Below are 132,500 nucleotides of genomic sequence, written 5' to 3'. Positions count from 1 at the left end.
GAAAGGGTAGGAGTGGATCTATGAGATTTTGCAAACTCTTAATGGGCATAGTCTTTAAGTCTGTGTGTGTGTGTGTGTGTGAGAAATCCTCACCGGCTTGACTTTTGCCATCGAAGCGGACAGTGAGGCCGAAGTCCGTGGAGACCTGGATGTGGCGGGAGTTCATGGCAATGGTCAGGCCCCGTCTGGGGCTCAGCGGGGGCACCACTTTCTCTCCATTGACCTAACGAGAGAGCAAACACAGAGGGACATTAGGGAGACTTGTTATGTAACACGTAACACATTCGTTTGTGTATTTGGAATGCTATTCAACTCAGAGCCATTTCCCCCAGAATATATTGATTTATTAAGAATAAAAATATATTAAATATATTAATAATTAAGTAGTAACAGATAAAAACAAACAAACAAAAAAAAAACATACAATAACAAAAATAAAGGTCATTTGAGAACTGTTTAGGCTAATCTGCAGATATGCATATTGATGCTTTTGAGTAATGAACTATGGCCCTGATGGGGCCTGCTCTGTCAGTGGCTTTAGATATTGCTGTAGTGATATTTCAGATGTCATACTGTACGTCAGCAGTGAGATGCATGGTCCAGAGCTTGGACTCCAGACTATTAAAAAAGGACGGTTGCTAGGCAGAATAATCATTTTTATGGGAGAAGACTAACTGTCCTGAACGTCTTCCTGAACGTCATGTTCTCTCACCAGGAGAGTCTTCTTCTGCAGGAGACGGATGTTGGTGTCGTAAACGTCCACGTAGACCTCGTGAAGGAAGGATACGCGTTTGTTGCCTCCGCGACGGGCGTTCTTGCCTCGCACGGTGAAGGGCTCTAGCTCGCTGGGCAGATTGTGACCTTGAGACAGGACGTAGGTGTACGCGCCCTGATAATGGTGCTTGAGGTTGTCGAATGTGTGGTAGTGTGGATCCCCCTGGATAGTGCACTTATCGAACTCTGTAAGGGTGGGGGGGGGGGGGGGGGTCACAGAAATAATCTCTCGTTAAACACAAAATCTCAGATAACACACGCATATACAAATTCAAACACAGACCATGCCAAGAGAGGTGTGTGTGTGTGTGTGTGTGTGGGGGGGGGGGGGGGGGGGGGGGGGTGTTATGTAATTACAGTCCTACAAAAGTGCAAGTGTATGTATATGTATGTGTGGTTGGGGGTTCTCACTCTCGGGCTTGCAGTATCTCTCGCCATCCTTGTCTAGGGCGCATATGGACTTGTCGTTGCACTTGAAATCCTTGCATGTCAGGACGCCTCCCTGAGTACAGCTGCACTTCTCCACACAGCTGTCCGTCACCCAAGAGTCTCCCACCTAAAAACAAGCAAGACACTTCCATCACCACCAGCACCCCTCAAATAGCCAACACTCATCTACATCAACACCTCAACTACTGTATTTTACTGTGAATTATGTATTAATTTACTGTAATGTACTGTATTAGTCCTGCATTAATTTCATCATTCAGTTCATGGGTTAACATTTTTCTGGTGTTTCACAGTCTGCTTCAAGCCGTGTGTTTGTGGTTTCCTAGCACTTCCTGTTGAGTCAGTGTGGTGGTCGCTGTGGGGCCGCGTGGGCTTTTATGACACGTACTGTTCCGCCTACACAGGTCTATACAGCCTCAGCAGAAACACAGCTGTCTGCACATCAGCCTCCGCAAAGCCAGAGGCCACAGAACCAGCAAAATAGTTAGTTCCCAGCATGCATTTGAAAGCCAGTTGCCGCGTTTATTATTGTTTCGATTTTAAACAATATGGTTGAAACAATATGGTTGCTGGTGTTTTGAACAATGACATGACAGGATATGCCCATTGAAAATGGTTTAGTTAGGCTAGTTTATTGAGAAGAAAGACAACGTAAACGTGAAAGTACTAGGTATAACCCGGTATAAATATCCAGCTGATGTGAACAACCGAAGCGATGTGCGCTGATGCTGGAAGGCGTTTGTGTGCGAGCGAAAAACGCAACAATCGTCTTTGCATTTGCACTCACGTCGTGGTACTCTCCCTCGCCGTCGACGCAGCCACACCTGGACAGGGACACGCACTTGCCATCGCTGAGGACGTGTCCGGCGTTGCACATGCAGCCCTCCACACACTGGGTGGGCGGCTGAGGGCAGAACATGGGGAAGAGGTCGGCGCAGGTCGGGGGGCAGGGCGGCGTGCAGTCTGAGTAGTGGCTGTTTGGTGGACATGGGAGAGCTGCGGGAACAAACAAATGCAAACAAGACACATTAAAAAAAGATAAGATACACAAATTATATACATATTTACATATATTTTTAGTGGCCCTCAGTTTGATAACCCTTTGCCCTTCAACTTTTCTCTGTCATTCTCTGTTCTTTTCTCCTCCAGTCTTTAAGGCTGTTCAGACCAAGAACAATAACTAAAACGATAACTGAAAGTGACCCCAACGATATCGTTCTCCATGTCGTTATCGTTATTTTTACTAGCTAGAGCGATAGTTTTTTGCCATTATCGTTAAAGTCATCGTTCTCCCCTCATTTTCCCCCTCTCTCTTTGCCCGTTCACTCACGGCAGAAGGTGCTGTTCCTCCAGCTGATGGTCACTCCGGCACTCTGGCAGGCCTGGGCGTAGGCCTCCACGTTGTCGCACAGCGTGGCCTGCATGCCGTCGTACTCGCACATGTCGTACACGCAGTTGCCCGTGAAGGGCTCGGGCGGCAGCACCGAGTGGCAGGGCTTGAACTTGTCCGACATGATGACGCCGGAGCACTGCGCCTCGAAGGCCGCCTCCTCCGAGGAGGTGCAGTTGGGGTGCACGTCAGGACGGGTGTCTGGCTTGCATCTGAGGAGGAGGCAGAGAGGAGGTCAAGGACAATCGAAGTGATGTGTAAGAACCAAACTAGGCTGTTGCTTGACTTCATTGAGAGGATATTTTCATTCAAAACATTCCTGTATATCACAGCTGCGCATCAGGGAGGATTGGGGTCATTTTGCCCCAGAGCTCTGGGTTGTTCTGACAACTTCTGTAAGATAAACTCCCTTTTAATGCTGATACTTTGCCATGAATTTGAATGTTTGCTTGATTTACTGCCCTAAAATGAAATGTTATACTTTAGTGATGAAGTAGGTATCAGAAAGCCATAGTCATAGATACAAAAAGCTTGTGAATGTGGTACAATACGATCTGAATAGAGGGTGTGTTAATGTTTGGTCTTAAATTATATTGAGCTGTTAGGAGCACTCTGAAACCAAATACAAACTGCTGCTACAAAATTGAAACATCATGGGGGATGAGCAACACTCCCTGGACAGGTGTTGACAAACACTAATGTGGTAAAAGAAATCCTTTCAGGGCTTGTGAGCCTACAATTGTGGATATTTATAACTGCTTGCATCATCTTTGGTTGACATGATGCAGTTTTCAGATAACCCAATCCAACACAAACCACAGACAAACTCACATGCACACAGACACAAACACAAACCAAAACACACATTCAATCCTACAGAAACACAAATGTTTTGTCTGCACTCGCTAGTGAATCACACTCATTGTCCCCGACCCAGTAGAAGGTAACACAACCCCCAAGGTAACTTTTCCCCTTCTGAAGTCGTGTCCCCTCTGGGCACAATGCTGCATTATTGAGAGCCCCTGACGCTTGTAACATGAGCAGTGCCTGTTTTGCAGCGCAGTATTGGCGAGCCAGCCAGTGCTGTGTTCCAGAGCGGTTCAAAAGTGCACTCACCCAGGATCACTGTCGCCTTCAGATTTCCAGCTATTGCCCAGCTCGATGACGTCCTTGGCTGGGCGGCCATCGGGCATCAGGTTATCATCTGATGGTTTGCCATTGTAGTTTCCACACATGCCACAAACCTATGAAAGTAGACAGTGCACGGATAAACACTAGATTTAAGTGGGCCAAGACCTTGAAATACTATAAATTAGAATTCAATCCATGTTGTTTAATTTCAGTTTTCATGCAATAATACACAGACTTTAATATTGAGTTTGTTATGAAAGAAACACTGTCATATCAAGTCTGATGGAATCTCACCTTATCAAAGTAGTCGCCTGGCACAGTGATCTCCAGGTGATGGACGCCATCAAACTTGACGATGAGGCCGAAGTCGGTGTCCAGCACGGTGTAGACGCCGCTGGTGGCGACGCGAGCGGCTGCTCCTGGGATGGTCAGAGGGGTGCGGATTCTGCGTCCGTCCAGCTACAGCAGGAAAGAAGGACATGGTGACGCTCTAAAACCACTACACTACGACCAAATATCACGTGATTACGGTATGTGCATGAATACGGTGTGTATATGTGAATGTATACATATATGGTCTTGACATTAGGCTCTTGTGTGCTACCATGCTGTGTATGTATGGTAATGTAAGTAAGTAATGGTAACATTTGACTGTCCCAGCCCAAGACTCTCCCAGGCCAAGTGTGGGTGACTAAGACAAAAATATTACTGCCAATGTTTATGGATAATTCTCTGAATCATGTTTTGCCTGATGGATACAATGCATAATATATATGGAATTCAGAAACTGACAGAGAGAAGTTTTATATAGATTTTTGTTTCATTTTGTACTTCAGTGCAAGTCTTGCATTTTAAAAATCATCTTTATGTGTCGGACTCTCACCAGCACGCGGCCGCTCTTGCTGAGCATGACGGTGGCTCCGGGCAGGGAGACGGTGATGGAGCCCACGTACGACGCCTCTGGCTGACCGCGCTCCTCGTTCTTGGCCACGATGGTGAACGGCGTGACCTGGGTGCTGTTGCAGATGGACACCAGCGTGTAGGTGCAGGTGCCCATGTAGGTGTGCATGACGCCATCGAAGGTGTAGTAGTGGGGGTCTCCAGCCACATGGCATACGCCCACACCTACGACAGACCAACAGTCAAATGGTCAACTAAGGCCAAGCCAACATCTGGTTTGTCAATACATACTGTATATGGTGGCAAGTATCATATCATGAGCCTACATATGTGTCTTTTTATGAGCATGGGGTATCTGATAGCAGATATCAGATGGATTCTAAATACTATATCTTTCTTTGCCATCAACATGTCAACTAATAAATTTAAGCTTACACTGTGAAGCGGTTAAGCTCGGGGTGAGGAAAGAATGAGGCAACTAATCACATCAGGAGCTGATAGTGAGGGTGAAGTACAACTTGTAACTTTGTCTTAAGAGTTTCATAATCACAACTGCAACTGTAGCAACAGGACTTGGTCCAAAAGCCTATCAGTGATCCAGATCAGTCCTGTGTATTTAAGTGATAAAGTAGAACATTCCCATGCTGTGTGACCTCTATGCCACCTTGTTTTGCTCAGACTGCTTTAGACATGCCTAGACAAAGTGTTGATATTTTATCAACACCAAAGCAGAACCCCTTTGGATTATTTTAAGGTGTACCCAGGATATGTGCACATCTCTTTGGTGTTCATCAACAGTGCCAAGGTGTCTACACCGCATCAAAGCTACATCCTTGCCTGGACATCATTGTTGCACAGAGAACAAAGAGACCTAACTTACGGCAGACTTTATGTGGGCCTTTGAAGCCTTGCATTAGGCTGCACTTAAACCTCCCTTTGAATAAAATATGCTTTTAAAATAAAACAACAGTAGCTAATCCGGTGATAGATTGATAGATAGATATACTTTATTAATCCCTAGGGGAAATTTTAGGGGTGATGATCTTTATGTGGTTTATGGGTAAAGAAATCTCTAATTAATCCCTCTCCTCATCATTCTACTCTAAGTCATGAACAGAAAACACCTCAATGCTATCCATAGTTATATATGATAACTTGCACTAGTGAGAATGACTATATAAATATAAAAATCCTACCGCTTGAGTGACAGGCCAGTTCGCCATCGTAGACCTTACACTCCTGGGCGGGGCTACACTGCCAGGGCTCACATGTGACGTTGTTGAAGGGCCCACAGACACAGCGCTCAGAGCAGTCGTCAGCCGTGAACCAGCTGTCTCCCACCTGAAAACACACACACACAGACACACACACACGCACACAAACATGCATACACACACACACACACAGTCAGTGAGAGGAGCTAATTTCAGCATGCTAGAGAAATAATGACATAATGACTCAGTGAGTAAGTAATGCCTCTGCGGTGTGCTCAGACATTGAGGCCAAGCAAAACCAACTCAAATATGCAGGAGCTTAACGGCCAAAACAACAATGTCAGCATTATTTCAGATAAAGATGAATTTCTCCTCAGTAGAAAATAGTTTAAAGCCATGTTGATAGTGAACTGTAGTGCACGCACACACACACACACACACACACACACACACACACACACAATCCGAGCGGTGCCATACCGGTCGGTAGTTGTTGTCCTTGTCGGTGCAGCCACACTGGTTGAAGGGCACACACTTGTCCCCACTGAGCACCAGCCCAGTGTCGCACACACAGCCCTCCACACACGGCTCGGTGCACGTGCCGGCCGAACCAGGCTCCTGGCAGCTGGGGGGGCAGGCCGTGCCACATGACTCATAGTGACTGCCAGCGGGGCACTTCAGAGCTGAGAGAGAGAAAGAGAGACGGACAGACAGAGAGAGAGAGAGAGAGGGAGGGAGAAAGAGAAAGATAGAAAGAGAAAGAGGAAGAGCGCACACGAGAGAGAGAGAGAGAGAGAGAGAGAGAGAGAGAGAGAGAGAGAGAGAGAGAGAGAGATCAGGGAAAGGGGAGAGGGTGTTAAGGGGGAAAGACAGATTAAGTCAGAGAAAAAGGGAGAAGGGCGAAAAAGGTCAGGAGAGGAAGATAAAAATAAAGCGATGCAGAACGGAAAATATGAAGAGATAGAGAAGGGAAAAAGAATGAGCAAAGAAAGAACAGAAGGGGAAGGAGATGTGGGAGAGGTGTGGAGAGCCGTAAATCAACTGATCCACCTGGCTGAGTTCAGAGCCTTCCTGCGGTTTGGAACTTTCAGACAGGCCCAAGCAAGCCTCTCACAAGTCAACCGTGGGTTCTAACGACAGACTTCAAGACAGATTTACAGTATGCCCTAGGCCTCAGCATTTCTCTCTCTCTCTCTCACACACACATACACACACACACACACACACAGACACACACAGACACAGACACAAACACACACACACACACACAGACACAAACACACAGTTTATAGTTTATGTATTCAGCAGAATATGCACAAGCAAGGAGGCAAACACACACACACACACACACACTCGTTATGACAAGGCATACTTACGACAGAAGGTGTTGTTCCTCCAGGAGATGGACACTCCAGCCTTGGCACAGAGGTCAGCATAGGACTCAATAGCCTGGCACAGGGCCACGGCACTTCCGTCTGTGCCACACTGGTCATATACGCAGTTCTCAAAGTAGGCTGAAGGGGGCACCACGGCATGGCAGGCCTTGAATATGCCTACGGAGACAGACAAGAGATCTGCTTGACCACTTGGACATCAATGGGCAGTGTAACTGATAGAGTAAAAAAATGGAGTATGGTGATCTGTGTGAGTGCATGAACTCGCACCATTGGGGTCGGTGATCATGCCACAGCTGGTAGGCTTCTGGGCTTCGCTCTCAATCGTAGCGTCACAGTTATCTATGCCACCGCCATGGGTACAGCTGTGGAGGGGGACGTTAAGATGGGGAAATAGAGAACATGTTAACCGTTACATCTTCAAGAGGTCATTATGATCGGCCATTATCGGTCAGTGTGTTTTCACTGTGATTTCAGAAAGAGAGGTGCCACTCACTCTGGCCTGTCATCAGGGACCTGCCAGCTCTCTCCAAGTTCGTTGGTGTTAGTTGCTGGTCGGCCATCTGGTTTTAGATTGTCGTCTCCAGAATTTCCATTGTAGTTTCCTTTGGAGAATGAGGAACAGAGACGTGTCAGGGGTGTGTGTGTGTGTGTTGGTCGGGCTCTTAATTACTGGTATACCAATGGAACATTCTGGAAAACCTTTGAGGTGTCAGCACATTGCTCATGGCTCTTACCACACATTCCGCACAGAAGGCCGCTGTAGGAGGAAGGCAGGGTGACATCGACGTGGTGGTTGCCATCGAAGCGCACGCGCAGCCCAAACTCCGTCTCCAGAACCACGAATTTGCCACTCAGGGAAATCTTCACATTCTTCTTGATGGTAACCGGTGGAGTCACCCTAAAACCGTTCACCTGTGGTGGACACACAGACCACTTCATTTAGCTGCACCAAGTCTCTTAGCTGATAAACAAGAATGCTCTTCATCTGCAGCAGGTGAAAACCTCTCTGTGACACAGGACTTTACATGCTTGTCAATGCATCAAGTGTACAGGCAATGAAGTAGTGGGACTGAAGCAGAAGATACCATGTTCAGTAAAAGTGTTGTCTCACTGCACTTTCCTTTCAGAATGCGCTGTCGCAATTGAGCTGCATTGTTCAGTCCTTTTCACTGTGGCCTGTAATCTCCACCTGTTCTGACACGGCACACTGAAAGTGCTCGTTAGGCCCTATTCTTCAAAAGCTTTTTGGAACTCACCTGGACTTTACGGCCCTTTTCCAGGATGACCCGCTGGCCATAAACATTAATGACCACGGCCCGGACGTAGGAGACTTTCTTATTGCTGCCGCGGTGCTCATTCTGGGTCTCGACCGTGAAGTACGGCAAGCCGGAGGTCTCGTTGCAGGGTTTGGTTAAGGTGTAGGAACAGGAGCCCATGAAGTGATGGGTCTTATCATCAAACGTGGTGTAGTGGGGATCTCCGGACACCGAGCATGTTCCCTTATCTACATGGGAAACAGACATTTACAGATATTACAGAATTACAGAACACTTGCGTAACAACAACATAACAATGAAACAACAATTTCACAATGGATTTCAAAACTTTCAGGCAGAATGACTTTTTTTTCTTTTTTTTTTTTTTTATCAGCAAACCGATCGTACCCAGCGGTTGACAACCATAGTCGCCGTCTTGCAGCTTGCATTCCTCTGTGGAGGTGCATGTGGTGTTGCGACACTCGATCGCCCCACCACCGTTGCACACACACTGCTGCGTGCAGCCCTGCAGGTACCAGCTCTCGTTCACCTGTGCACAAAAACAATAATAGATCGTCGTCATATAACAATTCCACGTCAGAGCGACCACATATGGCCTCCGTTCACGAGGAGTTGGACTCCGATTCACCCCGCCAATGACCCAGTGTGGGCCCTTGTTCACTGGGTCGGTGAAAGTGTTTGCTTTGCCACCTCAGATGTTTCTTGGCGAGACATGGAAACAGAAGCCTTGTAAATGGCTTTATGGGCAACCACAGGGGAAAGACCCATAGTTACATGTATGTACATGCCTTGCATAAGCTCAATGTATACATTGTACATGTGAAACAACATTTTAAATCTAAAACTAATTTTGAAAAGAATAATCTGATGTGTAAATCTTTTGTACTGTATATGTCTGTATAGTTTAGTTTTCATGGTATCTAAAGACTGTCTCTCTCCCTCTCCCTCTCCCTCCCTCCCTCTCCACCTCTCTCTCTCCACCTCTCTCTCTCTCTCTCTCTCTCTCTCTCTCTCTCTCTCTCTCTCTCTCTCTCTGTGTGAGCACAGACGGTGTCGTTGTTTCGGCGTGGACACTCACAGGGTGATATGAGCCTTGGGGATCCACACAGCCACAGTCCTTGAGCGGGACACACTGGTCGTTGCTTAGAACGAAGCCGGGGTTGCACTGGCAGCCCTCCACACACTTGCTGCCACAGCCCTGCGGCCCGCTGACCCCCAGACAAGTCTCTGGACAGGAGCTGACGCACATGGTGTAGTGGCTGTTCGGGGGGCAGGCCAATGCTGCAGAGACAGAAAGACGGGGGGGGGGGGTCATGTTACTGTGTAAGTTCATGTGGGGAACAGAAGGAGAAAGAGAGAGTGTGAGACAAAAACAGAGAGAGAAAGAGAGAGAGACAGAGAGAGAGAGAGAGAGAGACAGAGACAGAGAAAGAGGGGGGAAGACTTACGACAGAATTCTGGCTCCCTCCACTGGTGGACCAGCGCTCCTGCACCCAGGCAGGCATCGGTGTAGGCCTGGAGTTGGTCACACAGCATCTGCTGCATACCGTCGTAACGGCACATGTCAAACACGCAGCTCTGGAAGAACGGCAGCGGGTCCACCACCTTTACGCAATCTCTGGACACGGGAGGACGCGAGAGAGGCCAGGAGTGAGACAGATAGTACACAACACCGGTTGAGAGACAGCACAAAATGATGACTCTCACAAGTCTCAGTGTGTTTCTCACAAGTCTCACTGTGTTCTCACAAGTCTAGCACAGTGTCTGTGGTGTCTGTGATATGTCCTTACCTGAAGGGACCCGCGGGGTCCTTGAGCTTCCCACAGTTAGCAGGGTTGGTCACAACAGCCTCCAGCTCTGGTTTGCAGGGAGGGTCAGGGGAAACATCAGGCTTGCACCTATTAAACACAGATTTGAGTCAAGTTGACATGATGGATGGGTGGTATTATATATATATATAGTATGAAATATTCATATATCCCTGTTGTGACTAATAAATAACCATTGAGAGCACTGAGAATAGCCGGATGGCTGAAACATCTGCTCTGGCTTTTTATTTAAAAATACTTTGTCTAGTCACCTTCTTCAGAGAGCGAGCCACTCATAGCCTCTTGCTCACAGTATTGGTTCGCACCTGGACTTAAAAACGGTCATCTAAGCGCAACAATCCTTCTTTGCCTTCTGACTAATAAATGACCAGAAGGTCAGGGGTATATCAACAAAACAAGTCAGACTAAACTTATTCATAGCATTAAAAACTAACGGTCAAGTTTCCCTATCAAGAAATTTGCTGCACAAGTTGCTGCAACCTCTTGTGCAACTATTTGAAAAGTAAATACCCTCAGTAAATCTGCCCCTACTGGGAGCACTAATACCTACTCAGAGGAGAATGAAAACACGATATTGTGAAACAGTGGAATCCGAGAGACGGTGAAGGTGCACACACTCACACATCATCCTCATCCTCATTTGTCTGCCAGCTGTTCCCAAACTGATCAGAGCTCTCAGCCTGGGTACCATCTGGCTTGGTGAAATCATTGCTGGGGTTACCATCAAAGTCTCCGCACAGGCCACACATCTGGTCATGATATGTGCTGAGAGAGGTCAGACACAGAGTGAAGAACGTGGGAGTGGCCGAGAAATAAAAAAGACAAAAGTAGAATAAGGATGAGGATTTTCCAACTGAAGTAACACACTAAAAGATTCACCAGCAAGTGAAACAAGAGATTTAAAGCGCTTATCTTTATAAGTGGCATGGATGTGTGTGTGTGTGTGTGTGTGTGTGTGTGTCCAAACCTGGGCACGGTGATTTGGGCATAGTGGTTGCCATCCCAGCGCACTCGGAGCCCAAAGGTGGTCTGAAGAGTGATGTACTGCCCAGCCAGGGACAGAGACATCAGCGGAGATGGCGAGTGAGGGAGGGCCACTCTACGCCCATCCACCTGCACCATGCGAGAGAGAGAAAGAGAAGAATGAGAAGACATAGACAAAGAGCAGTGTGAGAGAGAGAGAGAGAGAGAGAGAGAGAGAAAGAAAAGAAATATAGACAAAGAGCAGTGTGAGAGAGAGAGAGAAAGAAAGAAAGACAACGAAACAAAGAGAGAGAGAGAAATAAGAAAGAAAGACAAAGAACAGTGAGAGAGTGAGGGATGGATAGAGAGAGAGAAAAAGAAAGAAAAAAAAATGATAAGTGGGGGGGGGGGGGGGGGGGTCAAGGGTTAACACCTACAGGCCATTGACCGTAAATCGCTTCCTTGTTAAGAGATAAGAGATAAGACCTCTGAAGTAAAAACCCCCTCTGATCCCCTTGGAAGATTAAAGACCAGAAGAGCTGCGCTCAAGTAGAGCATGTTGTAACATGGCCAGGACTTATTTAAATAGATTTGCCTGTGTGTGTGTGTGTGTGTGCGTGGCAGTGACAACAGTATAGATGGCAGGATGAATGTAGTTATTGAAGAGGAGGGCAGATGTAGGAGATATGTCCCATTAATCCCGAGATTACTTAGAGGCTGGAATATGGATAAAATAAAACTTAATCATGCAGATGTGTGCGTGTGTGTGTGTGTGTGTGTGTGTGCGTATGTGTGTGTGTGTGTGTGTGTGTGTGTGTGCGTATGTGTATGTGTATGTGTATGTGTATGTGTATGTGTATGTGTATGTGTTTGTGTTTCTTTGTGTTGGGGGATATGGTCGTTGATTTACAGTATGTAACCAACATATAGAAAAGCAACTCTACCCACAATAGCACACAATATGAAGGCCCATATGGGTTCTGATGCTAAATCTGCTTACCAGCGTTCTTCTGCTCTTCATCATGGTCACCGTGACGCCGTCGACCGTCACATAGAGCTTCCTGAGGTATGAGGCGCCGGACACTCCTCTCTCTTCATTCTTCGCCTCCACTGAGAACCACGGCCCTAAAAATGAAGAGAGAGAGAGAGAGGCGGTGTGGTCAATCTCACTGAGCTTGGGCGACGGGTGGCCCCAAACCTGACGGCGGATTTCTGGTGGATTTCAAATCCTTCCAAATAATTTCCTCACTGATAAAATATTTTAGAGTAACGTTAAAGGCAGAACAGAGGTTTGAGTACAAGACAAAGCTATTTCCATTTCTTTGGTCTCAATTGATGCATTATCTAATTCACCATAAGGGTGTTTTATAAGATGTGTGGGTCAGGTTGATGGAGTTCCCATTCACATCCACCAGGGGTCACCCTCTCACCTGTGCTGTTCTTGCAGGTTCGTGCCAGGGTGTACGTGCAGGTGCCCATAAAAGTGTAGAATTTGTCATCAAAGGTGCTATAGTGAGGGTCTCCTGAAATCGTGCAGTCTTCAAAACCTGGGAAAACACACACAACCTGAGCATGGGTATTATGTGCAACACTGGTGAATGGCTGCCTAGCTCGAAATTTACGAACTACACTTAGTTACGTCCTAACTTTAGAGGACCTAAGACCTACGACCTGCAACATCTTCCACAGAATGTGCAACTCAACTCAACTCAACAACTTATGTAGGTCAGTTTAAGCACTGAAGTCCAGGAGATGAGAGCCATACTTACCGACAGGGTAACAACCAACAATGCCTTCCTGGACCCCACACTGTTGCATTGGGGGGCAATCGGTGGCCTCACAGGTAACAGTGGGGGAATTGCACTTGCACTTCTGCTTACAATCGTTAGAGTAGAACTCCTCACCGGACTGAAAAGCCAGGAGGACCATTGTTATCATAAAATATCAATAAAAAATAAAAAAATTAAAAAAAACACTGTCGGTGTATATGTTTATGGATGTTATTGCATGGTCAGCATTAATAAATAAAAATAATATATCCCTTAAAGGAGTACCGTCACACCGGTGTGACGGGAATGTTGAGAAATGAATGAATATCTGGGTTCATTGAATTCAACATAGAATTTTAGAACCTTTAATTGTTGCGGAACTTAGAATGTTCAAAAACCTACACCTTTAAGGGTTAAAAAAAAAATCACACACCTCATAGTACAGTCCATTGTGTTCACATCCGCAGCTGTCGTTCTTGATGCACTTGCCAGCGCTGAGGACGTATCCTGGGTTACACACACACCCCTCAGCACACGTCCCGTTACACTGACCAGGAGTTGGCAGGACACAGGAAGGCTGGCAGGGTGAGACACAGGACTCAAAGTGGCTGTTGTCAGGGCATTTTAGAGCTGTTGGGGGTCAAAGGAACATCAATAATGTTAGACATTGTCTTAAGACATTGTCTCACTTTATATAGCCAAGGGCCTTAAGCCCCTAAACTACAACCTGGCCTATAATGCTAATGAGACACATTAATTATTAATAATTAAAAGCAATATAGCTAGTGATTGTGATGTTGGTAGCAGATATTACCACACCTATGATTACCTACGGCCAAATCACCGCCATAGTGATATTTCACCACTCTCACTTGTGCAATTTTGCTTAAGCACTATCTTAGGATCAATGTTTAGAATGTATGTGCCGTGATAGCTGGTCCCTAGAGACTCACGGCAGAAGGTGCTGTTCCTCCATGATCCGATGGTGACTCCACGATCCTGACACTCATTCACATAGGCCTCTATGGCCTCACACAGGGCAGAGTGCAGTCCATCCAGCTCACACACGTCAAACATGCAGTCCTTATAGAAGCTCTGGAAAACAACATTTAGCATTATGATTGCTATATGGATGAATGGTATTCTTACAGTATAATCGGAAAACCCTGATTTAATACACTGGGGTTTCTCATCCACATTCCTAATGCACAACTAATATTTAGTTAGTTTGTAACTCACATTTGGATTAACCCTGGGGTGGCACATGGCAAATGGTCCTTTGCTGTCCAGTATCATTCCACAGTAGGCAGGAGACTCATACTCATCCTGCTGGTCATCTGTGCAGCCTGGATAAACCTCATCGGGTATCTTGTTGCATCTAACAATCAGGAAACAGTTACGTTAAGAATCTCTCCGCCTGTGTTTATTGAAGTCCATTTCACCCTCTATTGAGTTGATTTACATAGCACCATTAACACTTCATCTTATTTTAGGGAGGGCACACTTGACTAAGAGCAAACTATCCATGCCTGTGTGGTAACTGTGAGTGTGTGTGTGTGTGTGTGTGTCTATGCGGTCTTACTCTGAGTCAACGTTCCAGCTATCCCCGAACTCCACAGGGCTGGTCACCAGATGGCCGGAGGAATTCCGGAAATCATCCTTGGCATTCCCGTTGTAGTCTCCGCACAACCCGCACACCTTGTTCTTATAACTGGCAAAACGATAAGGGCAGACATTATGCACCACTATGACTAATCGGTCACTACATATTTAGGTGTATTTTAGGTGTTTAACAGCTTTGACTGTTGTTACTCACTCTGCAATCACTTTGATGTCCATGAAGTGGTTGCCATCGTAGCGAACAGTCACTCCAAAACTCATGGCCACGGTGTAATGTTTTCCAGACTTGTAGACAGAAACTTCTGGATCTGGGCTGAAAGGCACGTTCACTCGGGTCCCATTGAGCTGGATGAGACACACACAGCACATGCAGTGATACATATTTCATGGGCCACTGCTCTATTTTACGTGTAAACAATCAACTGCTGCTCTCTGGGTAGAAATAGGAATTAATCATCAAATAACCAAAACATACTCATTAATGGCCACAATTTCTTTTTTTTTTTACTTTGTCTTTTTGTCTCTTTTTTAAAGTATATTTTTGGAGCTTTTGCTTTTTTGCAGATATGACAGTGGAGAGAGACAGGAAGTGAGAGGGAGAGAGAGATGGGGTGGCACTCTGCCACCCGCTTGCACGGCAGCTCCTATAGCCTACTTTTCTTCTCTTTAACTTCTCCTCACCTGCACATCTCCTCCTCTCAGAATGGACACTGTCACCCCTTTGGCATGGACGTGCACAGAGTCCACGTAGCTGATTTTGTAATTGTTGTGTCGGTTCTTATTGGTCACGTAGACCTCATAGTGAGGCACGCTGGTGGTGTTGCAAGGTTTCGACATCAGATACGTGCAGTTGCCCATGAAGTCGTACTTGCGCTTATCAAAGGTGGTGTAGTGGGGATCAGAGGTGGCAATACAGGTGGAGTCGTCTGGAGGCAAAAAACAAACAAACAGCAAAAAAAAAAAAAAAAAAAACACTGAACATTAGAGGCGGACACTAAAGAGAAGCATGACAATCATGAAAAACACACATCTGGCCCGATGACCACCAGATGGTGTCGCCCACTGATTCGACAGTGCTGCTCAAAATGAGTTTGACAGTGTAGCTATGCGCGTGGTCATGGGATCAGAATGGTCATTATGTAGTCATCTTCATTCCCAGCAGAAGGCATCGTTTCTGTAAGACACTTGGTGATTTTGAAGTCAAAAAGTCTTTTATTTAGAGCAACAGTCTTTGTTTGAATACAGAAGTCAATGGTGGCCAGTTCTTTTTGTTTACTGTTGTACAGTGTCAGTAACTGAATATATTTCCTTGCCAATTTCAATTGGCATAGACAAGCAAAACATTTACGACAACTGACATGTATAAGGCAGGAGTGCCTTTCTCGAGTGAACTATTCCTTTAAGTTCATTGTTGAACCTTAGATGTCCTCAACTTTAATTTGTGCACATGAGAGAAGGGAACAATGGCCGGCTGAATAGCTTGCTCTGACCACACAAAAGAGTCAAGCCCATGAAAAGTATCAGCTTATTCACAGTGTGAGCCTGAGAGGGAGGAATGTGACCTCAAAATATGTGACTTATCTATGGTTTCAAAGATTTAAAAAACAAGGCACAAAAGAATAGTAAGGGGTAACTGTTATTTTCAGAAATAGTTAAGGGCTTTGTGGTTTCCCTCTCAAACAGCCGCTGCTGGACTCTGGGCAATTTTGTGACTATCCAGTAAAGCATTTATGAAGTCACTCTTGTTTTTGTTCTTACATACTCTTGGAGGAAAACGAAGCTGACGTGAACAACACCACTTACCTTTGGGATAGCAGCCATGGACTCCATTGACCTCTCGGCACTCCTCAGTGGGAGTACAGCTGTTGTCCACGCAGTTGAGAGTGTAGTTTCCAGCACAGCGACACAGCTTAGAGCAGCCATCCCCAAAGACGATCTCTCCGGACTAAAGAGAGGAAATAACAGCAGGTTATACAGTATTTATATATTTACACAAATACAGTTGTGTACCATAATGCTGTTACTCAAACTTCCCTTCCCCTCCATAAGAAACTCTTTGTACCTCATAGTAGTTGTTATTAGCGTCAAGGCAGCCACACTTCTCCACAGGCACGCAGCGCGAGCCTCGGAAGAGATAACCGGGCTTGCAAAAGCATCCGGTAATACAGGATCCAGTGCAGTTGGTGGAAGGCTCCCTACAGCTGGGGATGCAGGCTGGGCCACACTCGATATACTCCGCATTGGGGGGGCACTTCACTGAGGGGGGAGAGGGGGGGGGGATTAGAGGGAGAGGGGAATGGAGACAGAGACAAAGAGAAATGTGAAGTTCACATACTCACAACTACAGATCTACCAAGATTCAAGATCTGGAAAAAGGCTCCGTTCAATTGATTGATGGATAGAATAGTTAGTTATCTTTTGGTTTGTCCATCAGGGTGCATGTATAGGCCACTTGTTGGATTATAAAGTTGGGTAGCAAGCAGTTTTATCTAAGACCAATAATTTACATTTTTTGATAGTTCAAGCTCTTCTCTACTTGACAAAATTATCTAAATGAAGGATCTTTCTCTTCTAAACAACAGATATACCTGGAGTGGTTGGTTTGGGAGTTGTTGGCCGGGGCGTTGTAGGTTTGGGCGTTGTAGGTTTGGGAGTTGATGGTTTGGGAGTTGATGGTCGGGGTGTTGTTGGTTTGGGTGTTGTTGCTAATGAAAGACAGAATGACCATTGTTGTAGTGACTGTAAGCTTACTTAATTTAAAGCATACACTTAAAGCATTTAGTTATACAAAACTCACCAATGGGGTAGCAGCCCAGAAGTCCTCCCTGGATGCTACACTCTTGTGAAGGGGGACACTCTCCATCACTGCAGCTGACGAAAGGAGGATTGCACCTGCACTTCAGGTCACAGTTAGAGGTGTACCACTCCTCTCCAGGCTGAAAATGAAAAGTAGAAAAATATTAGTAACCATTTAACAACTGCATTATATAAGCTGAATAAGAAAGTGGAGAATGATGTCTTTTGGGGGAAGTATAGAATAACCACTAATACAAACAATCACTCATCAGAAAATAAGTCGGTCATTGCATTAATGTAATCACCTGGTAGTATTGGCCATTGGTGTGTTGGCATCCACAGCTGTCGTTCCTAACACACTTGCCAGCACTGAGAACGTATCCTGGGTCACACACACACCCCTCTGCACACGGTCCATTACACTGCCCTGGGGAAGGTGTGACACAGGAAGGCTGGCAGGGTGGAGCACAGGACTCAAAGTGGCTGTTGGGAGGGCAGGTCAGGGCTGTTGATAGAAAAAAAGACAAAAATAGTTATTCATTTGTAAATTCTTTTTTTTCTTAACAAATGTACAGAACCACCAACAACATAAAGGCGATTAAGACTCACGGCAGAAGGTGCTGTTCCTCCATGATCCGATGGTGACTCCACGATCCTGACACTCATTCACATAGGCCTCTATGGCCTCACACAGGGCAGAGTGCAGTCCATCAAGCTCACACACATCAAACATGCAGTCCTTGAAGAAGCTCTGGAGCAGATCAGAACACACAACATGGAAATATATCGTTAGCTCACTTTTAAAATCTAAAGTGTATCTAAATGTTGCAATAAAAAGACTCCTTTATCATAAACCATTTTTCATAATGGACGTGCTTTTACTCACATTGGGATTAACCTTGGGGTGGCACAAAGCGAATGGGCCGTTGCTTTCCAGTATGATTCCACAGAAGGCAGGTTTCTCATATTTATCTTGTTCCTCTGGTGTACAACCAGGTACAGGCACCTCAGGAGATTTGTTGCATCTGTGTACACAAAACAGAGGTAAACCACAATTTAGATGCACATGTTGAGTCCATTAATTAGCGGTCAATGTGCCTTAGTCTGTCTTCATGCCTAACTGTCTCATGCTACCAAGTATTTGCAGAAGCCAAAGTACTTATGTCCTCAACTACATGTACATTTTATATGGTAAAACGTTGCTATGGTGCTCCCTGTAAAATCTTACTCTGGGTCAGAGTTCCAGCTGTTTCCAAAGTCATTCGGTTTTGTCACAAGTTCGCCTGTAGGTGTACGGAAGTCGTCCTTGGGGTTGCCGTCGTAATCTCCACAAAGGCCACAAAGCTTCTCTTTGTATCTATGGAAGCAAAAATGTTTTGTTTTAGTTTATATATCAGAGCAAGATAAAACAGCTGATTATTCCAGTAAAACCAGCCTTATGGTATTGAAATCCACCTGAAAAATACAGAATCAATGTACGAGCATGAACCAGTATCCTGATTTTTACTCACGCTGCAATCACTTTGATGTCCATGAAGTGGTTGCCATCGTAGCGAACAGTGACTCCAAAACTCATGGCCACGGTGTAATGTTTTCCAGACTTGTAGACAGAAACGTCTGCAGCTGGGTTCACAGGCAGGTTCACATTGGTCCCATTGATCTGGGGATACACACAGAGAAGAGAGTGAAGGGACATGCAGACACTTCATACACATATGGACACCTACTACTTTAAGTACAATGTTGAACCACTGCATGACATTTGAGCAGCACTTCATAAAGGCATCCTATGGGAATAGTTAGAATCAAAATATTCTGCATGGATATTTTGCACTTCTATTTTTCAATAGCTGTGTGCTACTTGCATCCTATATCTTACCCGCACGGTTCCTCCTTTAAGGATAGATATGGTCATTCCATGGACGTAGACATGCACCGCTGATACGTAGCTGATTCTATTGTTGTTGTTGCGGTTCTCATTGGACACATGGACCTCATAGTGTGGCAGACCAGTGGTGTTGCATGGCTTGGACATCAGATAGGTGCAGTTGCCCATGAAGTTGTAATTTTGCTTATCAAAGGTGGTGTAGTGAGGATCACCAGAGGCAATACAGGTGGAGGTGCCTGTGGATGAAAAAAGATAGATACTATTAATAGATACCAAAAGTTAAAGCATGCCGCACAAAATCTCAGAAACTTAAAATGTTCATGAGCAAAAGAGATAAAAAAAAAAATACCTTGAGGATAACATCCAGGGACTCCATTGACCTCTCGGCACTCCTCAGTGGGAGCACAGGTGTTGTCCACGCAGGAGAGAGTGTAGTTTCCAGCACAGCGACACAGCTTGGAGCAGCCATCCCCAAACACAACCTCTCCAGGCTGATGGAGAAACAAGTTTGTTAGGAGTCATCTTATTTTGGTGATACTTAATCCAAAGATAGGTTAAATACCACAAAAGTAATATTTCTGTCTTGATTATACCTCATAGTAGTTGTTGTTGTCATCCAGACAGCCACACTTATCAACGGGAACACACCGGTTTCCTGACAGCACAAAGCCTGGTCTACAGAAACAGCCGCTTACGCAGGCCCCAGTGCAGTTACTGGAGTTAATGTTGGGTTTCTGGCAGGTGGGGACGCATGACGGACCACACTCCAAAAAGTCAGAATTAGGGGGGCACGTCACTGTATAACAAGAGAGAATGAAGAAGTTGAGAAAAAATGGAAGAGGAAATAAATGCAGAGATGACGAGGAGACTTTCATGTTAGGCTACTTAATTATTTAAAAAATAAAAATAAAAACATGTTATCAAGTCTGTACATATGCTGGCCACTAGGACAATCTAGGTAGTGAATTAAAGCAGCAGTATTGTTACTTACCTGGTGTTGTTGTTGGAATTGGCCTTGGTGTTGTTGGTTTTGGAGTAGATGGTGTTGGTGTAGATGGGCTGGGTGTGGAAGGTTTGGGTGTAGTTGGTTTGGGGGTAGTGGCTGGATAGAAGGGGGAAACAATCAGTTGTTAGAGTTCTGGTACACAGTATAACAGTATCTAATATTACTGAAATATCTCATACATTGTTTGACAAAATTACAATTGTTTAGCTTTGAGGGCATACATCACAAACTAACGGAAAGGTTCTTCATATATTAAATAAAAAAAAAATACACTACCAATGGGGTAACAGCCCAGAAGTCCTCCCTGGACGCTACACTCTTGTGAAGGGGGACACTGTCCATCACTGCAGCTGACGAAAGGAGGATTGCACCTGCACTTCAGGTCACAGTTAGAGGTGTACCACTCCTCTCCAGGCTGAAAATGAAAAGTAGAAAAATATTAGTAACAATTTAACAACTGCATTATATAAGCTGAATAAGAAAGTGGAGAATGATGTCTTTTGAAGAAAGTATAGAATAACCATTAATACAAACAATCACTCATCAGAAAATAAGTCAGTCATTGCATTAATGTATTCACCTGGTAGTACTGGCCATTGGTGTGTTGGCATCCACAGCTGTCGTTCCTGACACACTTGCCAGCACTGAGAACGTATCCTGGGTCACACACACACCCCTCTGCACACGGTCCATTACACTGCCCTGGGGAAGGTGTGACACAGGAAGGCTGGCAGGGTGGAGCACAGGACTCAAAGTGGCTGTTAGGAGGGCAGGTCAGGGCTGTTGATAGAAAAAAAGATAAAAATAGTTATTCATTTGCTAAATCCTTTTTTTTCTTCAATAAATGTACAGAACCACCAACAACATAAAGGCGATTAAGACTCACGGCAGAAGGTGCTGTTCCTCCATGATCCGATGGTGACTCCACGATCCTGACACTCATTCACATAGGCCTCTATGGCCTCACACAGGGCAGAGTGCAGTCCATCCAGCTCACACACGTCAAACATGCAGTCCTTGAAGAAGCTCTGGAGCAGATCAGAACACACAACATGGAAATATATTGTTAGCTCACTTCTAAAGATTTAAAGTGTATCTAAAAGTTGCAATAAAAAGACTCCTTTATCATAAACCATTTTTCATAATGGACGTGCTTTTACTCACATTGGGATTAACCTTGGGGTGGCACATAGCGAATGGGCCGTTGCTTTCCAGTATGATTCCACAAAAGGCAGGTTTCTCATATTTATCTTGTTCCTCTGGTGTACAACCAGGTACAGGCACCTCAGGAGATTTGTTGCATCTGTGTATACAAAACAGAGGTAAACAACAATTTAGATGCACATGTTGAGTCCATTAATTAGCGGTCAATGTGCCTTTGTCTGTCTTCATGCCTAACTGTCTCATGCTACCAAGTATTTGCAGAAGCCAAAGTACTTATGTCCTCAACTACATGTACATTTTATGTGGTAAAACGTTGCTATGGTGCTCCCTGTAAAATCTTACTCTGGGTCAGAGTTCCAGCTGTTTCCAAAGTCATTCGGTTTTGTCACAAGTTCGCCTGTAGGTGTACGGAAGTCGTCCTTGGGGTTGCCGTCGTAATCTCCACAAAGGCCGCAAAGCTTCTCTTTGTATCTATGGAAGCAAAAATATTTTGTTTTATTTTAAATATCAGAGCAAGATAAAACAGCTGATTATTCCAGTAAAACCAGCCTCATGGTATTGAAATCCACCTGAAAAATACAGAATCAATGTACGAGCATGAACCAGTATCCTGATTTTTACTCACGCTGCAATCACTTTGATGTCCATGAAGTGGTTGCCATCGTAGCGAACAGTGACTCCAAAACTCATGGCCACGGTGTAATGTTTTCCAGACTTGTAGACAGAAACGTCTGCAGCTGGGTTCACAGGCAGGTTCACATTGGTCCCATTGATCTGGGGAAACACACAGAGAAGAGAGTGAAGGGACATGCAGACACTTGATACACAAATGGACACCTACTACTTTAAGTACAATGTTGAACCACTGCATGACATTTGAGCAGCACTTCATAAAGACATCCTATGGGAATAGTTAGAATCAAAACATTCTGCATGGATATTTGCACTTCTATTTTTAGATAGCTGTGTGCTACTTGCATCCTATATCTTACCCGCACGGTTCCTCCTTTAAGGATAGATATGGTCATTCCATGGACGTAGACATGCACCGCTGATACGTAGCTGATTCTATTGTTGTTGTTGCGGTTCTCATTGGACACATGGACCTCATAGTGTGGCAGACCAGTGGTGTTGCATGGCTTGGACATCAGATAGGTGCAGTTGCCCATGAAGTTGTAATTCTGCTTATCAAAGGTGGTGTAGTGAGGATCACCAGAGGCAATACAGGTGGAGGTGCCTGTGGATGAAAAAAGATAGATACTATTAATAGATACCAAAAGTTAAAGCATGCCGCACAAAATCTCAGAAACTTAAAATGTTCATGAGAAAAAGAGATAAAAAAAAAATACCTTGAGGATAACATCCAGGGACTCCATTGACCTCTCGGCACTCCTCAGTGGGAGCACAGGTGTTGTCCACGCAGGAGAGAGTGTAGTTTCCAGCACAGCGACACAGCTTGGAGCAGCCATCCCCAAACACAACCTCTCCAGGCTGATGGAGAAACAAGTTTGTTAGGAGTCATCTTATTTTGGTGATACTTAATCCAAAGATAGGTTAAATACCACAAAAGTAATATTTCTGTCTTGATTATACCTCATAGTAGTTGTTGTTGTCATCCAGACAGCCACACTTATCAACGGGAACACACCGGTTTCCTGACAGCACAAAGCCTGGTCTACAGAAACAGCCGCTTACGCAGGCCCCAGTGCAGTTACTGGAGTTAATGTTGGGTTTCTGGCAGGTGGGGACGCATGACGGACCACACTCCAAAAAGTCAGAATTAGGGGGGCACGTCACTGTATAACAAGAGAGAATGAAGAAGTTGAGAAAAAATGGAAGAGGAAATAAATGCAGAGATGACGAGGAGACTTTCATGTTAGGCTACTTAATTATTTAAAAAATAAAAATAAAAACATGTTATCAAGTCTGTACATATGCTGGCCACTAGGACAATCTAGGTAGTGAATTAAAGCAGCAGTATTGTTACTTACCTGGTGTTGTTGTTGGAATTGGCCTTGGTGTTGTTGGTTTTGGAGTAGATGGTGTTGGTGTAGATGGGCTGGGTGTGGAAGGTTTGGGTGTAGTTGGTTTGGGGGTAGTGGCTGGATAGAAGGGGGAAACAATCAGTTGTTAGAGTTCTGGTACACAGTATAACAGTATCTAATATCACTGAAATATGTCATACATTGTTTGACAAAATTACAATTGTTTAGCTTTGAGGGCATACATCACAAACTAACGGAAAGGTTCTTCATATATTAAATAAAAAAAAAATACACTACCAATGGGGTAACAGCCCAAAAGTCCTCCCTGGACGCTACACTCCTGTGAAGGGGGACACTGTCCATCACTGCAGCTGACGAAAGGAGGATTGCACCTGCACTTCAGGTCACAGTTAGAGGTGTACCACTCCTCTCCAGGCTGAAAATAAAAAGTAGAAAAATATTAGTAACCATTTAACAACTGCATTATATAAGCTGAATAAGAAAGTGGAGAATAATATCTTTTGGGGGAAGTATAGAATAACCATTAATACAAACAATCACTCATCAGAAAATAAGTCAGTCATTGCATTAATGTATTCACCTGGTAGTACTGGCCATTGGTGTGTTGGCATCCACAGCTGTCGTTCCTAACACACTTGCCAGCACTGAGAACGTATCCTGGGTCACACACACACCCCTCTGCACACGGTCCATTACACTGCCCTGGGGAAGGTGTGACACAGGAAGGCTGGCAGGGTGGAGCACAGGACTCAAAGTGGCTGTTGGGAGGGCAGGTCAGGGCTGTTGATAGAAAAAAAGACAAAAATAGTTATTCATTTGTAAATTCTTTTTTTTCTTAACAAATGTACAGAACCACCAACAACATAAAGGCGATTAAGACTCACGGCAGAAGGTGCTGTTCCTCCATGATCCGATGGTGACTCCACGATCCTGACACTCATTCACATAGGCCTCTATGGCCTCACACAGGGCAGAGTGCAGTCCATCCAGCTCACACACGTCAAACATGCAGTCCTTGAAGAAGCTCTGGAGCAGATCAGAACACACATGGAAATATATTGTTAGCTCACTTTTAAAATCTAAAGTGTATCTAAAAGTTGCAATAAAAAGACTCCTTTATCATAAACCATTTTTCATAATGGACGTGCTTTTACTCACATTGGGATTAACCTTGGGGTGGCACAAAGCGAATGGGCCGTTGCTTTCCAGTATGATTCCACAGAAGGCAGGTTTCTCATATTTATCTTGTTCCTCTGGTGTACAACCAGGTACAGGCACCTCAGGAGATTTGTTGCATCTGTGTATACAAAACAGAGGTAAACAACAATTTAGATGCACATGTTGAGTCCATTAATTAGCAGTCAATGTGCCTTTGTCTGTCTTCATGCCTAACTGTCTCATGCTACCAAGTATTTGCAGAAGCCAAAGTACTTATGTCCTCAACTACATGTACATTTTATGTGGTAAAACGTTGCTATGGTGCTCCCTGTAAAATCTTACTCTGGGTCAGAGTTCCAGCTGTTTCCAAAGTCATTCGGTTTTGTCACGAGTTCGCCTGTGGGCGTACGGAAGTCATCCTTGGGGTTGCCGTCGTAATCTCCACAAAGGCCGCAAAGCTTCTCTTTGTATCTATGGAAGCAACATTTTTTTGTTTTAATAATAATAATAATGCATTTTATTTATGGGCGCCTTTCTGAACAATCAAGGTCACCTTACAAAATCAACAATAAAACATTCAATCCATTAAACAAGCAATCAGAGAAAACAAGCAATACAATAACAAGATAATACTAAAGCAAAAGAAAGAAAGAAAGAAAAAATTAAAGAGAGTAGGCCTGTCTGAAAAGATGAGTTTTTAGGTGAGATTTGAAAGTGGTTATGGACGTGGAGTGTTGAATGTAGTGGGGCAAAGAGTTCCAGAGGTGGGGGGCTGAGTGACTGAAAGCTCTAGACCCCATGGTAACCAGACGAGCAGGTGGGAGGATGAGCTGGATGGAGGAAGAAGATCTGAGAGAACGGATGGGTGTCTTGATATGGAGGAGCTCAGTAAGATACTGAGGAGCAAGATTGTTAATAGCTTTAAATGTAAGGAGGAGGATCTTGTAAATTATGCGGTATTTGAAGGGGAGCCAATGAAGTTGCTGCAGGACAGGTGTTATGTGACTGATGGAGGGGGTTCTGGTAATGATGCGGGCAGCAGAGTTTTGGACCAGTTGTAGTTTATGGATGGATTTGTCAGGTAAACCATAGAGGAGAGAGTTGCAGTAGTCTAGGCGGGAGGTGACCAGGGTGTGAACCAGAATTTCAGCATTGTTGGGGGAGAGAGATGGGCGCAAGCGAGAGATATTACGTAAATGGAAATATGCTGACCGAGTGATGTTATTGATGTGGGACTGGAATGACAAAGTGCTATCTAGGATGATACCCAGACTCTTAACCTGGGGGGAGGGGGACACAGATGAATTGTCGATGGAGATGGAAAAGTGATTTATTTTAGAGAGGATGGATTTGGTGCCAATAAGGAGGATTTAAGGAGGTTTTAGTTGACAGAGCAAGATAAAACAGCTGATTATTCCAGTAAAACCACCCTCATGATATTTACATACATCTGAAAAATACACAATCAATGTACAAGCATCAACCTGTATCCTGATTTTTACTCACGCTGCAATCACTTTGATGTCCATGAAGTGGTTGCCATCGTAGCGAACGGTCACTCCAAAACTCATGGCCACGGTGTAATGTTTTCCAGACTTGTAGACAGAAACGTCTGCAGCTGGGTTCACAGGCAGGTTCACATTGGTCCCATTGATCTGGGGATACACACAGAGAAGAGAGTGAAGGGACATCCATACACTTGATACACATATGGACCACTACTACTTTTAGTACAATGTTGAACCACTGCATGATACACATTTGAGCAGCATTACATAAAGACATCCTATGGGAATAGTTAGAATCAAAAAATTCTGCATGGATATTTGCACTTCTATTTTTCAATAGCTGTGTGCTACTTGCATCCTATATCTTACCCGCACGGTTCCTCCTTTAAGGATAGATATGGTCATTCCATGGACGTAGACATGCACCGCTGATACGTAGCTGATTCTATTGTTGTTGTTGCGGTTCTCATTGGACACATGGACCTCATAGTGTGGCAGACCCGTGGTGTTGCACGGCTTGGACATCAGATAGGTGCAGTTGCCCATGAAGTTGTAATTCTGCTTATCAAAGGTGGTGTAGTGAGGATCACCAGAGGCAATACAGGTGGAGGTGCCTGTGGATGAAAAAAGATAGATACTATTAATAGAAACCAAAAGTTAAAGCATGCCACACAAAATCTCAGAAACTTGAGGAAAAGAGATTTAAAAAAAAAAAAAATACCTTGAGGATAACATCCAGGGACTCCATTGACCTCTCGGCACTCCTCAGTGGGAGCACAGGTGTTGTCCACGCAGGAGAGAGTGTAGTTTCCAGCACAGCGACACAGCTTGGAGCAGCCATCCCCAAACACAACCTCTCCAGGCTGATGGAGAAACAAGTTTGTTAGGAGTCATCTTATTTTGGTGATACTTAATCCAAAAATAGGTTAAATACCACAAAATTAATATTTCTGTCTTGATTATACCTCATAGTAGTTGTTGTTGTCATCCAGACAGCCACACTTATCAACGGGAACACACCGGTTTCCTGACAGCACAAAGCCTGGTCTACAGAAACAGCCGCTTACGCAGGTCCCAGTGCAGTTACTGGAGTTAATGTTGGGTTTCTGGCAGGTGGGGACGCATGACGGACCACACTCCAAAAAGTCAGAATTAGGGGGGCACGTCACTGTATAACAAGAGAGAATGAGAAAGTTGAGAAAAAAATGGAAGGGGAAATAAATGCAGAGATGACGAGGAGACTTTCATGTTAGGCTACTTAATTATTTAAAAAATAAAAATAAAAACATGTTATCAAGTCTGTACATATGCTGGCCACTAGGACAATCTAGGTAGTGAATTAAAGCAGCAGTATTGTTACTTACCTGGTGTTGTTGTTGGAATTGGCCTTGGTGTTGTTGGTTTGGGAGTAGATGGTGTTGGTGTAGTTGGGCTGGGTGTGGAAGGTTTGGGTGTAGTTGGTTTGGGGGTAGTGGCTGGATAGAAGGGGGAAACAATCAGTTGTTAGAATTCTGGTAGACAGTATAACAGTATCTAATATTACTGAAATATGTCATACGTTGTTTGACAAAATTACAATTGTTTAGCTTTGATGGCATACATCACAAACTAAAAGAAAGGTTCTTCATATATCAAACAAGACAAATTAAACTCACCAATGGGGTAACAGCCCAGAAGTCCTCCCTGGACACTACACTCCTGTGAAGGGGGACACTGTCCATCACTGCAGCTGACGAAGGGAGGATTGCATCTGCACTTCAGCTCACAGTTAGAGGTGTACCACTCCTCTCCAGGCTGAAAATGAAAAGTAGAAAAATATTAGTAACCAATTAACATAGATGTCAATGTAGTGCATTATATAAGCTTAATAAGAAAGAGGAGAATTATGTATTTTTTTGGAAATATAGAATAACCACTAATACGAATAATCACTAATAAGACACCAAGTCAGTCATTGCATTAATGTAATCACCTGGTAGTATTGGCCATTAGTGTGTTGGCATCCACAGCTGTCGTTCCTAACACACTTGCCAGCACTGAGAACGTATCCTGGGTCACACACACACCCCTCTGCACACGGTCCATTACACTGCCCTGGGGAAGGTGTGACACAGGAAGGCTGGCAGGGTGGAGCACAGGACTCAAAGTGGCTGTTGGGAGGGCAGGTCAGGGCTGTTGATAGAAAAAAAGACAAAAATAGTTATTCATTTGCTAAATCCTGTTTTTTCTCAACAAATGTACAGAACCACCAACAACATAAAGGCGATTAAGACTCACGGCAGAAGGAGCTGTTCCTCCATGATCCGATGGTGACTCCACGATCCTGACACTCATTCACATAGGCCTCTATGGCCTCACACAGGGCAGAGTGCAGTCCATCCAGCTCACACACGTCAAACATGCAGTCCTTGAAGAAGCTCTGGAGCAGATAAGAACACACAACATGGAAATATAACATAGCTCACTTTTAAAATCTAAAGTGTATCTAAATGTTGCAATAAAAAGACTCCTTTAACATAACCCATTTTTCATAATGGACGTGCTTTTACTCACATTGGGATTAACCTTGGGGTGGCACATAGCGAATGGGCCGTTGCTTTCCAGTATGATTCCACAGAAGGCAGGTTTCTCATATTTATCTTGTTCCTCTGGTGTACAACCAGGTACAGGCACCTCAGGAGATTTGTTGCATCTGTGTATACAAAACAGAGGTAAACCACAATTTAGATGCACATGTTGAGTCCATTAATTAGCGGTCAATGTGCCTTAGTCTGTCTTCATGCCTAACTGTCTCATGCTACCAAGTATTTGCAGAAGCCAAAGTACTTATGTCCTCAACTACATGTACATTTTATGTGGTAAAACGTTGCTATGGTGCTCCCTGTAAAATCTTACTCTGGGTCAGAGTTCCAGCTGTTTCCAAAGTCATTCGGTTTTGTCACAAGTTCGCCTGTAGGTGTACGGAAGTCGTCCTTGGGGTTGCCGTCGTAATCTCCACAAAGGCCACAAAGCTTCTCTTTGTATCTATGGAAGCAAAAATGTTTTGTTTTAGTTTATATATCAGAGCAAGATAAAACAGCTGATTATTCCAGTAAAACCAGCCTTATGGTATCGAAATCCATCTGAAAAATACAGAATCAATGTACGAGCATGAACCAGTATCCTGACTTTTACTCACGCTGCAATCACTTTGATGTCCATGAAGTGGTTGCCATCGTAGCGAACAGTGACTCCAAAACTCATGGCCACGGTGTAATGTTTTCCAGACTTGTAGACAGAAACGTCTGCAGCTGGGTTCACAGGCAGGTTCACATTGGTCCCATTGATCTGGGGATACACACAGAGAAGAGAGTGAAGGGACATGCAGACACTTCATACACATATGGACACCTACTACTTTAAGTACAATGTTGAACCACTGCATGACATTTGAGCAGCACTTCATAAAGGCATCCTATGGGAATAGTTAGAATCAAAACATTCTGCATGGATATTTTGCACTTCTATTTTTCAATAGCTGTGTGCTACTTGCATCCTATATCTTACCCGCACGGTTCCTCCTTTAAGGATAGATATGGTCATTCCATGGACGTAGACATGCACCGCTGATACATAGCTGATTCTATTGTTGTTGTTGCGGTTCTCATTGGACACATGGACCTCATAGTGTGGCAGACCAGTGGTGTTGCATGGCTTGGACATCAGATAGGTGCAGTTGCCCATGAAGTTGTAATTTTGCTTATCAAAGGTGGTGTAGTGAGGATCACCAGAGGCAATACAGGTGGAGGTGCCTGTGGATGAAAAAAGATAGATACTATTAATAGATACCAAAAGTTAAAGCATGCCGCACAAAATCTCAGAAACTTAAAATGTTCATGAGAAAAAGAGATAAAAAAAAAAATACCTTGAGGATAACATCCAGGGACTCCATTGACCTCTCGGCACTCCTCAGTGGGAGCACAGGTGTTGTCCACGCAGGAGAGAGTGTAGTTTCCAGCACAGCGACACAGCTTGGAGCAGCCATCTCCAAACACAACCTCTCCAGGCTGATGGAGAAACAAGTTTGTTAGGAGTCATCTTATTTTGGTGATACTTAATCCAAAGATAGGTTAAATACCACAAAAGTAATATTTCTGTCTTGATTATACCTCATAGTAGTTGTTGTTGTCATCCAGACAGCCACACTTATCAACGGGAACACACCGGTTTCCTGACAGCACAAAGCCTGGTCTACAGAAACAGCCGCTTACACAGGCCCCAGTGCAGTTACTGGAGTTAATGTTGGGTTTCTGGCAGGTGGGGACGCATGACGGACCACACTCCAAAAAGTCAGAATTAGGGGGGCACGTCACTGTATAACAAGAGAGAATGAAGAAGTTGAGAAAAAATGGAAGAGGAAATAAATGCAGAGATGACGAGGAGACTTTCATGTTAGGCTACTTAATTATTTAAAAAATAAAAATAAAAACATGTTATCAAGTCTGTACATATGCTGGCCACTAGGACAATCTAGGTAGTGAATTAAAGCAGCAGTATTGTTACTTACCTGGTGTTGTTGTTGGAATTGGCCTTGGTGTTGTTGGTTTTGGAGTAGATGGTGTTGGTGTAGATGGGCTGGGTGTGGAAGGTTTGGGTGTAGTTGGTTTGGGGGTAGTGGCTGGATAGAAGGGGGAAACAATCAGTTGTTAGAGTTCTGGTACACAGTATAACAGTATCTAATATTACTGAAATATCTCATACATTGTTTGACAAAATTACAATTGTTTAGCTTTGAGGGCATACATCACAAACTAACGGAAAGGTTCTTCATATATTAAATTAAAAAAAAATACACTACCAATGGGGTAACAGCCCAGAAGTCCTCCCTGGACGCTACACTCCTGTGAAGGGGGACACTGTCCATCACTGCAGCTGACGAAAGGAGGATTGCACCTGCACTTCAGGTCACAGTTAGAGGTGTACCACTCCTCTCCAGGCTGAAAATGAAAAGTAGAAAAATATTAGTAACCATTTAACAACTGCATTATATAAGCTGAATAAGAAAGTGGAGAATAATGTCTTTTGGGGGAAGTATAGAATAACCATTAATACAAACAATCACTCATCAGAAAATAAGTCAGTCATTGCATTAATGTATTCACCTGGTAGTACTGGCCATTGGTGTGTTGGCATCCACAGCTGTCGTTCCTAACACACTTGCCAGCACTGAGAACGTATCCTGGGTCACACACACACCCCTCTGCACACGGTCCATTACACTGCCCTGGGGAAGGTGTGACACAGGAAGGCTGGCAGGGTGGAGCACAGGACTCAAAGTGGCTGTTGGGAGGGCAGGTCAGGGCTGTTGATAGAAAAAAAGACAAAAATAGTTATTCATTTGCTAAATCCTTTTTTTTCTTCAACAAATGTACAGAACCACCAACAACATGAAGGTGATTAAGACTCACGGCAGAAGGTGCTGTTCCTCCATGATCCGATGGTGACTCCACGATCCTGACACTCATTCACATAGGCCTCTATGGCCTCACACAGGGCAGAGTGCAGTCCATCAAGCTCACACACGTCAAACATGCAGTCCTTGAAGAAGCTCTGGAGCAGATCAGAACACACAACATGGAAATATATTGTTAGCTCACTTCTAAAGATTTAAAGTGTATCTAAAAGTTGCAATAAAAAGACTCCTTTATCATAAACCATTTTTCATAATGGACGTGCTTTTACTCACATTGGGATTAACCTTGGGGTGGCACATAGCGAATGGGCCGTTGCTTTCCAGTATGATTCCACAGAAGGCAGGTTTCTCATATTTATCTTGTTCCTCTGGGGTACAACCAGGTACAGGCACCTCAGGAGATTTGTTGCATCTGTGTGTACAAAATAGAATCATTGGTAGATTTGCATGGTAAATATATAAGTGGCCAATGTGACTTTGTGTTTCTTCATATATTACTGTGGGTCTAACTACTACGTAGCTGCATAAGTTAAAGCACTTCTGTGTGCATAACTACATGTACATTGTATGTGTTAAAAATACATGATGTTGTTATGGTGCTCCCTGTAAAATCTTACTCTGGGTCAGAGTTCCAGCTGTTTCCAAAGTCATTCGGTTTTGACACGAGTTCGCCTGTAGGCGTACGGAAGTCGTCCTTGGGGTTGCCGTCGTAATCTCCACAAAGACCGCAAAGCTTCTCTTTGTATCTATGGAAGCAACGTTTTTTCTTTTAGTTTATATATCAGAGCAAGATAAAACAGCTGATTATTCCAGTAAAACCAGCCTTATGGTATTGACATCCACCTGAAAAATACAGAATCAATGTACGAGCATGAACCAGTATCCTGATTTTTACTCACGCTGCAATCACTTTGATGTCCATGAAGTGGTTGCCATCGTAGCGAACAGTGACTCCAAAACTCATGGCCACGGTGTAATGTTTTCCAGACTTGTAGACAGAAACGTCTGCAGCTGGGTTCACAGGCAGGTTCACATTGGTCCCATTGATCTGGGGATACACACAGAGAAGAGAGTGAAGGGACATCAAGACACTTGATACACATATGGACACCTACTACTTTAAGTACAATGTTGAACCACTGCATGATAGACATTTGAGCAGCACTACATAAAGACACCCTATGGGAATAGTTAGAATCAAAACATTCTGCATGGATATTTTGCACTTCTATTTTTCAATAGCTGTGTGCTACTTGCATCCTATATCTTACCCGCACGGTTCCTCCTTTAAGGATGGATATGGTCATTCCATGGACGTAGACATGCACCGCTGATACATAGCTGATTCTATTGTTGTTGTTGCGGTTCTCATTGGACACATGGACCTCATAGTGTGGCAGACCAGTGGTGTTGCATGGCTTGGACATCAGATAGGTACAGTTGCCCATGAAGTTGTAATTCTGCTTATCAAAGGTGGTGTAGTGAGGATCACCAGAGGCAATACAGGTGGAGGTGCCTTTGGATGAAAAAAGATAGATACTATTAATAGATGCCAAAAGTTAAAGCATGCCACACAAAATCTCAGAAACTTGAGCAAAAGAGATTAAAAAAAAAAAAATACCTTGAGGATAACATCCAGGGACTCCATTGACCTCTCGGCACTCCTCAGTGGGAGCACAGGTGTTGTCCACGCAGGAGAGAGTGTAGTTCCCAGCACAGCGACACAGCTTGGAGCAGCCATCCCCAAACACAACCTCTCCAGGCTGATGGAGAAACAAGTTTGTTAGGAGTCATCTTATTTTGGTGATACTTAATCCAAAGATAGGTTAAATACCACAAAAGTAATATTTCTGTCTTGATTATACCTCATAGTAGTTGTTGTTGTCATCCAGACAGCCACACTTATCAACGGGAACACACCGGTTTCCTGACAGCACAAAGCCTGGTCTACAGAAACAGCCGCTTACGCAGGCCCCAGTGCAGTTACTGGAGTTAATGTTGGGTTTCTGGCAGGTGGGGACGCATGACGGACCACACTCCAAAAAGTCAGAATTAGGGGGGCACGTCACTGTATAACAAGAGAGAATGAAGAAGTTGAGAAAAAATGGAAGAGGAAATAAATGCAGAGATGACGAGGAGACTTTCATGTTAGGCTACTTAATTATTTAAAAAATAAAAATAAAAACATGTTATCAAGTCTGTACATATGCTGGCCACTAGGACAATCTAGGTAGTGAATTAAAGCAGCAGTATTGTTACTTACCTGGTGTTGTTGTTGGAATTGGCCTTGGTGTTGTTGGTTTTGGAGTAGATGGTGTTGGTGTAGATGGGCTGGGTGTGGAAGGTTTGGGTGTAGTTGGTTTGGGGGTAGTGGCTGGATAGAAGGGGGAAACAATTAGTTGTTAGAGTTCTGGTACACAGTATAACAGTATCTAATATTACTGAAATATCTCATACATTGTTTGACAAAATTACAATTGTTTAGCTTTGAGGGCATACATCACAAACTAACGGAAAGGTTCTTCATATATTAAATAAAAAAAAAATACACTACCAATGGGGTAACAGCCCAGAAGTCCTCCCTGGACGCTACACTCTTGTGAAGGGGGACACTGTCCATCACTGCAGCTGACGAAAGGAGGATTGCACCTGCACTTCAGGTCACAGTTAGAGGTGTACCACTCCTCTCCAGGCTGAAAATGAAAAGTAGAAAAATATTAGTAACCATTTAACATAGATGCCAGTGTACTGCATTATATAAACTGAATAAGAAAGTGGAGAATGATGACTTTTGGGGGAAGTATAGAATAACCATTAATACAAACAATCACTCATTTGAAAAATAAGTCAGTCATTGCATTAATGTAATCACCTGGTAGTATTGGCCATTGGTGTGTTGGCATCCACAGCTGTCGTTCCTGACACACTTGCCAGCACTGAGAACGTATCCTGGGTCACACACACACCCCTCTGCACACGGTCCATTACACTGCCCTGGGGAAGGTGTGACACAGGAAGGCTGGCAGGGTGGAGCACAGGACTCAAAGTGGCTGTTGGGAGGGCAGGTCAGGGCTGTTGATAGAAAAAAAGACAAAAATAGTTATTCATTTGCTAAATCCTTTTTTTTTTCCAACAAATGTACAGAACTACCAACAACATGAAGGCGATTAAGACTCACGGCAGAAGGTGCTGTTCCTCCATGATCCGATGGTGACTCCACGATCCTGACACTCATTCACATAGGCCTCTATGGCCTCACACAGGGCAGAGTGCAGTCCATCAAGCTCACACACATCAAACAAGCAGTCCTTGAAGAAGCTCTGGAGCAGATAAGAACACACAACATGGAAATATATCGTTAGCTCACTTTTAAAATCTAAAGTGTATCTAAATGTTGCAATAAAAAGACTCCTTTTACATAAACCATTTTTCATAATGGACGTGCTTTTACTCACATTTGGATTAACCTTGGGGTGGCACATAGCGAATGGGCCGTTGCTTTCCAGTATGATTCCACAGAAGGCAGGTTTCTCATATTTATCTTGTTCCTCTGGTGTACAACCAGGTACAGGCAGTTCAGGAGATTTGTTGCATCTGTGTATACAAAACAGAGGTAAACCACAATTTAGATGCACATGTTGAGTCCATTAATTAGCAGTCAATGTGCCTTAGTCTGTCTTCATGCCTAACTGTCTCATGCTACCAAGTATTTGCAGAAGCCAAAGTACTTATGTTCTCAACTACATGTACATTTTATGTGGTAAAACGTTGCTATGGTGCTCCCTGTAAAATCTTACTCTGGGTCAGAGTTCCAGCTGTTTCCAAAGTCATTCGGTTTTGTCACAAGTTCGCCTGTAGGTGTACGGAAGTCGTCCTTGGGGTTGCCGTCGTAATCTCCACAAAGGCCACAAAGCTTCTCTTTGTATCTATGGAAGCAAAAATGTTTTTGTTTTAGTTTATATATCAGAGCAAGATAAAACAACTGATTATTCCAGTACAACCAGCCTTATGGTATTGCTGTGTCCAAATGAAAAACTCTTAATCAATGTACCAGCATCAACCAGTATCCTGATTTTTACTCACGCTGCAATCACTTTGATGTCCATGAAGTGGTTGCCATCGTAGCGAACGGTCACTCCAAAACTCATGGCCACGGTGTAATGTTTTCCAGACTTGTAGACAGAAACGTCTGCAGCTGGGTTCACAGGCAGGTTCACATTGGTCCCATTGATCTGGGGATACACACAGAGAAGAGAGTGAAGGAACATGCAGACACTTCATACACATATGGCACATCAGGCAATAGTCATCTCACGACTCGACTACTGCAACGTCCTCCTGACAGGTCTCCCAGCCTGCGCAGTGAAACTCCTTCAGATGATCCAGAACGCGGCGGCACACCTGGTCTACAACCAACGCAAAAGGGCGCATGTTACCCCGCTGCTCATCCAGCTACACTAGCTACCTATGGCGGCCCGCATCAAATTCAAGGCTCTAACGCTTGCCTACAAAGTAGTCTCCGGTTCTGCTCCCGCCTAGTTGAATGCCCTCATACAGACATACGCTACCTCTGGACCGCTGCGCTCCTCAGACGAACGACGTCTAGCTCTACCACAGGTACGCTCAGGCCAATCCAAACTTTTCTCATCTGTTGTTCCTCGTTGGTGGAACACACTGCCAGTTCCTACAAGGGCAGGGACATCCGTCTCCATTTTCAAAAAACTCCTTAAGACCCAGCTCTTTAGAGAACATCTCCTCTCATAGCACCACTTACAACAAGTCTGGCTGATCCTAGCACTTACCAGCCGTCTTGAACTGACACGTAACTGTTAAAAACAGCACTCACTAATGCACTTATTCTTACTGTACTCTATCGTTTTTTAAATTGTCCTAAACTTGTTGAGAATTGCTTTAAAACTTAAACTGTTTACCATGTTGTTAGTCGCTTTGGCTAAAAATGCGTCAGCCAAATGTAATGTAATATAACATATGGACCACTACTAGGCCTACTTTAAGTACAATGTTGTACCACTGCATGATAGACATTTGAGCAGCATTTCATAAAGACATCCTATGGGAATAGTTAGAATCAAAACATTCTGCATGGATATTTGCACTTCTATTTTTCAATAGCTGTGTGCTACTTGCATCCTATATCTTACCCGCACGGTTCCTCCTTTAAGGATGGATATGGTCATTCCATGGACGTAGACATGCACCGCTGATACGTAGCTGATTCTGTTGTTGTTGTTGCGGTTCTCATTGGACACATGGACCTCATAGTGTGGCAGACCCGTGGTGTTGCACGGCTTGGACATCAGATAGGTGCAGTTGCCCATGAAGTTGTAATTCTGCTTATCAAAGGTGGTGTAGTGAGGATCACCAGAGGCAATACAGGTGGAGGTGCCTTTGGATGAAAAAAGATAGATACTATTAATAGATACCAAAAGTTAAAGCATGCCGCACAAAATCTCAGAAACTTTAAATGTTCATGAGGAAAAGAGAAAAAAAATACCTTGAGGATAACATCCAGGGACTCCATTGACCTCTCGGCACTCCTCAGTGGGAGCACAGGTGTTGTCCACGCAGGAGAGAGTGTAGTTTCCAGCACAGCGACACAGCTTGGAGCAGCCATCCCCAAACACAACCTCTCCAGGCTGATGGAGAAACAAGTTTGTTAGGAGTTATTTTATTTTGGTGATATTTAATCCAAAGATAGCTCAAAGACAACAAAAGCAACATTTCTGTCTTGATCATACCTCATAGTAGTTGTTGTTGTCATCCAGACAGCCACACTTATCAACGGGAACACACCGGTTTCCTGACAGCACAAAGCCTGGTCTACAGAAACAGCCGCTTACGCAGGTCCCAGTGCAGTTACTGGAGTTAATGTTGGGTTTCTGGCAGGTGGGGACGCATGACGGACCACACTCCAAAAAGTCAGAATTAGGGGGGCACGTCACTGTATAACAAGAGAGAATGAAGAAGTTGAGAAAAAATGGAAGAGGAAATAAATGCAGAGATGACGAGGAGACTTTCATGTTAGGCTACTTAATTATTTAAGTCAGAATTAGGGGGGCACGTCACTAGATGGAGAAAGGCAAAGGGAAAGAGTGAGAGTGACAGTTGAGAACATATGGAGAGGCACTACTGAAAAAGATATTGGTTAGTCTACATATTGCTGTACTGTACATGTGAACATAATATAAAAATTAATATCAGAGAATGTGTTTTTGTACTGAATAGTTTCAAATAAAGTTATTAAAGTGAAAGTAAAAATAAAGTACAAGTAAGGTCACAAAAGTGAATTTACAAACCTGGAGTTGTTGGTGCAGGTGTAGATGGCTTTGGTGTGGTTGGCCCAGGCGTGGGCGGTTTGGGGGTTGTTGGTGCAGGTGTAGTGGCTGAAGTATTGAAATAAAGAAAATATGACAGAAACAACATGACTAGGTGTCGGTGACAACCTTTACATTGTCATTGTACAATATATGGGCATTGGGCATGTCGCTGATTTGCACACACACACACACACACACACACACACACACATTAGCAGTCTCAGTTTCCCATAACTTTGACATTTTTTACCTTGGCAAGTTGTAATGCATACACTGTCAATCGCGATATCCGTCTTATCAGTCTCTCCATAAACTCCGACTATGACAAACTGAAAAGAAGAGCGGTATTATAAGTCAAGATAAAGCCGAGTGATTCATTTTTCGTTACCGATTCATTTTAATTAAAGAATTTGAGAATTTGAGAATTAAAGAGAATCGCCCATCCCATGTATCGCCCATCCCTTTGTAAAAGACAAGTGGCTGTCCTTGTAAACCTGTAATATATTCACCTGAATGGTTCCTGTGCCAACGTATCGAACCATGACGGGCTTCCAGCCCTGGCCCTGGTTCCCCGTGAGGGCGAAGAGGGCAGGTCCCATCACGCCGCCTATAGAGAGGAATCAAACAACAGAACACAAGACAGCGATCAAAGAACTGAAGAGATTTTGAGGGAACCTTTTAGAATGTCCATAACTCCTCAAATTTAATCATCACATGGCCAACACTGAGGCATCTTTTGTTTAGAAATATAACATTACATTTACATGTATAAACTATACATTTATATTTACATTAACATTACATTAAACATATAATGGGTCAGTTGAAAAACACTGATTACTGTTTGCGTCCTTCATGCTCTCACCTGTGGCAACATGGACGCTGAGTTTCATGGTGGTGGCAGTGCCGAACATGTAGTAGTGGAAACCTAGCTGCAGACAACCACTAGACGCAAACGAGGCTGAGGGGCTCCAAAGTTGGCTCGAGAGACCAGGGACAGAATACAGGGAATCCATCAGCATATAGCTCCCAACTGTTCACACACAGACACAAAGAATGAAAAAGGCAAGAGCAGCTTAATGAAGGAACATGGTGACGTGTAATAGTGGTAGAATCTGCAAAACAAATAATTTTTGGTAGAAAGAAGACGCACAGCCGGGTTTGGAGAAGTCATCATCGGGACCTGTTCCTTCGGTGTCTGTCGGGCCATTGAATGGTTCCCATCCAAAAATTCTGTCGTCTGGGACTTGCACTTCCCAGTTGCAGAGATTCCCATTTGTGTCAAAATCACAACCAAACAAACATCCTGTAAAAAGAACAGTTGATCTTGATCTTACACTCTTGGCATTTCTTGGTCCAAATACAAATACATAGCAAATAGCAAATACATAGCAGCAGATAAAATTCTGAAATATGTGATAAAGTGAAATTTTACCAGGACAAGCTCCTTCACTGATGACAATATTATCAAGAGCTGTGTCACATGATGAGGTGAAACCACGCTTGGCCTCGAACACAATCTTGAAAATAAAATTACAACAAAGACTTACAAAAAAACTAATAATAAAAAAAATTGTACATACCATATGTGTCGTATGTGTGAATAATCCTACAGAATCAAGGGGTAGCTAAACTTTGTAAACAAAATCTCTTCTGACATACAGTTATGTTGTTTTAACGGGCCACTTGTCTTTACAAGAACCCGTGAAAAAAAGACAAAAAAAAGATTAGATGGATTGTGAACGCCCTGTGATAAACAGAGATTTACAGAGCTGTAAAGAGGCAGTAAATCGGACGACATACAGCTGCACCCCTGTGCTGACTCACCTCCAGTGATGTTCCTACGGGTTTGGCCACAGTGACAGATCCTTTAAGCCAGGAAGGACTTTGGTATCCAACCCTCTCCCAGACCTGCTCCTCAGATGAACCTTGTTTAGCAAGAACCCTCAGGAGGTTCTGGTTGTCGAAGCCATACATGTAGTAGTAGAACTGCACGCAGATGGGATCTGGGCCCATGCTGAGGGGAGGGCTTAATAACCGCGCTGATTTTTGGTTTCCAACATTGTCAGCTTCATGATAAATGTAGTAGCCAGCTGAAACACAGAAATATAATGTTTGAGGAGATATCTAAAGGCGTTTTGCTCATAAACTTTGGTGACCTTGTCTTTATTACTCTGGTGAACTTATACTACTATATACTATAGTAGTATAATAATACTATATACTGTTTGAGGAAACATCTAAAGGCTTTTTGCTCATTGATAAACTTTGGTAAACTTTATTGAACTTTATTGGCCTGTAGTTCAGATTTGATGGTGCACTTATAGTTGGGGATATTTTGTTAGACCCCACATAAGAACCTTCCAGACCCTCCCTTAGGCTTGATGGTCATATGGGCCCCCACCACTGACTTTAAGGCAGCTAACCCTAACTCTAACCCTAATCCTAATCCTAACCCTTGCCTAACCCTAACTCTAACCCTAATCCTAATCCTAACCCTTGCCTAACCCTAACTCTAACCCTAATCCTAATCCTAACCCTTGCCTAACCCTAACTCTAACCCTAATCCTAATCCTAACCCTTGCCTAACCCTAACGCTATCCAGGCAGCGCTGCCTTGAAGTCGACTGCCTTTAGACTCTATAGAGCCCACACCTGGACCTATTTTGCAATAAAGTAAATATTTTGTAAACAATAAAGCCCATCTCTGTAGAACATGTTTGCCATCAAGGGGTACTACACGTGGATGAATTAAAGCTGCAGCTGGCAAGTCTGACAGATTGAGGGGACTTAGCCAAAATGTTTTGAATGTTTACAACTCTCATGCCCCGAGTTTGTGCTCATCAGTGCGCACCAGACTGCACCAGACTGTGATTGACAGTCAGATCTCACACAGCCCTGCTCTGATTGGACCAGAAGAACCGGGAGCTGTGGATTTTTGCAAAACAAATAACAGGCTCTAGGTGGAGGTAGAAGTGCGGGTTTTCTTCTAAAACCGGCTGATTTATGTTGTTCTGTCGGAGCATAGTATTGGTTTCAGTGAATATGATCAAAGATCAAAAAAATCTTACCAACTGCAGCTTTAAATGCTGTGTAAGATATCACTATTTTAAAAATAATGCTGAGATCTACTGGGCTTGCTTTAAAACTGCTTTAACATTTAATGAGTAACAATTTGTTTTAAGATGCAAGACAGATTGTTCAGAATTTATGGTTCAAGGAGTGTAAAATTATTTTTGAATATAATAATCATCAAAAGGCATTACAACTTCACTAAACGTTTAGATAGACAAAAGTGGACTCTGCCACTTACTTCCATCAGGGTAGTCACCACTCGGTCCGGTCCCATTTGTGGGAGTGGCACCACGGTTTCGTGTCCAGTCACTGTTGTCCGTGTAGTCTTGACGAAACTGACAGAATGGGTCTTCATTATTGTTAAAGTTACAGGAGGTCAAGACTGCTATGGAACAGAGATAGGGAGATAAGAGGGAAAAATACCGGTAGATAGAATTACAAAAGGAAAACAGTAATAGAAAATATCAGAAAATCAATACAGGTGATACCATTCATACAAAATGTATACACATTCCTGGACACTGTTTAGAACATAAACATAAGTGGAATGACTAACTGATGAATACGCTCTTAACAGGATGCTCAATGAATTAAAAACAAAGACACACTCTGACCATAGCCTAGATCAATAACAATGTTGTCATTGTTTTACATCTATCTATGTATTGCCATAAAGAAGAACTTATAATCATGTATTTTCTTGTGTTAGCAATGGTCACCCCCAAAGACATGCATGCAGCTGAAATGCTTATAATTGCTCTTCTTTATACATGTGAAACAAGAAAAAATTATCCAAAAAAACTGAAGCAATGTGTGTCACTGTCAAAACGTTCAGACACAACTGTAATGCATAAAGTATAAAGCACACTTACACAGTCACAAATACACTTGAACTTGGATTTGAACTTGAAAATGCATATTTGAGACAACTTCCATATAGATTACAAGTAGTCTCTTAGTAGTTCTTGTGGTGCAAATGCTGTAATTGTCTACGAGCTAAAAGAATGATTGATCAAACCTCATTCAAATGAGATTGCATCAAATTGTCCTGTCCAAATTCTTGTTTATTTTTAAACAATTTGAAACGATTCAATTTTTAAACGATTTGAAAACAATCATATCGTTCATTGATTTAGAAAACTTTCTGGCACAGTAGACTTTAAGTTAAATCAAGATCAGTGATTACATGTAATGACTAAGCTGTATAGATAACGTCTACAATATCTGATGCATCAACCACCTTTTTATTCATTCATGTATTGTAACCTGCTTCACAATATATTGTCTACTGTCTATATTGTCAGTATTATTGTAATCGTAAACTATTGTAAACAGTTGAATTAAGCAGGCAGTGTTTACTGTAATCAATTCCCATGTGTCCAGAGACAAACACAGGTGGTCTAATAGTCTCCTCTGTATGCCTCTTCTCTGCTGATCATGTGATGTGATTTCTTCATTCATTTACATCATACCTTTCTCTAATTTCCTGTCATTACTAGCGTATACATCCGATTTCCCTGGAATTAAGTGTGTTGGCTACAGTATGTAGGCTACAGTATGTGCATGTATGCTGTGACTCAGCAAGAGAACCTACCAGCATCCCCTGTTCTTACTCTGAAATAGGAAAATAAAAAAATATGTAACTTCTCATTTCAGTGTATTAAAAGATCACACATGATGAATATTATAAAATCATTATACAATTAATTTAATGTAACCACTATTCTATCACAAAGGACAATTAGTTAATTACTGAACACAAATATTTGTACATATCATAAAATATCCATAACCATTTAGCAGTTGCACTGCAGTTGATATATGAATAATCAACACATATACAACATGATAATCACATTAATGGTCAGATTTAATGTGCATCCATTATTATTGTTTTTGACATTTTGATGTGATGATCAATTTGCATTACTTGTGTTTCACATCTAGTAATTAACTTTTTACCATTCCATCATTTACAATACACAATACAAAATAAAAAATAAATAAAAAAATCAAATATCAATATCTAAAATCAGCGCCATACTTACAGTTCTTTATTTTCCACTAATGATGTCCCTATCCAACTTAAAATGACAATCAGCTTGAGGTAGTCCATCGTGGATCGATGGAACAAGCTGAACAGAGACAGAATGTTAGCACAAGGTTTTAAAGCCTTGGGTTAGTTATGGGGTGTGTGGTGGGGGGGGCACGGCCTGAGGAGGGCTGTATCGGTGGTTTATTATTATCTCCCTGCATACTATTTTTCAATGTTCATTGCAAAACAAGCTCGGTAAATGAGTAACTTAAACGTAAGATAGGAAAAGGGAGTGCCACTGTTTGGGAAGGTGTGTGCTGCTGTAAAGTATGTATTATAATTGTTGTATCCAAGAATTCTCCAATTATGTATTGCATAATTGGAGAATTCCCATTCCATAGATCACTCGGCTCATTAACTACTACCGGGCTAAGTCACTGACTATTGACATTGACTGTTAGACTGAAAAGAGATAGAACAGTTCTCATGTGCATATGCCAAATACATATATTGAGCTTTTCTCTAAAACAAAGACTAAATCTATCAAGATCAAAATCTTTGTTGATACATAGTTTGGGGTGTCAAAAGTCAAAGTCAAAGTCAAAGTCAGCTTTATTGTCAATTTCTTCACATGTTCCAGACATACAAAGAGATCGAAATTACGTTTCTCACTATCCCACGGTGAAGACAAGACATATTTTGCCAATTTAGGTCCACAGACAAACATAACATTCAAGTAAACAAAAAAAGTAAGTAAATAAGTAAATAAGAGGGCACATATAATAATGAAAAAATAAGAGCAGCAAAATTTGGTTGTGCTAGTATCAGTATCTTTATCAAACTAATGGCCTTTAATGAGATCACATTATGAATGTCACTGTCATGCCCTTGAGAGATTCCTTCAGAGAATCAGCCCTCATCCAGGAAGCTACAATCCTGGACAAATCACTGCTATGACACTCCCGTTCCACCCTTTACTCATAAAACCAGACCTCCAAGTCACAGCTTCGATCTTCTCACGTATCACCTACTACCTGTGTTTGTCAGCTAAAACTCAGTTTGCTGTAGATGAATTAAGCCTTGACTAAAAGAGAACGTCAGTGATCTTCAAGATCTCCCTTGATAAAATGTATTTAGTCTAGGATTAGGCTTGATCCACATACGGGAAACTGGCCTGATGTCTCACAACTCAGAAGAATAATGGGGTCAAAGCAATGGCCTTTATTAAATTTGAGTCTGTTTGCGTTTTACACTGTACCTCAACATTCTTCAACCTCATGTAGGAAGAAAACCCAAGTTTCCAGGGCAGTCACCTTTTGTGTCGAGAGAAGCATTTTTCATTCATTCATTCTTTCTTTCTTTTGACAACACCATTTAACCCTTTGCCATTGAGAAGCTTTAAATAAACACTGCACAAAAGGTGTGGGCTTACTCACACAACCATAATGTACAGTACCTGTGAATGGTGGATTTAGTCGGTTTTAGTTGGTCAGCCCTAGATCACAGATTAGCCAGACTTACTGCATAATAACTATGAATCTCCTCTAAAAACAAACTTTCCAGATTCACTGCATGAGGAATCTCATCTAGGAACAATCTCTTCTGATTTACTTGGAAAGTGAATGATACTGATACTGGCCCTTCTAAAGTCTTTTCTCAACATATAAAAACACTATTTGAGAAAAGGCTGGCACATTTATATTTAAGGTAAGATAAGATAATATAATACTTTATTTGTCAGACAGGTCTGAAATTTGTTTTGCATCCATTTAGTTGCTCCATGCATTGAGACTTAACACAAACATACAACATTAATTGTAAATAAATCCCTTCACCTTCTCCTTGATCTAAAAATTGATTCAGATTTCTTGTTGTAAAGTGACACAAACATTGTGTGTTTGGGAGGAGCACTGTACTGTACTGTTGTGATTAACAGCAGATATTAATTGGCCTTTGCCCCTCAACAATCAAGAACATTAAATGGGATGTGAGATGTGATGTCACTATGAGTCACACATGCAGTACAATTAGTAGTCCTAAAGCCTTGACCAGTCCTGCCAGCCGTCTCGTCTTAGCGTCCTCTGGCGCGGCAGCGTGGGGAACACCTTGGATGGTTAATGGATAACGAGGAATATGAGGATTCCACTCAGCCACTCGAAATCAAGATCAGTTGAGTTCATACCTGTCACACTTCAGATTAAGGCTGGTGGCCAGGCATCACAACATTATAAACCAGGGTTCCCACTCTAAGTGACTTTTCCCGGACAAAAAACAGCATTTCCATGACTTACTATATAATGAATGGTACAATGTACTGATCGATCCATAGTCGCGTAGCGTTCAAGAATCTTTTACTTTTTGTTGAGCGGGAGATAAATAAAGGGGCATTGAATAAACAAAGTTGATCTACTCAAACAAGCAGTAAAACTAATAACCAGATATACACCAATTCTGTATGTAAATATGTGTATTTATGTTTTTTGGCAAGTAAATGTTAAACTGCTTCAAAAACATTGATATTCCATGACTTTGTCCCAAAATTTACAAAATTCCCTGACTTTCCTTTCCATTTGGAATAGACTTTCCAAAATTCCATGATATTCCAGAAATTCCATGACCCATGGGAACCCTGATAAACAAACAAACACTGAAGAATGCATGCACAGTCTGCACATGCACTGTCTGACGAGAGGATACAGAAAGTGTGAGCGCTACTACTTTCCAGGAATGAAAGATGTGACGGCATTGCCATGGCAAGACATTGGCTAAATCGTCATAATCATGCTGAAGAAGGGCATGATTGCCCGAAACGGCCGTGGGGAGATTAAAAGAGTTTAAAAAAGAACTGTGAGTGCTATCCTTTATTCATAAAGTTAACAAGGATGTTGGCGACACAATCTATGTGAAGAAACAGTGAAAAAAACACACTCTCTATTTGCCTTTGTACTTCTAAATAAAGGCAAAACTCATTGGGTTGCCATGGCTTTCCTCACGTTATCGATTGTCAAACACGGTATGGGTCAACATAGCAATCACTCCAACAAGCTACACTTGCCTGCTTTATAGGCTCTTAAAAAGAAGTGATACCGGAGAGATCATCTCCTGTAACCCCTGTGCCTGGACACAGACGTATCTGTGGTAACAAAAAAACACAGAGGAGCAGAAAGATTGTAAAGGGAGATAGACTAATGACTCAACTGATCTTTGTACATATGTACAAAAGTTAGGCTGTAACACCATAACAATGGGTGGGATCGCACATGCAGTTCAAATGATAGTCATGTCTGTGAGACTGATTGCATTTTTATGACGACCCCTCATGCTTTTCCCACATGTTAACACTATTGCTGTAAGTATTAAAGACCTAAAGAATTTACATCAAAAATATTCTAACATAAAAACTGATACATTCTCAAGACATATGGTTTTTCTACCAGAGTCCTGTAAACTTGTAAAAGTGTGTGGTGCACAGTATAAAGATACTTAGTCAATAAAAAAAGACTATTTCTGAACTACAGCATCATCAATCTTTAACCACAACAGCACCACAACAACTTACAACAACAACAACAACAACAACAAGGGACAAGGGCCTCAGAGTAGACGACTCAATTTCTTGAAATGCTTTTCTTTTGGATTTTATATTCTCAAACTACCAACTTCATTATCAAATCAGAATTACTTTTCACTCTTGGATTCAACTTGCCAAATCATACACTCCAATACAGAAAAATCCCCACTCTAACCACATAGATCAGTGGTTCTCAAAGTGTGGGGCAGGCCCCACTAGTGGGGAATAGAGACAACCCTTTCTTTTTTGACAAGGAACATCATAGATTCAAAACAAAATAGCCCAGGAGTCATAAACAGACCGATTAATTAGAAGATCTGATCCAGCGGACCAGGACGGGAAATGTAACGTGGAACCAAAATGCGTAAAAAATATATTTTAATGTTACCATTTTCCCGGGTTGATGGGGTCAGGTGGGGCTTGAAAATTCAAAGTGGGGAATAATAGAAAACGTTTGAGAACCACTGGCATGGAAGATGTTCTTATTGCATTGACAAACTGGGCAAAATTACAGTGTCGACATTGTAGATGTAAAAATTTGCACTCACACTGAGGTTGTTCATTGAATCCAGTCTAGTGTCCAGTGCCATGTGATCCAAGTAAAGGAGGTCCTGAGGTTTTACACATGTTTCCCACAGGTTTTCCTGAGGTTTTACACATGTTTCCCACAGGTTTTCTTGAGGTTGTATACATGTTTCCCACAGGTCTTCCTCCAGCATAGCCAAATGCAGGATACCAGGTGTAATGGCAGGTTACTGTGAGAACAGATTGCATGCCCAGTAAGCATTTGTGTGGTTGGCAGTTGAGGGCATTTATTCACATTTGAATGGTCTTACAATTACTGAACTATAGGCCTAATTTTTGTGGCACTGCATTTCAAGAAAGACCACTTTTTCTGGGTTCTGGTAGTTCTTGCTGCCATATTGTGTTTAGAATGGTTTCAGATTTATGTATACACAATATACATAATCATTATTTGGTTGTAAAGCTTTGTCTATTTATTGAAAATACCAACATATGTTTGCCAAAGATGGAAAAAGTCAGTAATACCGGTCATAATAGTTTACTTGAGCTCCTTAAAGACTCACTAACTAAATTTAATTCAAATGAATTTGAAGTCAGTGTGACATTTGACACAGTGTGACACATGTGACACAGTGTGACCTTTGATGCATGAAAAGGCTATGTAAGGGATAATGTATAGAACGCCGGTCATTGTCGGGAGATAGGTCCCGACAGGGCGAACCGGACCCCGACGCACAGCGGAGGAGTTAAGCACTCTTAACTCTAGAAGCAAGTGGCTATTGTGTCAATGTAAAGCAAGGGCTACTAGGTTATGTCTGATATCAATGTAAGAGACTCATGACTCATGATGCATTATTTCAAGCAACCAGCTGTTTACATCTGTATGTGATTCAATACAAAGCAAACACACTTAATAAGCCTTGAAGCATTTTGACTGAAAATAGCATGATGGATGGTAAAAGGGTGTTTGTTAACCACGGTCTCAGTCCCGTTCGGATCAGCTGTATTCACTTTAGGGTAGCGGGCAGCCGCACCGCTACAGATAGTCAATATGAGGTTTAACTTTATAGGCTAAAGGTTATAGATAAAGGGATGCAGTTTGTTAGTGATTGCCATACAGGTTATCAAATCCCTCTGTATTCACCTGTAACATTTTCACTGTTAACACTTGTTCATGGAGTTTGGGACTTTAGTGGAGCACGAAAAACTCGTAAAGGGGGTCTGATCATTAATTGAAAGCAGAAACTAACATCTAAGACAGTTACATACTGTATTTTACCATAAATATGTCATTCTTCACACATACTCATGAAAAAGACCTTTTAAATAATTAAAAAAATAAAAAATGTGTCCCTGTTACAAAATAGTAGGGTGATATCAGGTAAAATGGGCCATCAGCTAAAAATGGGCCATTTAAGGTTTGGGCAGAGAATGTGTAGAAGGGCTCTGGTTTGGGGGTCCCAGCCCCTCTGGAATTTAGAGCCAATGACTGCAAAGGATTTCAGACTGTTGTCATAACTGTGCTTGACAAGTAACAGGTGATTTGATTGGTTTATGGTTGCTATGGTGGGCGGGGCAATAGTTCAAATAAAGACTGCACCAGAAAGCTGCATGGTAAGTAGCCTGGCATATCAAATCTAACTAAACTATTATAAGGATGATAAATCTATAAAAAACAAACATGCACATAAAAAAACTGCATAATATCTGTCTTGATGGCATCCACCAGAAATAATGCTGTTAGTTTGGTATATGAACTTATTTTTTGTAAAAGTGGTGTTTTTCTTAGCGGCCCAATTTACCTTAACCCACTGAGGTAAAATGGGCCACATGGTTTCAGCTAAAATGGGTCATCCTCTGTGTCACTCACAAACACACGTGTGTGTGTGTGCACCCATGCACATACGCATTCACCCACACACTCGCACACCAACCAACGCGCACACATGCACGGACACAAACACACGTACACACACACACACACACTCACCATGCCCCGCCCCCCCAGTAATAATGGTGGTTGATATTTTATTTACAGTGAGTATGGCAAATGCGAATGAAGTGAGAGGAGAGGAGAGAGGGAGAAGGAAAGAGGAAATGAGAGGAGGATGAGAGAGGAGACAAGCAGAGAGGAGAATAATGATATCAATGTTTTAATTTTTAATATATCAGTTACCAGTTTTGTATGAATTTTTGTAATTTGCGCATTTCGTTCAAAGTGTGTTCACACACACACTGATCTGTCACTGATCTATGCTGTTCCAAAATGGTCTTTTTTAATTGCACATTTGAATATGTGAGTTTGCACCCAAAATGTGTTTTTTTTTAATGGCACATATGAATATTGTGTTTTGAAATTAAAATTGCTGGCCCATTTTACCTGAAACTGCTTATGCAAAAAAAGTTGCCACAGTTGATGTTTCAAGAACTGTAGGGCCTAAATAATTATATTTTATGACATAATTTCAACACAAAATGATCAAAAACAGTCATTAGTAATCATAAAAACACTTGGAAAAGGCATATATAGTATTATATTATTTTCCCAACTGATTTACCAAAAAGTGGCCCAATTTAGCTGATATCACCCTAGCACATGCAAGTTCATGTAGTGATAAGAGTTTGTGTAGTCAAAATTAAGAATCATTCAAGAATTTACATTTACATTTAGCTAACACTTTTATCCAAAGCAACTGACAGAGCTTTCAATTAACCACCACATTATAATCAATAGGCCAGAGTCATATGTGTTTTTTCTTTTTACAATATCTGTGCCTGAGGTTTCTAATTGAAGTCCAGTGCAGAACTGAACAAGAGAATCATAAGGCTATGTACATCTTAAAGTTCCTGTATGTTACACACTTGATGTGCCTAAATATCTTCAACCTCAAGTATGCTGCTAATGAGGAAATATAATTGTCATTTAGACGAGGTGAACTTCTCCCCATTGTGGCATGTAGAATATTAATGTCTATTCATGTCATTGTGGTTTGTTGAATTATCTGTATTTTTTTTTTTCTGGTAAGGATTGGCATATACAATCGCTTAGTACAGCCGTAGCTGGTTTTAAGTCTACCACGTGCAGTTAAGTTTTTATGGCTTATACCGCAATTGCATTGAATTTTTACATTCGGCATCGGCTGTGGGCGGGACTGTGCAGCTCTATATGACTGGTTGTCATTGTCGGTGCCCTTTGCTCTGTGAACTTGCACAGGTAAACTTGCTCGTCTTCGTCATCTTCACAACAGTTCCATCTGGGCTTATTTTAAACGTAAATGTTCCATTTACTGGACCAAGCAGCGCTTTCTCGTCTGCCTCCTTCACCAAAGAGCTTAGAGTGTAGCGCTCTAGAATATTTGGTCACTATAGTCCCTGTGACTATAACTGCACTGGGTCAAACTTCACTAAAGAATGTGAATAATCAGTGTTAATTGTTTTAACACATATTTTTTTCTGTGATTAATTTACCGGAATTGACACATTATTTTGACAACCCTAATATATGCCTTCAATTTGATAGGACAGTTAAGAAAGTGACAGGAAACAAGTGGGAGAGAGATAAGGTGGGGTCATGACCCAAATGCCACAGCTCCCCAATGAATATACAATTCAACATCAATATCAAGAAATATACATTTGATTGATATATGGTAAAATACCGGTATGTAAATGTATTGTTATTCTGTTTCTATCTCTTTCCACCTAATAAAATCCCTATTTGTTGGCCCTGGGGCCAAAACTGAGGCACCTACATTTCTAAATCTGATCAGACCACCTTTGTGAGTTTCTCTACCAAACTTGATGCTTTGATCTTGCATTTTAAAGGTTACTGTATTTGACGAAATGCCAATGTCAGAACTGATCACTAGGAGTAAAGATGTTCAATTTCTCCAAATTCATGTGAGAGAATGACTAATAGGCCACAAATAACCACATCTGGAATATATTTCATAAAAAGTAAAAAATAGTCATTCATATCTTCATATGTATACAAATGCAAGAACAAAATCAAATGTCAGTTTTTTGGTTATTTTTAATATAAAATCACCATTAAATTACAAATAAGAGATCATAACAACGAAAACATACCACCACCACCACACGGCTCTTGGTTTTGGTGGTGGTTACACAAACATCAACTCTACCTGTGCCTTATCCAAACAGCTGGTGCATACCAAGGCTTTCATTTGTACTTAGATGTAGAGAATGAGTAAATAAAATAAGTTTTTACAGTTGGATCCATGATAAAAAGGGAAATGCCAAGCTGAACCTCAACTGAATACTGCAGTTGAGAAGGACAGGTCTTACTAACTCACTTAGTAAAAAAAAAAAAAAAAAAAAATATATATTTCTAATGGGTCTTCTTAGAAGAGCCAAATCCTGAGAATCCCATCACTGCAGCCATCTCATCATCCTCTTCAAAGAGATCCTCCTCTGCCTTCCGCTTCTTCTCCTTCTGCTTCTCCTTCTTGTAAGCTTTAGCCTTCTCCTCCTGATCAATTCACACAAAAAAAAAAAAAAAAAAAAAAAAAAAAAAAGATTATAAAAAAATGAATGAAAAGGAATGTCAAACTTTTGACATATTGACCTGGCCACTTTTATACTGGCCTTACACCATACGATTTTAGTGAGATTTCACAGTCGGCAACTACATTTCCAAAGTCGGAATGAAATCATGCGAGTTTTACTGGAATCCGGCGCATTCCCGCCAACTAGACCGCTTAGTGTAAGGTGTCAATCTGAGCGGTTTTAAGTCAGTCCGAGTCTTTTTCTAGTCTTGCCATTATGACAATATCAAACATGTTTGATATTAGCCTATCACAAGTCTTTCAGTCGTGGCTCATGCAAATAGTGACGTGAACAATATAAAAATCAATAGTGACCACTCTCCAAAACCAAACAGGAAGAGGCAAAGTAGGTGACAGCTGTAGCCTATATGATTATTTGTTATTTTGTTTCTTACAAATTATTAGTCAGCTATTCCACGTGACAAAACTGTACACCGTGAAACAATGCTGCAGAAACACGAAAATATGACTGATATGAGTAGGCTATCGTTTGAGTTCCTGTTGAAATCTAGTGGACGATGGTAAATAATTAAAAGGAATCTAGCTGCAGTCTTGTAAATAGTGACCCTGCAAGATGCCTAGTCGTTGCAAAATCATAGTCTGTGACTAAAGAGCTCTGACTTGTCTTTAAATGTGAGAGGGTCTGAGACTGTAGTCTTTCACTGCTTCAATTTTCCAAGATTTAGATTCAGCATCTGTATGATATTTCCATGCTTTAATTATTATTTCATTTTTATTTTGTATTTATTTCTGACACCACAGACCTCTTCTCGAAGCTCCTTCATCCGCTCTTCAAAGTCATATTCCTTTTGCTTCTCTTCCATTTTTTTTTTGTTGACTTCAAAGCGCTTCTTAACCTGGTCCAACGACGAACGTTCCACCCTCATAGACATTCCCAAGTTTCTCTGATCTACAAAAGAAAGAACATAAAATTGGCAGAGAAATTATGTGCTCAGCTCTGTGCTGTGGAGTTCGTAGTCTCTGCCTCATCCATTAATTTCGTATATCAGGAGACCATTGCGGCCATTATCCCCAACATAAAATCCAAACACTTGTTTTTTTTCCAAAACAAACTGGAGTGGCGAGACTCCAGTGGCTAGATCCACTTATATTAACATGGAATCATCAATCTAACGGATACTATAATGGTGCTATTACTGTAAGTAAATGTATATTCCAGAGGCACATTTACTTCATTCAAATATGTGTTAATGTAAATAAACAAAACAAATAAATAAGTACACTTACGTTTTTTCCCATTGATGTGGTCCAAGAAGTTAATGGAATCTTTCACGACACAATCACATACATTGCAGTAATACCTTGAGTAAAAAAAAAAAACAAAAAAAAACAAGCAAACAAAAAACTTCATACTTTAAAGTGGTCCACAAAAAAAAGGTCAACTGCCAAAAGACAGTCACAACCCATTCACAGTGCTGAGTGCTAACAACAGTAGCTGCATTCAGACCTACATGTAAGACCGGAGGTTCTGCGGATGTTAAACGGTTGAGCCGTATATCTGAACAACATAAATGGTCATTTGGAAGTCCGAACTTAGCCGGTTGTTCTACTGCTCCCATCCTAGTATTTCCGACGGACATTATGTAAATGAGCTTGTGTCTGAACGAAGCGAAGACCACACAGAGATTCTGTTAATGTGCGTCGGTGTCGTTCACACATACTGTATGACGGTATGTCAGCATGTTGACATCATATCTGAATCACCCGAAGGGTCGGACCTCCGCTTGACAAAGCTCTGCATATACTCTGGAGGTTATATCTGAAAGCAGAAAGAACACTGCTATTTGTGTACACAAAATAAAAATAGACAATAAATAAAATAAACAAATAAACAGATTTTTTTCCTTTTCTCCAGCACTTTTTTAGGTCATGCCTTCAACAAATGCTGACTATTTTCATTTCATCTCAGGCTCAGGCTACACTAGATCCGCAAGTGAAGCACTACATTTGCGGAGCATAAAAATTGTTTTTGCTCTATTTTTTTCCGAACGTACACATCGCCATTAGGTCTGGTGCAGCCAGTTCCATTGATTACAGTGGAAGCCATTGCTGCAGCAGACGCTACACGAACCGAACGCTTCGGTTATGTGCCCGTTGTAGCCTCCTTGTTCAGTCATTCTTGAGAACAGCATGAACTATGGTAGATATTAGTGGATATTTAAAATACTTCATCATGATGACAGGGAATTCTGACACAGACCATCAACACATTCTTTGAAGCAGAAAATGGTTTCTAGATCTAAATTTGGGAAAATGTGATGGCATATAATCAAGTGAAAAATGGAAAAACACAACTGAAGATCTGAGATCAATGTAAAAAACACTGAGAAATGTAAGACAAGTTTTTATAGTGCATTACCTAATAGCCACAACAATACATCAGTAAGCAGAGTATTTGCTTTTTTTCTTTTTAACTTTAATTCAGAGACACCTGTCCTGTCATTGTTGTTTGCATTACAAGCCTGTTGGTTTTTAGTTCATTACTAATTTCATGAAAACTCATTACTGCTGCGTTAAAATATAGTGACTCCAACATTCCTTACAGATAAAAAAAAAAAATCTCATTAATACATTAGGTTAAAACAACATGGAATAGACATGGGATGGGGCAGCCGTGGCCTACTGGTTAGTGCTTCGGACTTGTAATCAGAGTGTTGCCGGTTCGAACCACGACCAGTAGGCACGGCTGAAGTGCCCTTGAGCAAGGCACCTAACCCCTCATTGCTCCCAGAGCGCCGCTGTTGTTGCAGGCAGCTCACTGCGTCGGGATTAGTGTGTGCTTCACCTCACGGTGTGTTTACTGTGTGCTGAGTGTGTTTCACTAATTCACGGATTGGGATAAATGCAGAGACCAAATTTCCCTCACGGGATCAAAAGAGTATATATACTTATACCTTGAGGTGACAGCTAGATGACTGGCTATCATTGCATTCAAATAGAATTCTACCATTTAAACAAATTAAGGTTATGTAAAAGTTAACAGTTCCCCTTCAGTTCGACGACCAGCTACAACCAATAGCAATCTGGGCCTGTATTCACAAAGAATTTTAAGGCTAAAAGTAGCTCCTAACTGGCAAATTTAGGAGAAACTCTTAATGGGCGTGTCACTCGTAACTTTAGGACTCCTGATTTTTTTGACTAAGAGTAATTCACGAAGCATTTTAACCCTAAAAATAGCACCTAAGTCTGGGACAGCTTAAAAGAAGTCGAGAGGACTCCTAACTCACTAAGACCTATTCACAAACCGCTTTTTGTGGCATTTCACGTCGCTATGTCTTGAAATGCATATGCGGCTACAGGAGATTCCAATCGCGAGGGAACAATTGTGCATTGTAGGCATAACTAAGGGATGCAATAACGCCACCAACAACAACTAGCCTACTCATTGTCAACATGTAAATTTAATGTAATGTTTCTTTGGTCCTCCTAACTCTAATATGGCACACACCTTGGCATTGTTTCGACCACCTTATGCAACTACACACAGTGGGTACGACAGTCCTTACAAGATCTCGGCGAAAAAGTCTGCAAGTCTGTTTGGAAATAAATCTTGTGATGTTGCATAAGGTTGTCAAAACAATGGCAAGACACCTTGCCATTTTCTGACAACGGTCGGCCATTGGGTAGGTGTGTCATGGCCTTAAATCACCTCGCATGCAAGGTGCTCTGCAATATATGCTGTGATCAGAAAACTGTTAGGGGTCACATACCCGCCCATCTCCGACTGGGGAGTAGTTTTGGTGATGACAATGGTCTTTCCCAACTTCGACTCCAGGTCCACCTTGTAGTCTCTGTGCCGAAGCAGCTCGCGCTTGACTGGGGGCGCAGGCTTGCCTAAAATGATTAAACATCAATGATGTTATGAGACCATTCCTACACTTGAATGAGTTTCCTTTATATGATGCTATTGCAAAACATTTTCCATAAGACATCTGTTTAGCTGGTGGTCCATATTCTGCATTTGCTGGTACAGAACAAAAGTTACTCAACATACTTAATTTGAAAAAGTTTAAGTTAAAAAATGAATGTTGAACAATAAGAATGTAACTGGTCAAATTTGGCAACTGCTACAATTGTTTCGTTTGGCATGATCAACACCAGTCATTTTTAACACAGCAGTTATTATGAGTCATTAAGAGATGATCACACAAATGTCCTGGCAAGCTGGCTGACTGGGACCTTGCTAGCTGAGTGCCAACTGTGGAGTTGTCACACTCACAACTACAACTGCATTTGAGGTGAACAAAGGGTCTGTTTTTAGACTGACTGTACTGAGCAATTGTGACCATTTTGTTTACTGCCATGAGAACCAGTGGTGGAATGTAACGAAGTACAAATACTTCGTTACTGTACTTAAGTAAATTTTCCATGTATTTGTACTTTACTTAAGTAAAATTTATAGTGCATACTTTTGACTTTTACTTCGTTACATTTTACAGCAATTATCTGTACTTTTACTCCGCTACATTTCTACAACACCATCGTTCCTTTTTACGATACATTTTATGATCAGTTTTTTTTTTCTCTTGACAAACACGTTTGTTTTACCGGGGGGTTGCTACCAAAGATTCTGGAGCGCTACGTGCATTCTTAGAAACATAAGCTTCTAGTCTAGACCAGGCAAAGCGTGAGCTTGTAGCCATCTGCATTCGGTAGGCTATATTCACCAGACCCATGGCTACACTGTACATGCAACTGTGTTCTGTGCCTTTCTCTGTCTGTTATCTGCAGCGTTAGGGCCTCCTCTCCGATGAGATTGCTATCCGCGGATCAGCGAAGTTACAGGCTATGCCCATGCTTCTGTCACACGTCTGATCATTTGCGGCACAAATGAATGGTAGACTATTAATGAACCGGTGGCCGGAAAAAACGTAACATTTTCCAGATTAGGAAATATTCCTTAATTGTGTGTGATTAAATAAAGATGCATAGCCTACAATTGGGGGGTAGTAACGTGAGCGCTCATTCAATGTCTATGCGTCTGCGCAAGTGAAACTGAACTTAATCATAAAGACACCTTTCTCAGCAACTTTTCTGTTCAATCAGCATAATTGGCATTACGATCCACCCGACGTTTCCCTCGTCTACCCCGTTAAACTTCAGGCTCTCGTGTTTTGCTGAATGATATTACTCAGCAGATCACCCTAGTAGATAACCAGAATTACAGTCTCTAGAATTGTAGGTCAGAATGTAAACTGGGCCACAGATGGTAAGGACAATTGCATTAACTTAAAACTATCTAGTCGAGTATAACCTAAAACTAGGTTAATTAAAATGCCACAGCCCATACTGATTTTTCCTTTTAGAATATAGATATTAAGAGAATAAATCATTATGCAAATACTTTTACTTTTAATACTTAAAGTACATTTAAAAGCAGGTACTTTTTACTTTTACTTAAGTAGGGTTGTCATTGTGGTACTTTTACTTTTACTAAAGTAAATATTTCTCTGTGTATTTGTACTTTTACTTAAGTACTGAGGTTCAGTACTTCCTCCACCACTGATGAGAACAGCTCCACTGTTGTAGTGTTCATTATGTTCTTCGGTAAACAAAACAACTAAACAGGAGAAACTATATGTACACGAGGGATAACAACAGGCTCTACGTCGCATACGTTGCAAACATAAAACATTTTTCCACCGATGAAAGGTTTTCAGGAAGCCTGACTATCAATTATACCGAGTTACTGCGAAAGTAAATCACACTCACCATCTTTTTTCTCTCTCTCCTCTGTTAGGCGTTTCTGCGCGAGCTCTTCGTATTCGTCTTTGTCCCATTTGCGCCGAAAGTCAGCCTTGTTCTGTAAGAGAGGTGTTGGTTAACATATTTGACTACTCGAATAATAATATGGCGATATACAATGTCTCGGCTAACTGATAGAAGATATACAGAGAAAACATACGACACCGGGGCTTCTACGCAGCTCCAGCAACTACATTTACTGACACAGCCCTGATTAACGTTATTAACCTTGGTATGTTAGTAACTCAAAAGGTACCCGGCGTTAACGTTTTTAACAAACAACGAGAATATAATGTAACATTAGAGACTGTGTAGCAAGAGCTAACAGCAAACACTCCTTGGTAACAGTTAACGTTAGCTTACTTGTTTGACGTTTATTGTGGTGACATATAAATACTATTTATATTAAAATTAAAATAAATACATTTTCTCTAACGTTATCTGCATTTTTTCTGTAAAATGATTTGTCTGTACACATCTTAACCTAAATTACAAAGAGATTTTTCAACGAACCCCACTGCCGGACGCCATTTTTCCAAGTTATGGCCCGTCTTCCGGGCACGTCTCTCCTTCTTTGGTGTAGGCCTACTGTGGTAGACTTAGCTGTTAGTGCTTTACCGCCACCTAATGTAATTTTTGGAACATGATTGGAGGTTTACGTTCAATGCGTTATATATTTTAAACAAATTCCAAAATATGATGCTTCATTTGGCTATGTCTTCAGAAAGTTTGCTTCTTCGCTTGCATTCCAACAATGTAACAACGCTGAGACCATAAAACTAGCAACGTTGTGGGTTCAAAACCTTTACGTTGCAGAGGTTCCTCTGTCCTGTCCGTCTGGAAGGAGACATGTAGGCTACGTGTATGTATGCGTCTGTGGTGAATTTGACTTTGAAATGGAAAAGAATGGCTAGAAAAACTCTTCGAGAAGAATGTTAGGTCACTTTCATAGCAAAATAGATTTGTTTTTTTCTGTCCCCGTATAGAAGGCATGGAGCTGCGATGGCCGAGTGGTTAAGGCGTTGGACTTGAAATCCAATGGGGTCTCCCCGCGCAGGTTCGAACCCTGCTCGCAGCGATTGTTTTTGGACTGTATCTACAACAATTCTGATCTACTGTCCGAGACACAACTGAGCTTCAGCGGCCTTGCAACCTAGGCCTACAACCGTTCAACGTGTCCGTGGCAGTCCGTCTTCGCGACCAAGACCTGGGAGCTCCAGCTGGCCACTCGTCATGGATGGGACCTCGTACCATGATTAGCCTACTTTCCAACAATAAAGGACATTTTGACACGACCTGTTCAACACTTTTTTCTGGATTATATAAATAAACCCATGTAGCCTCACAATAAAAGATTATGGTGTATTGTCATTGAATTCTACATCGGAATGCTGCCCCGTTTCACCTCTAGAGGTCAGCATACGGCTCTGCCATAAGCTACTTTGTGCTTCAGTTCATTTTCTTTCCCTGGTGATAACACATTGGACAGCAGGGGGCGCTAAATGCAGCTAAGAGTTTTGGATGGGTTGACAAAATGCCAATGAAATGGCGCCATGTCTTGATTGTATTAAAAACTATGCACCTGTTAATGACAAGAAGCTTTCTTTTATATGGAAGATGCAGCAACTCCGTTCAGGCTTACCTCACCATTTCTGCTCGCTGTGAGTTTGTGTGGAGCAGAGGCCAAGAGGTAAAGAAGGGAAGGTGCAGGAGTGTTATACTAAAAGTGGAAAGGTGAGAAAAAAAGAAGATAAAAGGTGACGTTGACTGGTGAGCTTTACAAGTTCTGTTACCCAGTTCTGTTATCATGTCCAAATTATTTGAAGGATTAACATTTTAAACTCTGGTGGGGTGGGACATAATTTATGAAGGGGATATAGCAAAACTCTTTCTTTTGCTTGGGAGACTGAAGCCTGCGCAACAGGCCTACAGACATTAGCAGAAGACCATCCTGTTTGCTGTGAGTAGGCCATGTTTCTGCATTGAGAAAACAGTGATTAGGTAAACCAGAAAATACTCAACAAAAGAAAATTATTAAAATCATGAACTCAAATGTCATTATGAAAAACAAACACAATGACTGATAGATAGATAGATAGATACTTTATTGATCCCCAGGGGAAATTCAAGCTCTTCTGCGCTTCAACAGTGCATGTAAATCAGGCCTTTCCATAACACATTAAAAGTGGAATATGAATGCATTTCATTTCACAGCTGACAATTACGCAAAAACATTTTAAACGGAGCAAAACAATGCATGCAGCTTCAGTGCGTCAGATAAACACAATTGAAAGATTGATCATATTGAACAGCTGTAAAGTGTTATCATAGGCATGTAACTTTTATGACATTAAAAAGTGGAATTTATTGAACGCTTTCGATCACTTCCTCACGGAGTGTAAAAATTACTCCCTGGTTAGGAGAAAATTCTTTGACCACATTGGCAAGATTGCTCCCCAATTCCCCATGCTACCCAACGAAGACAAGCTCCCGTATTTGTTGGGAGGGCACAATTGAATTCCTGACAGTGTCAAAGATTGAGAAGGTGAGTCCCTTTCCTTCCTACATTTCACTGTATTATTTTGCCTAATTAGTATACATTTAAATAATTATGTATTATCATTTTTTACATTTTCTTTTACAATTATACTACATGTGTAAGCTTTGGCAACACAATGTTTTTTTGTCATGCCAATAAAAGAGAGAGAGAGGGGGGGGGGGGGGCACGGCACTTCAGACAAGTCGAAGAGAAGAGCTCCAGAGGGACCTGAAAAAGACCAGTCAGGCTATGCAGACTGAGATCCGTTGCCTCAGTGACGAGCACCTCAGGCACCACAATATTAGGGTAAGTGTTGCTTTTTCCAGCCTATGTTTTCGATGGTAACCCATTGTCAGTCAATAGTGAAAGTAACTTATTGCATATAACTGTCTTGTCGTTGACTGACACCATGGTGAAGTTAATTTCACTTTGCCAATGAGTTCAAATAATAGACGAGTGCAAATGCGTAAAGGCTATGCTAGGTTTTAGTAAAGCATGGTTTAGTGGAATGACTATTCCATAGTCTCGCAAGCAGCCTCCTTCAAATGCGCCGTTGACTGTCAAAATACCGATGCATTCTTTGACGTCGCGCTTTGCGCCGTTAAAGGGCATGACAGATGTCATTGTCGCTTCTATCAGAGAAAGTTTTGATGGCATAACTAACAAAAGTGGAAAACAACTATTATGCAAAGATCTTGGTTTATACATCTTAAATGGAAGAACATCTGGGGACTCGCTAGGAAGACATACATACTGCTCACATCTAGGTAATAGTGTCATAGACTATGGCTTAACAGATCTGCCACATAGAAAGATAAAAGCTTTCATGGTCATGCCACAACTACAGTACCAATGTCAGATCACTGTCAAATCAAAATTCTCTTGAACGTCGACAGAATAGTCCAAAATGAAAACCAAAAAATGCTCCCCATTCTTTAGAAACACGAATGTAAAAAAGACAGTCAGTCAAAGTATGAAGCTATATCTAACAGTATACACATAGAAAACATGTTATTCACTTCCTTATTCTCTAAATTCACCAACGAAAGAGCTAGTGTCGACTCTGCTGCTGAGGAACTAACCAATATATTCTTGAAAATTGCCCATATGTCAGCCATCATAGAAAAAATTTGAAAACCAAGAAAGAAAAGTGGTTTGCTCATGAGTGCTTTAGGGCAGTGTCCTTTTATTCCAGAGGGCAGTGGCAGTGACATGAGTGACAACTATGAAGATTTTGTTCCAGTACCATCTACCACACAGAGTCAGAACACAGACGAATCATCAGATGAGGCAAGCAGTGAGGAGGATCAAAGAGAATTAGAGAGAGACACAGGCAGACAAGAGGTTGAGATGGTGAATGACAGAGGAAGAGGCAGAGATCCACCATTTGGGGAATTACACTCATTTTCCACCTCCCCTTGAGTTAAACAATTGATTTTTACCTTTCTCCAGTTCATCCAGCCGTTCTCTGAGTCTGGCGATACCACTTTTAGCTCCAGCCTAGCATAGATCATTAAATCGGATTAGACCATTAGCATCTCGCCTGCTAGCATCACGTTTAAAAGTAACTAAGATTTCCGGTAATTTTCCTAATTATAACTTGTCTTTTCTCAAGTTAGAAAGTGTAATAAGGCCAATAAGATTTTCTAGGCTGATTTGACATGGAACTATATTCTCATTCAGGCGTAATAATCCAGTCACTAACTAATTTGTCTGCTGCAGCTCAACCTTGTTGCTGGAATTTAGCCTACGGGGACTATTTTCAGGTGCTGCATGATATCACTGTGCTGCTGCGCCCATGGTGTTCCTTGATTATTACGCTGGAATGAGAGTATAGTTCCACATGCTGCTTAACTATTGCCAACTTTTACATATAAAAAATAGCCTACTTCCTTTTAGCTCATATCATGCTTGCATGTCTTGAATTTACCCTTGCATCTATCTATCTATCTATCTATCTATCTATCTATCTATCTATGTCACCAGAAATGAACATTGCATGACACTCTGCGATCCAAGACGAGACAAGATGAAGTTGTTTGGTTTTTCCAATATTTATTTTAACTAATCACATAGCAAACATCATGCCTTACATCTCAATATTCTTATACACACCTAATTTCCAAATAATATATTATTTGTGTTATGTCTGCACGCAAGCCTTTGTGTACGGCATTATATGGTAGCGTTCAGTTATGCATTGAATTGTGATGCAGTGAGTTGCTCTATTGGGCTCAGATCATTGTGTTATGCCGACTGATTAATGTTTAATTACTGCTGTCAGCGGGAAGTTCAGATAAGTTCAGATATGATAAGTAAACGATACATGAGTTAACATTCTCACCGGTGTCTGTGTGATCTATTATCGAACATAACAAATAGCCTACAGACACGGACACAAGTTACAATACAATGTAATCATGAGTTAGGTATTAAAAAAGTCAAATAAAATCAATATATTCAAATGACAAAATATGTTAGGCTACTTCTCTATGAACTCCAGAGAATATTAATAAAATATTATAGACACGAACACAAGTTACAATACAATGTAATCATGATCTTAAATGTTGTGTTTTTGAGTATTTGCTAAGCTTTGGCCACAATATGGACTATATCAGAGACTTCATTCTCTGGGTCAGAGCTGGACCGCCCTATACGCACACTACACACGTTGCGTATAGGGGCCCCGCAAATTAATCAAGGCCCCTCACCTCTCCCTTGCATCAAATTAGTGAGACTTATATTGTTGATGAGAAGATCAAACAGAACTATCAGGGCATGAGAAGAGAAAAAAACTCCATGCAAGTGAACTGCAGGAACAGCAGTTGGATAAACGTGTTGTGTTCCTTTTCAGGTTTTATGTCAAGAAATAATAGCTGATCTGCTGACTTGCATCTCTCAAGTCTGTGTCTGTAACCGAGGCAATGAAATGAAGTTAATTCACCGTTATTTTTTAATGACTTGAGTAACACGCTGCGCAACTATTGTCAACTTTTACATATAAAAAAATAGCCTACTTCCTTTTAGCTCATGTCATGCTTGCATGTCACCAGAAATGAACATGAACATGATTGACCTTCTGCGATCCAAGATGAGACAAGATCAAGTGGTTTGGTTTTTCCAATATTTACTTTAACTAATGACATAGCAAACATTATGCCTTACATCTTTATATCCTTATACACACCTAATTTCCAAATAATATATTATTTGTGTTATGTCTGCACACAAGCGTTTGTGTAAGGCATTATGTTAGCGTTCAGTTATGAATTCACTTATTGAATTGTGATGCAGTGAGTTGCTCTATTGTGCTAAGAGCATTGTGTTATGCCTGACTGATGTTTGATTACTTGGGGCTGTCAGCGGAAAGTTCAGATATGATAAGTAAACGATACATAAGTTAACATTCTCACTGGTGTCTGTGTGATCTATAATCGAACATAACAAATAACCTACAGACACGGACACAAGTTACAATACAATGTAATCATGATCTTAAAGTTAGGTATTAAAAAAGTCAAATAAAATCAATATATTCAAATGACAAAATATGTTAGGTTATTTGTAATTATGAACTCTAGAGAATATAAAAAAATATTATAATATATATAATATAGTGCATATCAGTGGCGGCTGGTGGTTAAAAAAAATAACGGAGGAAGGAAGGTGCACTTGATTGGTGTTAATGGCAAATGTGAGGTTGTGATGGTATTGGTGGCATATGTGAACAATATAATATAATATAAAACACATATACTATGTAGCATTTTAACTGGCAATGTTCTGACATTCTCATTCTCTCGGCCTGAAACTGGGATAAAAGAGAGACACCTGGTGCCCTGGTGGAACTCTGCACCCCCATGAGGGAGTAGCGACACGGGAACCCCACCGGGGCCGTGACACTAAAAATAGACACTTGTTTTATAAAACCATGTAACTATTTACCATTAAAAAATAGACCTTAAATGTGGTTATTTGTAACATGCTATTGTTTTTAAAGCCAAATTGCTATAATTTAAAGACAGGTTGTAATAGCTAGCACTAAGTGGGAATTTATACTCGAAAGGCAAATGTTATTGAAGACGTCATTAAAGGAATTCATCATGGTCTGAAACATTCATTAACAATGTTACCATCCAAAGATACAGTTAACGGTGAAAACAAGAACATATTAACAACAAGAACATTATTTAACAATTGTTTAGTTAAGGCATAACTTGGATGATTATAACAACGCATAACTATCCAAAAACGTTTTATCACCAAATCCCTGAACTGTCCACGTTTGTGACAGGCCAGCAGTGACAAAAATGACATTTTACCGTCACTCGAAGAGCTGTAAACAGTGTTGTAAGGCTGCGTGTAGGCCACACATCAGGCCAGCACTATAACTCTGAGCGTGGTAAACAAAATCGGATATTTCAGGCAGTAAATGCTCCCAAACCAGATTTTGTTCAAATCTACACACCTATGGCTACCAAAAAATGTAAGGTTCATTTAGCAAATGTTATTTTGAAGTGTTAAAAAACATTGTTGTTTTAGAATTTCCGAACAAAAGTGGTGATAATTGGGGGTGTTACGATAACGTTCTTGGAGAGCAGCTAGCTGCTCATTGGTTCACCGTTGCCGCTAAAAACAGCACCCCTATCGCAATTGAAAATTACTGTACAGAGGAGCTTCCTCCCTTGGAAAACGATGTGACTCACGAGCCGCTGGGGTTTGAGGCGTTTATAATGGACTTCAATGAGGGGCTTGAGGAGGAAGCTCCTCCATACAGTAATTTTCAATTGCGATAGGGGGTGCTGTTGGAATTTTGACCTAGGGGAACGATTTTGTTCATTCAAAGTGTTTAAATAGTAATATTAACAGTAATTTATCAGATTAGTAATTCACTTTATATATATTTTTTATTTTTCTTTGAAATTTTAGGGAGGGTGTTCCTCCCTTTCCTCAATGAAGGAGCCTCCTCTGGTGCATATATATATATATATATATATATATATATATATATAGATATAATATAGATATATAGATATATATATATATATATATAGATAGATAGATGGGCAAAATATTCTACTTCATCAGCACTGATACCGTGGAGAGCTGACAACATCAATTAGTCTATCGTAATATCATAACAGCCTACTGATATCCTGATGTCCAAGTTAACTAACTGGTGATAGCCCATGACATGAGAAAGCACATCGAATGCAAGCCTTGAACAATGCAGTCTAGATTATTTTTTGCCTCACATACCAAAACAGCCTACAACAAACTGGCGTGACCCAACTTCAGATGTTGTTCATTTTTAGGGGGCAGAAACACACACCATGATTATAATGCGCAAACATTATGAAGATCACTTGTAATTTCAATCAAATTACAGCGTTTCTTTTATTGTCGCCCTGGCCGTCAGAATCAGTCCAAATAGCACAAACGAGTTCACTAAAATATTGGTGGGGACAATTTTGTCATCTCAAAATATTGATGGGGACTAGTCACCATGGTCCCCATTTAAACCTACATGATCCAAAACACTATACATGTACTGTCTCCGTAGCTCGAGTTCATCATTAGCACTGGAAACGGTTGTTTCCTCAACAATATAGGTTACCGGTCGAGATTTATGCTCATTTGGTGTTGCTGGAGTGGTGGTAAATGTGTCAGGGGCACTTACTGAAACGGTGTTCAACATGGAGAAAATATGGGGGGAAACGAAGTTGCATGCTCTCCAAGACCTGTGGTGCTTTCATTGTTTAGAACTATATTAATTAAACTGTAATTGTTACAGTTGTGAATTTCCTTTTTACAGTTTGAGACAACAGTGGATGCCGTCAAACCAGTGAAGGTAGAAAATGGATGGCATGGCCTGGTTCTGATCCCAGCACTGCATTCAAGAGGCGCTTTGATGCCGTCATGGTGTGCAATGGGTTAGTTTCAGTATAGAATTATGTCAGTCTCCGAAAAACATATCTTTACATGTGTATCTCAGAAATGTTGAATGGGAAAAGTTTTTCAGGAATCCTGTGTGTATTTAATTTATGTCTTCTGTCTCATTATTGGACACTTCTTTGACCCTTACATTCCATCAATCTGGAAAAGTTCACCGGTGAGTATATCACCCTGAAACCGGCTAGGCATTTATTAGGTGTTTTTTTAAGAGAGGTAGATGAGGATTTAATTATTTCTTATCAGTGATTATGTGTCAGTAGCATATACTCTACACAGCTTGTGGAAAACTACAGCTTGTTAAGTCAAGTCAAGTCAAATTTATTATCCCATAGGACGAAATTACTGAAAGTTGCAGCCAGGTATCAAGAAACACACAACCAACGACACAACCCACAAGATAATAAATAGCAATGGAGACAGTATTACAACACAGATAGACAATACATTAAATAAAATACAGTGCAAGATCACTACATGGCGAGGCTAGGATAAGCAATAGACCAAAAGTCCAGTGTGCAAAGAAGCAGAAGATTGAAAAGGTTTGTGGAATACTACCTCATGCCCAGATGTGGCCACTTGTACTTTAACACACACGTGTACAATTCCTGAACTGCGCTGTTGTTGTAATATGTTATCAGTTACCTATTAGACACTTAAATTCTTGGAAGAAGAATTGATTCTTGGAAGGTCTTAAGAAAACAAATGACCGTGGTCATAAGAATGCCCTCAGTGACCCAGGGGCGTCGGACTGGGGGTAAAACCAGTACTGATTACCAGGGCCCCATGGGGAGGGAGGGCCCTTGAAAAGTCTGGAATATATTTTAGTATATTTATTATTGGGGCCCATCAGGACTGCCTATGCATAGGGCCCAGGATCTTGTGCTACAGATCCAGGAGAGTATTTAGTTAATCATTTATTTTAAGGGCTCCAGCATCACTTAAATGAGCTGTTCTCTAAAGTAATAAAAACTGAATTTATGATTTTATTGGCTATTACACTTTAGCAATCATGATTCTTTTTATTATTCATCCAGATGCCAAGATATGTCTGTCTGCCTGTGAATATCCAAGCACACCAAACGAATATCTCTTGTTCTCAAGAACAAATTCTTTCACAAACCATAATTCATTTTGTTAGTTGAGATGTGACTGCCAGATATTCAGCTATTCATTGTGCATGGCACATCCATATATTACTATGTTGAATGCAGGAACTATAATGCACAGCCATACCTATCGCAGTGCTGAGCCTTTTGCTGGGAAGTCAGTGGTGCTGCTGGGAGCTGGCCTATTTGGACTGGACATCGCTCTGGAGCTGTCCAGTGTCAACGCAGAGGTCTTTGGTAGTGAAAGCACTGATGACAACACATCATGCCATTGAAAAACTTGAAAACCCCAACAGAAAAGACGACAGAAAACTCTCCACGTAACAACTATAGGGTTCATAAACCAATAAACCTCTGTTCATTAACCAGTACACCTCTATTTGTTAACCGAAGGTGGTATTAAGCATAACCATTTTCTTCATTACTGTTGAATTATACTGTTGCATTAAACTACTTACAGTATGAAGAGCCCATCAGAAAAGGCAACAGAAAACTCTCCACATGTAAATGTTTGCAACATTAGCATTGTTATAGGTGTAGACTTTGCGTTAACTCTGAAATCATTGGTCCAGCCTAACCAATCACACTGCATTATGGTGTTCCAGAGCCAGGTTACCAGTCAGCATGTTTGGAAGCTTCTAACAGGCCCAATAAGGCTCTGGGTGTTTTTTTTATTTTTTTGCATTTTATTCAATAGCAAGTTATATAAACAGTTATGAGTTGGCTCATCTATGCGGGTTTATAACATGCCCTCCATACTGAAGCAGCCTTTGCTCAGTGCTCAGCCAGAAGGAATGGATTGATCAATGCCCACAAGGGATGTCTCTTCCCAAAGCACTGCCTGCCATCCTACCTTTTCCTATGAAGAGAATAAAGGCATCTCACTAGGAAATGGGGTTATGCAAATTTGCCATAAATAAAGCTGGTCGTAGGACAATAAGTTTTGCATTTGAATGTTTGCATAGGATACCCGTTTAGGAAATGAAATGTAGCTTCTGTATTTTACATCTAGCGAAATTCTATGCTGTCCCACTGCACAGGGCGTCATCACAGTCAAATATCCTAGAAAAGAACGGAATTGTTGCATATCTGAAATATGTCTGAAAAAGTCACTAAAATCCCTGCTTACATGCAAACAGTTTTGATTCTAGCATTTCACAGGTAGAGAAATATCCATTAAATTGACTGACTGTCAGGCCCTGTCACAGCCCATTATAACAGCCATAGACAGGGCATGTTGGGGCTTAACAAATAGCCTGTTCGTTCTAGTTATTTTCAAAACTGCATTTTATTCAAGAATGAAAACATCCTGAGATGGCACAATAATTGTTCCTCATATTGCCTCCATATGACTCAATGTTCAGATTCATGAGTAAGAATTTTTAAAGTGAAATGTACGTTTTCTGGTAGAATGTCCCACAAACACATTCGGCGAGGAGGAATGAGAACGAGAGCGTTAACCCAACAGTACACAACTTGGTGGAAAACAGGATTTGCCTCCTGGCAGATTACATCAGTCTGACCAGGGCTTGTTTTGGACGCCACCTCTCTAGACGCCAGCGTGACCCTTATTTGCATTTGCGGCCACCTACAACTGTACACAACTTGATGCAAAACAGGATTGGCATCTGCACAGATCACATGAGTCTGATCTTTGAGATCACATGAGTCTGATCTCTGAGGAGTTTGTTTTGGGGGTTACACCTCTCCACCAGTGTTTCCTCAATGTTCATGAATACTGAGGCATGAATACGTCCAATACGTCACGCTACACACTACAGTACATATTGTATGGCCCTTAGGTGACTGACACCATTTTCAACTGTGAGTCTGTTGTAGCTGACATGGCTGTCCAAACTTGCTTCCCAAAAGGAGTTTTTATGGGATTACGTACCTTGAAGATACTTGGTCATCTGGCCAATAAGAAAACATTGATAACATATAAATGTAGCAATTAATATTAAATGTAGCATTATTAATAAACTTTATTTTATTGTAAGTGCTTGGAACAGAGTTCATGAAAGTTATAAAGAATAGAGTCATAGTAAGTTATAAAGATAAAAATAAAACATGCTTGCTTGGGTAACTGGAGAGGCAATGACATTTGGAGAGAAGAAATGATAATCATTCAGATACATAGCAGTGTATTTATTTATTTAGTGTAAATGTATTTATTTATTTAATGTTATTATGGATGTCTATATTTTGTTTATTTATTTAAAATCTCTCAATTTAATTTAAATAAAATTTCATCATATTTTTGTCTTGTCACTTGTACTGCTGTGTGTTATAACCAGGTCTGTACTTTCTTTGCCAGTCCTTGTCATCATTCATCTCCTGGATGGAGTTCCATGTGTGTCCGCACAGACAGGCAGTCCACTTACTTCTGCAGGTGAACTCAATTTACCAGCTAGACCTGTTGGATAGACTGAAATATTCAGCTATCCAACAGGTCAACTTGCTCCCAACCATATCAAACCAAACGAGACATTACAGACTATGGGCTGGTATCCAGGACATTCATAGCCTAGAAATCTAGACGCGCCCCTAGCTGCCAGGGCTAGTCTAGCAACTCTCCGTTGGCTTGTGAGCTCCAGAAATCGACACTTAATCAGGACATTGAAATCGTGTATAGAGTCGTTTGGTGGTCTTAACATAATGATTGATCGCAGAGTTGCAACGGTTTGGCTTGAATTCCCTGCTACTTGAAAACAAATATCCTATTGCGTGCAGAGGGAATTTGAAAGACAACCGATTATCCCGCCCCTCGGACTGAGCACTGCGAACGGTGAGTGCCCAGACCCTACATTTTAATTAGGACATTCACTAAGACTAGTCCTAAACTAAAATATGTTTCAGTACAACTCTGCATTGAAATTCTCTTTTAGTTTTGGACTAGGCTTAATCCATGACTGTAAATTCAGCCTATACCTAGCTCTATTTTCATAGGGCGCTCTTACTCAGTTAACCTAAAAGAAAGTTACATGCCTATGATAATGCTTTACAGTTGACGCACTGAAGCTGCATGCATTGTTTTGCTCCGTTTAAAATGTTTCTGCATTGTTTCTGTTTCTGCAATTGTCAGCTGTGTGATGAAATGCGTTCATATTCCACCTTTTATGTCTTAAACGTAGCATGCCTATGAAAAGGCTTTGCAGTAGGATTGTCCAATGGTCAATCTGATGCTTCAATTTGTGTTTTATGTGACACGCTGATGCTGGGTTCATGCAGTTTTGCGCAAGTTTAAAATGTTTAGCCGACTATAATTTGTCAGCTATGATGAAATTCATCAATAGGCTAAGTTCCACTTTTCATGTCATGAAATTACCATGCCTATGATAAGGCTTTGCACTTGTCCAATATGGTCAATCTGTGTTGTCTCAATTGTGTTTCATATGATGAGCCGAAGCTATACATTGTAAAATGGTGCAGCTCCTTTAAGAGAGCCCCGTGCGCAGGGATGGAGAGAGAGAAAGCGAGAGGGGATATGTGTGTTAGAACTGAGATGCGTGTGGAAAAAGTAGACGTGCTGTTGAGACTGGAGCTAGTCATATTCAAAATAATGCAAAAATAAATCCGCAGATAAAACCAAAATCCTCGTTCATTTGCTAACCACTTTCAGATAGTGTTAGGGAGTTAGCCCCGAAGTTACGGATAACTTCGGCCCTGGACAAGCTGCCTGTTCTCCGACTAGGTCAGAAGAAAAAACAGTAGCCTAAAGGTTAACGCTATCAAACAAACCCAGAAACTACTAGGCCTACTTCTACTAACTACGATATGAGATATAGCCTACCTGCGAGCAGATAAGCCATATTTGTCATCGGATGACAGGGGTTAGTGCAGAAGTGAAGTAGACTGCGCCACGTAACCTCCTCTACATTTAGGTGATGGGCTTACCTAATGTTCCTGATTGATTAGCTACGAATAATACAGATTTTACAAGTTTTAATTGCTAGATTGACAAACGTGTAATATAGGCCTACATTTAATAAGTGTTCAAAATCAATCTATGGGATTGGGGTTGGTTGGTGCAGCCAAGCTCGTCCAGGGTGGGCACAGATGACTTCCAGGACGGGCCTGGCCCCCCAAAGCCCCCCCATGACGCCAGGACTGCCTGCCAGTAGAAATATATACTTATATCTGTGTATGTGTAATGCTCTGTAATCTGACAATATAATAAGAACCATGATGGTGGGATACTCTAAGCAATTTACAAAATGTATGTACTGACATAAATAATTTGCATGGTTTACAAGTTGGAGACCATGTAGGACAACTTTGACTGTGATGTGTATGTTTCCTCCAAAGCTGATAATACACAAGGCACCTTTCTAAACAATGTTGGTGGACAATGTTCCTTTAGTATTGGCATCCGTGGCCTACTGGTTAGGGAATCGGACTTGTGACCGAAGGGTGGCTGGTTTGATCCCTGACTGGTAGGAAAAATGTGGGTGGGGGGAGTGACTGAACAGTGCCCTCCCATATCCATATCCATGGATGAGGTGCCCTTGAGCAAGGCACCTAATCCCCAACTGCTCCACGGGTTATTTCATGGATCCAGGATACTATGCATTCTGATAAAGCTCCTGATAAAGTTCCCTTTGATGCTCAAATTAAACCAGCTAATAGGCTAACTGAAATAATACCATGCTAATCTCTAGGTATGGTGAAGGGTATGTGATGATGTGGGGCTATTTTAATTCCAAAGGCCAAGGGAACTTTATCAGCCATATGCCTGCCTCTATGGGAATTTAACATAGGGGTGCGAATACTTATGACCCCTGTATTTTAAGGAACAACATTTATTTATTTATTTACAATACATTATTCATTTACAAAGAAAATAATAAACAAAGAAAATAATTTACAAAGAAAATAATTCAGTGGAAATGCATGGATTCCAGTTGCTGCTACTGGAAGAAACTGGAATCCATGCATTTCCACTGAATTATTTTTGGAATCTGATCCCTTATCATACCTGTTCATTCTTACTCGTTGCTCGACTTATCGTGACTAAATTCAAGATGGCTGCAAACGCTAAACTTCGTGAAAATACTGTCTGTATAAATCGTCTTGTAAGTAAACTACCAGTGCTTTTTCAAAGTTCTCAATGTCTCATTTTAAATGTCAGGGCCCTCGGAAGTCTACCAATGAAGTGTGGAGATACATTGAGCCTCGTAAATGGGTGTAAAACAGTGATTTATTTGCATGGCTAGCCCGATGCCGAAGCACCACTATTGAAAAAGCTGTTGGTAGCATCGGCTAACTAGCGCCAGATTTTGGAGTGCAGGGGACAAGCCGAGATGGGCTATGAGACATACGTTCACACTCGGTATCATGTTTCAATACACTTTAGGTCAATATCACACCGGAATTCTCCTTTAAGATCAATTTCCAAAAGATAATTTTATATTCCTCTTTTTAGTCAACTTTAGCATATATATGTGTGTGTATTAATAGCCAATGATGTAAATGATTATTAAGCATTGACGATATTTAATAGTACTGGTGGCAATAAGGGCTTGGGCTGCCTCTGCTGTGTTATATGTCAGTGCACCATGACTTTAAAGCTGTTATTTTAAGGCAGAGAAAAGCTGTTGCTCTCTTCTCTTTATTCTGTGACACTGTCCACTAAATCAACACGACAGAGTCTGTGTACTGATGAAGGAATAGATTAAATGGGGTGATGAAAGGAGCATAACGGACTTTTCTAATTAAAGTGTCATACTTTCTAGGGCGCAGCTGTTTCGGCTTGAATATTGTTTACATATGAAGCCATGGTAATATAGACACATAAAGGGCGACTGAGAAAGCAAACCAATCATGTAAATGTTGCAGACCTAATATTTGCACACCTAATATGGAGCCACGGTAATAGCCACACAAAGGCATACAAGCAAACCAGACATGTAAATGTTTGTGTTTTTGAATATTTGCTAAGCTTTGGCCACAATATGGACTTTATCAATGCACAAATTTGTGTTCATATGATTATAGTTATGGTTGTCCTTTATTCAACCCTCAATGAAATTAGATATAAACTAAAAAATATATATTTAAACTAAAAAAGTAACATGCTAATTTGCCGTTCCTGTCTGACTGTGTGTTTACATGCACAATTTTGTTTAAGGTCTCTTACCTGGTCATCTGTGCCTCCTGCACTGCCTGTCTCAGTGCACTCTTTCCCTCACTTTGGTCACCTGACCCTCTGTCAGCCTCCTCCTCTCTCTCCTTCTTCAATTGCTGTACCTCCTCTGTCACCTCCTTCTCTCTCTCCTTCTTCAATTGCTGTACCTCCTCTGTCGCCTCCTTCTCTCTCTCCTTCTTCAATTGCTGTACCTCCTCTGTCGCCTCCTTCTCTCTCTCCTTCTTCAATTGCTGTACCTCCTCTGTCACCTCCTTCTCTCTCTCTCTGGTCACCTGACTCTCTCTCTTATCACCTCCTTGGCCATTTCCCTCTCTTTCCCTCTTCTCCTGATATATATAAAAATCTCAGTTAATGTTCAAATGGTTTGAGAGAGGTGGTACATGTATATCCTAATCAGCTTTGGAGAATGTGTGTTCCCTCACCAAAAAGTTGGAAAGCATTTTAAACACCTTTTGCCCACTTACTAGCACATTAAGATTGCCACAAAATATTCAATGTTTCCCAAGAGCAAGCCTACTCACATGCACCGTCATTATAGACAAGTGCTATTTTAAGAAAAAGTCCTTGTATATGGCTCTAGAGGCATTTCTTAGTAAAAGTTGGGAACAGGACTTTTTATCATAATTAACACGTGCTGAATCCAACTAGCCCTGTTCCCAAGCAGAATTTTGAGGTTTTGACCATCTAATTAGCATAAACAAAATGGCCGCCAAAATGGCGATTTTGGGCACTTTCTTTGGATGGGCATCATTATACCATGTAAATAAATGAATATTGTTCACATCTGTGCATCTCAGAAATCTCCCGTGGGCAATATGTAAAAAGTAAAGGCTATGAAAAATCTAAAAATGCAAAAAAAAAAAAAAGTATTATGCTAATTAGCCTTATTATCACCTTGTGAACCTTACTCTTGACTATGTTTACTGTCCTCTTTGGCAAAGAGCCTGGCTTCATTGGTAAACATCTTCTTCGTGGTGGGTGGACACATGTTTGGAGTTTAAAATCATTGGCGTTCCTTTGAACTAATCACAAACAACCGTTAACTAACAAGCGAGCATCATATCTTTCATTCCGAATGGGAAAGATGGCCAGCAGTCACATGTTTCATTTGATTAGATTATCTTAGATTAGATTCACCTTCATTGTCATTGTGCAGAGTACTAAAAATATATAAGTGTATGTGCAGTATGTACAGTATAAAGATCAGTAGAATATCGCTATGTTTAAGTGTGATTACAGTATGTACATTTATAAATATAAATAGAATACTATGGGTGGGATAGGGCCAAAATGTTCGCCTCCTTGTTGTTCCTGTGAAGGTTGGCATTGACATGGACACCTCAACAGGCACAGGCAAGGAGGCACGGGGTGGGGGGCGGTGTGAGGAACCAGTGATGCGTTGAGCACTTTTCACCATCCTCTGCCGTGCTTTCCGGTGGGAGGCAGATCAGTTGCCATACCATACTGTGACACAGTTGGTGAGGATGCTCTCAATGGTGCAGCGGTAGAGGTTTAGAGGTTTACCAGGATCTGAGGAGAGAGGTTGTGTTCTTTAGTCTCCTCAGGAAGAATGATGCTGGTGAGCCTTCTTGATCAAGGTATTGAGGGTCCAAGAGAGGTCCAGAGAGATGTGGACACCCAAAAACATAAACTGGTGACATGCTCCACCTCAGTCCTGTTGATGAGGATGGGGCTTTGTGTGCTAGCTTTTGACTTCCTGAAGTCCACAATAAGGTCTTTGGTCCTCTTGGTGTTGAGAGCCAGGTTGTTGTCGGTGCTCTGCGATGTTAGGTGCTGGACCTCCTCCCTGCAGGCTGTCTCATCATTGTTGCTGATCAGAGCAATCACTGTAGTGTTGTCTGCAAAGGTGTTAGAGCCATGTACAGGTATGCAGTTGTAGGTGAAGAGGGAGTAAAGGAGGGCTCAGCACACGCCGGTGTTCAGGGTGAGGGTTGAGTGGGTGAGGATATCTAATCTAACAGACTGCGGTCTGTTGGTTAGGAAGTCCAGAATTGATCCCAGTATTGTTTTATCCTGGTGGTGGAACCAACCAAAGGGAGGAGGGAGAGAAGAGCAGAAAATAGAACATTGTTAGTTTGTGAGCCACTCAAAAATACAAAGTAAGACATTTGTTTGACCGTCTGCTTTCATAACTGTGGGAATTTTGATACAGCACAAAGATCAGTCACACCTTATTAATCAATTAAACACAGAATGGGGGATGTGATAGCTACCACTCACATTTGCTATATGTTGCCCAATTGAAAAACAGATTTTATTGATATATTTGTCAAGCTTAAACAAGTTTGTTGAATTCCCTCACCTCATCTAGTGAGTAAACTGTATTGTCAGGCTAGGATTAACCCCTATCCAGCTTACCGCTAGGCAAAACCTTGTTTTGGTTGGACTAAGCCTATTCAGTGTAAAAAAAAGGGCATCTGAAAATAGTTTAGTTCAGAGTCCTGATGTCAAAAAAGTAATTTGGGCAATTTTTTTTTTGTCATCTGGGAGCTGGCTCCATAGTCCGAATGCATAACAACTAAATGCAGTGTTGCCTTGTTTAGTTCTGATAGTGGGCTTCAACAGGAACATATAACTCAATATTACATCTAAATTAGCCCAAAACATTTAGCTCTGATCACTCAAGAGACACTGACAATTGTCAAGAACAAAAACAAAATACAGAAAATACAGTATACACCACACAACAAATATTGTTGGTGAGTTAATCATTTTGGCCATGTCATTTTTTTTACTTTTGATGTTCAGCCCATCTGTAAAATATCTTCATAAAACCTAGTGGAAATTTCGCCTCTATCATTTCTATGACAATGTGATTTTGTAGCTTTCGTAGCTACACAGTTTGACGTTAACTGTATAAAGGTTGAATAATTTTAGTGCAATAGAGGCCTACCCTTTATAAAAAGCCCACCAATAATGCTCACCACAATTGGAAATAATTTAAAATAAGAGAAAATTACCCCAGCTTCATGGATGTTTTGGAACCTCCAGCCCTCGTAACAAAAGCCTTCTTGACCTTTGCGGATTCCACAGCTGTCCATCCGCAGAGCGTTCCACAGTGCATAACGTAGGCTGCAAATAAAAAGCAAAATCAATCTATCAGTGTGGTAATAATAGCTCTGAAACTGACAGTTCCAGTCATTGATTTTGATTAGCTGAAACGTGTTCCTTTCTGTTGTAATTCCCAAGTTAACCTTACACAAGGTTACACATCCTTGTGTAGCCTACCCATCCCTACGCAAAAAATGGTAAAAAATGAAGTTGTTACAAGCTGTGGCCAATGTTCCACTTACCATTGTATGACAGTCTACATGAACTATTTATTGGTGTAGGGGTGTCTTTATAAAACCATCAACTGTGCATAAGGTAAGACAACCAGGCTGAAATGACTAAAAGAGGAATACAATAAATCATCTGTTGGAAATTGATCTTAAATTGATCTTAATAAAGATCTTAATCTTAATAGGAAAAAATTCAACCTTTAAACACACCAATATTCTTTGTGAATGAACCAGGTATCGGAAATTAATAAATGTTATTCCTTAAAATACAGGGGGCATAAGTAAGGAACCCCCTATGTTAAAATCCCATAGAGGCAGGCAGATTTTTATTTTTAAAGGCCAGTTATTGAATGGACTCAGGATACTATGCATCCTGATAAAGTTCCCTTGGCCTTTGTAATTAAAAGATAGATAGATAGCCCCACATCACATACCCTTCACCATACCTAGATATATCATGGTTTTATTTCAGTTAGGCTAATAGCTGGTTTGATTTGCATGCTACAGATTCTATTAAAGGAGAATTCCGGTGTGATATTGACCTAAAGTGTATTGAAACATGATACCGAGTGTGAACGTATGTCTCATAGCCCATCTCGGCTTGTCCCCTGCACTCCAAAATCTGGCGCTAGTTAGCCGATGCTACTAACAGCTTTTTCAATGGTGGTGCTTCGGCATCGGGCTAGCCATGCAAATAAATCACTGTTTTACACCATTTACGAGGCTCAATGTATCTCCACACTTCATTGGTAGACTTCCGAGGGCCCTGACATTTAAAACGAGACATTGAGAACTTTGAAAAAGTACTGGTAGTTTACTTACAAGAGGATTTATACAGACAGTATCTTCACGAAGTTTAGTGTTTGCAGCCATCTTGAATTTAGTCACGATAAGTCGAGCAACGAGTAAGAATGAAAAGGTATGATAAGGGATCAGATTCCAAAAATAATTCAGTGGAAATGCATGGATTCCAGTTTCTTCTAGTAGCAGCAACTGGAATCCATCCATTTCCACTGAATTCCACTGAGAATTGTTGTACAACAGCTAGAGCTCTTACAGATCAGACTAATTTATAAAACAAATAGGTCTGGATGAGCATTACATGAGTTCACTTAGAGAGCTCTCTGATGGATAAGCCTGAGTAAAATATGAGATATATAAATTGAGCAAGTCTGAGTATTGTATAAGCCTTTGCTGAGATCTCTTTTGTAAATCAAAAAAGGACTAAACTGAGATGACTAGAATGAGAACGGTTCGAGCTTGTGAAGAGATCTCTTTTACAGAACTGATGGAGCCTAATCTGAGATTTACCAAAAATATCTGAAATGAGAATTGCATGAGTTTACAGAGAGAGCTCTCTGGTGGATCAGCCTGAGTAAAATATGAGATGTATAAATTAGACAACACTGAGCATTATTTGTAGATTAAAGGGAGTCTACACTGAGATAACTTAACTATTTTGCTCCAGAGACAAACCTGAGAAGCGGGAGACAAAAGCAATAATCTCATTTTTATATCACTGTGATCTCATTATTGTCTAGGAGAAACAACTGAGAAAGAGAGGAGCTCTCATTTTAACATTTTCTTACCTCTGGGCTGCTCTTTGGAATAGGGGAAGCTCTGATAAAAAAAATGGTGAATTATTAAATTAATATTATTAAGGTGCTATATAGTTCTTTGAGGGCAAACATTATCCCAAAATAGACCACCAGCATAAGTAGGGTTCTGAGAATAGACCAAACAGTATAAGTTGGAGTTCTGAGACATGGCAGCTGGCTTGGCTACATTTTACCAGTTCACTTTGTAGAGAGTTTAAATAAGCTATTTAGTAGCCTACAGAGTTATTTCTCTGTCACTATTCTGTATGTTCATCTGCCTTGCTGTTTTATGTTGAATCTCCCCTTGTGGGGAAGACTATCAAATGGCTTTTAAAATTGAAGTAAACATTAGCATAATGTAGCCAGGCTACACAGTTATATAGTGAGCTATCTGGCTACAACTTAGCCTAAATACACAACTGAAACAAAAGCAAGCAAACTCTGAAACTGACTGTATTGCTCACAAATATATGAAAATATGAGCTGCAACTTGCCTTGCCTCTAAAACTTCACCTGCCAACACTAACGTTAACGCATGCATCCCTGAATAGACCTCTCCGGAATAAGTCCCGCCTTCGTAACTTCCGTATCCATCCAACTTCCGGGCATCGAATGTCTATGGGAAATAACATGGCGTTTCGAAATATCATACCGGTAAAACATCTGTAGGTGGCGAAGTAGAAAAAAATGGTGGGCCGATTGGCCTACACACTTCTGCCATCTAGTTTCCACTGGGTTTTTTGATTGTCGGTGCCGTTAAAGTAGAAATATATCAGTAAGAAGCACTAAGCTAACGCACGCTTCAGACACCGCGACTCCCCCAGTCAAGGTTGCATAGCAACGGCAATGTTTCATAGTTTGTCTTCACCAAAATGGAGTTTGTGACACCAGAGCCTGTCTACGGAGGTGGCACTAACCCTGTGTGAAATATCACGTTTGATAGGTTGTTAATACATTCTGAAAACGTTACTGTTCTGATCAAGGTCATGCAAAATAAAGCTATCGACTCAATACGATTCAGCCTCTGATTCCTAGTCTGCTTATCATTATCTGTTATTCGTGAAAAAAAATCTCATCTTGTCATGTCTTTAGTGTCTTCGTCGGCAATTTCTTACTTTTTCAAATATCTCAATAACAGCCAACAAACTCGCACAGTCAAACCAAAGGTAAGTCATGTTGAAAAGAGGCTGAACCTTGCAAACGATTTACATTTATAGACCACTGAAACCACGCATGAATCACACATGAAATTGACCATCACGTTAGGTTGTGACTGGGTTGTGAGCAAGATCTAACGCCCTCCTCCGCCCGCGTACATCGGAACTAGCTCCCGGTTAGCATTAATAATCGTTTACTACTTAAACGGCACCGACAATAAAAAAATCGAGTGGAAACTAGATGGCAGAAGTGTGTAGGCCAATCGGCCCACCAGCTTTTTCTACTTTGTCACCTACAGAGTTTGACAGGTACGATCTTTCGAAACGCCATGTTATTTCCCATAGACATTTGACAACCGGAAGTTGGATGGATACGGAAGTTACGGAGGCGGGACTTATTCTAGAGAGGTCTATTTCAAACTCTTCCTGTCCGATCGCAACATATGCTGTCAATCAAAAAGAGTCCAGCCACTATGACCATTCCTCCAATCATCATACGAAGCTCAGCGTCCGGGCCATCCCACTGTCCCATTCACTCCCAGAGACGGGGAGGGACTTACCCATTTGAATTTTGCAACACAAAGAGCGTGACCAAAGTGCAATGCAATCACGGGGGGCGCTATTTCTTTTCCATTTGAATAAAATGCCTCAAAACGATGGCAAAACGTTTTGCCCAAAATAATCCAAAATCTTTTGAGGCTGGCATTGACAGTTTTGCCAAATATGTTTTTAAAATGCAATCCTACATTGCACTTTAAATATTAAATTGCAAAACGAATCGACAGTTAAATTATGAAACTGAATATTGCAAAATGAATTGCCATTTGAATTTTGAGACTGAAGTACCATGGGAAAATGGAATGCAATTCAATCCATGGTTATTCTATTTTTTAACCAACATTATTGGAATTGATTTTAGATTAATTGATTAATTGAATTGATGTAATTGTCACTTTGAAGATTAAAATACAATTTGTTGGATATTATTGCAAATTGCAGTATTAAATTGCAAAATGAATTGTCAATTGCATAATGTAATGTCTTTTTGAATTGCATATTGTAGATTGCATTCTCATTTGAATAAAGCTACCCATATGCTTCCATATCTGTGTGTGCAGTAACTCCATCTGATACACTACGGGTAGGCCATCATAATCGTACATGATTTTGTTGGACAAATTCTTTGCTGTGGCCCATTTTTGCTGTGGTCCATTCTTTCTGTTTTCGTTGTTTAAACTTGTGATATCAATGATGAGTATTGAGTTAGTGAATTATCTCAACATTGTGTGCTGATAATATAGATAGCCGAGTAAAAGAAAACAAGTAGCCTAGTTGCGTGCCTGCGTGCGTATTCTCTCTCCTGCTCAAACTAAATGTGTGTGCGTTAATTTTGATAACGTGTTCACTAACTTCAATAGAAAATTGTAAATTGTAGCCTGATGGCATGCAGCTAATGGGATACTGTCCATAGTTGGGAAGGTATGGTGGGCCAAAACTAGCCTGAGTGCCATTCCAAACTTAGTCCCGCCCCACGGGAAGTTCGGGCTGGCATTGCTCCATTGTAGTGGAAGTATGCATAGACATAATATACATAGACGCCGCATCGACTGCTGCTCCCTACTAGCGCTGACGAGATTTGGAGCCGCCATCTTGGACCGGTCATCCACTCCACTCAGTGTAATCTGTTTGGCCGGTGCAATGAGCTGTCAGCACACTTAATTAATCATATCTCACTGAATACCGAACAGATTTTCACGCGGTTTTTTTTGCTGCAAAGGTCATACATGTAGCTATGATACAGGCCACATTGTTCGAAAATACAAAATACAACCAATAGTACGGTAATGTTAAATCTTACTTGTGAAAAGTAAATCCCCCGAGTATGGTCCGCCGATTTGAGCAGGAACATGCTGCACAGTGCTGTCATCTTGTGTTTTCTGCTGCAACGCAATGAGGAGTATGACCGGTCCAAGATGGCGGCCGCATTTCTTGTTTCCAGCAGCCAATGCGGCGTCTATGTATATTATGTCTATGGAAGTATGCTCGCCCTAAATCGGGCGGACCAATCAAATCAGGCTTTACGATGATGGACAGGTGAGCAACAGCGCCTGGTCTATCACGTCATCTGAGCACGCTTAGATTCGGCATATGTTTGAAACAAAAACGCTGTGTCTAGAACGAAATGGCTTTTAAGACCCCATATGGAAAATGCATATTATTTAATGAGGTTGTATCACTGAAAATGATTATTTCAAAAAAATTTGGCCAAAGTTGAGATGTGGGAAAACTGGTGGTTTCACGTTCATCAAGGGAAAACAGCGCTGTTGCATTGCGACCCTCGTTCGTTTGAAATCTCTGATTGACCACCTGTTCGAGGGATTTGCGACAGCCTTTCCCAGCTGTTTAACATGTTTGTAGCATATGTTCAACAGAATTATTTTTAAAAACGGAGGGGATATAGGAGCAAAAGGATGGTTCGTGTGTTTTCTTCCTACACCTCACGGTAAGCTATTTTGTTGCTCTGATTGGTAGGTCTATCCAATTGAGTGCAGAGGCATTCCCCCTGTATCGGTTGAAACACGCCCCATAATTACGTCCCAATGGAGCAGTATCAGACTCATATTCTGACTAGAATTTGAGTATGACAACGTCAGGCTAGGCCAAAACACACACACACAGGAAATGTTCTCTTGTTGAGTAGCTGATAGTACGCACAGTGCGTACGGACGTACACCTGCAGGCGCGCCTGCCAATTCCAACTAGTCTCTAAGCATATCCATCTTTAATTCATGTGAAACCTTTTGGCAGCACTGTTAGCTAACAGCTAGCACTGTTAGCAGCTGCCAAAAGTTTTGTTAGCACTGTAATTATATCAGTATTCTTGCAAAGGCTCATGGCACCAAGGCATCCCATGTGTTCATTTGCCTTATTGGTTCAGTACTTAGGTGCTTGACATTAATCGTACGTGATTCTGTTGAACAAATTATTTGCTCTGGCAAATATGCCAGTTCAATGTCATAACACTGTGTTTAAAAAAACATGTTTGTTTACTTCCATGTTTTGTGGTTTAGTAACCGACAAACCCTCTTTTCACCAGTATATACTGTACATTTATCTTACCTGATTCATCATGGATTAAATGGATTACTGAATTGGAATGACTATTTGAACACAATCAGGTTGTGTTTTGTTCAAAACTGGACTGTTTTATGTAATTGTAACGTAATATGGTTTGACAAATTGGACAGCCCTTACTTTTCCTTTTTCACACTGTGTGATGCTCCTCTATGAGATGGTGAATTATGCTATGCAATGTTACATGACATTATGATCACCCGTCTCCACACGTAGACCCCTGTGAGCAGTACACCAACATATCTGACCGTGTAGGGGGTGACATTCTGGATTTCGGCACCATTCCCATCCCATCTTTGGCAGAGGAGCGTTTGGGATACTGTTGCCCCCAACTGTACAGTCCTACGGTCAAAAACATAAAACTGTGTTCAGGAGTGATCATCAGTAAAGGAAGTGTGGATGTTAAAGCCTGTCCATCTGGTGGATACTATGTGCATAAGCTCAGACCCACCACCAGCAATCAGATGTATGCCACAAGTAAGACAATACTATTTTTATGACAGCCCCATAGTTTTCATTAGTAACTAATGATATGCAGTTTGACTCCCTGGCTCACTGAATCATATCTTAACAGATGGTTTGTGAAAATAGGCAGTGTTTTAGAGTGTTAGGTACAGTATGGACGTGCAACTGAAGCAGAACATTTGCAGGGCAAAAAATAAATAAAAATAGCAATTCAAATAGCTTCTATTGATTATAGTGGAAGATAAGTGTTGCAGCATTACGCTCTGCAAACATTCTATTTCAGTTGTGCATCCAGTGTAGCCTGGACCTTGCTGCACTACCACCAATTTTCCTGTCTCTCCATGTGTGGCATCGTGTGATGATGCCTTCTAGTAGTCTGTATCAATGTCAGTTTGTGTGCCAGGGAAATGGATGTTTGTACATACTTTGTGTTGCCAGGCACTGTTGCCAGGCTATGTCAGACCTGCAACCTCTCTTCATTTCCTGGCTCTAAAATATATATTTGTGCCTCAGGCCATCAGAATTGCACTGAGTCCTATTGTGGTGAGTTTGCCCAATGTGGTTTATTGGGAGCCTGTGAGTGTAAGCCTGGATATGAGATGCCCAAAAGACTTCTACCGACAGGAGACACATACGGATGCACAGGTGAGAGAGAGAGAGTTAGAAAATTTAAGATTTGAGAATTCGATTTTCATATATCTTTATTTACGCGCGTTAAAAGAACACACCAACATTTTGGGACATTAGCTTATACATAACCATATATCCCACAGTTAGGTCTCTGTGCGTGCAGTAACTCCATCTTACGCCATTCACCGGTAGTCTATCTTAGCACAGTGTCTTAGAGTGGGCGGCTCCAATTAGCCTACAAAATCCTAATAAAGCCTACTAAAACAAAATCACCTTTTAGTGATTTATCGTAATTTTCAACCGTGAAGGGCAGCAGGGACCTTCGAGTGCAACAGATAATTAAGTTATTAGTCTATTATCTTATTTAGTGAAAATCGTTGCATGGGCATGTTCATTGTCAACACTAATGTATATTTACTATATGCCTAGTCATACAGAGCATTCAGATTGTAGCCTAAGAAAGTGGCAGAAAATAGCCTATATGACGGACTTAATTTCTTCATTCAGAGCTAATGACAGTCATTCAGCCTTTGTGTAAAGAAATAGGCTATACATTTGAACAAGTGGCCACATTAAAAGGTAGCCCAAAACAAGTCAGACCGAATGCATAAGCTATAGTCTATATGGGCTTAGAAGTTTTAAGTTTTAACAATCTTGACCAACCAAACCTATAACAAACTAGATGTACCAGATAGCGGTACAAAATATGACTGCTGCTCAGTCACATTCTCTCAGCAAAAAAATAAATCTTGTTTTTCAATTTGTCTCCATCTACTCTTGCAACTCATGTGTATTTGAGTGTGTGTGTGCAATGTATGATAAATGTGTGAATATTGTTCTTAATTGTATATTTTATGCGACTGTCTCTAGATCAGTGTCTGGCCCCAAAGGTTGTGGGCCGCTGTCGCAGATGCTCCCCCCGCTGGTATCACAATGCTGTGACTAACAAGTGTGAGCGGTTCATATATGGACGTTGCGGGGGCAACCGCAACAATTACCAGTCCGAGAAGGAGTGCACTGATACCTGCCTGATTTAAAAAGATGTCCATAAGAATTGATGATCTATACACCATCAACAAATTTCTTTAAAAAATGTGGTCAATTTTTGTTTTTAAGCACAATGTTGAGTTTGTGTAACATTCAAAAGGATCTCATATCTCATCACAATGCATTGTGTGAACATGAGACTAGGTGATCATGATAACAGAAATAAAACAAATTCATGTTGCATCCAACCACTGTTATGTGTGAAAATGTTTGATATTTTAGTTAAATCTTACATCACTTACGCCAGTAGTTCCCAAAGTGGGGTCCGGGGATCCAAAGTCATGAGTCAGTGACCCATAGTCAAGGGGTCTGCAAAATTATGTGCAAATAATTTTCAGATTTACCTCTTGTCCTCTTTTAAATCTGAACTCTCTCCCGCCTCCACCCTCAGCTACATAACATCCTGGACTTTGGACCCCCAATGGCTGCATTGCACTACTCCACTTGCACTACTCCACTTGTACACTTGCACACTTTGCAACTTGTTGTTGTTGTCCTGTTGCCCTGAAAACACAACACACTTCTGCTGCTCTTACATAACTTGCACCACTATGCCACTTGCTTACTTAGGTCAAACAGAACTAGAAGCTACCTCAGCCATTTATTGGCCTGACTTTTGCATTATATTGACTGTCTATGCACAATTGCACAATTCAAACCCAATTTTGCTGCTCTTATTTCTTCATTGTATGTGCCTTCTTATTTAGTTTTTATTGTTTACTGAATGTTATGTTTGTCTGTGGAATTAATTGGTAAAATATGTCTTGTCTCCACCGTGGGATAGTGGAAACGTAATTTCGATCTCTTTATATGTCTTGGCATGTGAAGAAATTGACAATAAAGCAGACTTTGACTTTGACTTTGATAATAGTGAATGTTGATAAAAAGGCCGAACACGAACACTACGTCTTGGGAACACTCTCCGCTTCCTAGCAGTGTTGGGGCGGTGTGGATAAGGAGCTGCGCTATCATACAGTCTCGGAGAAGCAGTATAGCCAACCTGGAGAATTAAATGTCTACGTTATGCCCATCAATTGTTACAATAACATGATGTTAGGGTTTAACTGCAGTGAAACCATGATGTCGATTCTGTAAGGAGGAGGAGGAGACAACAGATCATTTATTCTGGTATTGCTCACCAGTTGCTTTGTTTTGGATTGAAGTGGAAAGGTGGTTATTGGGTTATGATGTAATATTGCGATTGGATCTTCTCACAGTGCTTCTGGGTGATCTTTCAGCGGAAGCTCACGCTCTTCAGAACATCATTATTTTGTTAGGGAAAATGTTAGTCTTCAAAACAACCGACATACATGAATTGAGTATAGGGAGACTTAAAAACCACGTTAAAGTTTACTGTGAAATTGAATGTATGATCTATGAATCCAAGGAAGTGCATTATGCAGAAAGATGGAGTAAAATAAAGGAAGTGGAAGGATGGAGCAGGTAGAAAAGAATGACTATTCCAACATGTTGCTGTATGATTCAGGAATTTGTTGTCCCTTGGAGGTTGGGAGTAGGGTGTGTGTGTGTGTGTGTACGTGTGTGTGTGTGCGTGTGTGGTGGTGGTGGGGGGGGGGGGGGGGGGGGGATTTGTAGGTCGGTCGGTCGGATGTGGCTTGGATGGAGGGACTTTTTTTCATTCTTCATTGGTTTGTTTTTTCCCTTTTATATATTTTTCCTTTGTTACTGGTGATTTTGTTATTTTTTGATTAATTTTATTGTATTCTGTTTGTAAAGATGTAAGGGCTACTCTGTATCCTCTCCGTACTGACATCTGCAGCTGAAGTCTTGTTAGCGCAGTAGGTGGGCCTGCCACATCAGTTTCGTAATCTGAAAGTCGTGAGTTCGATCCTCACACGGGGCATCAAGGGCGCAGCTGGGTGGGGGCCCAAATATTCTAGCAGTGGCCCTGCGGGGCATGGTGCTTATCAACTATAGTGATAAACCATGGTTATCGTTACCCATGGAAACAAAAAAACATGGTCATGGTTACCCAAAAAAACGTTGTTTTGTCATAGTAAAACCGTGGTTAATTTCCGTAAGGGACATCCAGGCTCCTCGCTGTCCTCCTCACCTCCACGCACCCTGGATAGATCTCTGAGGCCTTTGCTACGGATTCCTGACATGGTGTATTGTCACTGAATTCTATCGGAATGCTCTATTTCACCTCTAGAGTTCAGCAGTAGGGTCCATATGCTACTTTGTGCTTCAGTTCATTTTCTTTCCTGGTGATAACACATTGGACAGCAGGGGCGGGTGGAGCTAAATGCAGCCAAGAGCTTTGGACGGGTTGACAAAATGCCAATAAAATGGCGCCTTGATTGTACTAAAACCATGCACCTGTTAATGACAAAGAGCTTTCTTTTGGAAGATGCAGCAACTCTGTTCAGGCTTACCTCACCATTTCTGCTTGCTGTGAGTTTGTGTGGAGCGGAGGCCAAGAGGTAAAGAAGGGAAGGTGCGGGGTGTTATATGCTACAAATGTGGAAAGGTGAGAAAAATGAAGATAATACACTACCAGTCAAAAGTTTGGGATTACTTAGAAATAACCATTCCACTCCATTATAGACAGAATACCAGCTGGGATCAGTTGCATGGTTTTCAGATTATATTATGTGCTTACATAATTGCAAAAGAGTTTTCTCAGTTAGCCTTTTAAAATGATCAGATTAGTTAACAGAATGTGCCTTTGGAACATTGGATGAATAGTTGCTGATAATGGGCAATGTAGATATTGCATTAAAGATAAGCCATTTCTTTCTACAACAGCCGAGAACCCTTTTGCAATTATGTAAGCACATATTGTAATCTCAAAACTGCTGCCCTGATGCAACTGATCTCAGCTGGTATTCTGTCTATAATGGAGTGGAATGGAAATTTCTAAGTCAGTGTTTTTCAACCTTTTTTGTGCCACGGCACACTTTTGACACTTAAAATGTCCCACGACACTAACATCCTGTGTGAAGAAAAAATAAACATACCATAGCCTAAAACTTCAAATAATACACAGATATTCAGATTGTTTTATTGAGCAAGACCTGCTCAATAAAACAAGCGCCCTCTGTTTAATTTGTAGGTGACTATATCTAATTTAATTGTTGTTATGAACTGGATATGTGATGATTCTGTGAATACTGGATATGGGGCCCCCGTTGTACAATGCCTGCATACCACAAATAGTGCAATCATACAATCAATGAGAGCATGTGGTTATAAATTCTTTGATGCAACAGTTGCTTTTCTGGACCAGTGAGTGACATTTGGGTAATTTTCTGCGGCACACCTGATGATCTCTCACGGCACACTAGTGTGCCCCGGCACAGTGGTTGAAAAACACTGTTCTAAGTGACCCCAAACTTCTGACCGGTAGTGTACAGTAGGTGTGGTGAGCCATAGCTTTATAAGTTCTGTTATCCAGTTATCATGTCCAAATTATTTGAAGGGTTAATATTAAAGGCACACTATGCAAGATTTTCACCTTTACGAAGCCAATTTGATGTTAAACGAACTTGTAATAATAGTTCACCTAGCATAGGCTAGACGTAGCAAGTCCCTACCGAGAAAACCAGTCATGCAACTTCCAAGAGCGGCACCTCGACAAATCTTGCGAGAATCGTGAAACATTACTTTGTCAGTAGATATAGCTCTTTTGAGATAGTTTTTGCCTGTTGTTAATCCTTCACCTCGACAACAAAAGCACTTGTATTATGTACAGGGGGGATAAGTCACGAGAAGTTTGCTATTTACAATAGCAGAGTAACATATAAACACATCGTGACTCTAGAGGGAGCTCTAGAGCATAGTATACCTTTAAAGGTCTCTGGCGGGGTGGGACTTTGAAGCTGAACACCTTCATATAGATGGGATATAGCAAGAATCTGTCCTTTCATTGGGAGACAGTGAAGCCTGTGCAGTACAGACATTAGTAGAAGACCATCCTGTTTGCCGTGAGTAGCGTATATGTTTCTGCATTGAAAAAACTGATACTAAAGACAAAATCAGTTACTATCTATTGCAAGCTATCCCATTCTAATTCCATTATCAATTGTCAGTGCAGATTTACAGCTTGATTGATATTGACTTTGTTGTAGAACGTTTTCTGAATTCACTTACACATAACCTATATTTAAGCCAAGTAGACACTGAGGGTATGAACAACTGAGCATAGTAGGCCTATGCTGTGACTGTGTCTCTGGTCATTGGGAGTGAAAACTCTGATCTCCTCGCAGGATGTCTGGACTTGGCAGATTACGTGTGGCTGTCATTGGGGCAGGTGCAGCAGGACTGTGCGCTGCTCGGCATATTCTATCCCGCCCCGAGGTTTTTGCGCCACCTGTCGTGTATGAACTGAGCGACCATGTTGGGGGTACCTGGGTGTATGAAGAACAGGTGGGCAAATATAAGAATGGCATGCCAATCTACAGCAGCATGTACCGGGATCTCAGGTAAGGTGGATTGCCCAAATGTGGGACGTTTTTTGCTATTCGGATTTATGTAGTAGGCCATACCTGTCAACACTCCCGTATTTCAATGTCATCTCCCAGCACCCTCCCGTTTTGTTATTTCTCCCGGAAAATTCCCGTAATTTGCATGGTCATCAAACTTCATTTTAAAATCATTGATCCATTTATTTTTTCTATTAGTCTGACATCTCCCAAGTTGCCAGTTTGTGTATGAAATACACCCTACACATACACGATTACTTAGTTTCAATTTCAACCGTTTTGTCATAGGCTAAAACCTGGCAACCCAAAACCCAAATAAGGAAGTTGGTGCCGACTGCGCAGCCTGAGTCTCGTCGTAAGCAAGCGGGCTAATTGAATGGCCTACTCCAGAACTAGCTGTTGTGAAATTGTTGGGAATTTAATTGATTAACACATCACATAAACTGTTATTGAGTGTTGTTGATACACTGAACTTGTGCCCTTGGAACCAAATGTGACAGCAAGCAGCTTTGGAGTTTTGGAAGTAGGCTGCAGGCAGGCAGGCAGCTGGTGGATACATAACTGGCATGCGAAAGGTATGGTAAGGTAATAGCAACGACCGAAATGCAGTGTTGAAACCATAGGTTGAAACATGTGTATGAAACGTATTAAATATGCAAACACAGATCCGGTATAAACACTGACCCCCCCCCCCCCCCCCCCCCCTCCCGTTTTTGGAAAGCTAAATGTTGACAGGTATGTAGTAGGCTATATTAGGCTAATGTGAAGGCAACACTTTAAATACACATCCAGCTTTGGTTTTCCCATAGTTTCACTGACATTCATTAGTTTGGGCAAGACCCACAACCACTGGAGCTTAGGTGTCCCCCATTAGGCAGTGTCCCACATTAGGACAATTTAGTAGGCTAATTTAGTAAGGACAGAGGACCTGCATGTCTATGACTGTAATTTCTGGCGTTTAGCATTAATGGTTTACATTTTGAGGAGTCATGTATATCACAATAGCATATTAATATGCATATTAATTAATAGCATATTAATTAATACAAATGTGAAATGTGCAAATGTGATAGCCTAATAACATAAGTGCCATATCAAAAATATTTCCATGTAGGTCGATATCATTGTATGCATTTAAAATTAAACCTTTCCTTCCTAATAGAACTAATATTCCAAAAGAGGTGATGTCATTTCCTGATTTTCCCTTTGAAAGCCACCTATCCTCATTTGTCCATCACACAGAGGTCCGAAAGTATTTGGAGAAATACTGTGACCATTTCAAAATCAGGAATCACATCCAGGTAACATGAAGTAAATGTAGACATGTCTTGTGGTTTTTAAACATTACTGTGACCCTTGCATGGTGAATAATATTGATGTCTGAAGTAAAACCTCTGATAAGATGTCCAACAAATGGTAAATGGTAATCATAATAATCATTGTCACCCAATGTCTGTGATTCCAGGTCATCACCCAGGTTATCATTACTGTGTATTCATGATGATTTGCCAGTTGGCTTGTGTTTTTAAGTTAGGCTTTGTGTCAACTATGGATTGTTTCTGGTGTTATAGCTTGGGGAAAATACAGAAAGTTGAAACATGCTCTCCAAGACATTGTTTAGAACTCTATTTGTTAAACTGTAATTGTTACAGTTGTGAATTTCCTTCTTACAGTTTGAGACAACAGTGGATGCTGTCAAACCAGTGAAGGTAGAAAATGGATGGCATGGCTTGGCTTGGGATGTCACCACCAGCAATGCCATTGATCCCAGCACTGCAGTCAAGAGGCGCTTTGATGCCGTCATGGTGTGCAATGGGTTAGTTTCAGTATAGTGTTATGTCAGTCTCCAAAAGACACATCTCTTTATGTGTGTATCTCAGAAATGCTGAATGGAGAACGTTTTTTCAGGTTCCTGTGTGTATTTAATTGATGCCATCTGTTTTTTTTTTATTAGACACTTCTTTGACCCTTACATTCCATCAATCCCTGGTCTGGAAAAGTTCACCGGTGAGTATATCACCCTGGAATCGGCTAGTCATTTCTTAGGTGTTTTTTTAAGAGAGGTAGATGAGGATTTATGGCACAATAGAGTTTTTTATTGTTATTTCTTATCAGTGATTATGTGTCAGTAGCATATACTGTACACAGCTTGTGGAAAACTACACCTTGTGGAAAACTACCTCATGCCCAGATGTGGCCACTTGTACTTTAACACACACGTGTACAATTCCTGAAATGTGCCATTGTAATATGTTATCAGTTACACAGACAAAGGGAATTCTTGGAAGGTCTGAAGAAAACATAATTGTGCCCTCAGTGACCTGAAATGATTCAGCAGAGTTTTTAGTTAATAATTTATTTTAAGGGCTCCAGCATCACTTAAATGAGCTGTACTCTAAAGTAATAAAAACTGAATTTATGATTTTATTGGCTATTACACTTTAGCAATCATGATTGTTATTATAATTCAACCAGATGCCAAGATATGTCTATCTGCTTGTGAATATCCAGGCACACCAAACGAATATCTCTTGTTCTCAAGAACAAATTCTTTCAGAAACCATAATTCATTTTGTTAGTTGAGATGTGACTGCCAGATATTCAGCTACTGGTATTCATTGTGCATGGCACATCCATATATTACTATGTTGAATGCAGGAACTGTGATGCACAGCCATACCTATCGCAGCGCTGAGCCTTTTGCTGGGAAGTCAGTGGTGCTGCTGGGAGCTGGCCTTTCTGGACTGGACATCGCTCTGGAGCTGTCCAGTGTCAACGCAAAGGTCTGTGGTAGTGAAAGCACTGATGACAACACATCATGCCATCAAAAAACTGAATTGAAAAGCCCAACAGAAAAGACAACAGAAAACTCTCCACATATAACAAATATAGGGTTCATAAACCAATAAACCTCTGTTTATTAACCAGTACACCTCTATTTGTTAACCGAAGGTGGTATTAACCATATCAATTTTCTTCATTACTGTCGAATTACACTGTTGCATTAAACTACTTACAGTATTTGACCCCAGCTGTGGCGCAACTGGCTGGGGCACCTGCACTGTACGCTGGCGACCCGGGTTCGATTCCCACCCCGTGGTCCTTTCCGGATCCCACCCCTGCTTTCTCTCCCATTCACTTCCTGTCACTCTCCACTGTCCTATCATTAAAGGCATAAAGCCCAAAAAAATATACTTTAAAAAAAAAAAAAAAAAAAACTACTTACAGTATGAAGAGCCCATCATTAACCAGTGCACCCATGTTCATTAACCAATACACGTCTGTTTGTTCGGTTGGTTAACTCAAGGTGGTGTTAAGTCACGGCCAGAAGCCCCTGAAAGGCCCCCTTCCTCCTGGTGTGCAGCAGTCGCCCCCGGTGTCTAAAGTCCTTGATGATGGAACCCTGGAGTTCGGGGACGGGAAGCAAGCCCGGCCTGATGTGTTTCTGTTCTGCACTGGGTACAATTTCACCTTTCCATTCCTGGACCAGCAAGTAGGCGTGAAGGTGAAGGATCACCTGGTCAGCCCTCTCTATAAGTTCCTGATGCCCCCAGCGTTTCCATCACTGTTCATTGTGGGCATCTGCAGAGCCATCTGCCCCTTTCCACATTTCCACATCCAGGTAAGAGCTTTGAACCCTCGTAAAAGCAGTTCCACATCTTTGCAGATATCTTATTGTTTATATCGCTGAGTAACTCACAGTAATTTTTTATGTCTCCAATGTTTTTGTTTCATTTCTGTGACCACCCTCCCCATTTTGTTGGTCTTCTTCATCTCTCTCTATTATAAATCCTTTAGACACAGTTCATCATGTCTGTGCTGGATGGTTCTTTCACTCTCCCCTCACAAGAGGAGATGGAGAAGGACATAGAGCTTGATGAAGCTGCTCGCCGCACCAGGGGCATTGCCACACGACATATCTTGAAGCTTGATTCAGAACAGTGGGCCTACAATGATGAGCTGGCTCGTCTTGGTGGGTTTAAGCAACTTCCACCATACTGGAGCAACCTGTACGAGTCCAACAAGGTGTTCCGCTCCAAGGACATGCTCAACTACAAGACCTACAACTACAGAGTGCTCAATGAGAAGGAATGGATAGTGCAAGGCCCACAGGGGCAGTCTCTTCCCAAACCATTACCATAAATATTATTGTGGCGATAAGGAGACTAGCTCTTTACATAAACTTAGAGTACTATACGAAACCTGGAAAAATCCATTGACTTGTCATATTTATTGACAGTGGGTTTTGATAATTAATTCTGGTATTACTGTATTTAGGGATGGGCAAAAATACATCAAAATTGATTTGGAAATAAAATATCAAATATCCTAATTTTAAGTGTATCAAAACAAACTACAAAATACAGTAGCCATGCCATGTATCAAAATACTATGTTTTTGTATTTTGAAAATACTAAAACTACTCTTTTAAGGCTAGGGAGCATGAAATCACTTTTCAAACCTTCCATATCAGTCAATCTATTCCTTCATCACTACACTGATTATGTTGATAAAGTGGACACGTGAGCAACAGCTTTTCTCTGCCTACATGCCATAAATCTGCAAAAACAGATTTCAACAGATCCACTATGCTGACCTGCCGGTTACATCTCAGAGATGTACTCAAAAAGTCACAACTGAACTTGTCAAGTGGCACAAACTAACCACTGAACCTATTGAGAACCACAGAATGTGGTCCTAAAGCAACCCAATGCAGTTATATTATCTTAAATAAGAATTAAGTCTCTGACATTGTCAATGCATGGCCAGATATTGCATTGCAATGCATGCTTGATATTGCATTGTGTAACGCTGTTGATCAGGAAGGATCATGACCCTTTATGTTGGTTTTTAACTGGGTACCGTGTAAGCGCTAAATGTGGTATATTGATCCCAAGGGGCATAACTATGGATACATATAACTGGTTCCATGTTTTCCAATGATTAAAGTTCTCAAGAAAAAAACTGATGATCAAAATTCTCAAGAAACTTGAGGTTGGTGTTAGAGAGGGGTGTATTGTGTGTGTGTGTGTGAGTAACCTACACGTTACTAGTCACGTTAAACATCAAACAGAGGAAAGATTTACACTACACCTTGCAGTACAGCAGGCTATCTTTTTAGAGTGGGCTTTTTGCATCGCCATTGTTCACCACCAACATTATTTTGTTTCACTCCCTTGGGATAGTGAGTGTTCATCTGTGTTGTGTCATTGTTTTGTGTTTTGTGTGAGTGTGTGTGTGTGTGTGTGTATGTGTGTGTGTGTGTGTGTGTCTAATCTACAGTCACACAGAAAACAGTTCATGGATAGCACACGAAGAATCCCATATCATGAAAAATTGACTGAGGAAAAGACATAATTTATGATTCTGCCAGACTATAGTCCTGTGTAAGGGCAACTAGGACAAATGGTAGATTCATGTAAATGTTTGAGGTCCAGCTTGCAGTTGCCATAGTTATATCACCCATTTAAGTAAAGTGAGAAGTGGGCCTAAGTTCACTTGGCTTGAAGCCAAGCTGTTAAAATGGGCGAGGCATAAGTCTACCAGAGGTGGGACCAAGTCACTGTTTGGCAAGTCACAAGTAAGTCCCAAGTCTTAGCACTCAAGTCCAAGTCAAGTCCCAAGTAAATACAGAGAAGGGCAAGTCGAGTCCAAGTCCAAGTCTCATCAAAGCCAAGTCGAGTCCAAGTCCAAGTCCCAATCTTTTTCAAGTCCTGAACAAGTCATCAGGTACTCTTCACTTAATAATGGCATTATTAGACTATCGATCATAATTTTAACACTTCCATCTAATCCACAGATTTTTTTTTATAAATACAGATTAAAATATGTTCAATGTTTCTGTCTTGAAATCTTTTACGATATATGCATGCGCATACAATATACACGTGCATACCTGAGTAATCTGTACAAAACGGATAGCTACATGACAAATATATATATTGTTTTTCCAAATTGCGGAGCACACTGTAAGTATGAGTAATAATTTGACTGATGACATTTCACTGCGCTAGGCCACAGATTTGCCTGCAAACAATTTATTAGGCTGTCTGCCAGTGGCGACTCATAAGGGAAGCCAAGGTCAACACTTTTATATTATTTAAATGATAATAATGACACAGTAATTTTGTTTTAAAGTATTCATTTCTAATGAAATACTACACATTTGATGCTGTTTATCTCATTTGTAAATGGTGCACTGTCACTTTAAGCCCATTGTGTGCCACTGTCCACACATTCTCATAATGATCTTTTTTTACCAGCTCCATTCATATGGCTAGTCCACAAACTCAAACATTGTTTGTGCCACATGTATAGCACAATATTAACAATGATAAGCATGATATTAAGTTGGCACAAACAGCTTTCATTCCTTTGGAAATAGATGCATGTATGACATGACGCTTGCTTGACATTTTCTGTTTGCAATTAAATGTGAATTATGAGCCTGGTAGCCAGTAGCCACCTAGCTAGCTGAGTGGAATGCGTATGCGTGGCATATCAATGTGCTTCATGTAAACAAATTATTGAATAGGCCTACAGTACTTCAAGACTCACCATTTCCATTACACAAAGGCAAAGACAACTCTTCATATTCTTGTCCACTTTCCAAATCACAGTGAGTGCAGCCTACATGTATGTCATAGTGACCTGGATCTCATAGTTTATAACAGTAGTGAAAACCGGATAAATCCGCAATTTCCCCTAATCTCGTATTTGTTGCCTTCATGATTTCCTTTTATACGTTTCTTATATTTAAAAGAAAATATCAATCACCATCAACAATGACAAGCCAGCTGGAACCTGCCACTCGTTTTCTCTCCCTCTCGTGCGTGCTTAGATGGGGTTCTCAATTAAATGAAGTAGGCTAGCATAAGTTCAAGTTGGATCATAATAGAGGACTCGAAAAGTATCATGTTTATGTAACATGCTGTTGGTGCATTTTGACATTGTAAACGTTCTCTAACAAGAGTGCAAATCAGTTTGCAGTAAAGCTACTAGTTATTGGCTAAATGTTGGTCGTTTCTCTGTCTCTTGGTGCCCTACACACAGTGCGTAACGCATGTGGGGGTAGCGGCAGCACTGAACTGTGCTCTGGACTGGCCGCTTGTCTCCGCTATTTTCTTTTTTTTTTTTAGTCGCGGAGGGAAAGCATTTCTGGGGTGACTGGTCCATGATCAGGAAATTTAGTTTTTGACTCGAGACATGTTAAGTCGTCACAAGTCAAAGAGGCAAAGTCCGAGTCAAGTCTCGAGTGAATAGTATTCAAGTCCAAGTCGAGTCGCAAGTCATGCCGAATTTTATCAAGTCAAGTCTGAAGTCATTAAAATCATGACTCGAGTCTGACTCGAGTCCAAGTCATGTGACTCGAGTCCACATGTCTGAAGTCTACTGTATTGAATGACGCTGGGGTACATTACAGCACAGCCCAGCAGGCTACAAGGGCCCGTTTTGTTGCAAATAGCCAAAGCCAGCTGCAATCACAACGTAGACTACGGTGGAGAGTTCAACTCCAATGGCGAAATCAGAAATATGTTAGCATCCTTACTACCCTTCTCCTCTAAATTACTCAGGCGGGTATTTGAAATGTAGCCTAGTTGTGTGTGATGAACAGAGGGGGGAAGTTATCTAAACATCCCAGCAGTTAAAAGGCAAGGTTACCAGTAGCGTCCATATAGCCTACTACTGTCTGAATCAGAGGAGAAAAGTTTAGGCCTATTGAAAGCATGCTTGTCGTGATCAGAGTGCACGTAGCCCATATAGACTCTGAAGTGATTTTTAAAATGAGAAGTCAAGACTAACATCATCATCGATTTTTCTTTGCCTTTACAGTTCACATACAATTGAATGTTGATGGTGGTGGCCTTGAACCAAAGATTCTATAGTTAATTTTATCAAACGTCTCTGCTTGAATCATTACAGCAAAATGTCAGGATTATGTGTCGCCATTATTGGGGCAGGTGGTGCCAGATTATGCTAGGCACCTTCTATCCTGCCCCGAGCTTTTTGTGTATGAGCAGACCAAACATGTTGGGGTGTGTGTGTGTGTGTCTAATCTACAGTCACACAGAAAACAGTTCATAGATAGCACACAAAGAATCCCATATCATAAAAAATTGACTGAGGAAAAGACATAATTTATGATTCTGCCAGACTACAGTCCTGTACAAGGGCTACTAAGGACAATGGTAAATAAGATTCATGTGAATATTTGAGGTCCAGCTTTCAGTTACCATAGTTATATTGGCCATTTAAATTAAAGGAACACCCCGACTTTTTTGGGACACAAATCACAGCATGTAAATAGGAAAATGAAGGAGTTCATTGGTCACTATTGGGAGGTGTAGGCAGATCGAGTAATTTCACGCATGGAGATGATAAGGGTAGCCTGTATCTACTTTTATAACTCTGGGGAAATGGTGCTTAAGCTAAAGACCCATGCAAAAAGTCGGCGTGTTCCTTTAAGTGAGAAGTGGGCCTAAATTCACTTGGCTTGAAGTCAAGCTGTTTAAATGGGCGGGGCATATGTCTACTATTGGGTGACGCTGGGGTACAGTTACAGTAACAGTTACGGCTACAAGGGCCCGTTGTGTTGCGAATAGCAAAAACCAGCTGCAACAACAACGTAGCCTACAAGAGCGAAGGGATAGTAGATCCAATGGTGAAATTACGAAATTTGTTGGCATCCTCACTACCAATCTCTAAATTACTCAGGTAAGTAATTGAAATGCCGTGTGCGATGACCCGAGGGAGGGGGGAGGGGTTTATGTTTATTGAAAGCATAGGCTACTTGGCTGCTAGTTAATCAAAGTGCACGTAGCGCATAGATTCTGAGTGATTTTTAAAATGAAAAGTCAAGACTAACATCATCGATTTTTTCTTGGTTTTACAGCTCACACACAATCGAATGTTGATGGTGGTGGCCTTAACCATTACAGCAAAAATGTCGAGATTACGTGTCGCCATTATTGGGGCAGGGGGTGCCGGTTTATGCGCTGCTAGGCACCTTCTATCCCGTCCCGAAATTTTTGCACCGCCGGTTGTGTATGAGCAGACCAAATATGTTGGGGGAACGTGGGTGTACGAGGAACGGGTAGGCAGCTATAGCACTGGCGTGCCAATCCACAGCAGTATGTACCGTGATCTCAGGTAAGGACCGAGGACCAGCGTGGAAAAAAACACTTTATTGTGCACGATTATTGGTCATATTATGACTACACTGTGAATCATACAGATATGGTGATCATCCATTTAGTAAAAACACAAAAGTAACCGTATTAAACATAGGCTACATCTAAGCTCAATTGGTAATGCAGACATTCCAAATAATGGACACATTGTCATGCCTATTCTATTGTAGGCTATTTACATTGTTGAAGCATGTGCAAACATCCAAAATGCAGCAAGAATAGCCTTGTCCAAATGTCATGTTTGGATTGGCTTTTACCTGATTTATTGTTTCCTGGCGATATTTTAGAATGGTATACCCAAAGCTTTCTGGTGAGAACAAAACACTGCCACATTTCAAAGAACCTCCTCCAGCAGGGAATGGCCTAGACCAATTTATTAGTAGGCCTATGGTGTAAGGCCTCCTCTTTGGCCGCCATGCAGCATCAGTTCATTTAGGCAACACCAGAACAGTCAGGTCACTGCATAATGTGAATCGTTCCCTTATTCATTCCTCTAAAACACACCCCATAGTGTCTCAATAATATTTGGCCATGGCACGAGTGACATAGTTAGTATCCAGACATCCCTTCAGACAGCTTCCTCTTGTGTCAACAGTTACTCCTGTTGGATGTGGTTCGTCCTTTGTCATTGTATGACGACATTACCCAGAATACAGTGGCTTTTGGTCCACCACAAACCCTTGCCATCCGGCATCCGTGACCTACTGGTTAGGGAATTTGACTTGTGACCGAAGGGTGGCTGGTTTGATCCCTGACTGGTAGAAAAAAATGTGGGTGGGGGGCACCTAACCCCACCAGCTCCCCGAGTGCCAGGATTAAGGCTGCCCACTGCTCTGGGTGTGTATGTGTGTGCTTCTAGTGTGCTCAGTGTGTGTGTGTGTGTGTGTGTTTGAATGGGTGTACACTGTATGTGGGTGTGTTGTACACTACCCCCGGATGGGTAAAATGCAGAACACAAATTCCTTGTATATGCAAGTATACTTTAGCCTGACAAGCCAGAGCCACATCAAGACGTTGGGTCTGGGAATTTACCATAGGCAGTGGTAATCCGAGGGGCGGGATAAACAGTTGTCTTTCAAATTTCCTCTGCACGCAATAGGACAGTGCTACAACTCAAGAGTCCCATGCATTTTCTGTTACTACAACCTTCACTTCCTGCTTTTACTGATGGAAACAGTGAACCAGGCCATGCATCTGTAGGATTGAAACCTCAAATTCATGAATACATAGTGTCAAGCCATAAGTTTATGTAGTCAAAGCTGACAGTCAGTGGTTCATCCAACAAAACAATGAACTGAGACATTCCAACAATTAACAAGGAATGGCTGAGGATAGGAAGTTAGATAGCAGACCTAAATCTGGTACTGCATGGAGGAGTGGGCAAAAAGGCCCCAAATTATTAAATTATTATTATTATTATTAAATTAAATTATTAAATTAAATTATTATTATTATTAAATTAAATTATTAAATATATCTTGGTATTTTCTTTGTGTTGTGTTATTAGAATGTCTGCAGTACAAATTGAACTTTACATGTATGTTTAATAAGGTTATTTTGATATATATACTGTATATATATACTGATATACATACTGTATATATATATATATTTTTTTTCTGTTGGGCTTACAAACTTTCAAGCAGCACTGCATCACGTCCACAGCCTATTTGACCTGCTCGCCCATGGTTTAACAGCTCTGTATATCAGTATGGATGTGGAAGTATGACCCAATTATTTCCCTCCATGCAACAGAACAAATATTCCTAAAGAGGTGATGTCGTTTCCTGATTTCCCCTTCGAAAAGCACCTCTCCTCCTTTGTCCATCACACAGAGGTCCGAAGGTATTTGGAGAAATACTGTGACCACTTTAAAATAAGGAATCACATAAAGGTAATGGAGTTTATTCATCTAATGATGGACAAAGGCCTAGTGCATGAAAAGCACATGAAAAGCACAAAGCACAAAGGCCTAGTGCATGAAAAGCATACTAAACTCCTAGCTGGCTCCTTTGAATTTGTTTGACAATGACCTTTGTTGTTCAGTATCTTTCATTTGGCTAAAGATACCATGAGACTGACAATGTATAAGCATTATACAACCTCTACCCCAAAATTATCACTTTGAAAAGTAATAAGGTATTTTCATAAACATTTTTATGAATGCAAATCACTTTAATTGACCTTTGATTTGGTAGTGGGACGTGATGTATTGGTCTACTTCCTGAAAATGTAACCGAGGTAAACTAATGACTCCAGTTTGAGAATGGAGCAGTACACGATGACTGGACAGACTGATGTGGGTCAAGGCAAGGTTGTAAGTGATGCTCATGCAATGAAAGATTCTAGCACTTTGCTCATTACATTCATTCCAGTCATTCATTACATACACTTGCTGCACAGCCATCTGATTGTCCTCAGTCACCATTCACTGTGTTGTAATGTTTAGCATATAATTTACGTTTACATTTATTCATTTAGCAGACACTTTTGTCATTTTTTAGTATAGTATATATTTTGGGCATTTTTGCCTTTATGTGGACAGGACAGTGAAGAGTGACAGGAAGTGAGTGGGAGGGAGCGATAGGATGGGGATGGGAAATGACCACAGGTCGAATTCGAACCTGGGTCCCCATGGCCACTTGGACCCGTACATGGTATGGGCGCTGTAGCCTGCTGCACCACAGTGCCATGTGGTTTTATCAGTTTTTATCCAAAAAATTAATAACATTCAAGTAGCATTGCAGAGGAGACCTTAGGTAACAATTACCACAACAATACCACAACAATAAATACTATTACCAGAGGAAGAGAGTGCAGAATCTAAAGTGCTAGTCAAAGTGTGGTCAAAGGAAATATTGGTAGAAGAAGAATGACACGGCATTCAGGTATCAGAACAGTAATCCAATGCAAGTGTGTCAACAATGCAACTGTGCGTCAGTAACTGTTTTTCTTCATTATAATGTGCTCCCTCTCTTCAAAAACAGGGAATACAATAAACTCTTTGAAGTTGTAGCCTACCCAATCAGATTTCTTCCTCCTTTTTTACAGTTTGAGACAACAGTGGATGCTGTCAAACCAGTGAAGGTGGAAAGTGGATGGCATGGCTTAGGTTGGGATGTCACCACCAGCAATGGCATTGATTCCAGCACTGCAGTCAAGAGGCACTTTGATGCTGTCCTGGTGTGCAATGGGTTAGTGCATGGATTTCTGTTAATAAAATAAAAAACGTGTTTGAGAAATGAAATGGGATAAAATAATTCCACTTTTTTAATTTTATCAGGCACTTCTTTGACCCTTATTTTCCACCAATCCCTGGTCTGGACAAATTTACAGGTGGGTATGTTTTGCATGTTGCACAAGCCAGATTTTCTTCACAAAATGTATTCAGGTGTATTGCTGATTATGACAGCATTTCCACTTATAGGGAGAGCTATTGTATATTTCATGCAAGTATGACATATTATTCTTAGTGCTCATATATTTGAGCTCTTGTGACCTGGATATGGAAGAGGTTATAAAAAATACTTCAATTTTAGTAATCACATTGCATCCATATGCACAGTCACGACAGTAGCTGTTAAAACATCAGTCATCAAGTATTGGTTAAATTGATTCACTGTATTCTTGCTAGCTCTTAAGAAATATACTGCAGATACTCTTTAGTTCAGTGTAGATTTTTAGTTAATTATTTGTAGGGTTGCAACATTTTCAAAGTTGGAAACTTTCCATGGAAATTGATGGGGACATATGGTAATTATGGGGAAATTTGCAAGTTATCCTATAACAGGGAACTTAAATGTATTTAATAAAACAATAATGCTACTTCTATTAAATTTCTACCTTGCACTGTGCAAAACTCCATCACATACACAGATTGTTTTTGGAATCCTACACACTACAGCAACTATTGAAGCAACAGATGGAGGTGTTCCACCCCTCTGAACCCTAATCATTTCACAAGATCACATATATAAGAGCCATGTACTGGACTCTTAAACCATAAAAGAGATTAGAAGAGTATTTTATTGCCATTGTTCCTGTATCCTATATGATGGTACATAGACAAATATTTTGTCAAAGCACAGGATTTTCTCTTGGCTGCTGAATCTTACAGTTGGGCAAATATATCCATGTGGATTTATATTTGGTAGTTTGGTAGAGGGGCTGTGTGCACATTCAACCTATGTTTAGGCCTGCTGCAGGACAAGGTATACAATAAGGTGAAACATAAGAGAGAGAAATAAAAAAAATTAAGAAATGGCAACGTTTGACCCAATATGGGGTCTTCTTCAGGCAATTGGCAGAATAATTTGCCTGAAGAAATCCTGTTAGGTTGAAACATTGACATTATTTAATTAAATTTTGGGAACTACTCCAGTATGCAGACATTCAATTTTGTTTTTATTTATATTTGGTACCCAGAAACTGTGATGCACAGCCATACCTATCGCAGCGCTGAGCCTTTTGCTGGGAAGTCAGTGGTGCTGCTGGGAGCTGGCCTTTCTGGACTGGACATCGCTATGGAGCTGTCCAGCGTCAACGCAAAGGTTAGTGATATAGACAGCTAGCCACTACTGACTTTGAGTAATGTCAAAAGTCCTGAGTGGAAGAGAGAAAAGAGCCATGCAAAAAAAAAAAACACACTGCAGAAGCCACAGAAAAAAAGCCTCTGTAGCAGGGCGCTGAACATGTTTGGTGTTTTAAGCCCCCAACGTCGTCTTCCAGGCAGCGCTGCATGGGGTTAGGCAAGGGTTAGGGTTAGGGTTAAGGTTAGGGTTAAGGTTAGGCTTAGGTGCCTTGAAGTCGACGGTCGCAGCGCTGCCTTTAAGTCGATGGTGGGGGCTTAAAACACCATTGCGCGTTGAACATGTACGTGGTGTGGCTATTAAATTACAAAAAAGAAACACGTTTTCTTCATTACTGTTCAATTATAGCATTAGACTCATTAGATGAAGTTTATTATTACAATGTTAATACGCCTCTGTTCATTAACCAATACACGTCTGTTTGTTCGGTTGGTTAACTCAAGGTTGTGTTAAGTCACGGCCAGAAGCCCCTGAAAGGCCCCCTTCCTCCTGGTGTGCAGCAGTCGCCCCCGGTGTCTAAAGTCCTTGATGATGGAACCCTGGAGTTCGGGGACGGGAAGCAAGCCCGGCCTGATATGTTTCTGTTCTGCACTGGGTACAATTTCACCTTTCCATTCCTGGACCAGCAAGTAGGCGTGAAGGTGAAGGATCACCTGGTCAGCCCTCTCTATAAGTTCCTGATGCCCCCAGCGTTTCCATCACTGTTCATTGTGGGCATCTGCAGAGCCATCTGCCCCTTTCCACATTTCCACATCCAGGTAAGAGCTTTGAACCCTCGTAAAAGCAGTTCCACATCTTTGCAGGTGCATTTATATCGTTGAGTAACTCACAGTAATTTTTTGTCTCCAATGTTTTTGTTTCTGTGACCACCCTCCCCATTTTGTTGGTCTTATAAATCCTTCAGGCACAGTTCATAATGTCTGTGCTGGATGATTCTTTCACTCTCCCCTCACAAGAGGAGATGGAGAAGGACATAGAGCTTGATGAAGCTGCTCGCCGCACCAGGGGCATTGCCACACGACATATCTTGAAGCTTGATTCAGAACAGTGGGCCTACAACGATGAGCTGGCTCGTCTCGGTGGGTTTAAGCCACTTCCACCATACTGGAGCAACCTGTACGAGTCCAACAAGGTGTTCCGCTCCAAGGACATGCTCAACTACAAGACCTACAACTACAGAGTGCTCAATGAGAAGGAATGGATAGTGCAAGGCCCACAGGGGCAGTCTCTTCCCAAACCATTACCATAAATATTATTGTGGCTCTTTAAGTAAACTGGTCAGGCAACTAGTTTTGGTATCATCTTCAAATTAAATTTGTTGGTATATCGTCATGTGAAGGTCAGATAGATATACATGTATTGTTCCCACCATCCATCCAGTGTGTATGCGGTTTTGTGTTTTGTGCGGTTTTGCTGAAACATACAGCAAAAATTGAAGAAGACCTTTCCCAGTACAACATTTTGGACTATATTGCCCAAAGGCACCAGTTAACTCTGTGACTCTGTGTCACTTTGTGAATAGAGTCTGGTGACTCATGATTGGGAAACGTTTGCAACACTAGCATGGTGACAGGTGTAGACTTTTGCATTAACTCTGAAATCATTGGTCCAGCCTAACCAATCACATTGATAAGGAAATCCCAATGTTACTTCCTACTTGGCCTAAACCTTACAAACTGACGATAAACAGTAGCCTGGAAAATCCAGACCCTGGTAATCTAAAAAGATTAAGGGTCTGGCCAAGAACAATGTAATGGCCCAACTCGAGGGGCAGCAACAAGCATACATTTAAAAATATAACTGCACGCAATTGGATAACACTAGACCGTGTTTACTCTGAATTATTTCGGACTTTGACGCATTCGGATAACAGTACGACCAATGTGTACTGTCCTCCAACGTTGCAGCGCTGTCTTCATCAGTTTAGCTGGTTCCCAGGAATGTGGTGTAAAAGTAACGTGCATCATTGCTCATTGCCAGTGTCTCGCAGAGACAATTCCATTGTGCTCTCGTGAGAACTCTGGATTTCCAGGATAAATAAACAGCATAAGCAGTCAAGAAACAATGTATGTAGGCCTGCCATTGCTGTAAATAAATGTATACATTTCTTCTGACTGCAATTTTTGATGTTTGCAGGCGTTGCTACTAACGTTTACCATAGCTACTTGATAAATGATTAGCATGCTGCACACATTTGTTCAAAAATGTTGGATTCAAGTAGACTGCTTATCATCTTAATCCCAATGTAAATGGAAAAGTCTTTTCTCAGACTCAAAAGGGCCTGCCTGTCCCAAGGAGAAAAAGTATCACTTTGAAACACACACCTGGAGAAACTGAACAGTCCAACCAAAAGAATATGATAAACTAGACAATTAGGGCTAGGCCTACTTTGTTTTCAATATTTCCAGGCTTCCACTAGTGCTGCTGACAACTGAAACAGCAAGACACAGACAGAGGTAGAAAGAGCTGTTGGAGCCTAATGTAGCTTAACAGCACCTAGGCTAAAGGCCTAATATATCTACATAATGTGTGCTGTCATGAATAAATAATCAGAAATACAGTATTTTCTGTATCAGTAGTTTATAATAAAATATAATAATAAAAATAATGATATAGTTATAATAATAATATAAATATTATAGGCTACATAGCCCAATATGCCTCTCCCCCTTCCGATCAGACACCTTATATAACTAACATATTTCCTGTGGGAAACATTGACTGCAGCTTATTTAACTAAAAAATAGTAAGAAAATCGCATTGTAAACTTAAAATCGTGAATCGTATCGAATCGTGAGTTGAGCGTATCGTTACGTCCCTAACTTACATGGCTTCTCATAACACATATGTAGATGATACTTGATACCCAACTATATCTATCTTTCCTGCCTGATGATGCCAAGGTGCCCTTGATGCCCTAGGGATCAATAAAGTATATCTATCTATCTATCTATCTATCTATCTATCTATCTATCTATCAAGGCCTCGTCGCGGATTTCAGATTGTCTCTGACATATCCGCTTGGACAAAGGAACACCACCACCAGAACAGTTACAAGTCAAAATGACCTTTTGGATATGTTGACGTGGAATAAAGCAATTGTTGATACACTGCAACTAGAGTGTAGTCAAAGCACGCACATCCTTGATTTAAAACTGGGAGCAGGACTAAAGGCAAATAGTCACATTTAAGAGAAAAGTCCGCTACAACCAGATTTTGCTCCCAATAATGACGTTTCGGGCCTTTCAACCCTTCCTCAGACGGGAACAAAATCTGGTCATAGCGGACTTTTCTCTTATATGATATACCGTACTGCAACTAAACACTAAAATGGCTTGCCATACGGTAGTGACAACAGTTTTTTAAAAATATTTTTTGTATGATCTGTTTCACAATAAATGGACATGATGACAACTTTGCCAGTATGTATTTATTTTATTATGCAATTTATTTGCTGCTGGGGATCAATTCAACATGAATGTAGTTGGGCTCATATTATTTCTCGAAAAACTAATTATTTTAAATGTTTTCCACGATTCAGCGTAACTAAACTCAGGGATGGGCAGTAGGCTATTTATGATACATGTATTTAAAACATGTATTTCAAATGCAGTAATAGTATTTTGTCATTTGTATTTTATTGGGTTGAAGAAAATGGCTCGGTATTTGAAAGTATCAAAATACTTTATAGATTTTTTGTATTTTAAAAATACAGCCAAATATTTTTGGTAAAACCATTACTTTTTGGTGATGTGATGACATAATAAAATTGCAAAACAATAAGCCTCTGACTGGTGCTAATTTAGTAATTTGTCTAGACTTGTGATCAGAATATTGAGATTCAGGAAGAGGTTTGAGTGCAAGATGAGTAACGTGTAGGTTGTTCACACACACATTACACCCCGTCTCTAACACCAACCTCAAGTTTCTTGAGACCTTTATTTTTTCATTTTATTCTTGAGAACTTTCATCATCGGAACACATGGAACAGGTTATGTGGTTCCGCTGCAACATTGCTCATAAAGTTTCCTCATGTATTACCTAAAACAACACAATGAAAAAAAACATAGTTATGCCCCTTGGCATCAATATAACCGCATTTAGCGCTTAGGCCGGGCCTACACCCAGTTAGTTAAAAAGGTCATGATCCTACCTGATCAACATGTTACACAGTGCAATATCAATTATTCTGGGCATTCATTGACAATGTCTTCATTCTTATTTATTCATTCTTATTTCAATGACTTAATTCTTATTTAAAGTAATAGAACTGCATTGGGTTGCTTTAAGCCCACATTCTGTGGCTCTCAATAGGTTCGGTGGTTAGCTTGTACCACTAACAGGCGCTTTCACTTAGAAAGCCACTGCGCCTCCTGGTGGAGGAATAGGCTTTTTGTTCATTGTCCCCATATATTCTGTGTCTTTCTTGAATTGTTGGTACTGCCAGTTTAACCGCCTGTTGGATTTGATCAATTAAATGCATTAGTTTGGGCTGTCTAATGGGCTATAACACTGTTCTTTCAATTCCTGAGAAATACTGAGAGGTAACAGCACAGTCTAGGTTCATTCAAATGCAAATCATCAATAATGTTTCAGTCAAGTTTTAGTTGGTTTAGATATAGGCTACATATCTAAACTAACCAAAGCTTGACTGAAACATTATAAAACCATTGACTTGTTTTTATTAAATTATGGGAAGAGTGAAATCACCCATTAGTTTAGAGACGGGTCCTCGCATGTTTCTGCTGAAAACCTGCTGGTTTGCACATATTTATTATTATCATCATTATTATTATTATTATTTTTCAAATGTAGCCAGTCCAGAGGTGGGCACAAATATATCAAAAACTATTTTGGCTCTGGCTCATAAAATGTAACAAAATAAAATACAAAATACTGATGAAAAATGTATTTAATTAAAATACAAGTAATTAGTCATTTGAAAATACAAAAATATCCACACAATAATCATGGCGCACCAACTTTTTAAAAAGAAACTACAAGGCATATTACACTTTTTTTCAAATGCTTACACACTAAATCTTTGCTTGTCACACAATTTTCTAATCATGTCTTCCAATTCCAAACATCATAACCCCACACCAAATCTGCAAAACCATACACTAATTCTCAGTGTTTGACTCAGTTTTCAATTGACTAAAACACATTTTGCAAAACACCACACACAATTTTCTACTTCGAACAGGAAGTAACTTGATTTCATTTTTCAAACACAACCCATCAAAATGCCACTCTAAATAACTAGTGCTTCACTCTCTCTCTTCACATGTGTAAACACTCATTACTTTACTGAACACCATCCAATCATTGCCTTAGTATAGGCCTATGAGTAGACATACTGTACTCTCTATGTAGGTATGAATTGAAATCCAATACGGTTGAAATGTTCAGAACCAATGCAGATACTTTGAAAGGAATGTTCTACAAAAAGTCGACTTTATGTACAGTAAAACTTTCTTCGTAAGTCTTTTTTACTATATTTTTGTGTCTCCCCAAGTTACCATTAGCTCAATATATTTTTATATAGACCTATGAATACATACACAACCCCCCGCCCACACACACACACACACATAAACACACACTTTTCTTTGGAAAAAGCAAAGTAATTTCATAGTAGTCAGTCATTTCCGTCTTCCGGCAAGATCAGCTTTTTCAGAACTCCATGTACATCTGGTGGTCATTGTATTTTGCTTTGCTTTGTTCTTGTTGGCTGTAAAATACTGTATTTGCAACAGCAAATTATTTGCGAAAAATCACTAGCCTATATTTGGTTTCAATAATTCTGTGTATTTCAACTTCTCTCTGTACCGTAACTTTCACTCTTGTATGGAAATACATAAAACCTATGAAAGACAGAAGAGCGTTTGGTTTTGAGCAACAGTGTGTATATGATGTATCCAAAATGTTATATTATGACAAAAGTGTTTGTAATGTGAGGCGAATGTTTGCTTTAAAGATGTGTTTTTGACATTTTGAATGTAGTGTGTCATTTTGCTGGAGATTTGAGGCATTTTGCATTTTGTGTGAGCAATTGTGGGTTTTGTGTGTGGAGTTTTGAAAAATAGACACAGAGTTTTGAAAACGTGTGTAAACAATTGTAAAAAACTGTAAAATATTGCCCATGTCTGGGCCAGTCGCATTACATATGTGTTGACATCCACAGTAAGAAGAATTTTATATAGCCATAACCAGAAAGGCTGCTCTGTATGGAGGCTAAAACTGGCATTAAATTGCAATAGCCTAATTAAAAGAGCACGACAAAGACCTTACCTTCTGGAGGAAATTGACCACAATGATCAGTATCATGTTAGGGTTGGGTTGCTTATTTATTTATTTGCTGTAAAAAGGACTAAATGTTCATAAAATTGTGGCAAACTGTGTCCTGACAGTAGGCCTACCAGCCAGGAGACTCAAGTTAGCAATAAGCCGTATTAGAGGCCGTATAGATTACAGTGATTTTAGAAGAGCCAGTGGGCGCTATGTGACTGGGAAATTGTGAAAATCCCATACACGTGTAGAGTCTGAACGAATATAGTTAAGTTGTAAATGAACTAAATAAACTGTGGTAAAAGTCTCATCTCTGAAAGACACAGACAAACTGGACATGGGTTTTGAATGTTGTGTGACAGGCTGTAAAAACTAAGGTAGCCTACAGAGTTATCAGTGAGCACTGAGCAGTCTTAACAATATGGAAAACTGACCCATTAAAATCACATTACCTGAATGAATGAATGAATGAATGAAACTTTTACTGTCCCGAAGGGAATTTGTCTTGCACTACCTCCGCTGACTTGTTGTAAAATATCTTTGATGAAGTGTGCCTAAGTTTATGTTTAAAAAAGATGATGTGTGTGTGTGGGTGATGCGTGTGTGTGTCTATCTGAGCATGCACACTTGTCGACACAGTGCATGCAGTAACTCACCAGCCCCCACCCAGCCACCCAACATGTCCTAAACCCACAGGCATGTACCCTTTTGAATCATTTTCTAATTCCTTCCACTGAAGACACACACTCTACTTTCTTAGTGTGGCTCTCCAGGGACTCTCCTTCTAACCGCGGAGTGTTATTCATGGACGTGCCCCCCGCGCCCCCCAAACCCTAACATCACCAGGAAATTCCATGCTGTCCCACTGCAGGCCCAATACTCCAGGCACATGCTTTCTCCATATCTCACTCCTACACTCTCACCCATTCCTTTCTTTGGGAGGTCTTGTAGTCTGAATCATCATTTACAGTTGGTTAAGGGGGAACACATCCATTTGCACTGAAACCAAATGGTTAAATGTGGTAGTAATTATGCAGATAAAATAAAATTGGTTGAATTTCACTTTCAGTTCAGTGTTTTTTCCCCGTAAACTATAATGAGAAATGACAGTGCCAGAAAGTATTGTTTCAGTGATGGGAAAGTTGAGAAATGTCAGGAAATTCTTCAGCATTGTGTGTGTGTGTGTGTGTGTGTGTGTGTGTGTGTCTACATGTGTAAGGGTTTTTATCTGTGTGTGTGTGTGCATCTGTGTTTGGGGGGGGGGGGGGGGGGTATTCTGTTTTTTGATAATTTCCTGTGAACTCGCTCAAATAGATAACATACTATTTCTGTACAATTGGTAATGTCTAGTGTGCACCCATGCTATATTTAGTCAGTGACTCATCAAGTATAGTGTCCTGCTGCATCACTGCAATGGTCCACTATGACCATGAAGAATCCATGAAGTGCAGTCATGACTACATTGCCTTTACTCCTGTGACCTTTTCTCTATATTTATTTGTAGCCAATGTCCTTTCATATTTTAGGGTCTGTCTTTGTGAATGATCTTTCACCATAATCAAAACTGTCTAGTTTTACAGACATTCACACAATTCCATCACCCTAATACAAAATGTGGGTATACATCATGCCTGTTTAGGAACAGTAGCTAATGTGGAGAGGTTTGATTAAATCACATATGTTATTACTGGGAATTCCATGTATAATGTTAATTATGACTTTCTTTTATTTCTATATAATTTCTTCAGACTTAGGCGGGGATCACATTAGCCAACGGCAAGCGGCAGGTTTCCTATTCTTCTCTATGATTCGGCAGCGGAACGGTGGCAACGCTGGCGTAACGCTAGCGTTGACCAAGCTGAGCGTTGAACTTGGTTCAACTTTCAAAGCGCAACGTGAGGCGTATTCAATTGACAAACCGTCAATGGTCTGAGCGTTGCATTACGTTTGCCGCTGCCGCTTGTCGCTGGCTAATGTGATCCTCGCCTTACAATGTGTTATTTGGTTCACATCTGTCACTAGCTAGCTGACATTCTGTATTAAATATAGCATAGGTTAACAGTGAATTAAAAAAAATACATAGGTTAAAGGAAAATTCCGGTTTTTAGCACTTTAAGGCCCTTTTCTGGTTTGTTTTGGATAAACTAGAGTGGTGGACACCGAAATTTTGACGATTGGTCCTGTCTCGACTTTTCTGACTCGTTTTGAATCGCCTTTGACTTCTCAGGGTGGCTGGCAATGGGCATACTGTAGTAGGCTACTCAAACATGTCCTAAAACAACCCTTAACGTTCGTTTTCAAAACTGTGCAACTCACCGAGTGGTCAGTGGTGTTCGTTGATGTTCCAAAACAAGTAGCGTAGCGAAATACAGTTTCTGTCGTCTTTTATTTGGCATTTTGTAAAATCCCATTGATTTCTGTTGGAAGACTCATTGCACGTTGATATTACTGCGCCACCGTCTATGCTTCAGGTTCAAATATTGAGCGGAAGTTTATACACGGTTGTGAGGTGTCTGAATAAATAGTTCCACAATAGGCCTAGCAAATAAGACGGCTGGAAATCATACATTGCGCCGATATATAATTTGCTTTTAATAGTCAACGAACTCCTCTAACCACTCGGTGAGTTGCACAGTTTTGAAAACGAACGGTAAGGGTTGTTTTAGGACATGTTTGAGTAGCCTACAGTATGCCCATTGCCAGCCACCCTGAGAAGTCCAAGGCGATTCAAAACGAGTCAGAAAAGTCGAGACAGGACCAATCGTCAAAATGTCGGTGTCCACCACTCTAGTTCATCCAAAACAAACCAGAAAAGGGCCTTAAAGTGCTAAAAACCGGAATTTTTCTTTACGTTTTTGTAAAATAATCATAATAATAACAATAATAATAATAATAATAATAAATATAACCGCAAGCGGTGATTTACGGGGTCCGAGCAAAACGAACATGAGGTAGCATAGCTTTTTAGTTTTACATATGCTTTGATTGTTTGGGCCCAATTGTTCAAAAGAAACGTGATCGGATTTCGGTTATCGGATTTCAGTTACCGGATTTCGGCTATCGGATTAATCTTTAAAATGGCTTGTTCAAAGGGAAACAAGGATCCTGAAATTGGATTAGATCACATAATCTATTCTTGGTTTTGATAAAACCTTCACTTTGTGTTGTTCAAAACTTTTGAGTTGGATTGGAATAAATTTGATGCATAAAATTAGGATTACCCTGTGCTGTAACGTTATAGTGTGCTAACCTCAACAACCTAATAGTATTCTAACAATACCCTATTCTAGTGTGCTAACCTCCACAACCCAACAGTATTCTAACAATAGTATTCTAGTGCGCTAATCTCCACAACTCAATAGTATTCTAACAATACTCTATTCTACAGGACTATGCATTTGTCATGGATAAGATGAAGGGTCTGATAATGGAAGGCAGTGTTTCCTACAGAATGGAATTGTATTTGTGGTGGTAGGAGAAGGGGGGTGGGGGTGGGTTCTGTGTTGGAGTCAATAAGATGAACAGCCTATAATTATGCAGTTATACTTGCCTTGCACGACAAGTCCTGACAAGTAGCTGTAACGTTATAGTGTGCTAACCTCCACAACCCAACAGTATTCTTAACAGTATTCTATTCTAGTATGCTAACCTCCACAACCCAACTGATGGAACTCTAGAGGGCGATGTGGGTCAAGGTAGAGTGAGTGTGTGGCGAGCTGGCAGAGCCTCGGTCAGAAGGCTCAATGGTATGGAGTGATGACACGGAGATGGCAGGTTTCGGTGCAACACAAGTGAACTTTATTTGAGTTTCAATTCATCTGTTCTGTTGTTCTTTACTTGTATCTGTGCTGCATCAAAGAGGAAACAAACAGAAAATGGAGTAATCCGTGAAATGGGGTAAATCGGTACAGATCCCAACTCACAAACACACCAATTGACATTTGAACAATAAACTGAAATCATATGGCTATATAAGGTACAACTAAACAATACTTGACATCCCAAGTCAACCAACATCACCAAATCATCTCTCACATGGGACTCCAACACACCAAACCAACAAACAAAGACCTTAACTTTACACATGATGGCAGAGCTACTCTACAAACTGATAATCACAAAAGTCATAGTGAGGGTCATTAAAGTGATGACTTAGGGGCCGATCGATATTTATAAACAGGGTCACCGGAGGGATTTTGAGTGCTTCAATCAAAAGTTGCATGACCCTCCCCTGCCTGCAAGAAAATTTTCAACGACCCTCCAGCAGTCTTTACAAAAGAGACATAACCCTCCCCGGGCAATTGTCGATATCTTCCGCCCACGCTATAAAGCGCTATGAAAACACATCGACTTAAATATTTGTTCTAAACTCACCCTCTGCTTTCTGATCTTACACATCACACTTCACCAAGATGGTGGCCATTTCAGTAGATTTACTCACTAACATTGTTGTGGAAACACAATAAGCATGGAAACTAAATGCACACTTCCTGCAACTGCATTAGCCTACTTGAAATAAGTTACTCCTCTAATAAGTATTCACATGAAATAAAACAATAAAACATTGAGACCATTCAACAAAGCACACTGGGTAATAACAAATTCAACACATGAACTTGTTGCTATGGACTCGTCTCTAGGCTTCCTCAGTCATTGTAAAGCTGCCGAAGCTGAACATTATCCAAAACTCAATTTATCAGACGAGCGTCAATTTGGAAGCTTGCTACACTCCTTCCTTCTCAAATGACTTGAAAAGGCCGTTTGCACAATTTCACAAATAATCACAGGGACCGAAAAATACCTAACATGCCAACTTTTTCCGGGTTTAGGCCTATCATTTTAACTTTTCCCCGCTGTCTTGCCGTTTTAATATTTTCCCGTAGAATATCCCATATTACTGTAATACACTCATAACATTAGTCCTGCATTCTGGCCTGTCTCTGTGTTGTCCTGTTGTTACCCCTTACCCTTCCAGAGAAACAGATGTATTCAAATCATCGTTTTGCTTGCTTGAACGCGAACTCAGAGTGATGTTAACCTACTAGGCCTATTTAAGTTAATGACGTGGTTGTCGTGAGAGCACGATTCATTGGCGCTTGCAGTGTTCGGCCGTAGGCTATGTCTACGTGCGCACCTGCCAGGCTAAGAGCCAAAGAAATCCCCCTGTATATTCACTCCAAGTTGGCCTACCATAACTAACCAACTCTACACTGTAGACCATAAACTGGCTATTTATATGACCAATGTATTTGTTCAACTTTTTGAAGCCGAATTACGCACTGCTACTTGGAACGTAACACATTTTTGTTGGCAGGAGAGAGAATGACAGCGATTAACAAATTGCACTTGTTGCTGGTTACCAATAAATAGGGCCTACTATATATTTTTTTGCAAACAACAAAAACAGAAAGGATGGAGACAGCAAAGCTAGTGATGGGCAGGAACAAGGTCAATTGGTAGAAATGCTTGTCAAAACGTTAGGAGCTGGATGTGTGGATGAATGAAGCACAAGTATGCTTTATAAGCATGCACACTGTTTAAAGTTAGGCTAGGCTACACGGTAAACTACAAGTAAACCAATAGTTAAATTTAGCTTTTTTAGGACTGGATAAAGTTGACCAAATGGATATAGGCTGTTAGGCGTGAATAAAGTAGGTTGCTCCAACCCTTCCAACGTTAATGGGGACGGATGTTGACATTTTCCGTATTTTGTGTGAGAAACCCGGGAAATCTCCCTTATTTTCATTGTTCAATGTTGACAGAGCTATGGAACGAAAGTGAACGTTATATGGCGACAGAAATCAACAATCAAACAAGTCACATTCACATGGTGAAAATGTGTATTGGTAAACACACAACAAGAAAAACTCCAAGCATACATTTGACAATAAAATGAAGGGCTTTCCTAAAAGAGTACACCTGAAAACTTTTTGAAATTTTGGGGCAATTAGACATTTGTAGAGAAGAATACTAATGGATGAAATATAAATATGATAGACTTAATGATGAAGGAAAAATAGTAAACAAAGAAGTTCCCCTGAATGTCATAGTGTCTCTGCATTCTGATTTTTGGCAACTGATGAGTGTGAATGTTGATTGGCTGATGTCATTCAGGTGCTGTTCAATGGTGTGAATCTTAAATGACCAATAGTATTCGAGCTAGAGCCTAAAGCACTACCGGGGATTCAAACTCTCAACCTAACAAACACCAGCATTAGGCATTATCCCACTGAGCCACTGACAATCCTACATATTTGGCAGTCACATTCACATGGTGAAAATGTGTGTTGGCAAACACACAACATCAAGAAAAATCCTAGCATACATTTGACAATAGAATTAAGGGCTTTATAAAAAAGAGTACAGATCTGAAAATGTGCACTGTTAATGGTATCCACATAATGATGGTTGTATGGTTGTTCTCCAAGGGAAAAAAATTACTCATATAGGAATATAGGTGATATAGGAGAAATGGGCTGAGTGGTCGAACTTTATTGGTCTATATCTCTGAAATGGAACAACATATCCAAATTCTTTTGATAACTTTTGTGAGGCTTTGTCTAAACATTGTCTGTGAGAATTTTGGTGAAGATTTGATAATTTTTGAAGCCTGTGAAACTTTTTATGATGTTTGGCTTTTCTCTGAAATTGTGGCAAAAGTAAACATTTTTAGAGCATAAGACCAGGGTGAAAAAGATGCATCTAAATGTAGAGATTAATATGATGAAAGAATTTTGAGTCTAGGTCAATCTGGTAAGGAGAAATAAGCATTTTTGACAAGAGCGCCACCTTTGGGTGCAGTACCCCAAATTTTGGGTTATGGGTAGTGGGGGGTACTGGTAACAATACTTGAAAATGTGAAGTTTCTAGGACTTACGGTTTATAGGAATATAGGTGATCTAGGAAAAATGGCCTAAGTGGTCAAACTTTATTGGCCTATACCTCTGAAATGGAACAAAATATCAAAATTCTGACCGATAACTTTTGTGAGGCTTGGTCTAAACATTGTCTGTGAGAATTTTGGTAAAGATTTGATTATTTTTGAAGAGTGTGAAACTTTTTATAATGTTTGGCTTTTCAATGAAAGTGTGTCAAAAGTAAACATTTTTAGACCATAAGACCAGGGCCAAAAAGATGCATCTGAGTTTAGAGATTAATATTATGAAAGAATTTTGAGTCTAGGTCAATCTGGTAAGGAAAAATTAGCATAATTAACTTTTTTTTCCAACAGCGCCAGTGTGTCAAAAGTAAACATTTTTAGACCATAAGATCAGGGCCAAAAAGATGCATCTGAGTTTAGAGATTAATATTATGAAAGAATTTTGAGTCTAGGTCAATCTGGTAAGGAAAAATTAGCATAATTAACTTTTTTTTCCAACAGCGCCACCTTTGGGTGCAGTACCCCAAATTTTGGGTTATGGGCAGAGGGGGGTACTGGTAACCATACCTGAAAATTTGAAGAGTTTTGGAGTTACGGTTTAGGCTGCAGTATGACTTTTACAGAATTTTGGCCAAAAATGAACGGTATAGAAACAATACAGCTACGCTGCTCGGACCCCTAATAATAATAATAAACAATGGTCAAGTGCAATTTAGTGCTGGGTGTTTTAAAAGAATAGCTTTAGTCAATTGCCCCATAGTGTGCCTGCTGTGCCACTCACACAGCTTGATGATAGCTGATGGAACTTCTATTAGCCCTGCAGCTAACCCTATACTAGGCCTACTTACTTAGGGTCAAGTAGATAGACTACTATGGTGTGCTATGAGATTTTATCGACAGGGCTGTAGAGGAGGCTAAACACAAGTAAACACAATTCCACCTCTCAAATGAGTTTATTCACCAGTTGCAACTTGTAACATTCAAAAATCACACTGTATTATCCACATTCACAATATGTAGCCTACTCATCAACACTCTAGGAATCATTTATTTAATACCATTGGTATTGTTATAAACATTGGACATGTTCTGGAAAAATCTCATACCGCATGATGCAGTCTACCTTATCGTGATCACAGAATTCATAGTTTAACCACCTCTTATTTTACCACTACACCCCTGGCCTGTATACGGATGATAGAGATTTCTACTGTGTATTGAAGTGTTCAATTCAGTTCGATTCAGTTCAGTTCAGTAACCTTGTAGACTGTGAAACACCAGGCCAACAGCTATGCTTACTGCTTACCCCACCTCTGTCTGACTCCACTTCAGACTGTCACTTCTGACGTCTAACTCCACTTGTGGTCATCAGATGTCAATGTCAAATGGGGACGTATTGTAGGCTATGTTAGGCTAAGTATGACAAACCATTTGACTGAATTTAATCTATTAGAGACCTGGCCTGAGGTATTAGGTTTAGAGGTATTTTTTACAAGGCTATGGGTTGACATAGGAGGCCTATTTCTGAGGAGTACAATTTAGAAAATATGGGAAAATAAATAACACGAAATGTCATACTGATGTTAAATTTAGCTCAATTATGTCAATACAGTATAACATTCCTTAAATGGTTCTTAACTGATCTGGCTTTGGGACCCACAATTTCTTGTGTTCATTACTCATATATGTTTTTAGCGATTAAGACGGATACGGTGAGCTACATGATAAGACACGCAAAGGGCTCATAGGCTTACTTGTTTGGAACATGCTGATGTTTGGCATTATATATATTTTCACCACAAGTCCCGCGACCCACCCAGAACGGTTCCGCGACCCACCAGTTAAGAAACACTGGCCTAGAGTATCATGCCAATTTGTCAACAGTAGACTAAATGTCATTAAGTTTACTCGCTGCAAAGCATTGCACCTCCTGATAACCATTAGACTCACCTCTTTAAACCTCACAACTATTCTGGGTCTATGGCGCCAGTGCAACCTGTGGTGCGTAGACAAGCCTGGTCCTAACCCGACCATCACCCACCCCGGGCATGGGGGGCAGGTGTCTTAACAAAGAGTGCGGTGAGTGGTGTGGCCAGGTTGCTGTGATTTGTCATGAAGTGATGAAAGTTTCTGTAGAAATTGACAAATGCTAAGAGTCTTTGCACCTCCTGACATGCCGTAGGCTACGCCCAGTCTTAAAAGTGAAAAGTATATCTGGCTATCTCTGAACAAATATTGTGTATTGCATTTTGCACATCTTTTGGGCACTTATCAGTGATGTTGTGGTGGTAATTGTGCTCTTCCAGTGTCTATGCCTGGTGCCATCATACTTTATATTTGTTGTTGTATGTTTTATGTGTTGTACAAGTAGTGTCACTGTAGTGTACTTGTATCGTATTGTTGTATATTGCACATTGCACTGTACTGTCATTGTGTTGTCCAAAGTAACAAACTAGTTTCCCCTCTAGGGGTTAATAAATCTATTTATCTATCTATCTATTTATCTATCTATCTATCTATCTATCTATCTATCTATCTATCTATCTATCTATCTATCTATATATATATATATATATATATTACTTTGTTTTCTTATGAATGAAAGAAAGTGTGACCTTCAGTGTTTTGTTGAGAAAATGCCATGGCTTTGTAGATAATTTTACATTACGTTGTTGCAGAGGCTTACCACAAATTAATGCATTTCCATACACATAATTAATTCTGTTTGTTACTCAAAAGCCTCTGACATGTAGTGTCCCACTCACTAATCCCTCTTTTCACATACTCACACACACACACACCAACACCAACAAAACCCCTCATATTCCCACACCCTATAGCCAAACCCTGTGAATCAGTCTTCCAGCACAGTGTATCTTCAGGAGGGAGGAAAGACTGAGGCAGCGTTCTCCCAAACTGTTAAAATAGCGTGTGTGAGTCAGGCCCCTACTTCACCCAAGTGTTCCAGACACATTGCTAGCACTTTATTATCCAGGGTGTGTTACTACAACTCCAATAAAGGCGTGATTGTGCCACAAATTGCAAAGCAACGAGCCTGCATGGTCAAGACTGTTTAATGTAGAATCCATGACTTGAGGTTGAAGTCAGTGGAACCTAACAGATGACATTTTTTATGTCAGATCATCCATTGCTCATCACTGTGTGGTCTTTCTTGATGGCATGTTTGTAACAGGTCTCAGTGATTACCACAGGTGTCCACCCTGTAGATTTCAATAAAGGCACGTGTGTCTCTTCAGCATGAGGGGTAGAGAGAAAGGGGGGAGGGGCGGTGAGAGTAAGGTAGACTCAAGGAGAGTTTGCCAGGTGCCGCAGTGACTGCATAACACCTATGTGTAAACATGAATCAGTGGAAGATTGGCACTTTCTAAATGGAGCATGTGGTGCCATGTACCAGGTACTAATGTTGAGACACCTACAGTTTCATGAGATTTAAACAGGACACACAACACACACACACACAGACTCACACACTCACGCACGCACGCACGCACGCACACACACACACACAAACACACACACACACACACACGTATATATAGTGACAATATTATTTTTTATAACCATTTACAACCAGATTGAAGAGACCATTGTTGTATTTCAAGCTAACATATTGGCTTTGCCATTATCTGATTATCTAGATGGCTGCAGTGTGTTAAGCACCTTCATTAAAAAACAAGACATGGATTTGTTGCCAAGGCCCCAGCTCACAGGTTCTCACTAGTTTAAAATGCTGGCTGCAAATGGAAACTTCATTCCAGCCTACAGATGGTTCTGCTAAGGTTCTGGTACACACACACAGAGGCAAGCCCACAGTCACACTCACTTAACAGTGCAAATAATGATTCACTGTACGTATAGAACTGTTTAACTAGAGAAGAGAAAGAAAAACAATGTTGTGACCCCCCATGTCCTCAGGAAGGGAACCTTTCCCATTGCATTTCAAGTTACTGTAGGCCGATGTGTGTCATTGACACTGTACACTTGTTACAGTTTATCTGCATTGCACTGAGTATAAAATACTTTAAAGTTGTTGCTGCTGTCAGAAGTAACTGAATGACTTATTGGATGACACACTTCTAAGACTGTAAGCAATGGGGTGGGTTTTCTAAGGCGTGGGTTAGGTGCCAATAAAGTTAGACAGGTTATGTAACAGTCTGGCATTATGTGTGTTTACTGTAGAGATGGCTTTGAGATACAGGACACTGGCCATGTTGCAGTAACCAACCCTCATCAGCTGCTACCACTTAACATGTTTCTGCAAGCTGGGTAAATACTGTGACACAACAGTCATCAGTAATGAAGAACTGAATCATGTTCTCACAAACGGACATTTATTCAACCACTATGGAAAATTAACTGTTAAAGCAGAGATTTTATTTTTTCGGCTCTGTTGGCAACACTAGGCAAAGACTGAGTCAGTTTATGGTTGCACTGTGATTTATTCAAAATGTGTTTGAGTTGAATTATGACAACCCACATTTGCATTTTATCCGAATGAAAGAAGACTGCATTTGCCATCTGCCTGCTGTGGTTTCTTGCCGGTGGGGTTTGGAACTCTTATGTATTGTGGCACTTTATTGCATACGCCTCATTTTAAAACCATCTATCTCTCTCTCTCTATCTTTTACTTTTTTCTCTAAAGACCTGGTAACTCTTCAGCATGAGTCATTGTTGATGGCGTCTCAAGGGGAAATGTTTTGTCTCCTGACAAATTTCCTTAGTGTGAGGATTCATACCTATCAAAATGTCAAAACAAATGCAGGCCATTGTCTGTTTGTGCAAAAATATCTTGACTATCTGACTTCACTTCCCAAATGTCCCAATTCCATAACTGTTCAGCGTATTTGTGTTTTGTCATAACCTGTCTGCTTTTACTCCACACAACTACTGGCACAACTAAGGCTACTGACTAAATACGGTGCTTTGTGATAAAAGGTCAAGGAAACACTGACCATGTACACCATTATCAGACATCAGACAGTCATCGTACGAACATGAACTCTGGCTGGTGCTGTGTGTGTGCGTGTGTATGTGTATGTGTATGTATGTGTGTGTCTGTGCGTGTGTGCGTGCGTGCGTATATGTGTGTGTATGTGAATGTGTGTGTGTGTGTGTGTGTGTGTGTGTATGTGAATTTGTGTGTGTGTGTGTGTGTTTGTGTGTGTGCGTGTGTGTGTTTGTGTGTGTGTGCGTGTGTGTGCGTGTGTGTGTGTGTGTGTGTGTGACAAAAGGGAAGAGAGTGGTAAATGACTGTGTTGAATAATATGTTTTTGATGTTGACGCTTAAACTCCATTGTTCATTTCCTGTACCTTATCTCGTTATGCAACAGTTGCCAAGAAGTGATACATATTAAAAGAGTTTGTACTGCATTTTCCACTAATGTCTGACTCTCACTAAATCATACACACATGGTTCCCTTTCTTGTGAAACATAATTTCATCAAACAAAGGAAAGTAATAGAACTGTGACAGTGTGACAGTGACAGTGACAGTGAGAGTCATAGAGACTACGAGACTATGTCAAAATACAGCTAGGCTTACATTTCCTTTCATTTCATTTATCTCCCAGTGTGTGGCTCAGCACAGAACATCCACTTGTGGGGGGTAACTGAGTCAATGTGTGAGTCCTTATCAGCAGTAAAGTGAGATTCTGTTAAGTTCTGCTGCAAACTGGTGCGAGTGCTGAGTCACCGGAGGAAACACCAGCTAACGTTCCACAGATTGCGGTTACTAGGCACAGGGTCAGGACACCAGAGACATATGACTGCATGGGGAAACCCTCATTACTAAGACAAGGGTCAGGGGTCAGGACTCCAGAGCATAGGGAAGCCCTCAAGTACACACGTACACACATGTACAAACAGTCACACACACACGCACAAACACACACACACTTTCTTTTATTTTTGGAGACATCTTCTACACACATTCAAGACTTCTCATAGTTATTTATCTTTTCTCCAAATGGATTCCCTCAATCTAATCCTCAAGATGCTTCAATTTCCTCCCACTCTTTTCAACACAGCTGTCTTATTCCACCCCCGTTTCCTGAATATAATCAAGCTCCTGAGACAATGACCAATAGTAGCACAAACAACAATGGCAACCCAGACGTATGTTTGTCTGGAGACGGACATTGTTTATTGACATCAACAGTAACACAACTAAGTATAGCACAAGAGTCAAAAAGATTATGCAATGATTTCCATTCCCTTTTATCAAGCCTGCCAGAATCATCATCTCATTTCCACATACTGTACATAGACTTTCCACAGATAACAATGCAATTCATAAATAGTGTTATACTCAACTTGTACTCTAAAGCTTGAGATATACAGAAATACTGACACTTCACCTTCACTCTTTCCCTGATACTTTGCTGCACAGAACCACCATTCACTTGTGACCTCAGCTAGGCTTAGACAGACAACTTATGCTATCAACGCCGTGAACTCTGTTTAAACTGTATACAGTACACACACGCACACACACACACAAACACACACACACACACACACACACACACACACACACACACACACACACTGTTTGCTTGAGACTTTCACAACAGAAGTCATGGAATAAATGCCTATTTACGCAACTTCTGATGAATGGAATGTTGAAACAAACACACTGCTACTCATATTGAACTGGCCAGTTTGTGCAATGTCCATGTTAACTGGTATGGACATTACTAGAGAATGGTGTGAATGGGTGTGAATGGAGTGTGTGTGTGAGTAGTAATCAACTAATGTAAGCAAAATGTTCTAAGAATGATGAGGCAGCGGATGACTTGATTTCATAGACTGTTCGCATTGACTCTCCACTCTGTCACATATTCTGTATCTCTCTTCACTAAGAGAACAAAGGTTACAACCTACCCGAATGCTTGCTGAATTTGTAATCTTTGATTACATCTATTAAAGCATAAATCTGAAATGCATAAACAAATCAAATGAAAATGTACCAGATGAAAACGTAGATAGTGTGTGTGGGACATAATGTATGTTCTCAAAAAGATTGTACTTGTGTTGCACTGTCTCTGTAGAGTAGTAACTACACAAATGGGTCTGCCAGGGAATCGTGGGGGAAGTTTTAATGTTGCATAAAAGAGCTGTTGGTTTTTGTCCAGTATGTGGTTTTGATTAGTGGGATTTTAAAGGATGTCCTGGTCTGTTGCCCGTAGTTACAGCGCCTTCGCAAACTGTTCCAAAAACGGATTCCCATGTTAACCCTCAAAGGGAAAGAACACCCTTGTTCATGTCAGTTTTTCCTATGTCAGCCATATAAGGAATGTACAAGGTGGGGAACAAGGGGGCGGTCGTGGTTTGAGGCCAGTGTCATTAGTCAGTTTGTTTGTGCTTTTGAGTGTGTGTGTGTGCATGTGAGAAAGAGAGAGAGAGAGAGAGAGTGTATGTGTGTGAGTGTGTGTGTGTGTGTGTGTGTGTGTGTGTGTGTTTGCATGTGTGTGTGATGTCTTTGAATGCAGTGGGGGTCTACACAGAAAGGCATTTAAGTGTTAAAAGTGACAGCTGCTTAAAGTTAAAGTGGAACAATATGTTCTAATGCATTCTCCATATGTTAGTAGCAGTGACGTTTACAAGAATATGACATGATTCCTAGCAAAGTGAACACCAAAGGTAATAACAAAACAACCAATAAATGCTGTGCTAATGACATCACCAGCTGAAAGTGACCCTATAGAGATTGTTGTTGTAGTTGTCATGGATAAATTTTATACAGCGATAAGAGATTCATAGTAAAATTCTAGTAAATAATGGAGGTTTAAAGCATTCCTAAACAAGTCTGTACAGGTTTCAAGTTCCAGGGCTCTGGCTCTGTCCAATACAGTACATTTTTTAAATCCACACACATTCAAAGACCTTTATCTTGATTCCATCACAATTAGAGGAAGGTTTGGTCTACTACAAATACCTGTCCCATTTCTGCTCTTCCTTTCTTCCTTTCCCTCGCATAGCCCATTTGTGTCTCAGAACTTGTCGGAGCTTTGTGAGTACTGCGGCCTGGAATGTTGACATGATGGAACCAAATTTGGTGCTCTGATGCCTCATTAAGCAGTGGTTGGTCATAGATACACATGCCAACCTCAATGGGACAAGCTGTGCAAATGATTTTCAGATGATCTGTCAAGGGAATAAAATGACGATGGAGTAAAATAGCGATAATTTGAATGGCAGAAGATGAATATTAACTTGCTCTAAAATAACAGCTTAGTAATGGACAGCATGATGGGTGACTGAGGATGAGTGTCTGTGTGAGGCATGAATGTTTTTCAAACTTACTGCCCTCTCTTCCAGTTCAGCAGACTCTGCATAGACAGACATGTCCGATTGCCGGAAGACAACCATATGACCTTGAGGCATCACCTGCCCAGTCTTTGCTTCACTGATTGCATACCCCATTCTAACAGATAGATGTGAAAAAAAAATGGGTCTGTGTTTATGTATTTGTGAGTGTGCATGACTGAGGGGGTGAGAGCTTCAGACAGGCAGACACCAAGATGACCTCATACTCACTAATAGCTTCCGCTGGTGCGCGTGTGTCTGGGAGGGAGGAGCTTCAGACGTGGACCCTGTATAAATAGCAAGAACACTTCTCTACTCATTCAGTCTCACTCAGTTCACTCAACAGGCACACATCGGTCTAGATCTACAAACCCCGAGTTGGACAAGGAACAACCCAAGGTAGGTTTGGATATGGGTATCGTTTTGTGATAAACTGGGATTACATGTGTGGATATACAGTGCATCTTGCCATCTTTTTATGTGTAACTTCTAGCTCTTTGACATCTTTCAAACACATTCTTTTATATATAATATTGAATATTGAATGTCTGGTGCCATGCAATCATTGTCCATGATCAGTATATTGTAATCACTGCATGTCATATTCCTTGGATATAGTTAAAATGATAAATACTTGTTTGCTTGGTGTTAGTACTCTCTTTAGTCTTGAAATTGTTGAGTGCACAGGAGAACTGACTCCACAGTTCAGCTGAATACTGAATGTGACTGACTTAGCCAAAGGCATTAGGTCAAGAAGAATTAATGAGACTTTTTGAGTGGAAATAATTAGCTAAGACAGACAGTGGGACTTTTTCCAATTGTTTGTTTTGTTTTCAAGTGAGTGTTGCTTTGTAGGCTACAGGTCAACTAGCGTGTGAAGCACACCAGTATTGAGAAAGTACACAGTTTTCGTTGTTTTGTCTATAGTTCCTCCAAGAATGATAAGGCTTTGCTTGGCAGCCGAAACACACTTTGTGGAGAAAACTGACCAAGGCTAGTTTCTTTTAGGGAAGTAGTTTAAGGGCTACTCATTCTATCACATCTGGAGAAATGCAACTTTAAGAACTCTGACTTTTCTGTTTTACCTAAGAGAAGCTGCGGAATGTGCCTGCACAGCAAATTAGTTTTCCACTGAAAGTCATTTTTACTTACTCACATTGGCAAAAACAAAGTCATCAGTATTGGTCAATGTCAGAAAAGGCAGCACATTTCTTGCTAACTTGTACGAATCAACACTTTCACAAATATATTTAGAGCTTCTTCCAGAGTGTGATCATCACATTGACATTCTTACTCTTTCTCTTTTCCTCTAGAATGCAGTGTGTGTACGTGCTGTTGACCCTCGCCCTCTGCGGCACTGGCCTCTGTAACCTTATTGAGCAGCAGACTGACTTTGGACTGCGGGTGTTCTCCGAGGCAGCCCGGTCCTCCCCTGACAAGAACCTGGCTCTGTCTCCCTATGGCATTTCCTCTGTTCTGGGCATGATCCAACTAGGAGCTTATGGCAACACACTCAAGACATTAGTTAGCCACATGGGCTACTCTCTGCAAGGTAAGAACCACAACCTAAATATCTGTGATGCTGGATATGTGTGGATGAATTCAGTGTGTACCAATATATTATATTATCCTTCTTAATGATCTATTTAACTAATAATTTATTATATAAACCATTTATAATAGATTTAACACACATATTAGCCAAGGCCATTTCACAGCTCTTCACAGACACAGTAAGCAGTTAGAGATGAGTACATCTGTCCTGCACCTGCAGTGAGATTCATCTGCTCTTCTGGTCTCCATGTATACAGAGCGTGGCGCACCCCGTCAACAGCGGCTGCTCCAGCGGGATCTGGCCAGTGAGGAGTTTGTGGAGCTGGCCAGTGGAGTTATGGTGGACAGGAAGCTCTTGTTGGAGAAGAACTTCCGCCGAGGGCTGTCCAAGGCCTTCCAAGCCATGCCACATCAGCTGGACTTCAGCCAGCCCGAAAAGGCCAAGAACATTATCAACAGATGGGTGTCTGACCACACTGCAGGTGAGTGAGTGAAAGAGAGACAGACAGAAGGGCAAGACAGAGATCCACTCATATCAAATATACAGTCACTGTTACTGTTGCCATGGTACTAACATGATTACCTGTGATTTCAGGTATGATTCCTCAGTTCCTTCCCAGTGGCGCTTTTGGTGACATGACAAGACTGGTTCTGCTCAATGCCATGCACTTTCATGGGCTCTGGAAGGTGCCATTTGACCCCAAGATGACTCAACCAATGTTGTTCCATGGAGCCAATGGCACAGTGTCAGTACCAATGATGATGATGACACAGAAATTTAACTATGGTGGGTGTACATAATTTGCGATATACATTATATAATATACACAACATACATACACAATATACATGATATTGTGGTGTAATTCAGTAATATTTTGTATGTGTCTACAGGTGACTTTGTAACACCAGAGGGAGTAGACTATGATGTGATTGAAGTTCCTTATGAGAGAGATGCTCTGAGCATGCTTCTGGTGTCTCCATTTGAGCGTGACGTACCTCTGTCTGCCCTGACTGGGGAGCTGCGCAGCCACAGGCTCAAAGAATGGAAGCAGGAGATGAGGAAGCTCAACAGACAACTGGCCATGCCCAGGTAGACTCAACTTTTGTGTTAAATCCTTGTGTATCAAACAATTTACCCCTCTGCACATTATATATTAATTTTAAAATGTAAAAACAGAATGAAAACAGCAGGTAGTGGTCTATGATGGGTGACACAGTAAATTACAAGTTCCATGAAAAAGGAATGTGGTCATATCTAAAAGCAAATTGATTTTCTCACAGGTTTGCTATTGATTCAGAGATGAACCTAAAATCCACCCTTTGCCAGTTGGGCTTAGGAGACATCTTCAGCCAAACCAAAGCTGACTTCTCCCGCATCACCAGTGAGTGTCTCAATACTCAATTTCCTTCTCGACTAGAATACAGTGTTTTCAGTGTTTCGCGGTTTCCCTTTTTTGCATATCTGTAACCAACCAATCTCCCTCTCTATCCAGCTGACGAGCCACTGTGTATATCCAAGGTGCTTCAGAAAGTGAAGCTGGAGGTGAATGAGGAGGGAACCAAAGGTTCCTCTGCCACAGGTACTTCACACTTACAAACATAAACTATGACCAAATTCTGGCTTTATGTGACAGACTACGTGCTATATACGATGTTGTGTCTAACGATTTGCTTTCCACTTCTATCTCTGTAGCTGCTATAGTCTTTTCACGGATGGCAGTAGAGGAGATCACTCTGGACCGTCCTTTCCTCTTTCTCATTCAACACAAGCCCACTGGTGAGTTATCATGTTCATTTGGACTCCCTTTGATCTGGGTACAACCCAAATAGTCATTTTTGTTCAACATTAACTTGTGTATGCAATAAAATGCTAATGTGAAATGTTAATGTTTAATCCTCAGGTGCTGTATTATTCATGGGCCAAGTGAACCAGCCCCAGGACCACTAGATGGACCAAGAACCAAGCACACATTCTACTCATTGGCAGAGATATCTTCCAATCATCTTACTACTGAGATTTTATCCATAATCCTGACCAATCCAAGGGGACCCTTTACATTTTGAAATAACGGATGTTTAACTAGGCCTAGGCAAAAATAGGTTTCAGTTCAGTCACTGTAATGTCGGCTAATAGGTCATCATTAATGAATGAAAAAAAAGCTTACTTTTTTATCACTTTATAGTGGTATAGGCTATTTAAGGTCTTTTTCTTGTTAACAAAGTTGACAGTTTAAAGTTTTGTGATTACATACAAAATGAATCCACAACACAATGTAATATTAGGCTGTTTCAGAACATCTACCCTATGCAAGCCTTAGTAGCCTAATATATAAAATGGGTTTGAAACACCCAAGAAATGTGGAAATGAGACAGAATTACTTTGAAGATGTATGTATTTGATGTTTATTTTAATTATGCTTTTTATAAAGTGTATAAAATGTATTTGTGCAAATTGTATTTTTCATGCTATTTATAATAAATATTTATTTTTGAAGAAAAAAAAGCCTTCAGTGAAATCATTTATTATGGCCCTTTCAGTATGCCTATTGCAGTATTCCAGTTTTGCTTGGTCTGGCATAGCATTCTGTTTGTTTGGTTTGATGTCGACCTCTGCTGACTGTCCAAAATAAGTACGGCTTGGCTACAGTCATAGCCTAGTCTACACGCCCATCACAACCTTCATGGTTCATATGTTCGTTTCTAATATGAGTGTCGACTGTTGGTGTTTCAAAACCGGTGTTGCAAAACCAGTGTTTCAAAAGGAACTTGCCATGCCACTGGTTGATCACTGAAAACACACACACAGAAGACACATACACACAGACACACACACACACACACACACACACACACACACACACACACACACACACACACACACACGACACAGTGCCGTGGCCTGGTTAGCACTTCGGACCTGTAACTGGAGGAGTAGGCACGGCTGAAGTGCCCTTGAGCAAGGCACCTAACCCCTCACTGCTCCCCGAGCGCCGCTGTTGATGCAGGCAGCTCACTGCGCCGGGATTAGTGTGTGCTTCACCTCACTTGATCCCATTGATTTGAAAAATTATAGGCCCATTTCTAAACTGCCCTTTCTCTCTAAGATCTTAGAATCTTAGGGGACCCCGTGGCCTACTGGTTAGCGCTTCGGACTTGTAACCGGAGGGTTGCCGGTTCGAACCCCGACCAGTAGGCACGGCTGAAGTGCCCTTAGTGTGTGCTTCACCTCACTGTGTTCACTGTGTGCTGAGTCTGTTTCACTAATTCACGGATTGGGATAAATGCAGAGACCAAATTTCCCTCACGGGATCAAAAGAGTATATATACTTATACTTATATAGAAAAGGTTGTTTTGTCACAAGTCTCTTCCTATTTAAACACCTCTAATATCCTTGACAAGTTTCAATCTGGTTTTAGACCACTTCATAGTACAGAGTCTGCCTTACTTAAGGACCATAATGATCTATTGCTCTCTGTTGACTCTGGCTCTTGTGCCCTATTGGTCCTGTTAGATCTTAGTGCTGCTTTTGACACCATTGACCACAAGATCCTTTTAAAACGCCTGGACGTTGAAGTTGGTCTGCAAGGCACTGTATTAAATTGGTTCAGATCTTACTTAACTGATAGATCTTTTTCAGTGCATTTAGGCAATGCTTCATCGTCATCTGCTCCCATTAAGTGTGGTGTCCCCCAGGGTTCTATTTTAGGGCCCCTATTATTTTTTTTATACATGCTTCCCCCAGGCTCCATTTTCAATCAATTCAATATTCGTTACCACTGCTATGCAGATGACACCCAATTTTATATACCGGTGGCCCCTGAAAATTTCTGCTCATTGACAAACCTTTTTCTTTGTCTTAATGACATTAAGAATAAAAATTATACTTTTTACAGCTAAATGACAGCAAAACAGAAGTAATCATTTTTGGACCACCAAATTCTGTCAACAATGTAAGCAAGTCTCTTGGCCCTCTGTCTGTTAACCATCACAGTGTGGTCAAGAACCTAGGTGTTTTCCTAGACTCTTCTCTGACTTTTAATAAGCAAGTCAACAGCGTTGTCAAGGGAAGTTTTTACCAACTTAGGACAATAGCAAAGCTCAAGTCTTCTCTCTCCTACAGTGATTTAGAAATCCTTATACATGCCTTTATTTCCTCTAGGCTTGATTATTGCAACTCACTGTATGTAGGTGTAACTAAATCTACTCTAAACAAACTCCAGCTGGTCCAAAATGTTGCAGCCAGATTACTGACTGGATCTAAGAAACGTGACCACATTTCACCTGTGTTGGCTAAACTGCACTGGCTTTCTGTGGAACAAAGATTTAATTTCAAAATTCTTCTGTTTGTTTTCAAAGCTTTACATGGTTTAGCACCTCAGTATTTATGTGATCTTTTAATTCCTTACTGTCCTCCTAGACCTCTTCGATCATCTTCCCAGTGCCTTCTTTGTGTTCCTTCTGCCTCTCTTAAATCCAAAGGTGACAGAGCTTTCTCTGTCTATGCTCCCTAGCTTTGGAATAGCCTTCCTGATGTTGTGAAATCCTGCCCCACTATTAGTAGTTTTAAATCCAAAAGACCTACCTCTTCTCCCTAGCTTTTAACACTCCCTGACTCCCTCACCTCTCCCTTTTTTTATATATGTTTATATGTATTATTGTTATTATTATTATTATTATTATTATTATTATTATTAATGTTATTATTATTATTATTATTATTTTATGTAAAGCACTTTGGTGCAATGCTTTAGCTTTGAAATGTGCTATATAAATACATTTGACTTGACTTGACTTGACTGTGTGTACACTGTGTGCTGTGTTTCACTAATTCACGGACTGGGATAAATGCAGACCAAATTTCCCTCACGGGATCAAAAGAGTATATATACTTATACTTAATACTTATACACTGGTTGATCACTGAAAACACACACACACACACACACACACTGCTGTCTCAAGACGACATGCCTGTGTGTAGCCTACATCATAAAAAGTGTTGCCTTGGCAACGCTACATTCTTTTTTTGTTGGAAAAGAGCGCTCTGGAATCTTTGGTCTAAAGACTTTGTCGCACCACAGTTTCCATGGAAACAGTGTCACCCTGCAGTTCGTCATGGCAACAGCATCTTGTCCGCCATAATTGTACGGAATAAAATGACCATAGAAAACAAAAGAGGGCAACCTATAAACTAAATTCTGTCTTTATGGTGTAACCATCCCGTGGTACCAAGTAAAAGAAAGAAGTTGAGGTCGTCTAAGAGACTTGTGTGGCTCTATTTTATCAACCTTAGAAATACGCAGTGCGCATGTACGCAGAAAGAAGTACAGGCTGTTATGACGCGTTCAGCTGATTCCGCTCCAAGCCGTCCATGGGCTGTCTAAATCCCCCACACATTGTAAATTACATTTGACATGAAATGCTAACATATACGAGTTAAAATTAAAAAGGCTAAATCTAATACTCAACGCAAGTGACCTTCAGTCGCAGCTATCAATATGGTAAGTACTGCTTTCGTTGGGTTCCTCTGTCCTGCCTTGAATCAGCAAGCTAACTGGTTTCAGTGACGCTAGGATAGTTGGATAGCTAGCAAGTTAGCAGCTTGCTACGATAGACGGAGGTATCATAGGCTAGCATCCAGATGTCAAGCGTTAGCCATCCATAGTAGCGTTACAGCCTCTCTGTTTCCTGGACGAGTAACTTCAAACCAGTTGACACGCATTTTACTCCTAAATTAAATGCATAAATTGATACGAGTTATCACCGGAGGTCAGAGGTTGTTAGCGGTAGAATTAACTGTTATTTTGACTTGTTAATGTGGAAAGATAGGCTGCTGTTTAACTTAGACGATAACGTTACAAGTTAACCTGAAGTCGTTGGCTAGTTAGAGACAAGTGTCGTAAATTAGCATTAGCTATAAACACCATGATACTTGAGTCAGATAGCTGTTCTCAGTTTGTTTATGTGCACTGTATACTGTATATGTCCTTATCAATAAACCGCACATAAATAAATAGTTAGCTGACTTAACGTCCAGTAATTTGTCATTAAGTTACTAAATGCCATAAGTACACGAATACGATATCCAACCAACCAAACATCTGTCTAGACAAGGCGATCGAATTAGCAGCATGTTGTGTTTTTGTAGTTAAAGCATAATGCAAGTTGAAAAGCGCATGTATTAATCTTCTGACGAGTGCTTTCCAGGAGTTTTGTCGTCTTTCATTCGTAACTTAATACACCGGAAACGCTATTTGAAACCGCCTACTGACAGAGCAGGTATACTCAGTCTACAATCTAGATTTAAATGTCTAAATTTCTCCTGAATAACAACGGTTGATGATGATGATCTACCATGCGACTTTCTTTATTCATAGTAAAGGTGAATATGTTGTCATCATAATAACCCATTTTTGTTTGAAATATGAATATAAAACATACACGGAGCACAGTGGAATCTTGCTTGACCACAATGTTACTCAAACGACTCAAAGAGTTCGTGTAGTTTAATTTACATTACAAACTTAGCATGCAGAATGATATTTATAAGACTATTAGTATTTCA

General features: G+C 40.9%; 8 protein-coding genes, 1 long non-coding RNA gene and 1 other non-coding gene across 16 annotated transcripts in view; 8 read left to right on the top strand and 2 right to left on the bottom strand.

Moving 5' to 3' along the window:
- trappc14 (trafficking protein particle complex subunit 14) overlaps positions 1-1,109 on the top strand; it is a 21,325-nt gene extending 20,216 nt beyond the window's left edge. The window contains exon 11 of the transcript XR_006024824.1: positions 1,071-1,109. The gene's annotated coding sequence lies outside the window, so the exon portion shown is untranslated. The remainder of the gene's footprint in view (positions 1-1,070) is intronic.
- Positions 1-43,241, bottom strand: part of zanl (zonadhesin, like) — a 49,392-nt gene extending 6,151 nt beyond the window's left edge. The window contains exons 1-102 of the mRNA XM_042069484.1: positions 43,153-43,241; positions 42,699-42,718; positions 41,343-41,489; positions 39,858-40,123; positions 39,466-39,550; positions 39,184-39,336; positions 38,896-39,063; positions 38,540-38,637; positions 38,281-38,359; positions 38,010-38,096; positions 37,452-37,654; positions 37,208-37,349; positions 36,855-37,099; positions 35,776-35,924; positions 35,490-35,618; positions 35,148-35,286; positions 34,871-35,012; positions 34,565-34,764; positions 34,247-34,385; positions 33,956-34,066; positions 33,558-33,760; positions 33,314-33,455; positions 32,964-33,208; positions 32,592-32,740; positions 32,310-32,438; positions 31,966-32,104; positions 31,688-31,829; positions 31,382-31,581; positions 31,078-31,216; positions 30,787-30,897; positions 30,389-30,591; positions 30,145-30,286; positions 29,787-30,031; positions 29,419-29,567; positions 29,136-29,264; positions 28,794-28,932; positions 28,518-28,659; positions 28,213-28,412; positions 27,896-28,034; positions 27,605-27,715; positions 27,206-27,408; positions 26,962-27,103; positions 26,610-26,854; positions 26,239-26,387; positions 25,075-25,203; positions 24,733-24,871; positions 24,459-24,600; positions 24,155-24,354; positions 23,851-23,989; positions 23,560-23,670; positions 23,162-23,364; positions 22,918-23,059; positions 22,561-22,805; positions 22,194-22,342; positions 21,911-22,039; positions 21,569-21,707; positions 21,291-21,432; positions 20,985-21,184; positions 20,681-20,819; positions 20,390-20,500; positions 19,992-20,194; positions 19,748-19,889; positions 19,390-19,634; positions 19,022-19,170; positions 18,739-18,867; positions 18,397-18,535; positions 18,120-18,261; positions 17,816-18,015; positions 17,512-17,650; positions 17,303-17,419; positions 16,777-16,970; positions 16,518-16,659; positions 15,396-15,640; positions 14,911-15,059; positions 14,677-14,805; positions 14,334-14,472; positions 14,048-14,189; positions 13,528-13,724; positions 13,095-13,233; positions 12,756-12,872; positions 12,326-12,450; positions 11,330-11,475; positions 10,984-11,127; positions 10,324-10,431; positions 9,982-10,151; positions 9,612-9,814; positions 8,921-9,062; positions 8,513-8,760; positions 7,991-8,168; positions 7,750-7,858; positions 7,524-7,618; positions 7,236-7,412; positions 6,340-6,542; positions 5,842-5,986; positions 4,629-4,870; positions 4,040-4,204; positions 3,731-3,858; positions 2,555-2,826; positions 2,012-2,220; positions 1,186-1,330; positions 713-960; positions 94-223 (exon numbers count right to left, since the gene is read on the bottom strand). Coding sequence (XP_041925418.1) covers positions 94-223; positions 713-960; positions 1,186-1,330; positions 2,012-2,220; positions 2,555-2,826; positions 3,731-3,858; positions 4,040-4,204; positions 4,629-4,870; positions 5,842-5,986; positions 6,340-6,542; positions 7,236-7,412; positions 7,524-7,618; positions 7,750-7,858; positions 7,991-8,168; positions 8,513-8,760; positions 8,921-9,062; positions 9,612-9,814; positions 9,982-10,151; positions 10,324-10,431; positions 10,984-11,127; positions 11,330-11,475; positions 12,326-12,450; positions 12,756-12,872; positions 13,095-13,233; positions 13,528-13,724; positions 14,048-14,189; positions 14,334-14,472; positions 14,677-14,805; positions 14,911-15,059; positions 15,396-15,640; positions 16,518-16,659; positions 16,777-16,970; positions 17,303-17,419; positions 17,512-17,650; positions 17,816-18,015; positions 18,120-18,261; positions 18,397-18,535; positions 18,739-18,867; positions 19,022-19,170; positions 19,390-19,634; positions 19,748-19,889; positions 19,992-20,194; positions 20,390-20,500; positions 20,681-20,819; positions 20,985-21,184; positions 21,291-21,432; positions 21,569-21,707; positions 21,911-22,039; positions 22,194-22,342; positions 22,561-22,805; positions 22,918-23,059; positions 23,162-23,364; positions 23,560-23,670; positions 23,851-23,989; positions 24,155-24,354; positions 24,459-24,600; positions 24,733-24,871; positions 25,075-25,203; positions 26,239-26,387; positions 26,610-26,854; positions 26,962-27,103; positions 27,206-27,408; positions 27,605-27,715; positions 27,896-28,034; positions 28,213-28,412; positions 28,518-28,659; positions 28,794-28,932; positions 29,136-29,264; positions 29,419-29,567; positions 29,787-30,031; positions 30,145-30,286; positions 30,389-30,591; positions 30,787-30,897; positions 31,078-31,216; positions 31,382-31,581; positions 31,688-31,829; positions 31,966-32,104; positions 32,310-32,438; positions 32,592-32,740; positions 32,964-33,208; positions 33,314-33,455; positions 33,558-33,760; positions 33,956-34,066; positions 34,247-34,385; positions 34,565-34,764; positions 34,871-35,012; positions 35,148-35,286; positions 35,490-35,618; positions 35,776-35,924; positions 36,855-37,099; positions 37,208-37,349; positions 37,452-37,654; positions 38,010-38,096; positions 38,281-38,359; positions 38,540-38,637; positions 38,896-39,063; positions 39,184-39,336; positions 39,466-39,550; positions 39,858-40,123; positions 41,343-41,489; positions 42,699-42,718; positions 43,153-43,220 — 16,096 coding nt within the window. The 5' untranslated portion in view covers positions 43,221-43,241. The remainder of the gene's footprint in view (positions 1-93; positions 224-712; positions 961-1,185; positions 1,331-2,011; positions 2,221-2,554; positions 2,827-3,730; positions 3,859-4,039; positions 4,205-4,628; positions 4,871-5,841; positions 5,987-6,339; positions 6,543-7,235; positions 7,413-7,523; positions 7,619-7,749; positions 7,859-7,990; positions 8,169-8,512; positions 8,761-8,920; positions 9,063-9,611; positions 9,815-9,981; positions 10,152-10,323; positions 10,432-10,983; positions 11,128-11,329; positions 11,476-12,325; positions 12,451-12,755; positions 12,873-13,094; positions 13,234-13,527; positions 13,725-14,047; positions 14,190-14,333; positions 14,473-14,676; positions 14,806-14,910; positions 15,060-15,395; positions 15,641-16,517; positions 16,660-16,776; positions 16,971-17,302; positions 17,420-17,511; positions 17,651-17,815; positions 18,016-18,119; positions 18,262-18,396; positions 18,536-18,738; positions 18,868-19,021; positions 19,171-19,389; positions 19,635-19,747; positions 19,890-19,991; positions 20,195-20,389; positions 20,501-20,680; positions 20,820-20,984; positions 21,185-21,290; positions 21,433-21,568; positions 21,708-21,910; positions 22,040-22,193; positions 22,343-22,560; positions 22,806-22,917; positions 23,060-23,161; positions 23,365-23,559; positions 23,671-23,850; positions 23,990-24,154; positions 24,355-24,458; positions 24,601-24,732; positions 24,872-25,074; positions 25,204-26,238; positions 26,388-26,609; positions 26,855-26,961; positions 27,104-27,205; positions 27,409-27,604; positions 27,716-27,895; positions 28,035-28,212; positions 28,413-28,517; positions 28,660-28,793; positions 28,933-29,135; positions 29,265-29,418; positions 29,568-29,786; positions 30,032-30,144; positions 30,287-30,388; positions 30,592-30,786; positions 30,898-31,077; positions 31,217-31,381; positions 31,582-31,687; positions 31,830-31,965; positions 32,105-32,309; positions 32,439-32,591; positions 32,741-32,963; positions 33,209-33,313; positions 33,456-33,557; positions 33,761-33,955; positions 34,067-34,246; positions 34,386-34,564; positions 34,765-34,870; positions 35,013-35,147; positions 35,287-35,489; positions 35,619-35,775; positions 35,925-36,854; positions 37,100-37,207; positions 37,350-37,451; positions 37,655-38,009; positions 38,097-38,280; positions 38,360-38,539; positions 38,638-38,895; positions 39,064-39,183; positions 39,337-39,465; positions 39,551-39,857; positions 40,124-41,342; positions 41,490-42,698; positions 42,719-43,152) is intronic.
- An 8,009-nt stretch (positions 43,242-51,250) lies between these two features.
- On the bottom strand, positions 51,251-58,196 carry zmat2 (zinc finger, matrin-type 2). The gene is made up of 6 exons (XM_042070879.1): positions 58,083-58,196; positions 57,537-57,627; positions 55,535-55,658; positions 53,052-53,125; positions 52,568-52,713; positions 51,251-51,727 (listed from the first exon to the last, which is right to left on the bottom strand). Exons 1-6 carry the CDS (start codon positions 58,098-58,100, stop codon positions 51,587-51,589), a joined length of 594 nt encoding a protein of 197 aa, XP_041926813.1. The 5' UTR covers positions 58,101-58,196; the 3' UTR covers positions 51,251-51,586.
- On the top strand, positions 57,605-58,864 carry LOC121690368. The gene is made up of 2 exons (XR_006025051.1): positions 57,605-57,821; positions 58,556-58,864. It is a non-coding gene; the product is annotated as an uncharacterized LOC121690368 (long non-coding RNA).
- trnas-uga lies at positions 58,566-58,647 on the top strand. Its single transcript has one exon. It is a non-coding gene; the product is annotated as a tRNA-Ser (tRNA).
- A 20,228-nt stretch (positions 58,865-79,092) lies between the features above and the next one.
- LOC121690217 (kunitz-type protease inhibitor 1-like) lies at positions 79,093-84,839 on the top strand. The gene is made up of 4 exons (XM_042070646.1): positions 79,093-79,126; positions 82,729-82,989; positions 83,491-83,622; positions 84,478-84,839. The coding sequence occupies exons 1-4, from the start codon at positions 79,093-79,095 to the stop codon at positions 84,642-84,644; spliced, it is 594 nt and encodes a 197-aa protein (XP_041926580.1). The 3' UTR covers positions 84,645-84,839.
- Positions 84,840-87,015: 2,176 nt separating this feature from the next.
- Positions 87,016-93,407, top strand: LOC121690372 (flavin-containing monooxygenase FMO GS-OX-like 7). 3 transcript variants are annotated; one of them, XM_042070886.1, is made up of 8 exons: positions 87,016-87,145; positions 88,884-89,099; positions 90,262-90,400; positions 90,773-90,915; positions 91,054-91,106; positions 91,758-91,882; positions 92,407-92,721; positions 92,898-93,407. In XM_042070886.1, the coding sequence occupies exons 2-8, from the start codon at positions 88,885-88,887 to the stop codon at positions 93,240-93,242; spliced, it is 1,335 nt and encodes a 444-aa protein (XP_041926820.1). In that variant the 5' UTR covers positions 87,016-87,145; position 88,884; the 3' UTR covers positions 93,243-93,407. The 3 variants fall into 3 exon arrangements, with proteins under 3 accessions (XP_041926820.1, XP_041926819.1, XP_041926821.1); XM_042070885.1 differs by lacking the exon at positions 87,016-87,145 and adding an exon at positions 88,529-88,601; XM_042070887.1 differs by lacking the exon at positions 87,016-87,145 and having other exon boundaries at positions 89,030-89,099; positions 90,342-90,400.
- A 4,244-nt stretch (positions 93,408-97,651) lies between these two features.
- Positions 97,652-106,292, top strand: LOC121690454 (flavin-containing monooxygenase FMO GS-OX4-like). Of its 3 annotated transcripts, XM_042071022.1 has the most exons (8): positions 97,652-97,814; positions 97,993-98,249; positions 100,046-100,184; positions 101,342-101,484; positions 101,574-101,626; positions 102,716-102,840; positions 103,323-103,637; positions 103,784-106,292. In XM_042071022.1, exons 2-8 carry the CDS (start codon positions 98,008-98,010, stop codon positions 104,126-104,128), a joined length of 1,362 nt encoding a protein of 453 aa, XP_041926956.1. In that variant the 5' UTR covers positions 97,652-97,814; positions 97,993-98,007; the 3' UTR covers positions 104,129-106,292. The 3 variants fall into 3 exon arrangements, with proteins under 3 accessions (XP_041926956.1, XP_041926957.1, XP_041926958.1); XM_042071023.1 differs by lacking the exon at positions 97,652-97,814 and having other exon boundaries at positions 97,958-98,249; XM_042071024.1 differs by lacking the exons at positions 97,652-97,814; positions 97,993-98,249 and having other exon boundaries at positions 100,106-100,184; positions 100,489-101,484.
- Positions 106,293-124,711: 18,419 nt separating this feature from the next.
- Positions 124,712-128,426, top strand: serpine1 (serpin peptidase inhibitor, clade E (nexin, plasminogen activator inhibitor type 1), member 1). The gene is made up of 9 exons (XM_042070940.1): positions 124,712-124,776; positions 125,691-125,929; positions 126,189-126,413; positions 126,527-126,718; positions 126,826-127,024; positions 127,216-127,316; positions 127,428-127,514; positions 127,628-127,711; positions 127,836-128,426. The coding sequence occupies exons 2-9, from the start codon at positions 125,692-125,694 to the stop codon at positions 127,880-127,882; spliced, it is 1,173 nt and encodes a 390-aa protein (XP_041926874.1). The 5' UTR covers positions 124,712-124,776; position 125,691; the 3' UTR covers positions 127,883-128,426.
- A 2,710-nt stretch (positions 128,427-131,136) lies between these two features.
- The window catches only part of ap1s1 (adaptor related protein complex 1 subunit sigma 1), an 8,651-nt gene continuing 7,287 nt past the window's right edge, over positions 131,137-132,500 (top strand). For 2 of the 3 annotated variants that reach the window (XM_042069865.1, XM_042069864.1), the window contains exon 1: positions 131,144-131,436. In XM_042069865.1, coding sequence (XP_041925799.1) covers positions 131,434-131,436 — 3 coding nt within the window. In that variant the 5' untranslated portion in view covers positions 131,144-131,433. Of the gene's footprint in view, positions 131,437-132,500 lie in introns of all 3 variants that reach the window. The other variant, XM_042069866.1, reaches the window with a different exon arrangement.

This window comes from Alosa sapidissima, chromosome 18 (genome assembly GCF_018492685.1).
Source record: "Alosa sapidissima isolate fAloSap1 chromosome 18, fAloSap1.pri, whole genome shotgun sequence".
NCBI lineage: Eukaryota > Metazoa > Chordata > Actinopteri > Clupeiformes > Clupeidae > Alosa > Alosa sapidissima.
This window is presented reverse-complemented; position numbering and strand designations above follow the sequence as displayed.

Bases quoted from the DNA above. Each gene is read 5' to 3' on its own strand.
- zmat2 (XM_042070879.1), bottom strand. The intron at 55,659-57,536 runs GTGAGTGTGATT...TAATCATTTTAG, and splicing joins GGAGAGAGAGAAAAAAGATG to GCAAGCCTGCGCCCCCAGTC. The intron at 52,714-53,051 runs GTAAGTGTACTT...TTTCTTTTGTAG, and splicing joins CCACATCAATGGGAAAAAAC to ATCAGAGAAACTTGGGAATG.
- LOC121690217 (XM_042070646.1), top strand. From the start codon at position 79,093: ATGGAGTTTGTGACACCAGAGCCTGTCTACGGAG. The intron at 79,127-82,728 runs GTGGCACTAACC...CTCCACACGTAG, and splicing joins ACCAGAGCCTGTCTACGGAG to ACCCCTGTGAGCAGTACACC. The intron at 82,990-83,490 runs GTAAGACAATAC...TTTGTGCCTCAG, and splicing joins CAATCAGATGTATGCCACAA to GCCATCAGAATTGCACTGAG.
- LOC121690372 (XM_042070886.1), top strand. From the start codon at position 88,885: ATGTCTGGACTTGGCAGATTACGTGTGGCTGTCATTGGGGCAGGTGCA. The intron at 91,107-91,757 runs GTGAGTATATCA...TGTTGAATGCAG, and splicing joins TGGTCTGGAAAAGTTCACCG to GAACTGTGATGCACAGCCAT. The intron at 92,722-92,897 runs GTAAGAGCTTTG...TAAATCCTTTAG, and splicing joins TTCCACATTTCCACATCCAG to ACACAGTTCATCATGTCTGT.
- LOC121690454 (XM_042071022.1), top strand. From the start codon at position 98,008: ATGTTGATGGTGGTGGCCTTAACCATTACAGCAAAAATGTCGAGATTA. The intron at 100,185-101,341 runs GTAATGGAGTTT...CCTTTTTTACAG, and splicing joins AAATAAGGAATCACATAAAG to TTTGAGACAACAGTGGATGC. The intron at 101,485-101,573 runs GTTAGTGCATGG...TAATTTTATCAG, and splicing joins GCTGTCCTGGTGTGCAATGG to GCACTTCTTTGACCCTTATT.
- serpine1 (XM_042070940.1), top strand. From the start codon at position 125,692: ATGCAGTGTGTGTACGTGCTGTTGACCCTCGCCCTCTGCGGCACTGGC. The intron at 127,025-127,215 runs GTAGACTCAACT...ATTTTCTCACAG, and splicing joins AGACAACTGGCCATGCCCAG to GTTTGCTATTGATTCAGAGA. The intron at 127,515-127,627 runs GTACTTCACACT...CTATCTCTGTAG, and splicing joins CAAAGGTTCCTCTGCCACAG to CTGCTATAGTCTTTTCACGG.